General features: G+C 42.8%; 18 protein-coding genes across 19 annotated transcripts; 7 read left to right on the forward strand and 11 right to left on the reverse strand.

Moving 5' to 3' along the window:
• Window positions 1-2,187: 2,187 nt before the first annotated feature.
• LOC118081796 (olfactory receptor 5AR1-like) lies at window positions 2,188-3,156 on the reverse strand. The gene has a single exon (XM_060277620.2). The coding sequence runs from the start codon at window positions 3,154-3,156 to the stop codon at window positions 2,188-2,190; it is 969 nt and encodes a 322-aa protein (XP_060133603.2).
• Window positions 3,157-12,215: 9,059 nt separating this feature from the next.
• LOC118081729 (olfactory receptor 5I1-like) lies at window positions 12,216-13,166 on the reverse strand. Its single transcript, XM_035108150.1, has one exon. It carries the CDS (start codon window positions 13,164-13,166, stop codon window positions 12,216-12,218), a length of 951 nt encoding a protein of 316 aa, XP_034964041.1.
• A 1,844-nt stretch (window positions 13,167-15,010) lies between these two features.
• Window positions 15,011-20,203, reverse strand: LOC118081588 (olfactory receptor 5AR1-like). The gene is made up of 3 exons (XM_088656267.1): window positions 19,298-20,203; window positions 16,422-16,475; window positions 15,011-15,037 (listed from the first exon to the last, which is right to left on the reverse strand). Exons 1-3 carry the CDS (start codon window positions 20,201-20,203, stop codon window positions 15,011-15,013), a joined length of 987 nt encoding a protein of 328 aa, XP_088512393.1.
• A 7,598-nt stretch (window positions 20,204-27,801) lies between these two features.
• Window positions 27,802-28,740, forward strand: LOC118081490 (olfactory receptor 8U3-like). Its single transcript, XM_035108013.3, has one exon. It carries the CDS (start codon window positions 27,802-27,804, stop codon window positions 28,738-28,740), a length of 939 nt encoding a protein of 312 aa, XP_034963904.2.
• A 19,491-nt stretch (window positions 28,741-48,231) lies between these two features.
• On the forward strand, window positions 48,232-49,198 carry LOC118090933 (olfactory receptor 5V1-like). Its single transcript, XM_035127366.3, has one exon. The coding sequence runs from the start codon at window positions 48,232-48,234 to the stop codon at window positions 49,165-49,167; it is 936 nt and encodes a 311-aa protein (XP_034983257.3). The 3' UTR covers window positions 49,168-49,198.
• A 7,157-nt stretch (window positions 49,199-56,355) lies between these two features.
• Window positions 56,356-57,417, forward strand: LOC132592806 (olfactory receptor 5V1-like). The gene has a single exon (XM_060280266.2). The coding sequence runs from the start codon at window positions 56,356-56,358 to the stop codon at window positions 57,280-57,282; it is 927 nt and encodes a 308-aa protein (XP_060136249.2). The 3' UTR covers window positions 57,283-57,417.
• Window positions 57,418-61,771: 4,354 nt separating this feature from the next.
• LOC118090871 (olfactory receptor 5V1-like) lies at window positions 61,772-63,309 on the forward strand. The gene has a single exon (XM_035127230.3). It carries the CDS (start codon window positions 61,787-61,789, stop codon window positions 62,720-62,722), a length of 936 nt encoding a protein of 311 aa, XP_034983121.2. The 5' UTR covers window positions 61,772-61,786; the 3' UTR covers window positions 62,723-63,309.
• A 3,621-nt stretch (window positions 63,310-66,930) lies between these two features.
• Window positions 66,931-67,881, forward strand: LOC118081391 (olfactory receptor 5V1-like). The gene has a single exon (XM_060280210.2). It carries the CDS (start codon window positions 66,946-66,948, stop codon window positions 67,879-67,881), a length of 936 nt encoding a protein of 311 aa, XP_060136193.2. The 5' UTR covers window positions 66,931-66,945.
• Window positions 67,882-73,484: 5,603 nt separating this feature from the next.
• On the forward strand, window positions 73,485-74,435 carry LOC118090820 (olfactory receptor 5V1-like). The gene has a single exon (XM_035127104.3). The coding sequence runs from the start codon at window positions 73,500-73,502 to the stop codon at window positions 74,433-74,435; it is 936 nt and encodes a 311-aa protein (XP_034982995.3). The 5' UTR covers window positions 73,485-73,499.
• Window positions 74,436-81,305: 6,870 nt separating this feature from the next.
• LOC148687561 (olfactory receptor 5V1-like) lies at window positions 81,306-82,241 on the forward strand. The gene has a single exon (XM_088656273.1). The coding sequence runs from the start codon at window positions 81,306-81,308 to the stop codon at window positions 82,239-82,241; it is 936 nt and encodes a 311-aa protein (XP_088512399.1).
• Window positions 82,242-87,237: 4,996 nt separating this feature from the next.
• Window positions 87,238-88,260, reverse strand: LOC118081252 (olfactory receptor 5G9-like). The gene has a single exon (XM_035107686.3). The coding sequence runs from the start codon at window positions 88,258-88,260 to the stop codon at window positions 87,238-87,240; it is 1,023 nt and encodes a 340-aa protein (XP_034963577.3).
• A 6,257-nt stretch (window positions 88,261-94,517) lies between these two features.
• On the reverse strand, window positions 94,518-95,471 carry LOC118081197 (olfactory receptor 10T2-like). The gene has a single exon (XM_035107549.3). The coding sequence runs from the start codon at window positions 95,469-95,471 to the stop codon at window positions 94,518-94,520; it is 954 nt and encodes a 317-aa protein (XP_034963440.3).
• Window positions 95,472-97,686: 2,215 nt separating this feature from the next.
• LOC118081140 (olfactory receptor 10T2-like) lies at window positions 97,687-99,608 on the reverse strand. Its single transcript, XM_060280136.2, has one exon. It carries the CDS (start codon window positions 99,606-99,608, stop codon window positions 98,679-98,681), a length of 930 nt encoding a protein of 309 aa, XP_060136119.2. The 3' UTR covers window positions 97,687-98,678.
• Window positions 99,609-105,637: 6,029 nt separating this feature from the next.
• Window positions 105,638-106,582, reverse strand: LOC118090123 (olfactory receptor 5AP2-like). Its single transcript, XM_035125485.3, has one exon. It carries the CDS (start codon window positions 106,580-106,582, stop codon window positions 105,638-105,640), a length of 945 nt encoding a protein of 314 aa, XP_034981376.3.
• Window positions 106,583-112,700: 6,118 nt separating this feature from the next.
• On the reverse strand, window positions 112,701-113,636 carry LOC118090117 (olfactory receptor 5AR1-like). Its single transcript, XM_035125473.1, has one exon. It carries the CDS (start codon window positions 113,634-113,636, stop codon window positions 112,701-112,703), a length of 936 nt encoding a protein of 311 aa, XP_034981364.1.
• Window positions 113,637-119,396: 5,760 nt separating this feature from the next.
• On the reverse strand, window positions 119,397-120,332 carry LOC118090108 (olfactory receptor 5AR1-like). Its single transcript, XM_035125460.3, has one exon. The coding sequence runs from the start codon at window positions 120,330-120,332 to the stop codon at window positions 119,397-119,399; it is 936 nt and encodes a 311-aa protein (XP_034981351.1).
• A 5,741-nt stretch (window positions 120,333-126,073) lies between these two features.
• Window positions 126,074-127,021, reverse strand: LOC118081082 (olfactory receptor 5AR1-like). Its single transcript, XM_035107280.3, has one exon. The coding sequence runs from the start codon at window positions 127,016-127,018 to the stop codon at window positions 126,074-126,076; it is 945 nt and encodes a 314-aa protein (XP_034963171.3). The 5' UTR covers window positions 127,019-127,021.
• An 8,842-nt stretch (window positions 127,022-135,863) lies between these two features.
• Window positions 135,864-139,734, reverse strand: LOC118090100 (olfactory receptor 5AR1-like). Of its 2 annotated transcripts, XM_060277586.2 has the most exons (2): window positions 139,720-139,734; window positions 135,864-136,799 (listed from the first exon to the last, which is right to left on the reverse strand). In XM_060277586.2, exons 1-2 carry the CDS (start codon window positions 139,732-139,734, stop codon window positions 135,864-135,866), a joined length of 951 nt encoding a protein of 316 aa, XP_060133569.1. The 2 variants fall into 2 exon arrangements, with proteins under 2 accessions (XP_060133569.1, XP_088512695.1); XM_088656569.1 differs by lacking the exon at window positions 139,720-139,734 and having other exon boundaries at window positions 135,864-136,808.
• Window positions 139,735-141,662: the final 1,928 nt, after the last annotated feature.

A 141,662-nucleotide genomic window follows, 5' to 3' on the forward strand; every position in this document is an offset into this window, starting at 1 on the left:
CCATCACATATAGGCATTTTTTTTAAATAATAAAAAACCGTATGGTTTGTACAGCCAGTGGTTTTTTCTTTCTGCCTTCTGGGAGACGTCTCCACATTATCTGCCAAGGAACCACTGCTTGCTGTAGAAAATTCTGAGGAGTGTTTTAGCAAACATACCATTTACTGTGAGTGGTGGCCAAGCTTACTTGGCCTCAAAGTTGTTCTGGTTGAACTGAGTGTGCTAGGGACTTGCCCACTGCCCTCTTGCAGCCACATATAGCACAGAAAGATTGGCAGTGGTCGGCACATTCATTTCAAAGAAAACGGGCCCGCCACTGCTGTGATGAAGCATTATTCTTAAATTGAACGGAAGATTACTCATTTTTTTAAAGTAGCAGGAAACTTGTCTTTTCAGGAAGCACAGGTCCGATCTCCTCATGAGGTGAGGTGAAGCTGTTGTCTCAGGCAGCGGATCTGGGCCCGAGGAGCACACTATTTACCTCCTCCTTTGCGCCTGGGCCTCTGTGGTTGTGCCCCTGCTGCTTTACCCTCCTTGTTGTGCCCGAGGTGCACTATGGCAGTGTGCTGGCAAGGGTGCAGTGGTGGCAGCACAATATGAGGGGGCAGCGGCAGTGGCGGTGCGCAGGTTCACATATGTGGGGAGGGGCCAGTGGCATTGGGTGGCCATGCATTTTGCTTGAAATACTAAAGCAGGGGTGTCAAACTCAAATTCATTGGGGGCCGCATCAGCAGTTTGGTCACCCTCAAAGGGCCGGTTGTATCTGTAGGACTATGTGTCCACTCTTTATTATCATAAATTATTGTCACTGCATTCAATTATTACTGTTTTTTGTAATAATGTAAGTAATAACTAACATAGTCAGAATAATGGCAAGTAGATATTCAAATGTACAATTATTGTACAATTTATTGAAAAATGATTTTTGGTAACTGCACTGGGTGGTGGAGGCTTGCTAGGGTTTCATGCAGGAGCTTTGCAGAGCTACTGGTACCTGGAGATGCTGGGGTCCTTCTGCATGCAGGACAGATGTTCTGCCAGTGAGCCACCACCCTTCACCAAAGGGACTGGCTGAGGTTGACTCACTGGAGCTGTTCTCCTGGTTCCAGGGTTTAAGGGCCAGAAGTATAAAGCAGCATCCTATGTTTCTGAGGAGAGGGAGAGGGAGGGGAGGGGAGGGAGGAAGGAAGGAAGAAAAGAGGGAGTGGGAGGGAGAGAGGAAGGAAGGAAGGAAAGAGGGGAGAGAAAGAAGAGTAGGAAATAAGGAAGGGAATAAAGAAGGAAAGAAAAAGAAAGAGGGAGAGAAGACAGAGATAAAGAAGGAAGGAAGGAGAGGGAAAGAAAGAATAAGAACGAGAGAGAGGAAGAAAGAAAGGGAAGGGGTGGTCGCCACCTTGATTCAGCGCCAGAAAAGAGTGCGAAGGGACCCAGGGGCAAAAAGCATTTCCCGTGCAGCGTGAGGCAGCGGGTGCCCGTTTTAGGAGACGTGTGTAAAGCCTCAGAGTTGCACGTTTGTGAGGCTGAGCCGCTGCTGAGCTCACGTTCATGAGGCTGAGCCGCGGCAGGAGGAGGAGGAGGTGAGGCAAGAGGAGGAGAAGGCGGCGGCTTGCCAGGTCGGTGCCCGGCAGCGCCGTACGGAGAGTCCCGAGCCTCTGGGACGCAGCAGTGCTCTGTAGCACTTTGAATCCTCCTCCTCCTCCACGCGGCGCTGCTGGGTGCTTTGTCTGTGCTGCAGCAGCAGCAGCAGCAGCAGCAGCCGTTTCCAGGCACCGAGCCGTGGCAGGAGGAGGAGGATTCAAAGTGCTACAGAGCACTGCTGCGTCGCAGAGGCTCGGGACTCGCCGTGCGGCGCTGCTGGGCGCTGACCTGGCAAGCTGCCTCCTCCTTCTCCACCTGTGGCTCGGGGTGCTCCACGCAGCGCTGCTCCAGCCGCCTTTCTACCCCCCCAGGCCCCAGCTGTTTTTCGGCGCGGCGCTTCAGCAGCAAGGTCCCGCTGCTGGGTCCCGCTGGCTGGGGCGCTCGGCGGACCACATGACGAGGTCTGGCGGGCCGGATTTGGCCCCCGGGCCTTGTGTTTGACACCCGTGTACTAAAGCATCCACGGCCAGATCTGAGGAAGTATCTCTCCCAGTGCTGATATCCTCTCTGATAAAGCCCTGATAAGATACTTATCAATACTAGGGATCATCAGAACACAGCTTTGCTAGCCTTTAGACTCCCTTTCAAAAGCCTTAAGCTAGCAAGTGCCTTTGTCAGGGCATCCTTCACATCCTTGTTCCTCAGACTGTAGATCAGAGGATTGAGCATGGGGATCACTACCGTATAGAACACCGAGGCCCATTTGTCTTGGTCCAAGGAATAGCTGGAACTGGGCCGAAAATACACGAAGAGCATCGTCCCATGGAATATCCCAACGGCCGTAAGGTGGGAGGCGCAGGTAGAAAAGGCTTTGCGTCTGCCTTCAGCAGAGCGCATTCTCACGATCGTGCCCAAGATGTAGATGTAGGAAACAAGAACCATGCCAAGGCTGCTGGCTAAAATGCAGCCAAAGAAGATAAATACCATAAGCTCATTTTTGTATGTGTCAGAGCAAGAGAGCAACAGAAGAGGAGGCTCGTCACAGAAGAAGTGATTGATGATATTAGACTTGCAGAATGGTAGTTGGAATGTACAGCAAGTGTGTATCATTGCATCCACAATGCCTATGAAGTAAGCCATAGCCATCAGCCGCCCGCAGACTCTTTTGGACATAAGGACTGAGTAGTGAAGGGGGTTGCAGATGGCCATGTACCTGTCATAGGCCATCAAAGCCAGCAAAAGGCAATCAACATCTACAAAAAAGGAAAGTATATATAGCTGTATAGCACAGGCATTGAATGAAATCCTTTTGGTCTCAACTAAGAGGTCAGCCAGCATTTTGGGAGCAATGGCTGAGGAGTAGCAGAGGTCAGCAAAAGAGAGGTTGGCCAGGAAAAAGTACATGGGGTTGTGAAGCTGAGGTTCAACGCAAATTAAGACAATCATCCCCACGTTCCAGATTACAGTGATGACATAAATCAGTAGGAAGACCATAAATAGAGGGAGCTGCATTTTTGGATCACGTGTGAATCCCAGAAGGATGAATTCTGTTATGACAGAATTATTTCCTTGATCCATCGTTTTCCTCAATCAGTGCTGGGTTCAGGATGATTCTGTTTCCCCCCTGATTTTTCCTTGAGAAGGGAAGAAAGGAGATTTGTGTTTTTGACAGCTACCTCCAACTTCCTTTTTGTTTAGAAACAACAGCAGTCCTGGATTCAAGATAATGGACATCACAAGCTCAACGGCACTCATTTACCACAGCACTAGCTCTGCTCCACATCCCTGGCACATCCCTGTTTCAGCCTTCCTTTGGGAGGCTGATAATGTTTATACACACCCAAAGCCTGAGCAAAGCCTACCTTAGGTTTGCCATATTTGAAGAGGTAAAAATCCAGACACAAAAAGTTCTTGAGCTTTTTTCAGGGCAATTGCCCTAGAATCCCTCAGCCACCGCCGAGCCCAAGCTGCCCACCCCAGAGTCCCAGCCATATGACAACCCTACCTATAGCTGTAATTTACAAAGTTGTGGCCAATTTTCAATCCCAACAGTTGTCTTCTTGAGCTTGTCCCACCTACCTTTGCTATCATATTCGTCCATGGGAGTGTGGAGCGCTTCAAGTGTGTCCGCAAGAGAGTTTTTTTTCTTTTGACAAACAGTGTCAATAGAGGACAGATTCAGGTCTTTAGCCCCATGTACCAGAGGTCTGGTGATGTTATTGCAGACCCATACGCTAAATATTCCTTTCTGAATTAGTGAACTTACCTAAGGTGTGGTCTGGAAGGTTTCCCTGCTTTCAGAAACTGAGTAGGGGGAGAGACCTTAAATGCTAGCTGCTAGCACCTGGGACATCATCCCTGCTGCTGCTGAATACCCCAGGTATCCATGGTTGTTTTGATTAATTATTACATTTTAATTGGCTGCTTGCATGTAAGAGACCTCTGAGATTTCCCTTCTGATTTTTGTATAGTCAATTTCAAGTATCTAGGTCTAGTATATAACTTCTACACCCTGGTCTGGATTCTTCCTGTCATTGATAGTGAGACCTCGCCACCAATCAGTGGCAAGGCTTGTGGTTCTGCCAAAATTCTAAGGCATGCACTCTCTTTCAGTCCATGATGGTATGGTACAAATTGTACTTTGTTTGCTTCTTCCTCAAATCCCTCAAATCCAGTTCAGACTATGTAGAAGGCGGCGGCGGCGGCAGCAGCAGCAGCAAACTTGTTCCGTTTGTCCTCTTTGGCCTTCACAGCCTTCTGATGATCATTTCCTTTGCGGAGACATGACATCATGAGCCTAAGTACTGATAATTGGGCAAACACACACACACACACACACACAAAACAACAACACAAAAACAAACAAACAAACAAACAAACAAACAAACAAACACACACTGTGGTGTTTTAAGATGGTAGCTGAGATGATGCATCTTGCATTGGCAGCAAGATTTGCATGTTATATTCATGAATATATATATATATTTATGCACACTTTATCTCAGTGTCTCTGTTTTTGGAGACGTTTTTGTCAGGAGAACCACATTGTCGGATTTGTGAATTTCAAATATCCATTGCACCAAAGGTGTTTTTTTGAAGGCCTGCAAATGCCATCTAATAGTCAGTATAACCTCAGGACTAGTTGGGAGTTGCTGCAAAGATGAGCTTACATATATTTATATATTCACTTGCTTTGATATACAGTGGTGCCTCGCTTAACGAATGCCCTGCTTAACAAAATTTCCGCTTAACGAAAGGTTTTTTCTAGTGGAGGTTTTTTTTTTTAAAATATATTTTTTATTAATTTTATCAACAAACATACAAACATACAAAATACAAAATACAAAATACAAAAATACACACATCAAACAATATATAACGAAAAAATATATCATTTCTCAACCATTTTGATATTCATTGTCTTCCGGCTTCCCCAATTCCCTACTATCTGATTTTCATTTTTATAAACTTCTATAGCAGTTTCTAAATCATCTTCCTTATCCATCATGTAATCCCTTTAACACTTCAAAGTTAATTCATCTTCATATCATCTACCCTAATTTCTAGCTTTCAATCTTCTATTATCTCCCTAATGCCTTAACCTCTTTATTTTCCTGGATATTCAAACTCTAATTGTCAAATACATTCCCTATATACTTTTTAAATTTCTTCCAATCTTTTAAAACTTTGTCATTTGTCTGGTCCCGGAGTCTTCCTGTCAATTCTGCCAATTCCATATAGTCCATCATTTTCATTTGCCATTCCTGTATCGAAGGCAATTCCTCTTTTTCCCAATATTTTGCTATTAGAATCCTAGCAGCTGTGGTGGCATACATAAACAAATTAACATCATCCTTGGGAATTTCTTCCCCAATTATTCCAAGCAAAAAGGCTTCCGGTTTTTTCAAAAATGTGTTTTTAAACATCTTTTTCAATTCATTATAAATCATTTCCCAGAAGCCTTTTATCTTTGGGCATGTCCACCACATATGGTAGAATGAGCCAACATCCTGCTTACATTTCCAACATTTATTGTCACTTTTGTGGTACATTTTAGCTAACTTGACCGGCGTCAGATACCATCTATACATCATTTTCATCAAGTTTTCCTTCAACACCGTACAAGCCGTAAATTTCATACCCTTCTTCCACAATTTTTCCCACTCCGACATCATCACATTATGACCCAGATCCTTGGCCCATTCAATCATAACTGATTTTGTTTGCTCATCTTTCAAATGCCATTCTAACAACAAGTTGTACATTCTGGCCAAATTCTTGTGGTCTGTCTCTAATAATTCCGTTTCTAATTTCGATTTTTCTGGTTGAAATCCTATTTTTTTATCTAACTTGAATGCTTCATTTATCTGCACATACTGAAACCAATCGCTCAACCTATCTTTCAGTTGTTCATATGGTCTTAACTTGAAGTGGTTTCCCACCTCCATCAAAATATCTTTGTATTTCAGCCTATTCTCATCCATATTTGTCCTTTTAGGTTTCTTTGCCTCAAGTGGTGAAATCCACCTAGGAGTTTTTCTTTCCAACAAATCTTTATATCTCATCCAAACATTGAACAATGATTTCCTAATTATATGACTTTTAAAACCTTTATGCAATTTCACTTTGTCATACCATAAATATGCATGCCAACCAAATGCATTGTCATGGCCCTCTAAATCCAGCAAATCATCATTATCCAACAAGAACCATTCCTTCAACCAACAAAAAGCTGCGGCTTCAAAATAAATCTTTAAGTCTGGCAAGGAGAATCCTCCTCTTTCTTTTACATCAGTCAAAAGTTTATATTTAATTCTTGGCTTCTTCCCCTGCCAGACAAATTTAGACAATCTCTTCTGCCACTCTTGAAAGCATTTCATTTTGTCAACTATCGGTAGGGCCTGAAATAAGAACAACATTCTCGGCAATACATTCATTTTAACAGTTGCTATTCTACCCATTAAAGATAAGTTCAACCTTGTCCATACTTCCAAGTCTCTTTGGATTTCTTTCCATAATTTCTCATAATTGTCTTTATACAAATTTAAATTTTTTGACGTCATATTAACTCCCAGATATTTCACCTTTTTTGCACACGTCAGTCCTGTGCAATCCTCTATATTCTGTCTCTCTTGCAATGTCAAGTTCTTATCTAATACTTTAGTTTTCCCTTTGTTTAACTTAAAGCCTGCCACCCTGCCAAATTCTTGAATTATCTGCAGTGCTCTCACCGCACTCTGTTCAGGGTTCTGCAAAGTCAATACTAAATCGTCTGCAAAGGCTTTTAACTTATATTGTTTTGTACCCACTGTAATTCCTTTGACACCTTCATCGCTCCTTATCATATTCAGCAAAACCTCCAGAACTGAAATAAATAACAGGGGGGAGAGTGGGCACCCTTGTCTTGTTCCTTTCTCAATTCTTATCTCTTCTGAGACCACATTATTCACAATGATCTTAGCTCTTTGCTCAGAGTAAATACCATTAATCCCATTAACAAAATTTTGGCCAACCTCCATTTTTTCAAAATTTCTTTTCATAAAAGTCCAAGAAATATTATCGAAAGCTTTTTCGGCATCCACAAAAATTAACATTGCTTTGGTGTTTATTTTCACTTCCAACCTCTCCAAAATATCTATTATAATTCTTATATTGTCTTTCATATGTCTACCAGGCAGAAATCCTGCCTGATCTTTATGAATTAAGTCTTTCAACACCCTTTTCAGTCTTGACGCCAAAATACTAGCAAATATCTTATAGTCCACATTTAATAAGGAGATTGGTCTATAATTCTTAACCTGAGTATTATCCACATCCGGTTTTGGTATCAGAGAGATAAAAGCTTCTTTCCAAGTCTCTGGTGCTTTGCCCCCCCCTAAAATCTCATTTGCTACCTCCATTAATGGTTGTATCAACCAGTTTTTTAATGTTTTATAATACTTGGAGGTAAGTCCATCAGGTCCTGGGGCTTTGTCATTTTTCAGTTCTTGAATTGCCATTTCAACCTCTTGTCTTGTAATCAATCGATTCAGTAGGTTCTTTTGTTGTACTGGAATTTTCTGCAGTCCATTTTCTTTTATAAACTTCTCTATTCCATCTAAATCTTCTTTTTCCCTTTTATATAACTGTTTGTAATATTTTGTAAAACATTTCCTTATCTCTGCAGGGTTCTCAATAGATTTTCCTTCATCCATGATCTTTATAATTGTATTCTCTTTTTGTCTTTTCTTCAATTGCCAGGCCAACAATTTCCCACATTTATTAGCCGATTCGAACGATCTTTGCTTCATTCTTCTAATTTTCCATTCAATTTCTTCATTTATTATTTGGGAGTACTGCACCTGCAAAGCTTTTATCTCTTTTTGAACTTCCTGACTTTTCGGATTATCTCTCAATTTTTTTTCCTTTTCTTTCAATTTGTCCAAAATATTTTCCTTCTTTTCATTTCTCCTCTTCTTCCAAATTGTATTCTGCTGAATCAAAAATCCTCTCATTACTGCTTTGCTGGCATCCCAAACCACTGTAATTTTTCTAGTGGAGGTTGTCTCGCTAGACGAATTCGTTTTACGAAAAATTCATCTAGTGAATCGCGGTTTCCCATTGAAATTCAATTAATGCGTTCCTATGGGCAAAAAAAATTAAAAAAAATTCAATGCATTCCTATGGGATTCGCTAGACGAATTTTTCGTTATAAGAAAAGACCTGTGGAACGAATTAAATTCGTCTAGCGAGGCACCACTGTATGTTAATTGGCTTGTTTTGATGCTATGCTATCTGTGGACCCTGGGATGCTGGTCTCTTGGATTGATGGGAGATTCTGGGCAAACTGACACATGCTGTCTTATATCTTTCTCGTATCTTTACTTCAATCCTTTGTTGGGTCTCCTCTCCTTTAACTGTCATTGGTAGCAGGCTACCTCAGCAGGAGAGATGAGAAACAGGGCTCATTCCATCAGTTCTGTTGAAAGATCAGCCCCACTAGGTGCCTCCTACTTCTACTGTTTCTATTCCAGATGATCGTTATAGGAACTACTGTCGTACCTTAAGAATTGCCACTTACTGCCTGATGCTGGGGAGAGGTAGTTGCATGTCAAGACCCCGCAACCACCCCCTCAAGGAGGAATAAAAACACTAGGACACAGGATATAAGGTTAATGTTATTGGGCAAATTGAGGCCACAACTTTATTGGTTACAGAATGTGAGTGGTATTGGCTTAGGCATTGAGTAGACCGGGCTACATCTGACTCCTGCCCGCTGTGCAGATAGTCTGGTAGGGTAAACCACCGGTAGGGGGAGCCCCATCGATGCAAACCAACTCGAGCTCACCCCTGGGTTCCCGGAAGGGTCGTGGCATGGCCCTAGCCCCGCCCCAGGCTTCAGACAAGATCCACCCCCCCGGATTCCTTTAACGGAATACACCTACGCATGGAGGGGCAGGCGATGGCCGGGCGGTGGAGTGGATTTTCCAGCCAGGTGCAATTGTGGCCCAAGCTGGGTGCCATAGTCCAGTCCTGCATAGCTGTTGGAGGACATCAGCGTCTTCTCCCATGGCTGCACAGGATTGCTTTCATTTGAATCGACCAATCACGCAGGCAAGCAGACATGGCCCCAGTGGCAGACCTGACTGAAGACTTCAAGCCCAGGTCTCACTCAGTTCTGCCTATTTTTTATTTAAACGGGCTGCATCAAAGCCAGCCAGCCAGCTCAGATGGAATAGGATCCCCCACCCTCCACCCTGTGCAATAGATGTTGGTTGTGCCCAAAAGTGAAGAAACTGAAATTGACCAATTCTATGAAGACTTACAACACCTTCTAGAAATGACACCAAAGAAGGATGTTCTTCTCATTGCAGGGGATTGGAATGCTAAAGTAGGGAAGCAAGAGATAAAAGGAACAACTGGCAAGTTTGGCCTTGGAGTTCAAAACGAAGCAGGGCAAAGGCTAATAGAGTTCTGTCAAGAGAACAAGCTGGTCATCACAAACACTCTCTTCCAACAACACAAGAGACAACTCTACACATGGACATCACCAGATGGGCAGCATAGTAATCAGATTGATTATATTCTCTGCAGCCAAATATGGAGAAACTCTATACAGTCAGCAAAAACAAGACCTGGAGCTGACTGTGACTCAGATCATCAGCTTCTTATAGCAAAATTCCAGCTTAAACTGAAGAAGTAGGAAAAACCACTGGGCCAGTAAGATACAATCTAAATCAAATCCCGTATGAATACACAGTGAAAGTGAGGAACAGGTTTAAGGATTTAGATTTGGTGGACAGAGTGCCTGAAGAACTATGGATGGAGGCTTGTAACATTATACAGGAGTCAGCAACGAAAACCATCCCAAGGAAAAGGAAAGGCAAGAAAGCAAAATGGCTGACCAACGACGCCAGGGGACAACAGAGGACGAGATGGTTGGACAGTGTTCTTGAAGCTACAAACATGAGTTTGACCAAACTGCGGGAGGCAGTGGGAGACAGGAGTGCCTGGCGTGCTATGGTCCAGGGGTCACGAAGAGTCAGACACGACTAAACGACTAAACAACAACAATGTGCCCTAAAGTAAGCAGTCAGATTATCCATGGGATCTTGCTATGGTTGTACTTGGTTGCTGTATCTGAGACCAGGGAGGAAAATTTCCATGTAGACAAATTGGGCCTATCTGGGGTTTTTGCCGTCTTCAAACCAATTGTCACAACTTGTTGGCAGATAAGGCATTGGGTTGGCTTCTTAGCCTAGGTGGCAGGATGGAGGTTTGCCCCCCCCCCAAATAGTTACCTCTCAGGAGTGAGCCAGCAGTAAATCACACAGAGTAAGTGAAGTTAACTCTTTATTAGAACAAAAACAAGATCTGCATAAGAATGCCAGGCCTACAGCAACTCTTCTTCAGTAGGTCTTGCCCCTGTGAGGCAGTTGTGGAGACTGAAACTACCTGTCTTCCCACAGCTGCCTAAGTCCCCTCCCAGGTGTCAGGGATGTGGCTGAATCGAACGCCTGGGAAGGGTCAGACTTTGGAGATGAAGGAATGCCTGTACAAAGGGAGACAGAGTCTGACTCTGGAGATGAGGAATTGCAGCCACAGCCAGAGCAGGAGTGTGCTAGTTCACCCCCCCCTTTCACCAAGGGTTCCCAGGCTCGGAAAGCTCCCAGGCAGAGGGAGGGGAGGAGATAGATGGCATTGAGGGGGTTGCTATGCATCTGGGAGGCAGGCAGCGTTTAGAGGGATCTTCATTTGATAGCGGGGAGGGGGTGACCAACACGTAGCTAATAGCAGCAGGCCCGGAGATGCTCTCTGGATGTGAATTGTAAATAAATGTACATAAAACTACCAGAGACTCATTAATTCTGATTGGAGCTTGCTTGCCTGCCTGAGATCATTACCCTAGGGTTTCCCCCAAGCAACCTGAGATGGTGCCTGCATGTCTGTCTTGCCTCTCTTGGTCCTGGGAGACAAGGGGGAGGGGAGCCTGTCACAGCAGGAGGGGGAGACACCCGTGTTTCTTCACCAGCCTGACTCATCTCTGCCTCGTGGCCTCCCTCACCCCACTCTCCTGCTTCTGCTTCCGGACTCCTCTCTGTCACAGACTCTCCCAGCTCACTAACGCCTGTTACATCTTCAGCTTCTGACACCTCCTCTTTCCAGTCTTCTTCCTCTGACCACTCATTGTTGTGCTGCCACCACCACATCCTGGGTATACCCTCCAACATTTCTCAGATGAAAATAGGGATGTCCCATTCCACAATGATCATTTTACTATTTATACCCCACACAAATTACTGGGTCGCCCCAGCCACTTTGGGCAGCTTCCAACATATATAAAAACATTAAAAAACATTAAACATTAAAAATTATACAGGATTGCTTTCAAACGGCTCGGGGGTAGGATAACTCCATACCCTCCAACATTTCTCCAATGAAAATAGGGACACCCTAAGGAAAAGTGGGACATTCTGGGATTAAATCAGAAACTGGGACGTCTTTTCTAAGTCAGGGATGTCACTGGAAAATAGAGACACTTGGAGGGTCTGAGCCTTCTTCCCTTGGGGTTCCCCAGCTGGTTCCTCCCACTATTCCTCTGCATCCAACCAGCCCCTGACAGTGCCCCACTAAAAGGATCCAGGAAGGAGTGCTTTGTCCAGGAGCCCAGATGAGGGACAATGGGCTATAGCACCCATCCAAAATGGCAGTCCTGGAGGGATTGATCTGATGTCTGCCATAGGGTGACTCTTAACCCAGAGTTAACCCAGCTGAAAATACTAAACCAGAGGGCTGGGTGGTTGATTCAGGATACATATCTGATGCCTTCTCCAAAACCTCCTTAATCAAGTTTGGATTTGCAATCAATAAAGTTGGGGCCATTTTGAACCCAATGCCAGTTGTCTCGTGCCTTATTATTTCCCTCCCTTTAGGCTCCATTGGCCACATGGTCCCTGCACCTGGGCCCACAATTGGTGCCTGAATTTGTCCCTGCACCGCACTGCCCTTTCCCCTTTTTGTGTCCTGTCTTTTAGATTTTATGGACTGTATTGTTAGAACTGACTGGGAATAAGCCATTCCAGGAACAAGGAATAATTGCTCCACATAAATAAATAAATAAATAAATAAATTTCTATTCTTCTTCTTTCGACAGTCTCTCAGTTATGAGACTTTCGAACAAAGACTTTAGTGACTATTGTTCTCCGGAGGGCATTCTTCACATCTTTGTTCCTCAGACTGTAGATTAAGGGGTTCAGTACAGGGATAACAATGGTGTAGAAGACAGAGATGTATTTGTCAGAGGTGGGTGAGTACCAGGAGCTGGGGCGGGAATAGATGAAGAGGAGTGTCCCTTCATAGATGATGACGGAGGTCAAGTGAGAGGCGCAGGTGGAGAACGTCTTGCTTCTTGCCGTAGCGGAGTGCATCTTCAGGACCGAGATGACAATGAGGATGTAGGAGATGATGATGATGATGGAGGACATGATTTCTACTGAGCTCCCATACGTGTAGAGCAGGAGCTCATTGAGGGAGGTGTCTGAGCACGAGAGCTTCAGAAGCAATGGGAGGTCACAGAAGAAGTGGTTGATGACATTTGGGCCACAGAAGGAGAGCCTGAAGGCAAAGCAGGTGTGGACCAGGGCACTCAATGTACCACCAAGGTAAGAGAGGGCAACCAGCAGGAAGCAGAGCCTTGGTGACATGATGATGGTATAAAGAAGTGGGTTACAGATGGCTACGTACCGATCATATGCCATAGTAGCGAGGATGAAAGACTCAGTGTCCGCAAAAGTGCAGAAGAAGTAAAACTGCAGTCCGCAGCCGGCATACGAAATACCCTTTTTTGTTACCAAGAAATTGACAAGCATCTTTGGGACGATCACAGAGCAATAGCAGAGGTCAACCAATGACAAATTGCTAAGGAAGAAGTACATAGGGGACTGGAGCTGGGGGCTGGTTCTGATCAGAACCATCAGCCCAATGTTCCCCAGCAGAACCAAGCTGTAGAGCATCAGGAATACCATGAAGAGGACGACTTGAACAGCTGGGCTGCTGGCAAAGCCCAAGAGGACAAAGTGGGTCACTGTGGTTTCATTACCATCTGACATCTCTTTGCAATATGTTAGGTACTGGAAGGAGGCAGAAGCTGGACTGCAGAACTCAGTGTGCTTAGGGAAAGAAAGGCAACAGGCTTTTCAATAAAGCAGGCATCATAAAAGTAGGTCAGAAGCCATGACAATAAAGAAGGGAAGGTGTAAATTTCAAATGGGCAGCATCGTGTAATTAGAAAGAAGCACTGTTAGGTGGTCATGGGAACAAATGTTCAGAGGAGGAAAATCAGGCAAAGTCACCTACCTGTATCAGGAAACGATGTGGGCCATTGTTTCTCCCCTTTCCTTTCATCTGTTGTTGTCTTCTGCTAACTAACACACAGCTGGGGAAGGAACTCCAGGTGAAACTCAGAAAATTAGAATATCGTCGAAAAGTGAATTTATTTCAGTAATGCAACTTATTATTTCTAATTTTTCTTTTAATTTTTACAAATGCTTTCTTTTGGAAATTCCACAGTAATAAAACAAATAATTACAATAATACAAAAATAATTAATTACATTCATTAATTACAATAATACAAAAATAATTAATTACATTAATTACATTCCATTTATAATTGGCCCGCCTAACGACAAATAATTACAGTTACAACAAATAAAGGCTTGGCATATCTTGCTTTGCATGTCATGCATCCATCTCATATATTGGTTTTACCTTTTAAGTTGCATTACTGAAATAAATGCACATTTCGACGATATTCCGAGTTTCACCTGTCCATCCCCCTCCTTATTTGATGCTGAATGTCTTGGTTTTTGTCAGGATTCTAAGCAAGCAAGCAAGCAAATTTGCATACCACCCTGTATGTGCAGGTCTCAGGGTGGTTACAACATAAAATCACAATATCAAAATACATAAGAAAAACAAAAAAACAACCCAGTAATCCCTTCCTCCCGAACACATTTTAAAATGGCATTGGATGTTTATCAGCCAAAGGCCTGGTTAAAGAGTAACATTTTTGCCTGGATGGAGCCATCCAGGATGTGGATGGATGGTTGTGAAAGGAATCTCTCCTAGCTTCAACAAAAAGTACTCCCAAGGAATCTGCACACATCCACTCCACCTTAAGGACAGGACTCTGTGTATGCACAGAGGCTATGTTTCTTGACTCTAAAAATACACACAAATATGCTGGTCATAATAGAGAAATGGAAGCATGGGAATGATTGTGGAACACGGATATAAAATTTACAGCATGTTATGGTTTAAAGATAAAATTATATGAAAATGCTATATAGATGGTACCTAACACCTAGTAGATGGGCAAAAATGTAATTTTACAGATTGCTTTGTGAAATTCAGTTAGCCATCAGATGGTGCATAGGTTCTGTTGCTATTGCCACAAAGGGCCTCAAAATTAGTTAATTAATGCTGAAAAATAAAATTGTGATAGTCTTCTGAACAAAAATGCAGACCCATTCAACATACCTTTGGCTACCTTTCCTTTTCTGAATTCACAATTTGCTCCTAAGCTGGAAAAATGCTATATATGAACCTTTTTTGTGCCCTTGGGGCATAACCTCTGAAGGATATGGCACCATAAGATCTCAGGAGTATTGTCTGCAGAGCATGGCAATTAAACCCTGACAGTTTTGTGCATTTTAAAGATAATGAAGTGCTTCCTATGAATCATACTATGAAATCTGTTTTAAGCTCCAATTATTACAGTTGAGATACTGTGACAATCAATCAATAGTCCCTGGACTTGCTGATACAAAGCAAGCATTCCTTGCCACACATATGCTCAGCTGCCCCTTACAGTCATGAATAGCCATGAGGCTATTCAGAAGGTTCTGAAGGTTCTGAAGTGGGACTATTGAACAACTGTCCCCTTCCCCCATTCAGACTGCTGCTTCCTTTCCATCAAGCTACAGCAGGGGGAGAGATGGAATTGCAGAAGCTCTCTATAAGCTCAGCAGAGGGATCAGTGACTTTCAGCTTCCATCTCCCTGAGCTCATTCCCTTCCAGCAGGTTGTTCCAAGAACGCTGCAATTAAAAACTAGTGCTGAGTTTGTCTGCCTCCCCCACATTCTTCTCATACCCTCTTCCTTCATGTTATCCCTTTTTAGATTGTATTATTGATATTTATGAGCTGCTATGGGAACCTTTGATTTGGGACGAAGAATAGAGTAAATATTATCCAGTGTGGTGTAGTGGTTAAGAGTGGTAATCTGGTGAATCGGGTTCGCGTCTCCACTCCTCCACATGCAGCTGCTGGGTGACCTTGGGCTAGTCACACTTCTCTGAAGTCTCTCAGCCCCACTCACCTCACAGAGTGTTTGTTGTGGGGGAGAAAGGGAAAGGAGAATGTTGGCCGCTTTGAGACTCCTTCGGGTAGTGATAAAGCGGGATATCAAATCCAAACTCTTCTCCTTCATCATCCATAGGCTCTTCTTTGAGGCATTATGGACCAATGACCATGTCTGTAGCAGAGAATCTGCCTTATAGGTGTAAGCTCATCCTGTGATGTGGATTTCTCTTTGCACCGGGTTCCACATCAAAGTCTATGCATGGAAATGGCGCTGCCCTCTACAGATAGTCCTCTGTAGAGGGACAAGGGATGCAGCTGAAGGGGATGCAATGGCAGAGGTGGGATCAACAGGTGGGACCCTTCTTTTCTCCACTTTGGGGATGCTAATCTAATGAGGGGAATGCTTGAGCAGGACTAGAGAAACGTGTTTCTCCCTATCACCCTCTCTTAGGTCCTGTGTGCAGGTACGAGGGGTCAACGGAATGCAACAGCCGAACTTCTAGTAGCAATTAAGAGCATCAGAAGAGTCTTGCTAGATCAGGTCAATGGTCCATCTAGCCCAGCCTCCTGTTCTTACAGTGGTCAACCAGATGCCTCTTGGGAGGCTCCCAAGCTGGACTTGAGTGCCCTAACACTCTCCCCACCTGTGTTCCCCAGCAACTGGTACTCAGGGGCACACTGCCTTTGACAGGGAAGGTTGACACCAGGGTTAGAAGGCATCTTATGAATTTGTCTAACCCTCTTTCAAAGCCATCCCAGTTTGCGTCCATCACTGCCTCTTACAGGAGTGAATTCCATAGTTTAACTATGTGCTGTTGGAAATGATTTTGTTGGTACTGAATCTTCTAGCAGGATATCTTCCTTCTAGTACTATTAGAGAGGGAGAAAAACTTCTCTCAGTCCACTTTCTCCAAATGGTGCATACACCTATATCATGTCCCCAGTGGAGTAGTAATGGGTGGGGGGCTGGGTGGGGGGCAGCAGGCTGGACGGGGCTGACCACCTCTGATGGTCGCCGCCGCCACCGCTGCCGCACGATGTGGCCACCATTGAGGAGAAGCCCCAATGCAAGCGAGACTGCCTCACTCCATGGCCTCACTCCGATGCAAGCGAGACTGTCTCACTCCTCACTCTCACTGCCCGTGGGGTTTGCCGTGGCGCCGGGTCGCATGCCTCCTGTGTGTGCATGCATCATGTGTCATGACGCATGCGTCGTGACGCGTGACGCATGAGCGCAACAGACACCCCGCCCCTCGGTGGGGTGCCTTCGGGTTTGCCGCCCCGGGCAGCCAGGCGGCTAGCTACGCCGCTGCATGTCCCCTGTTCCTTATTTTTGTTCCAAACCAAAAGCATTGTAACCATTCCATGATTAATTTGGGTTGCCCCTTTTTGAAACTTCTCCAGCTCTACAATATTCTTTTTGAGGCAAGGCAACCAGAATTATACACAGTATTCCAGATGTGGTTGCATCATAGATTTATATCCTAGTGTTATAATGCTGGCAGTTTTATGTTCCTGTCTGCTTCTGCTGACTCCTTCCTTCACTGGTCTTAGGACTCCAGCATTGCTGATGGCATCTATGTAGTGAGAACGCTCCTCAGCTCTCCCTGCACTTTTTCTACCTCTCCTTTCCTTGGCCCTTTTGCCTTCCTTATCTCCTCTGTCTGAGCAGTTCAGCCAATGGCAGCCAGCGGCCTTTCCACCTGCTTCATCTCACTGTGACCTTATGGTAGTTCAACCAATCACCAACAGAGACTTTGCCACTACCACAAAATGCCTTACAGCTTTACTATGTAGAAAAGACATTTGTCTATTTGTGGTAGTTGTTTATTTTTCAAAGTAATTTCACATCAGGTCATGTATTCCAACGGAGCAACAAATACCGTAGTACAATAAAGCCAATTTTGACCTGAGGGCATGATTTGGATAAATGCAGTGTTCCTTGCTGCCAGTTCCAGGTCAAAGGACCAACAAAATAGTTCTGTTAGTTCAAAGACTTGCGGCTGTGCAATGGAACTTAACTTCTCTCTACACTTCCCATGTCCACCCCATAACTAACCTCTGGGGGTTCTCCAGCCCTCTGGAGCAGATTTGGGGGAAGTTTAAGGGTATGCAGGGAGAGAAGAGGGAGAAAAAGTTCTATAGTGCAAAAGGAAATCCTTGAGCCAATGGAACTTCTTCACTGGACACACCCCAAGGGTGTGACGACAGTGCCTATGCAGGAGGATAGTATGTTCCACCCTTCTGCTGGGTGAGTCAGGTGAGGTCTGTGCTTGTTTTTGGAGACGGCTTCTATGCAGTGGAGTTCACCTCAGCCTCAATATTCAAGTTAAATTGCTCCATTTGAGCACCCCTCATTTTTTCTTATTGTGGTGGACTAGAGATTTGTCCCGCCCTGTATACTGCAGTGTGTAGAGCAAATAGCCAAAGCCCAATGCTGTGCTCCCCAAACCCTTGCCTGTGGGACTGGCATTGCATCCAGCAGCCATTTTCTCTACTAGCATTCAAGATGGATCTCAGATGGTCCCCCACTTAAAGGGGGCCTGGTGACAGGAAGTACAGTGGACCATTCTTTGAATCCTTCAGCCAATCAGAAAGAGATCAGACAAGTCAGATTTTCTGACTAGCCAACCTCTAACCAAGTATTGCTGCTGCTATTTCTTTGTTTTATTTCTGTTTTCTTCTTTGCTTTCCCCCTAAATGTTCTTTGTGTGTATGTGTTGATAAATTAAGATTGTGTTGATAAATAAAGATTAATATTAAAAAAACCAAAACACACACACCAAGTATTGCTTTAAGGATAAGGCTGACTTTCAAAGTGCAATCACCAGATGATGATGATGATGATGATGATGAAGAGTTTGGATTTGATATCCCACTTTATCACTACCCTAAGGAGTCTCAAAGCAGCTAACAACCCCCTTTTCCTTGCTCCCCCACAACAAACACTCTGTGAGGTGAGTGGGGCTGAGAGACTTCAGAGAAGTGTGACTAGTCCACGGTCACCCAGCAGCTGCATGTGGAGGAGCAGGGAATCAAACCCGGTTCCCCAGATTACGAGTTTACCATTCTTAACCACTACACCACACTGGCTATGATGATGATGATGATGATAATAATAATAATGATAATTTATTATTATTTATACCCCGTCCACCTGGTTGGGTTTCCCCAGCCCCTCTGGGCAGCTCCCAACAGAATATTAAATGCATGATAAAATTTCAAACAATAAAAACTTTAAAAACATTAAAAACACTAAATAATGACATGTAAGGTTGGGATCTCCCCCCCCCCAATGTTCAAGTTTTGGTAACATTTTAAAATATATTTTCCTAAAAGAAATTATGAAAGGCAAACCTAGATTTAGTCATGTTATATTTCAATTGAGAAAGAACCAGATTTTTTAAAAAAGCATTTTATTGGATTTTATAATTTTATGACACTATAAATGAAAACCATTAAGTAAGACACAGATTTTCAGCTAGTCAAGACAGTGTTATTCATGTGTGTTAGGTCTCTGTCTGGGAATATGACTTCAGCAAGCGTTCATTCATGAATCCCAGATGCTCAAGCAATCTAGGGTGACCAGGTATTCATGTCATGCATATCTTTACAAAAGTTGCAGAATTATAACTTACTCTACAGTGTGCTACATAGTAATTTTTGTCTAGGTTAATTTATTCAAATGAATGTTTTGAGTACAATCCTGCAAATATGCCACTGCAGTTAGCACCACTTATTTCTATCCCCCCAATTTCTTAAACACTTTTAACAGTGTATTAGATCACACGCTTCAATAAAATGGCCCAGTTTGTCAGAGTTTAGTATTTATAAGCTTCTCATGCTCCACCTGAAAGATAATTTCAGGGTTAGAAATCTTCTCAAGGCATTTTTCACTTCCTTATTCCTCAGGCTGTAGATCAAGGGGTTGAGCATGGGAATCACCACGGTGTAGAAGACAGAAACCCATTTGTCCTGGTCCATGGCATAGTTAGAACTTGGCCGCAGGTACATGAAGACTGTCGTTCCATAGAAGACAGTGACAGCTACCAGGTGTGAGGCACACGTCGAAAAAGCCTTTCGCTTCCCCTCTGTTGAGTGGATTCGCAAGATTGCAGACAGGATGAAGGCGTATGACACCACAATCTCCACTGAAGTGAAAATGCCCAGGACTGTGGCAAATACAAAGAGAACCATTTCATGGATGCTTGTGTCAGTGCAGGAAAGCGCCAATAGCGGGGGAACATCACAGAAGAAATGGTTGATGTCAGAGCCGCAAAAAGATAGCATGAAAGTGGAAATCGTTTGGGTCATTGCATTCATGAAGCCAACCAGGTAGGATCCGGCCACCATCAGAGCACACAGATTGGGAGACATAGTAGCCATATACAGCAGAGGATTGCAGATAGCCACATACCGGTCATATGCCATTGCTGCCAGAAGGATGCACTCGGTGCTTGCGCAGAAGACAAAAAAATACATCTGCACAGCGCAGCCTTTGTAGGAAATGGTTTTCTTCCCTGCTAAAAAATTCTCTAGCATTTTAGGGGCAATGGCTGAGGAATATCCAAAATCTAGGAAGGACAAATGGCTGAGGAAGAAATACATTGGTTTCTGGAGTTGAGGGTCGATCCTGATTAGGAAGATCATCCCAACATTCCCGGCCAGGGTGACTAAATACATGATTAATATCACAACAAAGCAGAGTGGTTTCAGTTCACGACTGTTCACTAATCCCAAGAGGATAAACTCATTTACCTTTGTATGGTTTTTGCTATCCATTTCTCTGCTATGGCTATCATCTGTTGATAGTATCCAGTTTGCTGATGAAATCTGATCTGTAATCCAGAAAAAGGGTAAGTTGGTAAGGAACGACACTTGCAGCCTGGAGCTCTGAGAGCAGAATTCTTTGGCTGCTACCAGTAGTGGCAAAGAAAAGCACAATGCCAGTGCAGGCATACATGAGGTTGACTGGATGAGACAGAAGTGGATAGAATTTGCAGGCACTTTGGCCTCCCTTCATGGTGGATGAAGCCTGTCTGATTACAGGCAAATAGGTCCATGGACGTTTGTAGTGGACAACTTTAAAATTTGATGGAAGGAAAGAATGAATGAACGAAAGAAAGAAAGAAAGGAACGAATGAAGGAAAAGTCTATAACTTTTTTTAAAAAATTGGGGGCAGAACTGAATTAAGTTTGAAGGGAAGTGTTCTGCGGGCATAAATCCTGTCAAATTTCAAAAGAATAGCTACAGTGCTAGGTACCCTTAAATTTGAGTTTGGGGTGGAAAGTTCCTGGTAAAATCATCCCCTCTCATTACAAGCTTGACCTGTCAGTCATAGTGGAGCTTCCTCTCTGCTCTCTTCCCACAGTGGCGTATGATCTCACTTCTTCCACAACCCCACTCTCGTGTTATCACATTATGGTAACTTAATGACATCACTATTGCTTTCAGAAGACACTTGTCTGCATTTTTTAAATGCCTCAAGCACCACAGCTTGCTTCAGGGGCCTCCAATTCAGCCTATGCCACCGTATACACATTCTGCTTTACACCCCTTTGCCTCAAGATTCAGGATCCACTCTTCTATTAATTGCACCCCTGATCTGATTTGGTCTAAGGCATCTATGCTCCTATGCAATTGGAAACCTGCAAGGAGAATCTATATCTCACTAAAGGGTTCTTGCATTGCAGAGAGTTGGACTAGATGACCTTTGTGGTTCCCTCCAATTCTACATTTCTGTTTCTGTGACAAGCTATGTGCACTGCGGATAACTGAGGTTTGTGCCATGCTGCAAAATGTGTCTAATTTCCAGGTTTAATCAAAATTGTCTGACATAAAGAAGTCTGCTAAAATCTTCCCCTCTGCTCAATATTTCCCCCTCTGCTCAATATACTGTAGTCCAGTTTTTCATAATTTGCAAATCTGTGTTAGATGTGCTACTCTAGGGCATGTTTTCTGCAATAGATTAAAGTAAGGGAGATAATTTATCACTTCCTCTCATGTGTAGTGCCCAGTTTGCATATTGCAAAAAGCATTCATTGTCTCTCGTAAGTAAATATAATATTGACTCACCTTTGTTCTGTGGCTTTCATGAATTATTTTAAACAACATGGATAATGATGGTGGTATAATCTTTTCATTTGCTAGGGATCTCTGGAAACCATTTTGTGTCCAAACCAAGAGTGTAGTAGAAGTGATCTTGAAATTTCCGATATTAAAGCAGTATTCATAGTGATAGAATGGCTCTTAGAGACCTCTCTCATGTGCAATATCCCTTGTGATCAAATCTCCTGATTCCTTCTAATGTTCACTTAACAAAGTGATAAAATTGATTCTCAAGGGCTATTGCACTGATGCTCTATGAAATCTTCACGGATTCAGAGAAATGTTGGTCACCGAATGTTACCAAGATGGCAATTTCCTTTGTAAAATGTGGAATATAGAAAGCTGTCATTTGCTGAATCAGGCCATGGATTAATTTATCTCAGTACTTTTTTTCTAGAAGAAAAGGTGCTGGTAGTCACCACACAAGGGAGGGCTCATAGACCCTGCCAGAGAATGCTCTGGACAGATGATTCCTGGGCTTTGGGAAGGAGGTGTGAGGCTCTGATTTGGGGAAAAACACACAGTGCTGATAATGTGTACTGGTGTGTACCGCTAGAAAAAAAGCACGAAGTATTAGATACACCAGATACAGGGAACATAACTGACATGCTGTTTTATTCTGTTTTTAATGTTCTGTTGAAAGCCTCTCAGAGTGGCTGGGGAAACCCAACCAGATGGGTAGGGTAGAAATAAATCACCACCACCATCATCATATGTATTTTTTAACAATATCCATTCCTTTAACCAACAAATGCAGGATGCTTCATAATATAGTTTCAAGTCTGGCAAGGCGAAGCCCTCTCTTTCTTTAATATCTGTCAATAATTTAAATTGAATTCTTGGTTTCTTCCCCTGCCAAATAATTCTGTTTTTGCCATTCCTTAAATATCACTGCCCCTTTGATTGTTGGAATTGATTGAAATAAAAATAACATTTCTGGTAGCACATTCATTTGAATAGCTGATATCCTACCCCATAGGGATAGTTTCATCCTTCCCCATACTTCCAGATCTCTCTTTGTTCCATTCCACACCAGTGTATAATTGTTCTGAAATAAATCTATATTCTTTGATGTTAACCAAATTCCTAAATACTTTACTTTTTTGACTATTTCTATACCAGTCTGTTGTTGCAACCTATCCACCAAATATTGTTTCACATTTTTAGCCAGCATTTTAGTTTTATTTTTGTTTAATTTAAAACCTACAACTTGTCCAAATTGTTCAATTTCTTCTAATACCTCTTTAATACAGTACTGCATAATGGGTTTTCCACTGTCAATACCACGTCATCTGCAAAGGCTTTAACTTTATACTCTTTTCTGCCGACTGAAATATTTTCCCTTATATTCTTTAGGAAGACTTCCAGAACCAAGATGAATAATAATGGTGACAATGGTCATCCCTGTCTTGTGCCTTTCGTAATCTCAATATTTTCTGTTACTACATTATTTACTATTAATTTTGCTTTTGGATTAGAATATATCGCTTTAATTCCTCCTATAAACAATTGTCCAATATCCATTAATTCCAAATTCTTTACCATAAATTCCCAGAATATATTATCAAAGGCCTTCTCTGCATCCGCAAAGATTAATGTCACTTGCTTTTCATTCCTGACCATCAAATATTCAATGATATTCACCACATTCCTTATATTAGCTTCCCTCTGTCGGCCAGGAAGAAAGCCTGCTTATGTGTTATTTCATTCAATACTTTTTCCCATCTATTTGCCAAAATACTTGCAAACAATTTATAATCACGATTTAATAATGAAATTGGCCTATAGTTTTTGACTTGCAATAAATCAGAGTCTGGTTTTGGTATTAATGTGATATATGCTTCTTTCCATGTGTCCGGTATTTCTCCATTCTTTTATATATTATTCATAACTTCTTTTAATGGTACAAGCAGGGTATGTTTCAGTTCTTTATAATATTTTACAGTGAATCCATCCAGTTCTGGTGCCTTTCCACTTTTTAATTCTTTTATTGCATTTTAAATTTCTTCAATTTCTATTAACTCATTCAGTCTGGACCCATGCTTTCTAGGCATGGGGCAAGTGGAAATGTGGACAAACCCTGAGTCTACTTTACGTAAAACTTAATTGAACATGCACACACACATTCCTCCTATTCCCCATACCTTCTGGTACCCCTCAAAATTGGCTCCAGAGAGCTGGGTAGTCTCCCAGAAGACGAAAGGGGCTGCAAGGGGGAGAACAAATTGGCAAAATTCCCTTCCCTTCCTGTTAACAGAGGTATCTTCAAAAGCAATGGTCCTTCATTGAATGCAAGAGCACCAACTGGCTCATCACGTTCTTTGTGTGCCTCCTCCACAAGATGTCTGGAGAGTGGTAACATGAGAATGGGCCTTTTCTGCAGTTGCTCCCTGTTTGTGGAATGCTCTCTCCAGGGAGACTCGTCTGGCACCTTCATTATACACCTTTAGGCGCCAGGCAAAAACCTTCCTTTTCTCCCAGGACTTTACTTTGAAATTTTACACAGTGTGTCAGGGACTGGGCAGAGGAGGAATGGTGGAGACTGCTGCGACGAATCCCGTCTACCTAATGCTAAAAAGGTGCGATGGTTGCCCCTTTTACTCTATTACTAAAAGAGCACCTAGGGAACCTGTCTTCTCTCTCACTTACCAAAGGAACTCCTAGGGAATCCTGAGGCAAAATCCACCTTCCTATTTCCCTATAGATCATTTATAAACCTCTCTTCAATCTTGGGTTTACTAGTAAGTGAAATTTGCTTCCAACACACATGGCCAGGTATCTTATGACTGGGCAGAGGAGGAATGGTGGAGACTGCCTCCCCAGCCTGACCCTTCCAGAGAAGAAGACGGTTCAAAATTACAACAGGGGTTTGAGGTTTGAGGGAGATGACAGCTCAGAGGCAGATGAGGGGAAAAGCTGGGAAATACACAAAAGGATATGGCGCCTGTTCCTTTGACATCCAACAGAGGGTGCTATTTTTACACAAAATCATGTTTTAAACCTGTGACAAGTGTGACATCTATATAATCTAAGTTTATACAAACACTCCCGTATTGGAATGCAACATTGTGTCAAAATTTCAACGCAATTGGTCAAGCGGTTTCAGAGATTACTGGTCGTACACAAACATGGACATTTTACATTTTTATTTATATAGATATAGAAATGATTTTAATTAAATTAATATTAATTACCGTAAATGTTTGGGCTATAACAAAAGAAACTCTTTCTGTATTCCCCTTTTCTTTTACGCTGGCTGCTCTTCCCTAGCTGAGTTCCCCAATTGTCCTGGATTTTTCTTGTCCAACACATGGACTGACTCTCTGATGGAATCATAGAATTGGAGAGTTGAAAGGAACCACAAGAGTCATCTAATCCACCCTGCTGCAATACAGGAATCCTTTGTCCAACATTGGGCTCGAACCCATGACCTTGAGATTAAGAGCCTCCTGCTCTACCAACTGAGCTAGGTGCATTGCATAGGACTATGAAAAAGGCATTCATCAATTTATTATGTTTGGCACAGAAGCAGAACCAAAAGTCAAAGTGAAATATGCTGTGCTGTGCAAAGGGAAAATACTGTAATTGGACTTGTGGGAACCAATCTCAGAGGCCCTACAGATTTCATATGGGGTGAAAAACTGAGAACACTTTCTGGAAATTCTAGAGGCCAGAAAGTCAGAAGTGCAGGTATGAAGAGCTCACTCCCAGATGCTTTTTGCATCTCTGGCCAGAAACAGAGAAGCTTGCAGAATGTACATCAAAGAGTAGGCCCATTGGAATGAATGCATATGGCTAGCTTAGGGATGCGGGTGGCGCTGTCGTCTAAACCACGGAGCCTCTTGGGCTTGCTGATCGAAAGGTCGACATTTTTAATCCATGTGACGGTGGTGAGCTCCTGTTGCTCTGTCTGTGTTTTATTATATTACAATTTTAATTCTAAAGAATGCCAATAGTTGCCTTGGGATGTTGTAGTTTTTTTTCTTTTCTGAGAGGTTTTTCTTCTTTTTGAATGAATGAATGAAGACGAGGTGAGCATTTCATCAAGTCTGGCTTAAGTCCCAAGAATTCTGTTGATTTTAGAGACAATGTGATCCTTTATGATTCTGCATTACTAAAAGGGAAGAAAATTGAGAAATTGCTATTCCATAGGTATCTTATGTATATCAAATACAGGATAGCTATATCTATATAAAAATCTTATTTGGAGAAAGTAATTACGGTAGGTAAAGTGTTGTTATTTCCCTCCCTACTTTTTCTCCTGCAAAGCTCTGCTTTTGTATGCACCATGCTGAGTCCCTATTCGCAAATAATGCATGTGTCATTATGACATACTGGGCGATCATTTGTAGGGGGCAGCAATTCCTATCATGCTTTGCTTGGGAAGTTGGCCATTGCTGGTCACAGAAAGCTTGAAGAGATAGACTTCTATCCTTTTCCAGCCATGTAATTGTTATAGCAATTATTAAGAAAGGAAAACTAAATCATCGCCATCTTTTTTTGTTGTTGCTATGACATAGATGATATGTGAATCTGGATACAATATGAGAAGTGGAAATCCTGGAACGTGGATTTTGGGCTTGACTCAGAAAGTCCTCTTTGCTCTTTTTCTGGGGATGTATCTTGTGACCTTGGCAGGGAATATTCTCATCATACTGGCGATAAGAGGGGACCCACACTTGCACACACCTATGTATTATTTTCTGAGCCACCTCTCCTTCCTGGACATGTGCTACACCACCACAATCATTCCTCAAATGCTGTCCAACTTCCTGGCAGAGCGCAAAACCATCTCCTTTGTGGGCTGCATGGCACAGATGTACATCTCCCTGTCTCTGGGAGGAATTGAATTCATCCTCCTGGCTGTCATGGCATACGACCGGTACATGGCAATCTGCCATCCCTTGTATTATAATGTTCTTATGAACCAACAGCTCTGTTTGCAGATGGCAGTCGGGTGTTGGCTCTGTGGCTTTGTGAAATAATATTTCATATATTTCGAAAGGACGATGTTCAGAGGAAATATGTGAGGATCGAAGCAAATAAAAAAGTAGATCAGGGTTATGAATATCACACCTAAGAATCTAGGTGCACAAACAGACAAGATTTACAAATAAATAATGATTAACAAAGGTGCATGTGAAAGGGGCAGTATTTTGTAAGCTGTTTTGTGGGCCAGTGTCGTCTGTGGACCTAATTGCATACCTGAACTAGACAACAAAAAAGTAATCTGCTCTAGTCAGGCTTCATTTTTCAGATGGAGCAAAGAGTCTGAACCAGTTAAGGTCTTATAAATGCTGCTATCTATCTATCTATCTATCTATCTAATCATGCAATATCTTATTCCATGGACTAAATTAGCAAGCTTATAAAAAGTCACTACTTAGTCTGTCTTTTTCACTCACAAACACCCCAAAACAATGCCAATTATATGCCTTGAACTGTAAACATTCCTTATAACTACATTAAAAGTAAAGTGTGGGTAATTAATTCAATATTTGCTTTTTAAAATTGTATTTATTGATAGCTGTCACATTCGAAGATGTTAGGATTACCGGTACTTTGGTGAAGAACCTTTTGTGATGTTTGTGTCTTGTTATTGCACATGTCTTTGTGTACCACTTTGAGGGTTTTTTTTTATTTAAAAATACTGTCTACTCAGAAGTAAGTAGCGTTTACACCCAAATCAGTATAATTCTCTGCACACTTACTTGGGAGTAAGTCCCTTTGAACTCTGAATAGACATGTTACAGTTCTAAACTGAGATAATGACTGTTATACAATAGGAATCTTTGATATACAGTACTGCTTTATGTGGGTTCAATTATATTCATATATTTTCAGTGAAAGAGTCTGGAACAGTTAGTGCTAGAGAAATGGATATGTCAACTGAGATTTGAAAGAGGTCACAGCAATCAAGGACAGTTTAATTCTTAGCACTTTCTTTCTCAAAAGAATGTTGGAGGGAACACATATTGACAAAGAAAAACACATACATATTTGTTATACATTATTTTCATCCAGTTTTCAACTTGCATTTACATATTATTCATTGTTAGTTAGAATTATTAACATTGCTCAAGATTATCATTGATTAGGTTCCATGTTGTTATTTTTCTCAGATGTTTTATTCGTAGATGGAGACATTGGTACCATGATCCACTGATATGAAGACACGTTCCATTGCAGAAATACCAAAAGGTTCTTAGTGTGGTCCTATTACCCCTCCACTTTTCTGAGGAATAGAGACTGCACATCATCAAATAACAAAATGGCAGGAGAAAATCATACTGTGGTGGCAGAATTTTTCCTCTCAGGCCTCACAGAAAATCCTAAGGTGGCCCTTATTTGTTTTCTCTTCTTTCTAGCAATGTACCTCGTCACTTGTGTGGGGAATCTCGGGATGATTGCCTTGATTAGAATCGATTCCCGACTCCATACTCCTATGTACTATTTCCTCAGCAACTTAGCTTTTGTGGATTTCTGCTATTCCTCAACTATAACTCCCAAGACACTGGTGAATTTCTTAGCTGTCAGGAAAGCCATTTCATTTCGTGGCTGCATTGCACAATTGTTCAGCTTTGTCCTGACTGCAAGCGTTGAGTGCCTTCTGCTGGCTGTCATGGCCTATGACCGATATGTGGCCATTTGTAACCCACTCCTCTATACAGTCATAATGACAAAGAAGGTCTGTGCTCAGCTGGTAGGCATTACCTATCTTATCGCCTTGATCCATGCTCTTGCACAAACTATCTCCACATTCAGGCTCTCCTTCTGTGCCTCCAATGTCATCAATCATTATTTCTGTGACATTCCTCCTCTCATAAAGCTCTCCTGCAGCGATACCTACAGCAATGAGATTGTGCTTTACACCTTTGGCACTTTCCATGGCATCTTCACCTCAGCAGAGATTGTTGTCTCCTATGTGTACATCATCTCCACGATCTTGCATATTCGCTCTTCAGAAGGCAGACGCAAAGCCTTCTCTACCTGTGCCTCTCACCTCACAGCTGTCTTGATATTTTATGGAACCACAGTGTTCATGTATGTCCGGCCAATTTCAAGCTACTCTCTGGGCCGAGACAAAGTGATCTCTGTGTTCTACACAGTGGTGATCCCCATGCTGAATCCCCTGATCTACAGCCTGAGGAATAAGGAGGTGAAGGATGCGCTGATGAGATTCTCAGGAAGGCTGAAGTTTTCTCAATAAGCAAATGTTGTACATGGACAGAAACCCCGGTTAGAATAGATTGTTTCGTGCATCACTGGTACTCCCAACTGTGCAAAATTGAAATAAAACAAAAAACGTGTTTGTTTTTAACGTTGGTATACTGTCCAATAACTCTGGGTGGCAAATGTTACAGTTTATAAGCCTTGAAAAAATGTAAAATGTGAATCAAGGGGGAAAAGCAATGAATCCATATTTATTTTTTAAAAACAGAAGAGATAGAATAACCAGGTGAAAACTATATAAAACAGCATTTAAAAGCACTAAAAGATTGTAAGAATTCAAAATACCTGGGAAAATAAAAAGGTATCAGCTGGTGCTGAAAGAGCAGGTGAGCCTCTCTGGAGAGTACATCCTGTAATCGGGGTACATTGCCAAAAAGACCCTCTATTCAGTAACCATGTACTGCAGCTCATTTAGTGGGGACCAACCAGAAAAGGGTCTCTGAAGATGACTTTAGGTCCAGATAGGCATATATGGATGGTGGTAATAATCATGTAAGCCAGCCCCAAACCATTTAGGGCTTTAAAGGTTAAAATCAGTAGACCTATTGAAATGAATGGGCATGACTAAGTTAGGATAATTGCAGTGGGGCGGCTATGAGTAAAAAAATAGTTGAATGTCACTCATTCAGATTTTATCAAATGTTGCATTGTGTAAGAAAACACTACCAATGGTGACCCACTTCATTGTGGGCCCTTGTGCAAAATATAGTTTGGGCACCGGGTTTAGTTGGATTATACAGAGCGAAGGAAGCAGCGACCTAGGCAAATAGTTCATTTATGAAGCAGAAAACCCATTAAAAAATAAAAAAACTCACAAAACAGCTGTCAAGAAGACCAGGTCTCTAAAACCTAGGATTCAGCCCCTTGGCAGTTTAGCAGGTGCCAATTGGACAGAGATAAAAAAAGGCAACTCTTGCAAAGTGGTACACTTCCACCACTCCTGTAGTTCAACCAGCCTAAGCCAAGAGACTCCCAGACTTTACCAAACAACCTCAAGACTCCCAAAAAGCAAGAGCTAAGAACCATGCTCTCTGCCTTGAGAGCCTTGAGCCCACAAGGTTACCCTGCAGCAGTTTAACCAACAGGCCAATTAACTGGATCCACCACCATGGCTTTCCCCAAGAAACCACACCAAGGATTGAAGATGTAGATTTATTGTAATAATTAAAACTGACAGCAAAAAAGACAGAACCTGCGTGCCAGAGAGAAATATATTGCTTTTAAAAAAACTGTTTAGAGACAAGGTTCCCAATGTGGGGCACACATCCCACAGGGGGGCAATTTGTTTTTTAGGGTGGGGGCAATTTGGAAGCTTGTTTAGACCAAATTAATGACCTTTTAGGCTTCCTCCATGTGAATAGGAGTTCACTTTTTGAATAATAAGAATTATATGTCACGGGGGGAGGGCGGGCATCAGAATTTTACAGATGCTTATTTTTACAGATCCCAATTCCAAAGAAGGGCAGTGCCAAAGAATGCTCCAACTACCGCACAATTGCGCTCATTTCACACGCTAGCAAGGTTATGCTTGAAATTCTACAAGGCAGGCTTAGGCAGTATGTGGACCGAGAACTCCCAGAAGTGCAAGCTGGATTTCGAAAGGGCAGAGGAACCAGAGACCAAATAGCAAACATGCGCTGGATTATGGAGAAAGCTAGAGAGTTCCAGAAAAACGTCTACTTCTGCTTCATTGACTATGCAAAAGCCTTTGACTGTGTCGACCACAGCAAACTATGGCAAGTTCTTAAAGAAATGGGAGTGCCTGATCACCTCATCTGTCTCCTGAGAAATCTCTATGTGGGACAAGAAGCTACAGTTAGAACTGGATATGGAACAACTGAGTGGTTCAAAATTGGGAAAGGAGTACGACAAGGTTGTATATTGTCTCCCTGCTTATTTAACTTATATGCAGAATTCATCATGCGAAAGGCTGGACTAGATGAATCCCAAGCCAGAATTAAGATTGCCGGAAGAAATATCAACAACCTCAGATATGCAGATGACACAACCTTGATGGCAGAAAGTGAGGAGGAATTAAAGAACCTTTTAATGAGGGTGAAAGAGGAGAGCGCAAAATATGGTCTGAAGCTCAACATCAAAAAAACCAAGATCATGGCCACTGGTCCCATCACCTCCTGGCAAATAGAAGGGGAAGAAATGGAGGCAGTGAGAGATTTTACCTTCTTGGGCTCCTTGATCACTGCAGATGGTGACAGCAGTCACGAAATTAAAAGACGCCTGCTTCTTGGGAGAAAAGCAATGACAAACCTAGACAGCATCTTAAAAAGCAGAGACATCACCTTGCCGACAAAGGTCCGTATAGTTAAAGCTATGGTTTTCCCAGTAGTGATGTATGGAAGTGAGAGCTGGACCATAAAGAAGGCTGATCGCCGAAGAATTGATGCTTTTGAATTATGGTGCTGGAGGAGACTCTTGAGAGTCCCTTGGACTGCAAGAAGATCAAACCTATCCATTCTTAAGGAAATCAGCCCTGAGTGCTCCCTGGAAGGACAGATCGTGAAGCTGAGGCTCCAATACTTTGGCCACCTCATGAGAAGAGAAGAATCCTTGGAAAAGACCCTGATGTTGGGAAAGATTGAGGGCACTAGGAGAAGGGGACGTCAGAGGACAAGGTGGTTGGACAGTGTTCTCGAAGCTACGAACATGAGTTTGACCAAACTGCGGGAGGCAGTGGAAGACAGGAGTGCCTGGCGTGCTATGGTCCATGGGGTCACGAAGAGTCGGACACGACTAAACGACTAAACAACAACAACAAAGGTGGGGCATGGCCAAAAAAGGTTGGGAACTACCGGTTTAGAGCATAAAGTACAATTGGGAATTATAATACAGTACAGAAATAAAACAAGAAAGCTAACTTAATCTAGCTCTAATACATACCAAAAGAGCCCTCCCTCAGGAACAAAACACAAAGGTGTCAGTTAAGGTATGAGGCACAAGACAAATACAGTGGTACCTTGGGTTACAAATGCTTCAGGTTACAAACGCTTCAGGTTACAGACTCTGCTAATGCAGAAATAGTACCTCGGGTTAAGAACTTTGCTTCAGGATGATAACAGAAATCGTGCCCCGGCGGCGCAGCAGCAGGAGGAGCCCCCATTAGCTAAAGTCGTGTCTCAGGTAAAGAACAGTTTCAGGTTAAGAACGGACATCCGGAACGAATTAAGTTCTTAACCAGAGGTACCACTGTATGGGTAACTTTATATTACATAGCCTAGCAATGCAAGAAGGGTTTGTCCATACTTCCGCCTGTCACATGCCTAGAAAGCATGGGACTAAGTGATTTGCTGCTTGTTCATTGGTCTAAGCAGCTTTGCTTTTGCCCCATTGCTTTCCCCTGGAAGTGTCAGGAGGTCCTACACACGAGTAGGAATCTGGCAGAGACACATGCCCAACTGGCATGTTCTCTCCCTCCTGGTCGTTCGTTCGGGAGATTCAAAAGCTTTCTCCAGCCCAAACATCACAGTGACTGATATCAAGAGGCATCAGCACACTTCAGGATCAGACTCAGTAGCACAGCTTTTTGGCTAAACTTTGTTTATTTACATATACACACTCGGAGCATCGTAATCCAGCTCCTTCCTCTTCAGCATCAGACAGCAAAGAGAGAGAACAAAAGGACAAATGTCCTACACCACGGAAACACAGTAATATAAACATCCTGTCTCCGTCACTTCCCACAATGTGGAATGAAAACATGCACTGTCATGCGATAAAAACAATCCCATGACTGCAACACGGGAAATGAATCCTAACAGGAAGATCCACTCTTTAGTGATAAATTGGAACAAATGACAATCCATGCAAAACCCAATTGCAGTTTGTTCCAATTCAGCGCTAAAGATTGGATTTCCCTGAAGGAAAGCAGCAGGGCAAATGGAGGCTTGCAGGCTGGAAGTGGCTCGCATGACAGGGAATGAAAACATGCACTGTCATGCAATAAAAACAATCCCATGACTGCAACATGGGAAATGAATCCTAACAGGAAGATCCACTCTTTAGTGATAAATTGGAACAAATGACAATCCATGCAAAACCCAATTGCAGTTTGTTCCAATTCAGCGCTAAAGATTGGATTTCCCTGAAGGAAAGCAGCAGGGCAAATGGAGGCTTGCAGGCTGGAAGTTTCCAGAACTTCCAGAGTGAACGTGTTGTTACAGGGCTCATCCCCACTTCCACTTGCCCCACCACTTTCCCATGGGGACACCCACGGTTTATCATGAAACCAGAACAAACGACAATTAAGTTTTCCCTGGATAGTCATTTGTTCCAAATTAGTGCTAAAGAGTGGATTTTGCAAAGAGCAAGCAGAAGTGTGGACGGGCCCTCACTTAATACATAGCATGAGGTGGCATATCTTCATTTTCCTTAAATAATGCCACTGTTCTTACTGGGAAGGCGGCATGTGAGGAAGTGGGGATTATCTCTTCAAGGGATTTTCCCCCCCAAGGTTTCTGATTGCACAGGGTAGAGGGGTAGGGTAATCTCCATTTCAACTGAGGTGGGGAATGAAAAGATAACCCTTCCCTCCCCCCACACTGACTTACCTGCCAGAACTGGGCTCCCCTGCACCTGTAATTCACACGCCCCTAACATGGCGGAGCTAGCATATTTACAAGAGAAAATATACCCAAAGAATTTGCACAGCCAAGACCATCAACCAAAGGGTTATTACCTGCATTGTATAGCTAAAGGGGACCCACAGAGAGTTCCCCCCGATCCTCTGTTACTCCAAGTAAGCAGGAAAGGAATTGAATGAGCAATTCAAGATAATGCTCAGAATTACTGTGCGTTGTGCTCGCAGTCATTAGTAATCATTAATACAACTGACAAAGACCTTTTTCTCCCTTCTTGAGCCTTCATACAAAGTAGTGGGGGTTGGGTGCCAGTGAGGTTGGAAAATATATCATTTCACCTAACTTCAACCCTGCCAGTTTTGATTGATTTAAGGTACAATCCAATGTATGTCTCTTCAGAATTAGGTCCCACTGACTTACAACACCCAGGTAAGGATAGAGGGATCAACTTAGATGCTGAGAATGAACTTGATGGAGAACAAAAGAATATCATAAAGAAATGGGCTTCCGGTCCGTCGCGCCGGTGGAGTAGGACGCAGGGACTTCGCGCTCCGAAGTCCCTGGCATCGCGGAGGGGGGGTGAAGTCAGCAGGGCGAGCGAACTCCCCGCAAAAACACCAGGAAGAGCGTCCCGGTGGCATAGCTGCCCAGCTGAAGCTCCAGACGCGATTCCTCCGCTGCCTGAGAGCTCAGTAGAGCGATCGAGAGCGAGCGGAGTGGAGTCGCTGGAGCCATTTTGGGAATCATCTTCACCTCCTTGAAGCGAAGCTCCAAGTCCTTAGCCGGCAAGCGGTGGATTCTTCTAAGAAAAATAAAGATTTCCATAAAGTAAGTGAAATCTCCATTTGGGACTTTGAAATAAAAATTTGGAAAATAGGGAGAGATTCCAAAAAACGGAAGTCGATCTCTTCCTAATGGCAGATTAAGAGGCGCATTAAATATTCCAAAGCCGAAAGGAAATTTATTTGTTTCTGCAACCCAAGAGAAAGAAAGATTTTTTAATCTTTCCCAAGCCCCGGAGCCGGCACCCCTTGAGGAACAGCACGATTATTAAGGGGGAAAGTGCTTTGACAGCTGTCAAAGCTGTCAAAGCTGTTAAAAGAAAGAAAAATTTACAAAGAGTTTTTGAAAGTATAATTTGTTACATGAATATGCTAAAGCTAAAGCATTTGGACTTATGACATGGTTTATATGTGGAGAAGTTAAAGACAATGGAAAGGATCAGCCAAGATGGAGGAGAGCGTGTGGTGAATGGAAATTTCCAGTGTACTTTGTCTTCTAATCTCCTGCCTGCTTGTGGTTAAGAGAAAGTATGAAAACAATTTATTCACCAAACTTCCAGGAGGCGGTGCTGAACTATTTGGGAATATTGAAAGATATTCACAAGAGACTGCTATACTCCAGTCAAACATGTACAGAGACGTTGGTTCAAGATCAGGACACAGAGGACAATTTTGATTGCCAATTTAAGATTAAGGAGCAAGAAATTGATATTGCCAAAACTGAGTTGGATTACAAAAAACAGGTTCTGGAGGATACACAACAAGGATTTGAAAATAAAGAAGATGAGACTAAGGAGCAACAAAATGAAATGAAGATTCAAGAAAAGAAGGAGCCTGGAGGGACTGAAATTTGGAGATGTGTAATGGAGGGAGAGGAAAGGCAGAAGGAGGGGGGGGGGACAGAGGCCTGGATTTGGAAATGGGAAAGATGTGGTGTGGGGTGAGAATTTTTGTTAAGAGATATTTAGGTTGTCTGAATAACGGTTTCTGAAATCTTGGCTTGTCAAAGGAAATGCTGATCCGATTGGGGGAAAGGTACCGGGGAGGGGGCAAGGAGAGTGAGTAAAAGTAAATTGTTAAGATTTAGATTCGAGAAAGGATTATATATAAAAATTGAGCTTTCTGGAGGGAGAAAGAAGAATGGCTGGGGAAAGAAATTTTAGATTTGTATTAAAGGTTTGTGTTTTGATAGGTGTCTGGGCAGAGAGCCACCTTTTATCCTTTCTTTGCTTGGAAGCACTTGGTGGCAGGAGGTGCTCCGAGGGGTGGAGGAGGGGTGGAGGGAAACCCAGACACAAAAATGGATCTCCTTTGGAATGCCGCAACCCCCCCGGTTCCTCTTGTGGCAGGAGGGGGCCCGTAGGGAGGTGGCATGAAGAAGGAGGAGGTTAAAGGGATTATTTTAAGAAAAAGATTTGGAATTAAGATTAGAAAATCCGTCATAAATATATGAGGAAATTAAGAAAACCAGGAAGAAGAGATTCGAGGAAGCCACATATACAATGTGATGAAAAAAAGAATTGGGAAATTCTGAAATATTTGTTTGTTTGTATGTTGTTTTATTTTGTTTGTCTTATAGTAAAATTAATAAAAATTATTTGAAAAAAAAAGAATATCATAAAGAAATGAGGGTTCTCCTTTAGCCCAACAACCTTCACCAGGGCCCCCTTTACCTCTTGGTTCCTCAAACTGTAGATCATGGGGTTCAGCATGGGAGTAACAATGCAATAGAACAATGAGGCAGTCTTCCCCTGCTTTGGTGAATAGTGGGACCTAGGTCGCAAGTAGGCAAAGATGGCTGTCCCATAGCACAGGATCACCACCACTAGGTGTGCTGTGCAAGTCGAAAAAGCCTTGTGCCGAGACTTCCGGTTCAGCGCCAGCGTCGATTGGCGGGGTTTTGTCTCGTTCCGAGACAGCCTGCCTTCGCTAGAGGGGAGGAGAGCAGCGGGAGCAACGCTGCGCCCCATAGAACCTCGGGTCGAGCGTCCCGGGGGCGAATTGCTCAGCGGAGCCCCAAATCCGGACTCCCCAGACCCCCTGGCAGCGCTAGTAAGTGCACTGGGGCGAGAAGGGTTGAAGTCGCGGGGGCCATTTTGAGCGCCATCGTTGCTCTAGCGAAGGGAAGCTCCGAGCCGGAGACGGGGAGCGCTGGATTCTTCCAAAGAAGAAATTAAAGAATTGGACTGTAAGTAATTCGGCTAAATCTTCGTGGGGACTTTTTGGATTCTAATTTTAATAATTCTGGAAAATTGGAAGAGATTTAAAAACGGGAGTCAATCTCTTCCTAAAGGCTGAATAAGAGGCGCATTAAACATTCCAAAGCCGAAAAAGACACTTTGTCTCTAGTACCTGAAATAAATAAAGACTTTGTATCCCTTTACAAATCCCGGTGCCGCTACCTCCCGAGGATCAGTAAGTGCACAAAGGGAAGGCTTCATTTGACAGCTGTCAAAGCTGTCAAAATTGCTAAAAGACAAGAAAACCTGAAAAAATTTGTTTAAAGTTCTATTGGCTGTAAGACTGTATTAAAAGATAAGCATCTGGATTTAAAAGACGATTTTTTGTGGAAAAGTTAAAGACAATGGATGGAATAACCAAGATGGAGGAAAGCGTGTGCGAATGGAAATTTCCAGTGTGCTCTACCTCCTAATCTCCTGCCAGTTTGTGGTTAGAAGGAATGAAAACAATGTATTCATCAAGCTTCCAAGAATCAGTTCTGAACTATTTAGAGATTTTGAAGGACATGCACAGGACACTGCAACACTCCAGTTTAACATGTTCAGAGACTTTGATTCAAGAGCAGGACTTAGAGGACAATGTGAAAAGCCTACCTGAAAGTAAAGAACAAGAACTGGACTTTGCAAAAACTGAGGTGGATTATAAAAAAGGTGACTTGGAGGAAGAACAACAAGGACTTGAAAAGGAAAGTGACAGCTGTCAAGAACAACAAAATGAATTGAAGATTGAAGAAAAGAGGGCTCTTGGAGGGGCTAAAAATTGGGCATGGGTAACCGAGGGAAAGGAAAGGCAGAGGGAGGGGGGGACAGAGGCCTGGATCTGGAAATGGGAAAGAATGGGTGTGGGGTAAAAATGTTTTAGTTAAAAAAGTATTTTGGTGATTGATTAACGGTTTCTGAAATCTTGGCTTGATAAAGGACTGCTGATTCAAGGGGGGGGGGAAGGACATCGGGAGGAGAAGGGGGAGCGAATAGATATAAAACTTTAGTTTTCTGGAGGGAGGCAGAAGAATGGCTTTGGAAACAATTTTTAGGTTTGTATTAATAGGACTGCGTTCAGATAAGTGTTTGGAGGGAGGGCCACCTTCCCCCTCTCTTTGCTCAGAAGCACCTGGTGGCAGGGGGTGCTCTGGGGAGGAGAGGGGGGGTGGAGGGAAGCCCAGACACAAAAATGGAACCTTTGAAGTGCTGCGCCTCGCAGGTTCCTCTTGTGGCAGAAGGGGACTTGTGGGGGGGGGCAGCATGAAGAAAGAGGAGGATTAAGTTAGTATTATAAGGATAAGATATGGAACTGGATTAGAAAACACGCCATAATTAATTAGAGAAGTTAGGAAAACCAGGAAGAGGAGATCCGAGGAAGTCATAATTACAATGTGATGAATATAAGAATGGGGAAATTTTTTAAAAAAATTTGTCTGTTTTTTTCTCTTTTTTATTTTTTACTTTTTAATTTTTGCTTTTTTCGTTTGTATTTTTTATGGTTATTGTGTCTAAATGAGCAGCTGTGGGGAAACCTGCCCCCAGAACCCCTCCGTCCTTGTCCTCTCAGTGGCAGGGGGGGGGCGAGGGGGAGGGGGGAGGGGGGAGGTCAAACCCAGTCTTATAATGGACCCCTTTGATTCTCAACACCAGCGGGTGCCACAGGTGGCAGAGGTGGACTCGTGGTGGGGGGTATTTGAAGGGACAGAAAATATACTGTATGTCTTGTTTGTTTTGTTTGTATAAAATCCAATAAAAATTATTTTAAAAAAAGAAAGAAAAAGCCTTGCGCCTTCCCTCTGCTGAACGGATCTGGAAGATGCTTGTGACAATGTACACGTAAGACACCAGCACAAGGAAGAAGGGTGTGAGCAGAATGAGGACACCAGCTCCCAGCATCACAGCATCTCCCACAAAGGTGCTAGAGCAAGCCAGCTTCTGGACGGCTAAGACTTCGCAGCCAAAATGGTTGGTGGTCTTCCTTCCGCAGAATGGCAAGTGGAGAGTGAACACCATCTGCAACAGAGCATTACCATTCTGTGAAACAGCACTTCCTCTTCTTTCTGTGTTTCTTTTAGAACATTTCTAAAAGCTATGGTTCATGGAAGCTCAAGGAGAGTACTGCTATAAACAGGGCCGGTACCACCAACTTTCCTTGTGTCTTCACCTTTTGCATATGGAGATACGGCCCCGAAAAATGCATAACCATTGGAAGTTCAGTTAATAAAGAGCCAGAAGTCAACAGAAGCTATGGAATCTAATCTGAAATTATTGCATCAATTGTGTGTGGGGGATGACTACTCTCTTGTGTGACGGGATTATCAATTTGAGGGGTTGTTCTTATGGAAAGATACTTAACAAAACTTCTGAAGGCAAGAGGGAAGCCTAACTCATGACTAGGTTATGGTTGAGTGGCAAGCCAGCAGCATGTGGATTGTCAGTACTCCTCAACAATAATGTGGGGTGTTGCATCCTTTATTAGTAATGGACAGAGAAGCCGAATACTGCTGAGTATAACCTCCACATAGTTTCTTCACCTGGTATTTGATCCTTTAAAATCTAAACGGGCCTAGAATTGAAAAAAACTTCCCATTCCTTTGGTTTGAGAAGACTGAATGAATACATTTTTTTAAACCAGCCACTAGATGTCACCAAAGATCCATCTATAGGCCGTCCGTGCAATGTTATTCACAATATAGGAGATTCAAGCTATTGTTTCTGAACTCTAAGCTAGTGATATACAATACTGTAGTTGTTTCCTCCAAGCTTCTTTTTCAAAGCCTTTTTGTTCTGTGATGCCCTTTCGGTTTCACTCTTGAGCTAAGCCTAAATAAGTGCAGCTGCATTTACACGTATTTGTCTCCTATTTTTTTTGGCCCTCTTTCCGCCAGGCACGCCGCTCCCTTCTTACAAAATTTGGGTCAGTGACATGTCTCTGTTGCTTATGTTGCAGTGTAAAGCACCCTGTATAATGATGGAGACTTGAGAAACAACATAGAGCCTTAGGAACTTGAGCCAGGCAACTCCAAAGGCGGATGATCTAAGCCAGGGGTGGGGTACTTATGGCCCACCAAATGTTGCTGAGCTACAAGCTCCCACCAATCCCTGACCATTGGCCATGCTGGCTGAGGTTGGTGCGAGTTGGGAGTCCCAACAACATCAAGAAGGCCACAATCCACTACTACCGCCAACCTTGGCTTAAAGCATGGGCCTGTAAAACATGAAGACACCTCCAATGGTGCTAAAAGGGAAATAATAATAATAATAATAATAATAATAATAATAATAATAATAATAATAGCCCATCTGGATGGGTTTCCCCAGCCACCCTGGGCGGCTTCCAGCAAAATATTAAAATACAATAATTCATCAAATATTAAACGCTTCCCTAAACAGGGCTGCCTTCAGTTGTCTTCTAAAAGTCAGATAGTTGTTTATTTCCTTGACATCTGAAGGGAGGGTGTTCCACAGGGCGGGAAGGCCCTCTGCCTGGTTCCCTGTAACTTCGTTTCTCGCAGTGAGGGAACCTCCAGAACAGAGGTTGGCAACCTCCGGCCCATGGCCCGGATACGGCCCATGGGCCCCGTTTATCCGGCCCTCGTGAACCGAGTTCCCTGCTAAGTGAGTCTCCCGCGCGCTGTGCTAAACTGGTGCAGCGCGGCGCGGGGACTTGCCGAGCGGCACCAGAAACGGCACCTGTGGCTGCGCAGACGCTGGAAATCGCGCCTGCACATGCCCAGATGCCGGAAATCGCTTCTGCGCAGGTGCAATTTCCGGTGTCTGCACAGCCGCAGAAGTGATTTCCGGTGCTGCGGACATGCGTAGATGCCATTTCCGGCGTCGTGGTGTGCCCGTCCGGCCCACAGATGACGTCCGTGGGAACAATCCGGCCCATGGCTGGATAACCTTGCCGACGCCTGTTCCAGAAGGCCCTCAGCGCTGGACCTCAGGGTTTGGGGAAATGGCACATAATTCTGTGTAGTTAGTAAGTTTCAGTGAATTTGCAAAACTGTTTTGGCTTCTTCTTTTTGCCTTGAGTCATTTGTTGTGTGAATTCACCTGTAGAGATTCTGAACCCTGCAGAGGGCTAATGTATGTACCAGTTTTGAGAGACTACTGCTATGAACAAGAACAGGTGTGCTCAAGCACATATGCCTTTGTTTTGAATGAAGGGAATGTGGTGGTGACATTGCTATACTTAAAAAGACATGAATAATGATAATAAAAAGAAACCATATCCACAACACATGTTCTTAGGGCTGAGGTGACGGCATGCCATGCTGGAAGCAGTTCATGAGTCTCACATTGGTTCAGGCAATGGATAAAAACACTGCAAGATGGGAGTAGCCAGGCTCACAGAAGCTACTTAGAGGGATACATGTTATGGTTGTGCACAGCTATCCTGACCCAGGTAGACCTGGGAAACACCTGGTCTGGATCTGTCCCCAAATCAATTTGGGGGTGGGCAGGGCTAAAGTTTACTTAGAATTTTAAAAAAACCCTAATTAAACCTGGATCTGGAATCCTATGAACTGTGCCTCCATAGACCTACCCCTGTCACTGCTGGGGTTGTGCAGCTGTTGCGGCTGTGGTGGGTGCAGGTTCCGTCAAGATCTTGTGGGCAGCAGTGGAGAAAGCCACTCAGGCGCCTGGGGCGGCACGCCCAGAGACACGACGACCAGTCCATAGGGGCAGGGCAAGCCGCCCATAGGGTAAGGTTACCAGACACCCCCGTTTCCTGGGGACAGTCCCCGGATTTACCAATCTGTCCCCATACAAAATACACTGAAGTTGAAAAGTGTCCCTGGTAACCTTACCATAGGGGTGGGGCGCACCGTGAAGCCTCCAGAGTCTGCCTGCCTCCTCCCACTCAGCCGCCCTATAGCTGGGGGGGGGGGGAGAGGCAGTGGGTGGACTGTTTGGGCAGTGCAGAGCCTGCACCCCCCCAGGCTGCCACATCTCTCCCAGGAGAGACACGAGGCTCGGGTGCGCTGCAAGCCCCGCGGTGAGTGCCGCCTGGCATTTTGTCAACCCCCCCCCCAGTGGTGACACCCGGGGCGATCCGCACCCATTGCACCCCACTTCCTCCGCCCCTGCTCGTGGGATCTCATAGAGCTGTCATGAGATCTTTTTTCAGGCAGTGAAACTGGATGGGCCATCCTGGCAACGGGAATGCATTTTCTGTTTACCAGAGGGCAGCAGGCTTGTTGAAGGCAGGGCAGACACACAAGCTTCACCCTCCAACACTTTGCCACGACTCCTTCTTCCTGCCAAATATCAGTGATCTGAGGCGACTACATTCACATCATACATTTAATGCACTATGAGATCAAGGCTTCCCTTAAATAATTTTGGGAGCTGTAGTTTGTTAAGCTTGTTGAGGCTCATTAGGAGACCGCCTACCCCGCCCTCCCCAGCTACAATTCCCAGCATGGTTTATCAATCCCTCTTCACAGGTAACTCTGGGAATAGTAGCTCTTTGAGGGGAATAGGGCTCCCCTAGCATCTCTCAGCACCCATAACAAACTACAATTCCCAGGATTTTTTTTTTTTGGGGGGGCGGGAAGCCATGACTCTTTAAAGTGGTATCATACTGTTTTAAATATATGGTGTGAATATATATACCTCAGTCTGCCTAATGGTAGGGCGGCCTTGCCCCAACTCAAATTTCCTGTGGATGGAGAATGCCTTCTGTACAGGAAAGGGGAAATTAACGCCATTGGGGTGGGCTTTGTTCTCAGCCTCAGGATCCCATGGCTGAAGCTCCAGCTTTGAGTAACATGAATTAATGTCCCTTTCCCATAACTTCTGCTGTGTTCTAGCAAGTACACCATGCTTGGATTTGCATATAGCTGCTTTCTATAAGCAACTCTCAGTTTAAACTCTATGTTCTGTGTTTTTCCCCTGTGGGGTCAGCAGGGGATAGGACAAATGGCAGGCCCAGACTGGGAAGATGGGGACGTGTGGCTAACAAGAATGGTACTCATACTCAGAGGTGATTCACTCTGCCATGTGTAATAGAATAGAAGATAGAAGTGCATGATTAATGTTCTGTGTAGTCTCGGAGTTGGAGATCATACAAGCAGTTTTTCTTCCCCTTACCAATCTCTCCTAGGGAATTTTCTGTAGCCAATTCTTGCTCCTTTCTTGGGAACAAAGACATGCACCATAGAGATTGTGTGCACTGCTTCAGCCTAATGGTCCCAACTCTGGCAAGAAAACAAAAATGAAAACTCCAGAGGTTTTCCCCTTTGAGCTCTTCTGCCTCTGGATTTGAGGTGATCAGTTTAAGGTAATTGACTCATATCTCCGGCAACCGTGTCAACTCCCAGCTATACTAATAAGCCCTCGCGGGCATGATTAAAAAGTTATCGCTTGCCAGCCTGCCATTATGTAACTTATGCAAGAAGTCTGAAAGTTCTGGCAAATTGGCTCCTCAGTGCCTTGTTAAAATTCAACTCCGTTTCAAAGACGTTGCTTTAAATTAGAGAAAGGCAGATGCAGGTTCTCTGGAACAAATGCTGGTTTGGACATGACACCTTGGCATGCCTGTGCAGCATGACAAAAATGACCCACAATTCCTCCTCCTTATCTTGCCCAGATCTGCCCCCCTATTTTCCCACAGCATGGTTCTAATCATACCAGATAAAATGGGCTAGTTCATATTCTCACCAGGATGGCTCCTCTATGCATTAAATTATTATTTTTTCATTTTTTTTCATTTTTCACATTACACATAAAACAACACAACTCCCAACACATCAATTACTTTTCTTAAAAATATTGAACCAAATTCTTATAGTTCACTCCAATTATTTTCCCCCCACATATTGCCTGAGTTCTCTTGGAGGATGGATGGCGGCTAACAGATTGAGGTTGAATCCTGACAAGACAGAAGTACTGTTTGTGGGGGACAGGAAGCGGGCAGGTGTGGAGGACTCCCTGGTCCTGAATGGGATAACTGTGCCCCTGAAGGACCAGGTGCGTAGCCTGGGAGTCATTTTGGACTCACAGCTGTCCATGGAGGTGCAGGTCAATTCTGTGTCCAGGGCAGCTGTTTATCAGCTCCATCTGGTACGCAGGCTGAGACCCTACCTGCCTGCAGACTGTCTCACCAGAGTGGTGCATGCTCTGGTTATCTCTCGCTTGGACTACTGCAATGCGCTCTACGTGGGGTTACCTTTGAAGGTGACCCGGAAACTACAACTAATCCAGAATGCGGCAGCTAGACTGAAGACTGGGAGCGGCCGCTGAGACCACATAACACCGGTCTTGAAAGATCTACATTGGCTCCCAGTACGTTTCCGAGCACAATTCAAAGTGTTGGTGCTGACCTTTAAAGCCCTAAATGGCCTCGGTCCAGTATACCTGAAGGAGCATCTCCACCCCCATCGTTCTGCCCGGACACTGAGGTCCAGTACCGAGGGCCTTCTGATGGTTCCCTCATTGCGAGAAGCCAGGTTGCAGGGAACCAGGCAGAGGGCCTTCTCGGTAGTGGCGCCCGCCCTGTGGAATGCCCTCCCATCAGATGTCAAAGAGAAAAACAGCTACCAGATTTTTAGAAGACATCTGAAGGCAGCCCTGTTTAGGGAGGCTTTTAATGTTTAATTGATTATTTTATTTTTCTGTTGGAAGCCGCCCAGAGTGGCTGGGGAAACCAAGCCAGATGGGCAGGGTATAAATAATAAATCATTGTTATTGTTATTGTTATTGTTGTTGTTATTTATTTATTTATTTATTTATTATTATTATTATTATTATTATTATTCTCTAGGGGTTTATAAACACAATCTTCTTGATGCATGTCATCCAAAAATGGTTGCCACACTTAATAGAACTGATGGGAGTTAGATTTCCCTTTGGTCACATGAATCTGTTATGTCTTCTCAGCCAGGGCTATTGTCCATGCTCTGCAGTACTCTGCTTCAATGTTCAAGCCCAAGGTAGTGCGCCATCACATGGCTATTTCCATACATGCCACCACGAGGAGGAACGTTAAAAGGACTTTATGAAAAATTGGTGGAGTAGACATGTTCTTTATTGCAAGTAAAGTAAGTTGAGGGGAAGTTTGCAGGCCTGCTTTTTATATTAAACTCAATTCTTTGAATACCAAAGCCCCAAATGGGTGAACAGGGAGGCTATAGAACCCAGCCTCTTGGATAAAGGCGTTGTTCCGAGTGAATCTCCACCCCCCCCGTTTCTCCCATTCCTTATTCATCATCATCACCTTCTCTGCGGGTGCTGCTAAGTGCCCTTTGTCTTTGAGCTCTTTGCTCCCCTACTTTTAAGGCTTCCCGGGTTCTGGAATGTTTTTCTAATGACAGCTGCTGCTCCGGCTATCCCATTACTGTATTTCCCAACTTCCCCCCTCATCTGCCTCTGAGCTGTGACCTCCCGCAAATCCCTGTTGTAAATATATAATGTCTTCTTCTTCTTCTTCTTCCTCCCTGGAAGGGTCAGGATGGGGAGGCGGTATCCACCATTCCTCCTCCTCCTCCTCTGCCCAGTCCCTGATAATAGCATGGAAGTTGTTGAAGGGTGATGGGTTTCATCTTTCAGGTCAGAACATGTTCTTGGAGGATCTGCAAAGAGCTCCGTTTGAGCTCTTGTGTGTTTCCCTGGAAATGAACAAGCGGGAGCTGATCACCTCCTGTGGCATTTGGTATGGGCAGGTGAGAGTGATTAAGGCATGCTTGCTTTAATATCTAAGACATTATTGGGTTGAGGGCACTCTTCAGTCATCTTTCACAGGTTGGGGTGTTCTTCGGGGTGGGGTGGGGTGGGGTGGGGTCATAGTCTGAGCATCAAGATGTTTCCAGCAGGGAGGGAGGATTCTTTCCAAACAATTCTGTATGGCCGCAGCAAGTGACTCTGAATATGCCCAGGAGCCGGGAGTGATAGAATCCCCCCCCCAATATATTACAATTCACCTGCCCAGCTGGGTGCATTTGATTTGCTTAAGCTGATTGAATTAGGTTGGTTTGCAGATCCTCTAATTTGCTATATTTAATCAATATAATGGTGGCGCTGTGGGTTAAACCACAGAGCCTAGGGCTTGCCAGTCAGAAGGTCGGCAGATCGAATCCCCACAACGGGGTGAGCTCCCCAACTCCTGCCAGCCTAGGAGTTCGAAAGCACGTCAAAATGCAAGTAGATAACTAGGTACCGCTCTGGCGAGAAGGTAAACGGCGTTTCCGTGCGCTGCTCTGGTCTGCCAGAAGCGGCTTAGTCATGCTGGCCACATGACCCAGAAGCTGTACACCGGCTCCCTTAGCCAGTAAAGAGAGATGAGTGCCGCAACCCCAGAGTTGTCCGCGACTGGACCTAATGGTCAGGGGTCCCTTTACCTTTACCTTTAATCAATATAATCTGTTTACCCAAAGTAATGTTTTTCTTTCCTGTGTGTTGGCAAACAGGATCTGGCCCAATGAGTTTTCGCACAACTGAGATTTCAGGTCAGCAACTGCAGGATTCCTCCGAGACCCGTGTCCCAATACAGAGTTTATGCCATCTCTCCCCCCCCCACCTCTGTGGCAAGGGGGGGGGAGATGTTGTCCTTCTGACTCATGACAGAGGCAGAGCTTCTTAGGTATTACTTCAGATTGCTGTGTGACAACATTTTCCTTCACTCCACATAAATCCCCCACTGTCTTGTTTGTTGCTGTGGTTCTACGGTTCACAAGGAAAGCAAGGAAGGCTAGTGGATGCAGTTTACTGGGTCTCCAATCTTAGGCAGTCAAAACACTTTAGGTCTATAGTGCTATTTTTCAGTTATGGGCATATTATATTCATTCAGTGAACTAAATATAAGAGATCGGAAGTCATAAATTTGGTTGAGTTTCTATGTGGAAACGCATACCTTAGGTTTAGTGATTGTTTTGGGAAAAAATCATAGCCTCTTTGCAATATATTGTAATTAGGTGAGTTTAAAATCCATTTACTCTTATTAAACTGTTTTGCAGCTTTGGCAGATGAATGTCTTGCCATACAAATGCCTGTTATTAAGTGATAATATAAACTTGGAGAGTAATGTTGTTATATGGTAAGCACATTTTCTTGGTTTGATAAGTTTTTAATCTCCTTCTTTTAACATGTATCTAGATTTCTGATCAGTTCCTTTGCATCACTTGATAATTTCTTATGAAAATCTGTGATTATGAAGCATAAAGAACGTGCACCTCATGGTTTGGAAAGTTAAACATTTGCAGCAATTGATTTGAATAACAATATCTGTCAGGAAAACCCCTCATCATTGCTGATTCCATTTTACTACTATGGATAGTGGTTGAAATGCAATTTAAATCCAATAATGATTATTTCTGATGATTTTCTACTCCTCTGAGTAATATATACTAATAGCAAACTCATTCTCTGAGGTGCCTGTCTTTATGTTGTGTGTGGATATTGTACTATCCATGTGTGTAGTAGTACTTTTCACACACAACAGGGAGATACCACCAGCCACAGGAAACTCCAATGTTTGCTGAAGTGCACCATGTCTTTTTGTGAGGGAAACTCTAAGAGCAGGGAAAGGGGGGGGGACAGTCCAATGGGAACTTAGCATGCTCAGTGACTACAGAATGCTGACTCGCTGTTGTAGGCAAGGAGAATGGAATGAAGTGGCTGAATATTCCGTGGCTGCAGCACTCCACGTTGCAACATTTTGTTGAAGGTCCTACTTGGATTTTTAATAGAGATCATAAATATTGAAGTCAAGCAACTAAAAACAAAATGCTACACAATCTATAATGTTTCCTAGGCGTTACTGTTTAACTACCACCCATCATTCTGGTACCCCTTAATATTTTGAACAGGATTATTTAAGTGTGTGCATTGCAGTATATGCAGTAAAATTTTGAGGGGTAGCGCATTTTGATTATGACTGCAATCCTGTGGTCCTTGGGGTGCCTGACCTGAGGCCATCAGATTCTGCAGATCTTCCTCTCCATGGGTGGAGACAGAAGTCTGCCATAGGAGAGGGAGATCTAATGAGGGAGACCTGTTGTTGCTCCTTTTTGCCCTGCCTCCAGTGTTCCAGGGTTGTGCTGGGAATGGTAAGGGAGGTTTTGCAACCATTGCATCCAGAGCCCTCTCATTCCCTTGACAAGCCCCTAGAATGTAGCAGGGGTCGGGGAGCGTACACAGCCCTGATGTTGGCATGCATCATATGATGGGCTGATCAGAGTGCTGGGCTAGGGTCTGGGAGACCAGGATTTAATCCCCCACTCAGCCAGGAAGCTCGTTGGGTGGTGGCCAGCCACTGTCTCTTAACCTAACCTACCTCACAGGATTGCGAGGAGAAGATGGGGAGAAGAAAAACTGTATGTCACCTTGAGCTTCTTGGAGGAAAGGCTGGATAGAAAGCCATTCCAATCCAATCCAATCCGTCAGTCAATTAATAAAAAAAAAAATCCTTTAAAAAAGGAGAGGGAAATTGGGAGAAAGACACTCTCCTCCACCTTGCCAGGGGAATTCCAGCTGTCCTTTGGCCACTATGCCTCCCTCCCTCTCCTAGTAGGTACTGACAGTAATATTGTGGTTAAGACCTGAATGGTTTTGAAAAGAGATTATACCGTAGTGCTGTCCTTCATGCTCTCCTCTTTTGTGTTCAATTTTATATTTTATGATGTTTTCTTTATTCATAATCTCAAAATGGTTTCAAAGCTTTTTCTGTTGTCCAAATGAATCTATATTCAGGTTTTGACCACATGTGCGGGAGAGATATTCATCAGAAACAAACAGGATCAGGCCATCTATGATTACAAGTCAGATACTTAAACAATTGCATATTGTCCTTCAACCAACATTCCTACTTACAAAAATCTGCTTTGTTTTCTTTGTATTTTAGACATTCTACCTGACCAGGAGGACAATGCAGAAAGACAACACCACAGCAGCAAAAGACTTTTACTTGACTGAACTCTCTGATCTCCCAGAAGTGCGAATTACCCTCTTTGTGGTGATTCTACTGACCTACTTGATCACTCTGGCAGGAAATGGGGCAATTCTGATTGCAATAGTAACAGATAGTCACCTCCAGACCCCCATGTACTTCTTCATCAGCAGCCTATCTTTCCTGGATGTTCTTTGCCCCACAGTTACAGTGCCAAAGATGCTCCAGATCTTTATGTCGGAGGACAAGACAATATCATTTGTTGGTTGTGTATTACAGCTCTTCTTTCTGATTGATGCTGTGGGCACCGAAATCTTCTTGCTCTCAGTGATGGCGTATGACCGCTACGTGGCTATCTGCAGTCCCTTGCACTACACAAACATCATGACGAAAAGGCGGTGTGTTCAGCTGGCTGCTGGGACCTGGCTAACCGGCTTCATCAATTCCATGATTCATACCTCAATGACCTTTACATTATCCTTCTGTGAGCCCAATAAAATTCACCAATATTACTGTGATATCCCACCACTAATGGCTGCCTCTTGCTCCTCTACTTTTCTCCCAGAACTGGTTCTCCTGCTTGTGGCTGGCATTTTAGGAGGTGGTGCTTTCCTGGTCACGCTGATCTCTTATGTGTGTATCATTTCTGCTATTCTGCGCATGCGCTCTGCTGAGGGAAGGCGCAAAGCTTTTTCTACCTGCGGTTCCCACCTGACCGTTGTTTTCCTGTTTTATGGGACCACCATTGCCACCTATGTTCGCCCCACTTCCAGCTATTCACCCAAACAGGACAGAATTGTTTCCATGTTGTATGGGATTGTTACTCCTATGCTAAACCCTATGATCTACAGTCTGAGGAATAAGGATGTTAAGAGGGCCTTGGTCAAAGCATTTGGTTTGAAAAGATTTTCATGAAGTTGCTGGTTTCATTCCTCCCTGTCCTTGAATACTGTCCTTCAAATACCTTGTACTTCTGAGCTAAAAGCATAGCTGCCAAGTACCCCGTTTTCCCCGGGAAACCCCCGTAGTTTCTTACAGTTTCCCGCAGGTGTCCCGAATGGCAAAATACCCCGTATTCCCCTGGATTATGGAGCTCCTGCCAGCGGCCATGTTCTTCTGGTGCCACGCCGGCACTGGAAGTCGCTTCTACGCACTTCCAGACATGCATGGAAGTGACTTACGATGCCGCTGTGCTCATTTGAAAAATGTCCGCAGCGCCAGAAGTCGGTTCTATGCACTTCCGGACATGCGTAGAAGTGATTTCCAATGCCGCTGTGCCCATTTCCAAAATGTCTGCAGCGCCAGAAGTCGCTTCTACGCATGTCCGGAAGTGCGTAGAAGTGACTTCTGGCGCGGCGGACATTTTGGAAATGGGCACAGCGGCATCGGAAGTCGCTTCTACGCATGTCCGGAAGTGAGTAGAAGCGACTTCCGGTGCCGCGGTGCTGCTGATCCCGGATTTTTCAATCTGGAACTTGGCACCTATGGCTAAAAGTCACTACAACCTTCCTTCCTTCCTTCCTTCCTTCCTTCCTTCCTTCCTTCCTTCCTTCCTTCCTTCCTTCCTTCCTATGAGCCTGTACTGGGAGACTATCATTTATGAAGTACCATATTTACTGAAATCTAATGCGCATTTCTTTTGGGCCAAATTATGTTGTGAAAATTAAGGTGCACATTAGATTTGATGGCGCATTAGATTCAAGTAAATCCCGTATGCAGTTTGGACACAGGTCTGCAAATCTCACATGCAATCTGGCATGCAATCTGACACTCAAATCTAGGGATCTTTTCATGTTGAGGCCTGGAAGCAGACCAGAGATTGTCAGCGGAATTAGGGGGCATTCAGGAGTGGGGTTCTGAGAAGGTTTTAAGGCAAAAATCGCAAGACTTTGGGGCAGGTGGGAGGGTATGGATAGCGAGGAAAGGGGGATTTGAGATTTTAGGGTGATACAACAGACAGGCATTGGCATGTTGAAGTTGATATTGATTTTGCTGTCTAATGCTGGTTCAGTCTGTGTGTTGATAACAGGAAGATCAATCCTGGAAAGCTATTTGATATACCATCTTCTTTCCCCCTATTTGTGACTTTCTAATAGCTGGATGTTTAACAGCGCGCACCACAATTTTTAGATTCTTCTGGGTGGCCTCTCAATTGGAAGATAACAGGAATGCAAGATGCAGTTTATAAAAGAGCCTTTTAAACCTGGTTTGGTCCTGAGCAAATTTGCTGCCCTTAATCCTCATAGAAATCAATGAGATTTTATGGTAAGGTTACCAGATTTTTTTCAATGAATCTGGGGACACTTTAAACAAACAAACAAACAAACAAACAAACAAACAATGTTCTGGATGTTGATGCTGCAGCGATGGCAGTGGCAGAGGTGCAGCCACCGCCTTGACCTCAACCACCACGTTTCCCCTTCCTCCGAGGCTTCTATCTCCTTTCTCCATGAGGCTGGGCAGCCCCTGAGTTGTTGGTTCTTTGGTGGTGGTGGTGGGGAGGCATTGCGCAGTGGGTCAGGCATGGAAGGCGGAGGAGGGCCGAGAGCCGCAGCTTGGGCAGTGCAATGCCTCCCTTCCCATCGGAGCAGCCCCAATCCCATTCCTACTTGCCTGCAAGCAGGAAGGGGCGGGTATCCCTCAGTTGGGAAGGGAGGCTTCCCATTGCCTAACTGAGAGATCCCCACCCCGCTCCTGCTTGCATGCAAGTAGGAGTTAGGATCAGGGCTGCTCTGATGGGCAGCATGAAGCCTCCCTTCACAGCTTAGTTGGGGTCAGGGAAGGTGGAGGCAGCCTGGAAGCTGCATCTTAGAGCCCCTGCACCACCATCAAATGGGGACTTCCGGCGAGACAAAATGGCGGGCGCCATGGCAGTGGGCAGCTCCTGAAGCCATCCAGAGCCAACTGCAGTTACCTGGCTGGCTCCAGGCTGCTGAGGCTGCTGCTGCCGCATTTCCCAGGGATATTAGATGAAATATTCTGGGGATTGAATTTGTCCGGAGACAGATTCGCAAATCCGGGGACTGTCCCCGGGAAACGGGGACATCTGGAAACCCTATTTAATGGTTATATAAAGTTTGCTTGAGTTCACCAGAACATAGGACTAACATTTTTTTCCTCTGGATCAGGAGCATGGGCAGGGAGGGTGCAGGGAGGGGCAGCTGCCCCTCCCATCAATAAAAATCAGTAGGAATACATAGCTCACTGAGGTTGTGCCTCCCAACAAAAGGCCTGCCCCACTCAAAACAAAAATCCTGGCTACGCCCATGATCAAGACCATTGTATTCCTTTTGGCCAAAAGAGCTTTTGCGCAACTGAGTCAGCAACCACAGGATTCCTTTGAGACCTTTGTCCAAATGTAGCCACTTTCTCTTGGTGCCATTTCCCCTCATGGCAGATACAGTGTTTTTTAAACTTTACTTCAGAACACATATGCCAGCATTTCTCTTGACTCCACTTTTTTTTTTGGTCTTGATTAATAATGTGGTGCTACAGATTACTTGGAAAGCAAGAAAGGCAAGTGGCTTCAGTTTGTTGGTAGGTAGTCTAATATGATAAAACTGCAGTCCTGTTTCTTACTCATGTACTAACTCATGTACTCTTGAACTAACAATCAGAGATCAGAAGTCATGATCTCAGCTGGTGATCTTTTGCAAGCTTCCTTTGCACAATCTTAAATCCATTATCTGTAAAATGGGAACGCATATTGTAGGTTTAAGTTTTGCAGTAAAAAGAAGAAGAAGAAGAAGCATATTCACAATATATTGTTGCAATTATCTAATTTTTAAATCTATTTAGTTGAGTTTAAACCCACTCCCTAAGTTTTAAATCCAATTGTAGGGATGTATACCATGGGTTTTGTGATTGCAGTTGAACAAACATAGTAGGTGGAATTCAGTGCAGCGCAAAGGGGCACATGAGCAGGGGAACGACGTCCACATGCACAATAGGACCTTCCCCCCTCTCTTCTGCCATGCACTCCTCTTGCACCCTGCTCTGGGTTTTCTCCCAATCCCCTACAGCAGATTTAGGGATTACTGGGGGCACAAGGTGGAAGGAGATGTGGCCTGAGTGGACTTCATTCTATGCACACAACAACTTAGGTGAATCCCACCAATTATCTTTGCAATATGTTGTTGTCATTATGCATGTTTTAAATCTATTTAGTTTTATTAAAGTATGTCAGCTTTGGCAGATAACTGTCTTACCTGAAAAATTAATAGAACCTTTTGGAGGGCAATGTTCATATATGGCACTATGCAAATTTTCTCACTTCTATTGGTTTTAGCAAGAAACAGCCACCTCCTTCTTTCAGCATGTATCTTGCAATGAAACCTGGACTACTATTCTGAACTATCTCATTATAAAACTTGCAAATGCCTGATGGAAATTTCTGATTAAAAAGCTGAAAAAAGAATTTGCATCTGAAGGTTTATAAAGGTGTATTTGCAGCAAACTGACATTGATCAGATTCACAGGGCCGGCCTTACGGCAAGGTGGCACAGGGTGCCAGGGCGCCGGGCCGCCAGACAGCCACACTGTGAAACGGGGCGGGGGAGGGGGCGGGCGCCAGAAGGATCTTCGCACCACGCCACCAGGGCGCCAGATATGCTTAAGACAGCCCTGCAGATTCATAATATATGTGTTACATCCCTCCATCATTTTTTTATTCCATTCTACTAATAATGATTCCACTGGAAACATAAATTAAATCCAATAATGATTCAAAGTACTGAGGAATTGCTCCTCCTCCTAGTAATATATCCCAATAGCAAATTCATTCTCTGAATCTTTATGTAGCCCTAATGGTACTATCCACACACAAGAGCCCATGGCGTATTTAGGCGGAAAAGCTTTAAGAAGAGAGGAAGGACACAGACTGTTAATCAGTCAAAGCTCAGGTTTTTGCTTGACGCCTAATATGGCCTAAACTTTGTATTTCAAATTTCAAAATTGATTATTGATTAGATTATTGATAAGATGGCATTTCCATTTCTCAGTGGCTCATGGTAGAGCTTTGCTGTATTAAATCTAAATTATTGCACAGTGAAAAGTACATATTACCTTGTTTCAAACAAGGGTCAGGCAATTCCTTCTCACTCAGTTCGTTGCCAGTCCCCTCTGGCCAAGCTGGTAGCCATGGGTGGATGAGGGATGTGTGGAGACACAAAAGGAGTCATGCTCTATGTAAATAAAAGTCAGATAGGGAATCAATTATATATTGTTAAGTAGTTAAATTTTAAACAAATTTACTCTGTTTTCACTGTATTTTAGATATCTCAGTTGACCTGATTGGCAGGAAGATGGAGAAAAAATATATCACAGAAACAAAAGATTTTTACCTCACTGAGCTGTCTGATCTCCCGGAAGTGAAAATCTCCCTCTTTGTGGCAATTGTGTGGCAATGTCCCTCCTTCCCCGTGAAGACACAAGAATTAAGTTATAATTGGGTGGTTAAGGCCACGACTTTATTGATTACGGATGTTGAGTGGTATTGGCTTAGGCGTTGGAACCTATCAGACTATATCTGACTCCAACCCGTGTGTTGGAGTCCATGAGATGTTAACCACCAGTAAGGAGTCTAGTGATGTACATCTACCGGAACTCCCCCTGTGGCCACCGTAGGAGCGTGCCTTACGGCCCTGGCGTCTCCAGGCTCTGGACCAAGCCCCGCCCCCGGGAAAGGGAAAAAAAGACAAGGGAAAAAAGCAAGAAGAAATAAAGCAGAGAAGAAATAAAGCAGACTAGCGAAAAGGAGGAGCCACGCTCTGTGCCTCTGAATCATTCGCTCCAGCAAACAGGGAGAAATGAGGCCGAGTTCCCGCCGGCAGGGAGCTTTAAACTGCCAAGCCCCGCCCCCGGCCGACCTTATTGGTCGGTCCAGGTGTGACGTAGGTGGGAACCTTTAATCGCGCAGGGGCTGAGCTCGCAGCCCCTACACAATGGTTCAGTCGGGAAGCCCACAACCCCACCTCCGTTGCAGGCGCGGAAGTGGCTTTCTGCTGACCTACTTGATTACTCTGGTAGGGAATGCGGGAATTCTATTTGCCATAGGGACAGATGTTCACCTCCAGACCCCCATGTACCTCTTCCTCAGTAATTTAATTTTTTTAGATGTCCTTTGCCCAATTGTCACTGTGAGATGCTCCAGGTCTTCTTGTCAGAGGACAAGGCAATATCATTTGTTGGTTGCATGCTACAACTCTTATTTCTGATTGATGTGGTGATGGGCACTCATATTTAATTGCTAGCAGTGGCATATGACCGCTATGTTGCTATCTGCAGTCCATCACGCTTTCATCACGCTACACAAACATCATGACAAAAGCAAATAATAATAATAATAATATAATATAATAGTAAATTATTATTATTATTATTATTTCCCCGCCCACTCTGGGCGCCTTCCAACAAAAGATTAAAAATACATTGAAACAAATATTGCTTTGAAGAGACTTTGTCCTCCTGAGAAAAGTAGCTGTGCGAGTCCCATTGAAAGCAATGAGATTTCAAGGTCAAAGTAAGTTTCCTTGAGTTCACCAGAACTTGGGCACAACTTCTATGGATCAGGCCAGGGCCATTGCATTCAAAATACCTTTTGGCTAAATGAATTTGCACACTACTGAGACTGCAGGATTCCTCAGAGACCTTTGTCCCAATAGAGACACTTTGTCTTGATACCATTCCCCCAACCACCCGTGCCAAAGGAAAAACAATACTTTGCCCCTTTGACTCAAGTCAGAGGCAATGTTTATGGAATTTTTCTTCAGAAGAGGCATGACATCATTTTTCCTGATGAGATATAAATTCTTCACATTGCCCTCTCTTACTGTGGTGCTCAAGTTTGCAAGGAAAGCAAGGTAGGCAAGTCGATGCTTTATTGTACTGGCAGACTTAGGCAGTCAAATATTTTATGTAGGCAGTGCTACTTTTTAGTGATAGGCATATTGTATTCATTCAATGAGCTGAAGATCAGAGATCAGAACTCATTATATCTGTGGGTGATGGGCAAATTTCCATGTCACAATCTTAAATCCCTTATCAGTAAAAAGGGACTTTATACTGTAGCTTTAGGTTTTGCAGTTGAAAAACAATAGCAGCTTCACAATATACATTGTTGTGATGACTTAATTTTTAAATCCATTTCGTTTTAAAATCTGTATTAAAACCCATTCCATTGATTCAAAATTCATTTGTGGGAATGTATAAGGTAGGTTTAGTTACTGCTTTATAACAATTATTGTATGTCTGCATTAAACTGTTATCATTACGTAAATTTTCAAGCCATTTATTTTTATCAAACAGTGGCAGATTTGGCTGATTATTCTCTTACCCCCGTAAAAGGTCTGGTATTAAGAGAAAGTGTAATTTTGGAGGGTAATGTTGTTAGATGCCACTAAACCTGTTTTATTGATCTTAATTTTTTAAACAAAAATCTGATATCTTCTTCTATAAACAAGTATTTTAATGAAGAAATAATGAAATTTTTAAATGAAAAATAGACTAATATTTTGAGAAATCTTATTTTGTCAGTTGAACATAGCTGATGAAAAAGCTGAAATAATATGTATCTGGTTTTATAAAGTTTAATGTTTGCAACAAATGGACATTGACTTGATTAATATATTTTAATAGCACATTCATGCTGTCTTTATGTAGTCAAGAAGGTACCAACCACACCAGGAAATGGTATCATCTGATGTAGGAAATGCTACATCTTTAAGGGGGGGGAGTTTAAGGTGGAGGGAAACTGTCAAACCCAGCATGCCCATTGTCCATGAAATGCTGTCTCACTGTGGAAAGGAGTGAATAAAACTCTGTGGGTGGACATTGCAACATTGTGTTGCAGGTCAAACTTGCAGTTTTAAGAAAGATAATTAAATGGCTGAACATTGAGGGAGCCTGGCACCCTAAAACTGATATCAAGGGGACTGAGGTACCTATGATTCCCTAGAGTTGGGGCGTCGGCACCCTGCATCCCAATCAGCTCTCTTATTAATAACAGAACTACCCTTCGGTTACAAACTGAATGATCCCTACTGTTGCTCTCTTAACAAATCTGCTTTGTTTTCTCTGTAATTTAGATAGAAAATTTGAGTGGCAATGGAGAAAACCAATATCACAAAAACAAGAGATTTTTATTTCATAGAGCTGTCTGATCTCCCAGAAGTGCGAATCTTCCTCTTTGTAGCAATTCTGCTGATTTACTTGATCACTCTGGCAGGGAATGGATCAATCCTCATGGCAATAGCGACAGATGTTCACCTCCAGACCCCCATGTACTTCTTCATCAGCAGCCTATCTTTCCTGGATGTCCTTTGCCCCACAGTTACAGTGCCAAAGATGCTCCAGATCTTTATGTCGGAGGACAAGACAATATCATTTGTTGGTTGTGTATTACAGCTCTTCTTTCTGATTGATGCTGTGGGCACCGAAATCTTCTTGCTCTCAGTGATGGCGTATGACCGCTACGTGGCTATCTGCAGTCCCTTGCACTACACAAACATCATGACGAAAAGGCGGTGTGTTCAGCTGGCTGCTGGGACCTGGCTAACCGGCTTCATCAATTCCATGATTCATACCTCATTGACCTTTACATTATCCTTCTGTGAGCCCTATAAAATTAACCAATATTACTGCGATATCCCACCACTAATGGCTGCCTCTTGCTCCTCTACCTACCTCCCTGAACTGGTTGCTCTCCTTGTGGCTGGCATTTTAGGAGGTGGTGCTTTCCTGGTCACTCTGATCTCTTACATCTATATCATCTCTGCTATCCTGCGCATGCGCTCTGCTGAGGGAAGGCGCAAAGCTTTTTCTACCTGTGGTTCCCACCTGACTGTAGTTTTCCTGTTTTATGGGACCACCATTGCCACCTATGTTCGCCCCACTTCCAGCTATTCGCCCAAACAGGACAGAATTGTTTCCATGCTGTATGGGATTGTTACTCCTATGCTAAACCCTATGATCTACAGCCTGAGAAATAAGGATGTTAAGAGGGCCTTGGTCAAAGCATTTCGCTTGAAATGATTTTCATGAAGTTGCTGGTTTCATTCCTCCCTGTCCTTGAATACGGTCCTTCAAATATGTTGTACTTCTGAGCTAAAAGTCACTACAATATTCCTTCCTTCCTTCCTTCCTTCCTTCCTTCCTTCCTTCCTTCCTTGCGCAGACCGGCGGAGATCCCCCAACCCTGCGTGACACCCGCGTGGAATAATGACTCAAGACAACGTGTTATGGGATTAAAATTTGGCCACAACTTTATTCAAACTTCAGGTGTAGGGAGACCTTGCCTTAGGCTGTGGGCGTTTATCCCTCCCAGTTCCCAGCCAGGGATCTGGGGAACATCAGGGTTATCCAGAATATGTGGGGATTGGGCTGGCTCTGGAGAACGTCTGTTCAAGCAGAGAGCCCGCCCCCCATTTTGCCACCGTCCCAGGGGAGAGCAATGACAAGCTAACGGCGTATGGCCAATACCTCCCCTCAAAACAACCCCTTTAGCGGGGAACCCTGGGATCGACACCGCAGGCAGGGCGTGGGTCACCGCTTCAACCCCCCCCCCAATTTAGAGAAGATAGACTAAAGGATTCCACCTGAGGCCTGAAACTGCCAAAGTTGTGATGTTTTGCTACGGGGAAGGCAAACATAGTGGGTGGAATTCAGTGTAGTGCTAAGGGGCACATGAGCAGGGGAACAAGTTCCACCTGCACAATAGGACCTTCCCCCCTCTCTTCTGCCATGCACTCCTCTTGCACTGGCTCTGGGTTTTCTCCCAACCCCCTACAGCAGATTTATGGATTACTGGGGGCACAAGGTGGAAGGAGATGTGGCCTGAGTGGACTTCACTCTATGCACACAACAACTTAGGTGAATCCCACCAATTATCTTTGCCACCAAGGAAACAGACTGGTTTTTTTAATGTGATAATTTTTTAATTAACTTTTTACAAAACCCAAAAACATTTCATTTAAAGAAAAAGAAAATAACCCAGAAGAACAGAAGAAGAAGAAGAAGAACAAGAAGAAGAACAAGAAGAAGAAGAAGACACAAACACAATTATGTTTTTTGGTTTTTTTTTTAACAATTCATATTAAATCCTTAGTTTGGGATTACTTGAATCCCTCAACTTCCCTCTGTCTCCTCCCCTGGTTCCATTCTATTATTTTCATTTATGGACATCCAAAAAATCTTAACTTCTGTTTTCTTCCATTTTTAATACATTGTCTAACGTGTTACAAGTGTTTTTCAAAATCCTGCTAATGTATTTACTTATGTGCATTGCTTTTGTGTGTATACAATAAATATTCTTCTTTATATTGTTAACATCTTAATTTCTAGATTTCCCAATTATTTAAACCATTTCAGCCTATTCCATTAACTTAATTTACCAGTCTTCTTTAGCTGGGACTGTACTGAGCTAGGATTATCCAAACAGCATCCCCCCCTCTTTTTTTTACGTTTAAATGAAGCACAGGCCATGAATTTTAAGTCCTTCTCCCAGAATTTTCCCCAATCTGTCACCTGAGTATTGTATCTCACATTTTTGCCCACTTTGTCATGACATCCTTGACCTCTTCATCTTTGATTTCCCATTCCAAGCACGAATTGTACATCTTTGAAGATATTTTAGTACCACTTTCTATAATTTCTGACTGAAAATTTGAGATTTCATAAGCAAATCCTACCTTTTTCATTTTTAAATATTTCATTTACTGTAGTTGGTAATGTTGCACAGAGTTAGGAAGGACACATGTCAACTACCAGACTTTTAGAAGACATCTGAAGGCAACCCTGTTTAGGGAAGCTTTTAATGTTTAACAGATTATTGTATTTTAATATTTTGTTGGAAGCTGCACAGAGTGGCTGGGGAAACCAAGCCAGATTTTTTTTTGGGGGGGGGTATAAATAATAAATTTTATTATTATATACTGTTAATCAGTCAAAGTTCAGGATTTTGCTGGATGCATAATATGACCTACGTTTTGTATTTCAAATTTCATAATTGATTATTGGTTAGATTGTTGATAAGATGGCATTTCCTTTTCTCAGTGGCTCATAGTGAAGCTTTGGTATATTAACTCTAGATTATTGCACACTGAGAAGTACATATGAACTCCCACTCAGTTGCCAGTCCCCTCTGGCCAAGTTGGTAGCCATAGGTGGATGAGGGATATGTGGAGACAGAAAAGGAATCAAGCTCAATGTAAATAAAAGATAGGTAATCAATTATATATTGTTAAGTAGTTAAGCTTTAAACAAATTTACTCTGTTTCCACTGTCTTTTGGATAATCCAGTTGACCTGATTGGCAGGAAGATGGAGAAAGACCATATCACAGAAACAAAATATTTTTTACTTCACCAAGCTGTCTAATCTTCTGGAAGTGCAAATGTCCCTCTTTGTGACAATTCTCCTGACCTACTTGATTACTCTGGTAGGGAACGGGCCAATTCTCTTGGCCATAGGGACAGAAGTTCACCTCTAGACCCCCATGTATCTCTTCCCCAGTAATTCATCTTTTTTAGACGTCCTTTGCTCAACTCTCACTGTGCCAAAGAAGCTCGAGGTCTTCTTGTCAGAGGACAAGGCAATATCATTTGTTGGTTGCATGCTATAGCTCTTATATCTGATTGATGTGGTGATGGGCACTCATATTTAATTGCTAGCAGTGGCATATGACCGCTCTGTTGCTATCTGCAGTCTATCACGCTACACAAACATCATGACAATGCCATATTTCTTTGAATAGACATTGTCCTCCTGAGAAAAGTAGCTGTGCAAGTCCCATTGAAAGCAATGGGATTCCAAGGTTAAAGTAAGTTTCCTTGAGTTCACCAGAACTTGGGCACAACACATCTTCTATGGATCAGGCCAGGGCCATTGCATTCAAAATACCTTTTGGCCAAATGAATTTCCACACTACTGAGACTTCAACTCAGGGACTGCAGGATTCCTCAGAGACCTTTGTCCCAATAGAGACACTGTCTCGATACCATTCCCCCAACTGCCATGCGAAAGGAAAAACAATACTTTGCCCTTTTGACTCACGTCAGAGGCATTGTTTACTGAATTTTGCTTGAGAAGAGGCACAACATCATTTTTTCTGATGAGACATAAATTCTTCACATTGCCCTCTCTTACTGTGGTGCTCAAATCTGCAAGGAAAGCAAGGAAGGCAAGTCGATGCTTTATTGTACTGGCAGGCTTAGGCAGTCAAACATTTTATGTAGGCAGTGCTATTTTTTAGTGATAGGCTTAATGTATTCATTCAATGAGCTGAAGATCAGAGATCAGAACTCATTATATCTGTGGGTGATGGGCAAATTTCCATGTCACAATCTTAAATCCCTTATCAGTAAAAAGGGACTTTATACTGTAGCTTTAGGTTTTGCAGTAGAAAAACAATAGCATCTTCACAATATACATTGTTGTGATTACTTAATTTTTAAAATCTGTATTAAAACCCATTCCATTGATTTAAAATTCAGTTGTGGGAATGTACAAGGTAGGTTTAGTTACTGCGTTATAACAATTATTGTATGTCTGCATTAAACTGTTATCATTACGTAAATTTTCAAGCCATTTATTTTTATCAAACAGTGGCAGATTTGGCTGATTAGTCTTATTAAGAGAAAGTGTAATTTTGGAGGGTAGTGTTGTTAGATGGCACTATACCTGTTTCATTGATCTTGGGATTTTTAAAAACAAGAATCTGATATTGTTTTCATCATGTATTTTAATGAAAAAATTAATGATTTTGTAAATGAAACATATTTTGAGAAATCTTATTTTGTCAGTTGAAAATAGCGGATGAAAAAGCTGGAATAATGTGTATTTGCTTTTATAAAGTTTCACAATCGTAAAAAATGGACATTGACTGGATTAATATATTTGAATAGCTATCTTGATGTAGTCAAAAAGATACTATCCACACCAGGAAATGGTATCATCTGATGTAGGGAACCCTGACATTTGCAGAAGTGGACGATATCTTTAAAGGGGGGGGAGTTTTAGGTGGAGGGAAACTGTCAAACTCAGCATGCCCCTTGTCCATGAAATGCTGTCTCACTGTGGAAAGGAGTGAATAAAACTCTGTGGGTGGACATTGCAACATTGTGTTGAAGGTCAAACTGATACCAAGGGCAGTGCTCCCCAACCTTTTTTTCGCCGTGGACCAGTCAACGTTTGGTAATTTTACTGCGGCCCGCTGAGGGGGGGGGGGACGTTGATTGTTTATATTTTATTTAGATTGTTTTGATTTAATAATTTTAATTTAATTGTATTTAATGTTCCTTGGGCGGCCCGGTACCAATTGATCCACGGACCGGTACCGGTCCATGGCCCGGGGGTTGATGACCACTGCCAAGGGGACTGAGGCGCTTACAATCCCCTAGAGTCGGCACCCTGCTTCTTGACTGGCTGTCTTATTAATAACAGAACTAGCCTTGGGTTACAAACAGAATGATCCCTGCTCTTGCTCTTTTAAAAAATCTGCTTTGTTTTCTCCGTACTTTAGATATGCAATTTGAGTGGCAATGGAGAAAGCCAATATCACAAAAACAAGAGATTTTTACTTCACTGAGCTGTCTGATCTCCCAGAAGTGCGAATCTTCCTCTTTGTAGCAATTCTGCTGATTTACTTGATCACTCTGGCAGGGAATGGGGCAATTCTCACAGCAATAGCAACAGATGTTCACCTCCAGACCCCCATGTACTTCTTCATCAGCAACCTGTCTTTCCTGGATGTCCTTTGCCCAACTACCACTGTGCCCAAGATGCTCCAGGTCTTCTTGTCAGAGGACAAGTCAATATCCTTTGTTGGTTGTGTATTACAACTCTTCTTTCTGATTGATGCTGTGGGCACTGAAATTTTATTGCTCTCAGTGATGGCGTATGACCGCTACGTGGCTATCTGCAGTCCCTTGCACTACACAAACATCATGACGAAACGGCGGTGTGTTCAGCTGGCTGCTGGGACCTGGCTAACTGGCTTCATCAGTTCCATGATTCATACTTCATTGACCTCTTCATTATCCTTCTGTGGGCCAAATAAAATTCACCAGTATTACTGTGATCTCCCACCACTAATGGCTGCCTCTTGCTCCTCTACTTATCTCCCAGAACTGGTTCTCCTGCTTGTGGCTGGCATTTTAGGAGGTGGTGCTTTCCTGGTCACTCTGATCTCTTACGTCTATATCATCTCTGCTATCCTACGCATGCGCTCTGCTGAGGGAAGGCGGAAAGCCTTTTCTACCTGTGGTTCCCACCTGACTGTAGTTTTCTTGTTTTATGGGACCACTATTGCCACCTATGTTCGTCCCACCTCCAGCTATTCACCCAAACAGGACAGAATTGTTTCCATGTTGTATGGGATTGTTACTCCTATGCTAAACCCTATGATCTATAGTCTGAGGAATAAGGATGTTAAGAGGGCCTTGGTCAAAGCATTTTGCTTGAAAATATTTTCATGAAGTTACTGGGTTCATTCTTCCCTGTCCTTGAATACTGTCCTTCAAATATGTTGTACTTCTCAGCCAAAAGTCACTACAATATTCCTTCCTTCCTTCTTTCCTTCCTTCCTTCCTTCCTTCCTTCCTTCCTTCCTTCCTTCCTTCCTTCCTTCCTTCCTTCCTTCCTTCCTTCCTTCCTTCCTTCTGCACAGGCGGAGACCCCCCAACCCTGGGTGACATCCATGTGGAATAATGACTCAAGACAACGTGTTAAAATTGTGGGGTTGAACGTGGGATTAAAATTTGGCCACAACTTTATTAAAACGTCAGATGTAGGGAGCATCGCTGTCAACTTTCGGATTTGAAAATAAGGGATCAGCAGCCTCACTTGTCCTGGGGACAGTCTACGGTACATCTAACAATCTAACAATCCAGGATAGCAGCGGGAAACGGCACTGGAATTAGGGAAATTCCAGCAAAAAAAGGGATGGCTGACACCTGTGGCTTGGAGTAACAAGGGAGGGTTGACAGCTATGGTAGGGAGACCTTGGCTTAGGCATAGGGCGTTTAACCCTCCCAGTCCCTGGCCGGGGCTCTAGCAAACATCAGGGTTACATCATGGAGAAAGTCTGTTCAAGCAGAGAGCCCGCCCCCCCATTTTGCCACCGTTCCAGGGGAGAGCAATGACAACATAACGGCCTATGGCCAATCCAGAAGAACAGAAGAAGAAGAAGAAGAAGAAGAAGAAGAAGAAGAAGAAGAAGAAGAAGAAGAAGAAGAAGACACACACAGAATTATGTTTTTGGTTTTTTTTAAACAATTCATATTAAATCCTTAGTTTGGGATTACTTGAATCCCTCAACTTCCCTCCTTCCCCTCCCCTGGTTCCATTTTATTATTTTCATTTATGGACATCCAAAAAATCTTAACTTCTATTTTCTTCCATTTTTAATACATTGTCTAACGTGTTACAAGTGTTTTTGAAATCCTGCTAATGTATTTTCTTATGTGCATTGCTTTTGTGTGTATACAATAAACATTTCCCATTCTTCTTTATATTGTTATCATCTTAATTTCTAGATTTCCCAATTATTTAAACCATTTCAGCCTATTCCATTAATTTACCAGTCTTCTTTAGCTGGGACGGTACTGAGCTAAGATTATCCAAACGGCATTTTCCTTTAAAAAACCTACAAAACATTTGCAACACTTAAATGAAGTACAGGCCATGAATTTCAAGTCCTTCCAGAATTTTTAGCAATCTGTCACGTGAGCATTGTATCCCACATCTTTTGCCCACTTTGTCATGACAACCTTGACCTCTTCATCTTTAATTTCACATTCCAAGCATGAATTGTACATCTTTGAAGATATTTTAGTACCAATTTCTATTATTTTTCACTGAAAATTTGAGATTTCATAAGCAAATCCTTCCTTTTTTCATTTTTAAATATTTCATTTAGTTGGTAATTTTGCACAGAGAGTTAGGAAGGAATAAAACTGTTAATCAGTCAAAGGTCAGGTTTTTGCTTGATGCCTAATATGACCTAAATTTTGTATTTCGAATTTCAAAATTGATTTTTGATTAGATTGTTGATAAGATGGCATTTCCTTTTCCCAGTGGCTCACGGCGGAGCTTTGGTATATTAATTCTAGATTACTGCACACTGAGAAGTTCATATGAACTCCCACTCAGTTGCCAGTCCCCGCTGGCCAACCTGGTAGCCATGGGTGGATGAGGGATGTGTGGAGACAAAAATGAATCAAGCTCAATGTTAATAAAAGTCAGATAGGTAATCAATTATATATTGTTAAGTAGTTAAGTAGTTAAGCGGGATGTGGGTGGCGCTTTGGGTTAAACCACAGAGCCTAGGGCTTGCCAATCAGCAGTTCGAATCCCCATGACGGGGTGAGCTCCTGTTGCTTGGTCCCTGCTCCTGCCAACCTAGCAGTTCGAAAGCACCTCAAAGTGCAAGTAGATAAATAGGTACCGCTCCAAGCGGGAAGGTAAACGGCGTTTCTGTGAGCTGCTCTGGTTCGCCAGACGTGGCTTAGTCATGCTGGCCACATGACCTGGAAGCTGTATGCCGGCTCCCTTGGCGAATAATGCGAGATGAGCGCCGCAACCCCAGAGTCGGTCATGACTGGACCTAATGGTCAGGGGTCCCTTTACCTTTAGTTAAGCTGTAAACAAATTTTATCTGTTTCCACTCTATTTTGGATAATCCAGTTGACCTGATTGCCAGGAAGATGGAGAAAGACGATACATAAAAACAAAAATTTTTTACTTCACCAAGCTGTCTAATCTTCTGGAAGTGCAAATCTCCCTCTTGGCAATTCTGCTGACCTACTTGATTACTCTGGTAGGGAACGGGGCAATTCTCTTTGCCATAGGGACAGATGTTCACCTCCAGACCGCCATGTATCTCTTCCTCAGTGATTTATCTTTTTTAGATGTCCTTTGCTCAACTGTCACTGTACCAAAGATGCTCCAGGTCTTCTGGTCAGAGGACAAGGCAATGTCATTTCTTGGTTGCATGCTACAACTCTTATTTCTGACTGATGTTGTGGGCACTCATATTTAATTGCTAGCAGTGGCATATGACCGCTCTGTTGCTATCTGCAGTCCATCACGCTACACAAACATCATGACAAAAGCATATTGCTTTGAAGAGACTTTGTCCTCCTGAGAAAAGTAGCAGTACGAGTCTCATTGAAAGCAATGAGATTTCAAGGTCAATGTAAGTTCCCTTGAGTTCAGCAGAACTTGGGCACAATACGTCTTCTATGGATCAGGGCAATTGCATTCAAAATACCTTTTGGCCAAATGAACTTGTACACAACTGAGACTTCAACTGAGGGACTGCAGGATTCCTCAGAGACCTTTGTCCCAATACAGACACCATTCCCCCAACCACCATGCCAAAGGAAAAACAATACTTTGCCCTTTTGACTCACGTCAGAGGCATTGTTTACTGAATTTTGCTTGAGAAGAGGCACAACATCATTTTTCCTGATGAGACATAAATTCTTCACATTGCCCTCTCTTACTGTGGTGCTCAAGTCTGCAAGGAAAGCAAGGAAGGCAAGTCGATGCTTTATTGTACTGGCAGGCTTAGGCAGTCAAACATTTTATGTAGGCAGTGCTATTTTTTAGTGATAGGCATACTGTATTCATTCAATGAGCTGAAGATCAGAAATCAGAACTCATGGTATCAGAGGGTGAGGGGTAAATTTTCATGTCACAATCTTAAATCCCTTATCAGTAAAAAGGGACTTTATACTGTAGCTTTCGGTTTTGTTGTGATGACTTAATTTTTAAATCCATTTAATTTTTAAATCTGTATTAAGATTTTAATTCCATTCCATTGATTTAAAATTCAATTGTGGAAATGTATAAGGTAGGTTTAGTTACTGCTTTATAACAATTATTGTATGTCTGCAATACACTGTTATCATTATGTAAATTTCCAACTCATTTATTTTTATCAAACAGTGGCAGATTTCGCAGATAATTCATTTACCCGCCCCCCAAAAGGTCTGGTATTAAGAGAAAGTGTAATTTTGGAGGGTAGTGTTGTTAGATGACACTATTCCTGTTTCATTTATCTTGGGATTTTTAAAAACAAGAATCCGATATTTTCTTCTTTCATCATGTATTTTAATGAAAAAATTAATGATTTTGTAAATGAAACATATTTTGAGAAATTTTATTTTATCAGTTGAAAATAGCTGATGAAAAAGCTGGAATAATTTGTATCTGCTTTGATAAAGTTTCACAATCGAAAAAAATGGACATTGACTGGATTAATATATTTGAATAGCAAATTCATGCTGTCTTTATGTAATCAAGAAGGTACCATCCACACCAGGAAATGGTATCATCTGATGTAGAAAACTCTGACATTTGCAGAAGTGGACGATATCTTTAAGGGGGGGGGAGTTTTCGGTGGAGGGAAACTGTCAAACCCAGCATGCCCATTGTCCATGAAATGCTGTCTCACTGTGGAAAGGAGTGAATAAAACCCTGTGGGTGGACATTGCAACATTGTGTTGCAGGTCAAACTGATACCAAGGGGACTGAGGCGCTTACAATCCCCTAGAGTCGGCACCCTGCTTGTTGACTGGCTGTCTTATTAATAACAGAACTAGCCTTGGGTTACAAACAGAATGATCCCTGCTCTTGCTCTTTTGAAAAATCTGCTTTGTTTTCTCCGTACTCTAGATATGCAATTTGAGTGGCAATGGAGAAAGCCAATATCACAAAAACAAGAGATTTTTACTTCACTGAGCTGTCTGATCTCCCAGAAGTGCGAATCTTCCTCTTTGTAGCAATTCTGCTGATTTACTTGATCACTCTGGCAGGGAATGGGGCAATTCTCACAGCAATAGCAACAGATGTTCACCTCCAGACTCCCATGTACTTCTTCATCAGCAACCTGTCTTTCCTGGATGTCCTTTGCCCAACTATCACTGTGCCCAAGATGCTCCAGGTCTTCTTGTCAGAGGACAAGTCAATATCCTTTGTTGGTTGTGTATTACAACTCTTCTTTCTGATTGATGCTGTGGGCACTGAAATTTTATTGCTCTCAGTGATGGCGTATGACCGCTACGTGGCTATCTGCAGTCCCTTGCACTACACAAACATCATGACGAAACGGCGGTGTGTTCAGCTGGCTGCTGGGACCTGGCTAACCGGCTTCATCAGTTCCATGATTCATACTTCATTGACCTCTTCATTATCCTTCTGTGAGCCCTATAAAATTAACCAATATTACTGTGATATCCCACCACTAATGGCTGCCTCTTGCTCCTCTACCTACCTCCCGGAACTGGCTGCTCTCCTTGTGGGTGGCATTTTAGGAGGTGGTGCTTTCCTGGTCACTCTGATCTCATACGTCTATATAATCTCTACTGTCCTGCGCATGCAGTCTGCTGAGGGAAGACACAAAGCCTTTTCCACCTGTGGTTCCCACCTGACTGTTGTTTTCCTGTTTTATGGGACCACCATTGCCACCTATGTTCGCCCCACCTCCAGCTATTCACCCAAACGGGACAGAATTGTTTCCATGTTGTATGGGATTTTTACTCCTATGCTAAACCCTATGATCTACAGCCTGAGGAACAAAGATGTTAAGAGGGCCTTGGTCAAAGCCCTCAGCCTTAAAATATTTTCATGAAATGGTTAAGTTCTGTGTTTCTTGTCCTTCAATACTCTCAGAATATGTTGGACTTCTGAGCACATTCTTGACTAATACTTGATTGATCCTTTGAGAGGGAAAGCAAATTAAGTCTTGATATCAGGCCTGGTCCAGATTTTCCTTAGTTTCCACAGCACATGTTTTAAGGGAGAAGATGCCACAGCCTTTAAAAGGGTGCGAATTGAAACTGTTGGGCATCGAAACTGTTGTTTTCATAAAGAATATAAGTCTAAAGCCATGACTATTTTTGGTGTTCAAATTAGTTTTCATTGAAGATTCCATGGGGTTAGTTGTACATTTGTGGGTTCACACTAGTTCACAGTCTTACACCTGGAGTAACAACAGCAGCAACAACAGGCCTCACTATTTGTGAGTACCAATGGTTCAAACTCCTTGCATCAAGGAATTCTGGAATCAGGAGCTTCAACTTGTCTTCACGTGGTACCTGAGAGTAAGTCCACCTGAATGCAGTGTAAACATTTTATAAAAGACATTTGCTCCAATTCTTCCTTTGTTTATCTTTTACTCTCACTGTATGTAATCCCCCCTGCTACTGTAGTCCCTATGCTGTAACCCTTCTGCATCTAGATTGTATGCTCCTTGACTCAGCAACTCTCTTGCTCATGTTTCTCCTGAAAGTGTCGTGTATCCTATACTTTTATAAGTATACCTAAACACCTCAATCTTCTTAATGCAAATTGATGATGTTTGCAGATGACATTATTCTGTTCGTAATGAAACCTCACAGTTCTGTTCTAATATTACTGCAAACCTTGGATGTTTTGGGCAATATCTCTGGATATACTGTTCTATAATCTGGTCCAAATTGGAGTTGATGTTAATAGGAAATAACCTTTTTGGTTCAACCGTTTAAACAATACTAATTTCATATGGTTCCCACCTGACTGTTGTTTTCCTGTTTTATGGGACCACCATTGCCACCTATGTTCGCCCCACCTCCAACTATTCACCCAAACAGGACAGAATTGTTTCCATGTTGTATGGGATTGTTACTCCTATGCTAAACCCTATGATCTACAGTCTGAGGAATAAGGATGTTAAGAGGGCCTTGGTCAAAGCATTTCGCTTGAAAAGATTTCCATGAAGTTACTGGGTTCATTCCTCCCTGTCCTTGAATACTGTCCTTCAAATATGTTGTACTTCTGAGCTAAAAGTCACTACAATGTTCCTTCCTTCCTTCCTTGCACACAGGCGGAGATCCCCTGACTCTGGGTGACACCCATGTGGAATAATGACTCAATACAACGTGTTAAAATTGTGGGGTTGAACGGGGGATAAAAATTTGGCCCCAACTTTATTAAAACGTCAGATGTAGGGAGCATAGCTGTCAACTTTCGGATTTTAAAATAAGGGATCAGCAGCCTCACTTGTCCTGGGGACAGTCTACGGTATATCTAACAATCTAACAATCCAGGATAGCAGCGGGAAACGGCACTGGAATTAGGGAAATTCCAGCAAAAAAGGGAAGGCTGACACCTGTGGCTTGGAGTAACGAGGGAGAGTCGACAGCTATGGTAGGGAGACCTTGGCTTAGGCATTGGGCATTTATCCCTCCCAGTTCCCAGCCAGGGCTCTAGCGAACATCAGGGTTATCCAGAATATGTGGGGATTGGGCTGGATCTGGAGAACGTCTGTTCAAGCAGAGAGCCTGCCCCCCATTTTGCCACCGTCCCAGGGGAGAGCAATGACAACCTAACGGCGTATAGCCAATGCCTCCCCTCAAAACAACCCCTTTAATGGGGAACCCTGGGATCGCCACCGCAGGCAGGGCGTGGGTCAACGCTTCAAACCCCCCCCAATTTTGTAAGATAGACTAAAGGATTCCACCTGAGGCCTGAAACCGCCAAAGTTGTGATGTTTTGCTACGGGGAAGGCTAACATAGTGGGTGGAATTCAGTGTAGTGCTAAGGGGCACATGAGCAGGGGAACAAGTTCCACCTGCACAATAGGACCTTCCCCCCTGTCTTCTGCCATGCACTCCTCTTGCATCCTGCTCTGGGTTTTCTCCCAACCTCCTACGGCAGATTTATGGATTACTGGGGGCACAAGGTGGAAGGAGATGTGGCCTGAGTGGACTTCATTCTATGCACACAACAACTTAGGTGAATCCCACTAATTATCTTTGCCACCAAGGACACAGACTGGTTTTTAAAAAATGTAATAATATTTTTATTAACTTTTTACAAAAAACAAAAACATTTCATTGAAAGAAAAAGAAAATAACCCAGAAGAACTAAAGAAGAAGAAGAAGAAGAAGAAGAAGAAGAAGAAGAAGAAGAAGAAGACGACACACACACACAATTGTGCTTTTGGTTTTTTTTAAAACAATTCATATTAAATCCTTAGTTTGGGATTACTTGAATCCCTCAACTTCCCTCAGTCCCCTCCCCTGGTTCCATTTTATTATTTTCATTTATGGACATCCAAAAAATCTTAACTTCTATTTTCTTCCATTTTTAATACATTGTCTAACATGTTACAAGTGTTTTTCGAAATCCTGCTAATGTATTTACTTATGTGCATTGCTTTTGTGTGTATACAATAAACATTTCCCATCCTTCTTTATATTGTTATCATCTTAATATCTAGGTTTCCCAATTATTTAAACCATTTCAGCCTATTCCATTAACTTAATTTACCAGTCTTCTTTAGCTGGGACTGTACTGAGCTAGGATTATCCAAACAGCATTCCCCCCATTTTTTTTTTTACATTTCCAACGTTTAAATGAAGTACAGGCCATGAATTTTAAATCCTTCTCCCAGAATTTCCCCCAATCTGTCACTTGAGTATTGTATCCCACATCTTTTGCCCACTTTGTCATGACATCCTTGACCTCTTCATCTTTGATTTCCCATTCCAAGCACGAATTGTACATCTTTGAAGATATTTTAGTACCACTTTCTATAATTTCTGACTGAAATTTTGAGATTTCATGAGTAAATCCTTCCTTCTTCTATTTTTAAATATTTAATTTACTGTAGTTGGTAATGTTGCACAGAGTTAGGAAGGACACATGTCAACTACCAGACTTTTAGAAGACATCTGAAGGCAGCCCTGTTTAGGGAAGCTTTGAATGTTTAACAGATTATTGTATTTTAATATTTTGTTGGAAGCTGCACAGAGTGGCTGGGGAAACCAAGCCAGATTTTTTTTTTGGGGGGGGTATAAATAATAAATTTTATTATTATATACTGTTAATCAGTCAAAGGTCAGGATTTTGCTTGATGCATAATACGACCTACATTTTGTATTTCAAATTTCATAATTGATTATTGGTTAGATTGTTGATAAGATGGCATTTCCTTTTCTCAGTGGCTCATAGTGAAGCTTTGGTATATTAACTCTAGATTATTGCACACTGAGAAGTACATATGAACTCCCACTTAGTTGCCAGTCCCCTCTGGCCAAGCTGGTAGCCATAGGTGGATGAGGGATGTGTGGAGACACAAAAGGAATCAAGCTCAATGTAAATAAAAGATAGGTAATCAATTATATATTGTTAAGTAGTTAAGCTTTAAACAAATTTACTCTGTTTCCACTGTCTTTTGGATAATCCAGTTGACCTGATTGGCGGGAAGATGGAGAAAGACCATATCACAGAAACAAAAGATTTTTACCTCACCAAGCTGTCTAATCTTCTGGAAGTGCAAATGTCCCTCTTTGTGGCAATTCTCCTGACCTACTTGATTACTCTGTTAGGGAACGGGCCAATTCTCTTGGCCATAGGGACAGAAGTTCATCTCCAGACCCCCATGTATCTCTTCCCCAGTACTTTATCTTTTTTAGATGTCCTTTGCTCAATTGTCACTGTGTCAAAGATGCTCCAGGTCTTCTTGTCAGAGGACAAGGCAATATCATTTGTTGGTTGCATGCTACAGCTCTTATTTCTGATTGATGTGGTGATGGGCACTCATATTTAATTGCTAGCAGTGGCATATGACCGCTCTGTTGCTATCTGCAGTCTATCACTCTACACAAACATCATGACAAAAGCATATTGCTTTGAATAGACATTTTCCTCCTGAGAATAGTAGCTGTGCAAGTCCCATTGAAAGCAGTGGGATTTCAAGGTTAATGTAAGTTCCCTTGAGTTCAGCAGAACTTGGGCACAATACGTCTTCTATGCATCAGGGCCATTGCATTCAAAATACCTTTTGGCCAAATGAACTTGTACACAACTGAGACTTCAACTGAGGGACTGCAGGATTCCTCAGAGACCTTTGTCCCAATACAGACACCATTCCCCCAACCACCATGCCAAAGGAAAAACAATGCTTTGCCCTTTTGACTCGAGTCAGAGGCAATGTTCATTCAATTTTACTTCCGAACAGGCATGGCATCATTTTTCCTGATAAGACATAAATTCTTCACATTGCCCTCTCTTACTGTGGTGCTCAAGTTTGCAAGGAAAGCAAGGAAGGCAAGTCGATGCTTTATTGTACTGGCAGACTTAGGCAGTCGAACATTTTAGGTAGGCAGTGCTACTTTTTAGTGATAGGCATACTGTATTCATTCAATGAACTGAAGATCAGAGATCAGAACTCATTATATCTGTGGGTGATGGACAAATTTCCATCTCACAATCTTAAATCCCTTATCAGTAAAAAGGGACTTTATACTGTAGCTTTTGGTTTTGTTGTGATGACTTAATTTTTAAATCCATTTAGTTTTTAAATCTGTATTAAGATTTTAATTCCATTCCATTGATTTAAAATTCAATTGTGGAAATGTATAAGGTAGGTTTAGTTACTGCTTTATAACAATTATTGTATGTCTGCAATACACTGTTATCATTATGTAAATTTCCAACCCATTTATTTTTATCAAACAGTGGCAGATTTGGCAGATAATTCTTTTACCCGCCCCCCAAAAGGTCTGGAATTGAGAGAAAGTGTAATTTTGGAGGGTAGTGTTGTTAGATGACACTATACCTGTTTTATTGATCTTGGGATTTTTAAAAACAAGAATCCGATATTTCTTTCATCATGTATTTTAATGAAAAAATTAATGATTTTGTAAATGAAACATATTTTGAGAAATCTTATTTTGTCAGTTGAAAATAGCTGATGAAAAAGCTGGAATGATTTGTATCTGCTTTGATAAAGTTTCACAATCGCAAAAAAATGGACATTGACTGGATTAATATATTTGAATAGCAAATTCATGCTGTCTTGATGTAGTCAAGAAGGTACCATCCACACCAGGAAATGGTATCATCTGATGTAGGAAACCCTGACATTTGCAGAAGTGGACGATATCTTTAAGGGGGGGGAGTTTTAGGTGGAGGGAAACTGGCAAACTCAGCATGCCCATTGTCTATGAAATGCTGTCTCACTGTGGAAAGGAGTGAATAAAACCCTGTGGGTGGACATTGCAACATTGTGTTGCAGGTCAAACTGATACCAAGGGGACTGAGGCGCTTACAATCCCCTAGAGTCGGCACCCTGCTTCTTGACTGGCTGTCTTATTAATAGCAGAACTAGCCTTAGATTACAAACGGAATGATCCCTGCTCTTGCTCTTTTGAAAAATCTGCTTTGTTCTCTCCGTACTTTAGATATGCAATTGGAGTGGCAATGGAGAAAGCGAATATCACAAAAACAAGGGATTTTTACTTCACTGAGCTGTCTGATCTCCCAGAAGTGCGAATCTTCCTCTTTGTAGCAATTCTGCTGATTTACTTGATCACTCTGGCAGGGAATGGGGCAATTCTCACAGCAATAGCAACAGATGTTCACCTCCAGACTCCCATGTACTTCTTCATCAGCAACCTGTCTTTCCTGGATGTCCTTTGCCCAACTATCACTGTGCCCAAGATGCTCCAGGTCTTCTTGTCAGAGGACAAGTCAATATCCTTTGTTGGTTGTGTATTACAACTCTTCTTTCTAATTGATGCTGTGGGCACTGAAGTTTTATTGCTCTCAGTGATGGCGTATGACCGCTACGTGGCTATCTGCAGTCCCTTGCACTACACAAACATCATGACGAAACGACGGTGTGTTCAGCTGGCTGCTGGGACCTGGCTAACTGGCTTCATCAGTTCCATGATTCATACTTCATTGACCTCTTCATTATCCTTCTGTGGGCCCAATAAAATTCACCAATATTACTGTGATATCCCACCATTAGTGGCTGCCTCTTGCTCCTCTACCTACCTCCCAGAACAGGCTGCTCTCCTTGTGGGTGGCACTTTAGGAGGTGGTGCTTTCCTGGTCACTCTGATCTCATACGTCTATATCATCTCTGCTATCCTGCGCATGCAGTCTGCTGAGGGAAGACACAAAGCCTTTTCCACCTGTGGTTCCCACTTGACTGTTGTTTTCCTGTTTTATGGGACCACCATTGCCACCTATATTCGGCCCACCTCCAGCTATTCGCCCAAACGGGACAGAATTGTTTCCATGTTGTATGGGATTGTTACTCCTATGCTAAACCCTATGATCTACAGCCTGAGGAACAAAGACGTTAAGAGGGCCTTGGTCAAAGCCCCCAAACTTAAAATATTTTCATGAAATGGTTAGTTTCTGTCTTTCCTGTCCTTCAATACTCTCAGAATATGTTGGACTTCTGAGCACATTCTTGACTAATACGTGATTGATCCTTTGAGAGGGAAAGCAAATGAAGTCTTGATATTTTCCTTATTTTCCACAGTACATATTTTAAGAGAGAAGATCCTGTGCATTGAAACTGTTGTTTTAATCCTATATAATAATATGCAAGTGTCTCTGCGTCCAGTCCCTGTGTCCCTGTGTCTGCGCTACTACGCATGTGCCCCACGGACACAGGGATTGGACGCAGAGACACTTGCTCGCGCGCCCAGGACACTCTCATGGCAACTGGATCTCGCCGAGGCACCCCGGCCGGGTCCCACCGTGTTGAGCCTCACATGCCTGCCGCCGCCGCCCTCCTTCCCCACCCACCTGCGTTAGCAGCCACTGCGGCGGGAAGAGTTTGCAGCTCTTTCCCCCACACCTCCACCTCTCTTTTCTCGGCCGGCTCCCTGAAGCGCCGGCGCTGCCATTGCGGCCACAGGGAGCTCCGGCACTGCCAGGCAGGAGCCCCGCCTCACGTGAGGGGAGCCTTTGCCTCAGAGGGGAAAGGCGGGAAGAAAAAAATGCAAAGAAGGAAAGAGGGCTCTGCACGGTGGAGGTGGAGGAGGAGGTGGAGGAGGAGGAGGAGGAGGAGGAGGAGAGGGTAAGGAAGTGTGCGGGGGTATCTTCCTTCCTTCCTTCCTTCCTTCCTTCCTTCCTTCCTTCCTTCCTTCCTTCCTTCCTTCCTTCTCTCTCTCTCTCTCTCTCTCTCCGTCTCCCCTCACCTGCGTCTCAGTCCCAGAGGCGGGGTGCCGGAGTCGTCCCCCTCGCTCGGTCGTGGCTGGTAGCCCGCCCTGCTCCTCGCTGCACCCTGCCAGGCAGGTCTACTTGGGAGGAAGCGGGCTTCAGAAGGCTACCTCCCTTTCTCCTCCCAGACACAGCAGCCGAGTGCAGAGCGGGAGGGAAGGCCGCGGCCCCGCCACTCCTCACATGTTCTAGCGCCCGTTTACTGAATGGGCTGAATGACACTAGTAAAGAATATAAGTCTAAAGCCATGACTGAAGATTCCATGGGGTTAGTTGTACATTTGTGGGTTCACACTAGTTCACAGTCTTACACCTGGAGTAACAACAGCAGCAACAACAGGCCTCACTATTTGTGAGTACCAATGGTTCAAACTCCTTGCATCAAGGAATTCTGGAATCAGGAGCTTCAACTTGTCTTCACGTGGTACCTGAGAGTAAGTCCACCTGAATGCAGTGGGAATTACTTCTGAGTGTAAACATTTTATAAAAGACATTTGCTCCAATTCTTCCTTTGTTTATCTTTTACTCTCAATGTATGTAATCCCCCCTGCTACTGTAGCCCCTATGCTGTAACCCATCTGCATCTAGATTGTATGCTCCTTGACTCAGCAACTCTCTTGCTCATGTTTCTCTGAAAAGTGTCGTGTATCCTATACTTTTATAAGTATACCTAAACAACTCAATCTTCTTAATACAAATTGATAATGTTTGCAGATGACATTATTCTGTTCGTAATGAAACCTCACAGTTCTGTTCTAATATTACTTTTTCTCCCAATGCATTCCTATGGGATTCGACTAACAATTTTTTTCGAATTACTAATGTGTGTTCGGAACGCATTAAATTCGTAAGTAGAGGTACTACTGTATACATATTCCATTTTAAGAGACAAATACAGATTACCTACAAATGCTCAATGACAAAATCTCCTGTGCATGCAGTCTGCTGAGGGAAGGTGCAAAGCCTTTTCCACCTGTGGTTCCCACCTGACTGTAGTGTTCATTTTCTTTGGGACCACCATTGCCACCTATGTTCATCCCACTTCCAGCTATTCACCCAAATGGGACAGAATTGTTTCTCTGTTGTATGGGTTTGTTACTCCCATGTTAAACACTATGACCTACAGTCTGAGGAATAAGGATGTTCGCCTCCAAACATTTTCATGAAGGGGCTAAATTCTCTTTTTTCTGTCCTTCAATACTCTCATAATATGTTTTCTTCTAATCACATTCTTGACGAATATTTGACTGATTGATTAAACAGCTCCATTTTCCTCTCCCACACAAAAAGAATGTGAAGATATTGCTCCTAGAAAAACTATGTATATTTTAAAAGTGAAGTTATTATTATTTTATTTATAAAATTTGTTAGCAACTTGCAACCAGATAGGAACCCTCTCACATAGATTCATTAAAACCAAGAGGAAAAAGAAATACAGTACATTGAAAACATACCACCCACTTCTAAATGGCCACCAATAGTTAAAGACCAAAGGCCAGGTTATAGAGGAAATTTTTGCCTGGTAGCTCATGCTTTGCTTGCACATGATCCCAGGCAGCTGCTGGTAGTCAGTGAACCTACTGTTGAACAATATGAGTCAGTGGTATAGCTCCAGGGGCATCGCAACAGAGGGGCAGGCTGCCCCGAGCCAGGGCAGTCTCGAGCAGGTCGGCCGCCCTGGCGCTGAGGGACAGAGATCGCTCCGGCACCCCCGCCCTCGCAAGGTGCAGCATGGTTTTCGCGCGGTGCCCTGCCTACCAGCCCGGCGCCCTGCCTCACCGCGTCACCAGGGGGCTACCTAGAGCCGGCCCTTCCCCGAGCTCCACTCTGCGGGGGGCAGCGGGGGCAGCACCCCTTGGCCCCTCCGCACCTCTACCTACGATGGCCACCATGCCACAGAGAGGCCGCCCCGATGCTGCCAGCTGCCATCCGCCACTCAACAGTGGCCGGCGGGGTGGGGCCACATGCAGAGGCGGAGCTCGCTGGGATGGGGAGGTGATGGGCCGCTGTATCGCTCTCCCTTCCCTCCCTCCCTGAGTTGGGCAAAGCTGTGCATGTGCCCTGCCCCATGCAGAGTGTGCACGTGCGGGATGCTGGAGTAGGAACACCACTGCCCGCCCCCTGGCGGGGTGCCTTCTGGTTTGCCGCCCCGGGCAGATTGTTTTCCATGTACCTATCCTTTTAATTCTTTTTAACGATGATAACCAATACCTCTCTTTATATTTATGTTGAGATGTGAAGCAAGTAACTTGTGGTGGCACCATGTTTATCTCGCCCCCCCATGGTGGCACCATGTTTATATCTGGTGACACCAGTGTCTACTTTTTAGCACCACTTTGTCAGATTTCTGTAGGGGCTTGACTTGATGTGACTAGCTGTAAATTGCTGGTATTCCATCTGATGTACTATATAGGTTGCAATTTTATATGTGAATGTATTGCTTTTGTTTTAATGGAATTCATGTTTTATGTTGTAAGCTGTCCTGGTATCATTAATAGAATGAAGGTCAGGCTAGAAATTGAAATAATAATATTAAAAACCCTAAACGCTCTCAATGTTACTCAGTAAACTCTTCCTTCCTTCCTTCCTTCCTTCCTTCCTTCCTTCCTTCCTTCCTTCCTTCCTTCCTTCCTTCCTTCCTTCCATCATGGAAATCACTAAATTAAGTCTTCTTGAATTTGCCAGAGCTTTGGGAGAACTCAGCTACCTTGAATCAGGCTCATAGGATTCAAAACACATTTGGGCCAAATAGGTTTTCTCACTTGCAACTTCAGGTCAGGAACAGCAAGATGCCCCAGAGACACTTGTCTTAATGCCAGCTCTCCCCATGGCAAAAGCGGGGGGGGGGGGTGAGGGAGGAGAAGACTTTCCTCTTTTGCCAAATGGCAATGGCAATATTTCTTATACTGTATTATACTTCAGAAGATGTACATTTCTCTTGACTCCACAAAAGTTCTTCACATTGCCCTCTCCTACTGTGGTGCTACAGATTACAAGGAAAGCAAGAAAGGCAAGTGGGCGGATTTCATTATACTGGCAATCTTAGGCAGTCAAACATTTTAGGTCTGTAGTGCTGTGTTTGTTTGTTTTTTTAAAATGGATTCATATTGTATTCATTCAGTGTGCTAAAGATCAAAGATCAGAACATCACCATGACATCAGTTGATAATGTTGGGCAAGTTTCCATTTCACAATTAAAAGCCCCCTATCTGTATAATGGAAATGTGGGTGGGAATGTATAGATATATGGTAGGTTTAGTAATGTTAGTAGCTTTGAATATATTGTTGGCATTACCCAAGATTTAGATCTGTTTGTGAGAATGTATACTGTAGGTTTAGTGACTGCAGTACAAAAATGATAGTATCTTTGGCATATTCAGTGGAACTTCGATTTTTGAGTGCTTGGAAGCCGAAGGTTTTGGAACCCAAACGCCGAAAACCCGGAAGTAAATGCTTCCATTTTCAAACGCGCCTCGGTAGTTGAACGGCTTCCACTGCATGTTTTTCAATTTTCTCAATGGAAATTGCTGACAGCCCATTGCGCCTCGGTTGCCGAACGTTTCAGAAATTGAACGGTCTTCCAGAATGGATTATGTTCAACAACGAGGTTCCACTGACTCCTTGAATTTTGCAGAACTGGGCAACATCTTCAGGGCAAAAAGCTTTAGGAGGAGGGTAACCATCAAACAGCCTCCTCAGTGAGCATGAAATGCTAAATTGCTGTTTGGGGGTAAGGTGGAGATAGAAAGGAGTGAATAGAACGCTATGGCTGGACATTGCAACATTGTGTTCCAGGTTGAACTAGTATATTTGATAAAATTAATAAATATAGCTGTTAAATGCTAAAAGCAAGATGTGGTGCGAAATATATATATAACATAGAATCATACAATTGTAGAGTTGAAAAGGACCCCAATATCTTGTCCAACCCCCTGCAATTCAGGAATATCTTTCAGGCTTTGGTACTAATGTATTACCCATCATTCCAGTGGTCTCTAAAATTTTGAACAGAATAATTTACATTACATAGTATATGATACAGTTTACATTATGAAACTATTATTTTCATCAAGTCTGCATTCCTATGCCATAGGATTGTGCAGATCTTCCTCTGCATGATCAGAGAAAGAGAGATATTTCAGTGGAGAGGGAGGTGAGATCAGGGAGGGCTCCCTTCAGAAGCATACTCTCCAACATTTCTCCAATGAAAACAGGGGCACCCTAAATAATGATGATGATGATGATGATGATAATGGCCTGCCCATCTGACTGAACAGCTTCCAACATATATAAAAACATAATAAAACATTAAACATTAAGAAACTTCCCTATACAGGACTGTTTTCCAATGTATTTTAAAGGTTGTATAGCTATTTATCTCCTTGGCTTGGGGGTTGCATAGCTCCATACCCTCCAACATTTCTCCGATGAAGACAGGGACATCCTAAGGAAAAGCAGGACCTTATGGGATCCAATCAGAAACTGGGACAGCTTCTGTAAATCCGGGAATGTCTCTGGAAAATTGGGACACTTGGAGGGTCTGCAGAAGCAGTGGCAAGATCTCTTGCTATTGCTTCTGTGTCTGCTGTCGGTGCTCTGAAATGGTGAGGAAACAAATGGGGCTTTCTGGGGTTTTACTGGGGCTGGGTAAGGGGTGGTTTCAGATCCTCTCTATCCAATCCTCTGCAACCAACACCTCCCTTGAAGTTAGGGAAATTTCTTTTTTTAAAATATCCCTCTGAAAGGAGAGTAAAAAGGAATATCAACACTGCCAGTGGTGGTTCATGGTGGGTGGTGGCTGTGGAAGCTCAGGGATGATGAACTGGGTCTGCACTAAGAGACAGCCAAGATGGTAAATTATTTCACAGTGAAAAGTAAACATGACCTTGTTTCAAATAATGTTCAATGGAATCTGTATTGATATTTTGGCACATAGCTGCCAAGTTATCCCCTTTTTTAAGGGATTTTCCCTTATGCTGAATAGGCTTCCTCACGAGAAAAGGGAAAACTTGGCAGCTATGTTTTGGCAGCTCTCTTATACTCAGCTGCCAGTTCCTCTTGGCCTGCTTGGTAGCCGTGTTTGTGGCAGGGATACAGGTATGGTACCAGTTCTATGTGATTAAAAGTCAAATGGTCTATATCAGTTAAACACTCCTGCTTGCCAACCCCATTTACCTGCTAACCTCTTTGCAAACTCCTGCCTCCACACCTGGCCTAACTCCTTTTTAAGGAGGGCTGGTTGGAGGTGCTTTAGAATCATAGAATCATAGAGTTGGAAGAGACCACAAGGGCCATCCAGTCCAATCCCCTGCCGAGCAGGAAACACCATCAAAGCATTCTTGACAGGTTTCCCACCTTTAAAGCATTAAGGTTTAACAGAGGAGGTAGCTGCTTCAGAGCTATTTGCCAAATTGTTGAAGCCTCCCCTCTCCATTAAACATTGCCACAGTCACATTTTACAGACATCTCATCCTCATTTAAGAAGCTCACTTGGACCACCTCCCATTCATGCTGCTTGCACACTCACTCTCACACACCTGCCTGTCATTGTGTCATCATGCAGGAGTTGGTGTGGCAACCATGTGAACCACAGCATGACAACAGTGTTACCTTTTTGTATATAGGAAGCTATAGACCTACTTATTGTTAGCAGCGCCACTTGAGTAACAGAAGTAGTATCTGGAAAGAAGAGAAACTGATAATACTTTACTTAGTAACCTGAACAAGAGCAGTATGAGGAGAAATAAGCAAAGGTTTCTTCATTCAGGCCAAGTACATGCAAGGCAGACATACAACTACACAGGGGGAAAACTCATTCAGAAGAGCACAGCAAATCAGAACTCAGCAACGATCACAGCATTCTGATTCATTGCCAGAAAACACCTACACCTCTCCTCTTGGTTGGCTGTCTTACTAATGATAGAATTAACCCTTGGGTTACAAACTGAATGATCCCTGCTCTTTTTCTTCCAACACCTTTAACAAATCTACTTTCTCTCTGTGTGTATTTTAGATATTCCAATTGATTAATTCGCTTGGCAGGAAGATGGAGAAAGACAACATCACAGAAACAAAAGAATTTTACCTGATTGAGCTTTCTGATGTTCCAGAAGTGCGGATTTCCCTCTTTCTGGTGTTTCTGCTGATCTACTTGATCACTCTGGCAGGGAATGGGGCAATTATCTTGGCAATAGCAACGGAAGTTCAGCTCCAGACCCCTATGTACTTCTTCCTCAGCAATTTATCTTTCCTGGATATTCTTTCCCCAACCGTCACTGTGCCAAAGATGCTCCAGGTCTTCATGTCAGAGGACAAGACAATATCATTTGCTGGCTGTGTATTACAACTCTTCCTTCTGATTGGTTTTGTGGGCACTGAAGTTTTCTTGCTCTCAGTGATGGCGTATGACCGCTACGTGGCAATCTGCAGTCCCTTGCACTACACAAACATAATGAGCACACGGCTGTGTATGCAGCTGGCTGCTGGGACCTGGCTAGCTAGCTTTATCCATGCCTTGGCTCTTACCTGGCTGACCTTTACATTAACTTTCTGTGTGCCCAGCAAAGTTAACCAGTATTACTGTGATATCCCTCCACTGGTTGCGATTTCTTGCTCCTCTACCTACATCTTTGAACTGGTTCTTCTTGTTGTGCCTGGTATTTTAGGAGCTGGTGCTTTCTTGGTCACTCTGATCTCTTATGCCTATATCATTTCTGCTATATTGCGCATGCAGTCTGCCGAGGGAAGGAGCAAAGCCTTTTCTACCTGTGGTTCCCACTTGACTGTAGTTTTCCTGTTCTATGGGGCGACCATGGGCACCTATGTACGCCCCACCTCCAGCTATTCCCCCAAACAGGACAGAATTGTTTCTATGTTGTATGTGGTTGTTACTCCCCTGCTAAACCCTTTGATCTACAGTCTGAGGAATAAGCAAGTTAAAAGGGCTCTGGTCAAAGCCCTTGGCTTGAAAAGATTTCCGTGAATGGGCTCTGTTCATTTTTCCCTGTTCCTCAGTACTATCAAAATGTATAGAACTTTAGCCCATTCAGAAGTATCTCTCAGACTTGGCCCAAATCCCCAACATCGCACACAGGTCTGTTTTTAAGGGAGAAGGAAGGCCAAAATCACTTTTGTATGGTGGTCCACATTCCCTCCACAGCTGCATCAGTAAGCAGGGACAAAGCAAAAGAAGTTAACCTCTCTTTCTTTTATTTTAAGTGGCTATAAGGCTTTAAGCAGGCCTGACACTTGACAAGTCCTCTTGCTCCCTATTGGGCAGGTGGTGTTGCGGCCTGGCACCATCCCCCCCCCCCGCACAATCCCATAGCAGCGCTGGGTGCAGGACCTGGTCAGATCATAGCCTGCCTGAAAATTGGCCAATCACAGGCGGGCTGCTGTGCAGGACCTCTCTGGGGGTGGGGCAAACTGCACTGGGGAATAAATACAGAGCCTGCCCAGGCCTCTTCATGCACTTCGGCTCAACTGTGTAATTCCACTCCATTGGAAATAGGGCAGTTCTGCATGTTTTGTTATTTTAGAAGGAAAATGTGAACACCCCCCCCCCCCCCCGGCAGCCCTTTGGAATGTAGCAATGGTCTCTTGCTGTTTTAAATGTCACCACCTGTCATGTACAGTAAGTCCACAATTTACACAGGGGCTACGCTCCAGGGACGTTGCCTAAAGCCAAAACTGTGTACTGTATAGTCAAACCCCATTGTGTTCAGTGGCAGGTGGGATTGCCAAATTAATTTTTCCTGGAACCCCATCTGCTTTCCGTCCCCTTTTTCTTTTAAATTGCCACACACATAAAACTGAATGTGTACAAGTTAAATGCACATAAATTATGGGATTACTGTACTCATTTTTAAAACGAGGCTCTTTCCCTTTTAACCTTTTAGGTATTAATTTGGATAATTTATTGTTGTTCTGTGAGTCAGCTTGGTAAAAGTAAGCAAGCCAGGGTATTCATTTATTTGTAAGTCAATGAATAAATGCATAAAATATTTAACTGAAGTCGTAATTTGTGAACTCTCCCATTGCTTGCCTCAGTGTGTGTGTGTGTGTTGCTTTCTCAGAGAATTGTCCAGCACTTTTGTTGTTTATTCTTTTTTTCTGGAGGGGGGGGGGACTAAGAACTTGGAACCATGTTCCCTACCAGACCCCCACTTCTTCTCTTTAACTATGATGAGTGGGTAAGGGTTTGGGGAGAGAGAGAGAGAGAGAGAGAGAGAGAGAGAGAGAGAGAGAGAGAGAGAGAGAGAGCCCTGGTTAGGGTAAAACTGTTGGGAATTCCATTCCACCCTTTGCTGCAGATATGTGGGATTGTTACATGTCACATGTTTCTTTACATTCCAGCACAGATTGCTGGCATGAGCGGAACATCCACTCTGTATTGCTTTTGTTTTTCACTCTCTCTCCAAGAAGAACGGCAAGGAGAGAAGCCATGTTTTCTTTGTCCTGATTTATGTATAATAAATGCACAGCTTAGTATTGTATCCACGCCTCAAACATCATCTGTTGTGCAGTTTACACAGCCGAGTAATGTGTGCTCAAGCCTGCTTTGCAGCTTGAGTCACAGATGCACATTGGGGAGGATGACTGATGGATCTCCGCAGTGGCAAGGCTGAGAGGGGAGACGCTCCAGCTGGGGCCGAGCCAACTGGCTTTTTATCCCCCGATTCCGACCAAAACAAGCTTGCTCCATCTTCCATGTGACAGCCCTTTAAATATTTGAAGATGGCTATCATATCTCCTCTCCGCCTCCTCTTTACCAGGCTAAGCATACCCAATTCCCTCAACTGTTCCTCCAAATGCTTGGTTTGCAGACCCTTGATCATCGTGGTCGCCCTCCGTTACACACATTCCAGCTTGTCAATATCCTTCTTAAATTGTGCTGTCCAGAACTGGACACAGTATCCCAGGTGTAGTTTGATCAAGGTAGAGCAGAGGGGGACTATTATGTTCCTTGATTAGGACACTATACTCCTGTTGATGCAGCCTAAAATAGCATTATCTTTTTTTTGCCACCGCATCACACTGTAGATTCATGTTAAACTTGTGGTCTACTAAGATCCCTAGATCCTTTTCACATGCACGACTGGCAAGCCAGGTGCTCCCCCATTTTATATTTCTGCAGCTGATTACCATATTTTTCTCCTTCCATAAGAGGCACTTTTTTCCTCCTAAAAAGTAAGAGGAAATGTCTGTGCATCTTATGGAGCGAATGCATGGTCCCTGGAGCCGAATTGCCCAGGGGCTAAAGGCAGATCGTGTTTTTTTTCTTTTTTTAAAGAAAGAGCTAAAGGCTAACAAGAGGGAAAGAGAAAGGAACCCGCTCAGCAACTGATTGCAAGAGATGGAAAGGGAGATAAGAGAGCTAGCTCCCTTCCCAGCCCCTTGCCTAGGCCTCAATTGTTGTCTGCAGAGGGAGACATGTGACTGGCTGATTAGATTATCTGTCTGGAAACTGTAGAAATGGGTCCCTTTCCTTTCCTATAGAAGCAGCTGCAGAACTGTGAGTTGAACCCCATAAAAACAGGATTCCCCCCCTTTGCAAGGAAACTCAGCAACTTTGAGCTGATCCTAAAAATGGAGCTTTCCCCCTTTGCAAAAAAGATGCACAACTGTGAGCTGGACCCCCCCCCCCCGCCCAAAACAGGGCTTTTCCCATTTGCAAAAAAAGCTGCACAACTTTGAGCTGATAAAAAAATGGAGGTTTCCCCCTTTGCAAAAGAAGCTTCCTCAAATATTTAATTTGGGGGGGGGGCAAAGGCACTTAGGCCTATAGCATAGCTGCCAAGTTTTCCCTTTTCTCACGAGGAAGCCTATTCAGCATAAGGGAATTTCCCTTAAAAAAAGGGAGAACTTGGCAGCTATGGCCTATAGGAGTTGGCTGCTATGCCTAGGACAATTCAAGAAAGCAAAATATTTTTTTCTTGTTTTCCTGCTCTAAAAACTAGGTGCGTCCTATGGTCAGGTGTATCCTATGGAGCAAAAAAATACTTTATTCCTGCCTAAGTGCACAACCTTGTTAGTTTTGGCCCACTTCTCCAATCTGTTGAGGTAACCTTGAATTCCAATTTTCCCTTTGCTGCATTAGCTACCCCTCCCAGTTTGGTGTCATCTGCAAATCTGATGATCATCCCCTTCTTTCTGTCAACCAAGTCATTTATAAATACAGTAGTTGAACAACCATGGACCCAAGACAGAACTCATCAATCATTTATCAATCATTGTTTTGGCTTCACTCATTGGCTAAAAACATTGAAAGGTGGGAATGAGCTATTTTTAAAAAAAATAAAGCTCAGTGTGTTAGCCCTTAGATAGGCATGGTACAATTTGAGTCACTTCCCTAGCAGTGACTCAAATTGTACCATTAGAATCTGACCATAATTATGCTGTTTTTGCTTAGGAAGGGAGGAATGGGAAAGGAGGGCTAGTAAACCCCATTTCACACAAGACCCAAATTCAAATAGTTTTGACTGCATCTCAAACACTTTTAGAACATATAGTCATCATTGTGTACTCTGAAGCATCAGTGAATGCAGGTGCAATATGAGTAGAAAGGATGTGATAGACATTACTGACTTCAGTGGTTTGGGACCTGAAGCCCTCTTGTCCAGCAGGATATTTGGGCAGGTCAGCACAGTATGTGGAGCCTCCTATGGAACACCCATGGCTAGTAAGTAGAGAGGAGAAGTCCTCTCCATGACTAGTGATGGGGGAGAAATACAATTTAGTTTGCATTTAAAGGCGAACCCATCTAATTTGCACTTTCTGAAACAATGAAACACACCAATGTCTCGAAATTTGCACTTCTCTGAATTTTGCAATGCAGTTAAGTGATGTGTACAAAGATGCACATATTAGAGGAAAGTATGCCTACAAATGCATCATTACTGCAAACATTATACAAAAATCCATGAGAGAAAATTGATTTTCAAATATGTGTACATCAGATACGGGGAAATTCACACTGGAACGCTGCAGAATTTTCATGAGGACTTTAAAAGATACAAACTGATGTAGAAATGTGGACAACTAGAAATATGAGAAACTTAAATTGGCAGAGTTACAGGTAGGTAGCCGTGTTGGTCTGATGTAGTCGAAACAAAATTAAAAAAATCCTTCCAGTAGCACCTTAGAGACCAATTAAGTTTGTCATTCAGGAAAGAACTGTAATTCTAATGGATTATTGAAAATTGCTTTATTTTATATAAGTTGTTTATTTTAAAGTTATTGTGACTTTTTATATTGGATCAGATTGTTACTATTAATGTTTGAATATATTAAAAAATAAAAAATTGTCCAGTAGCACCTTAGAGACCAACTAAGTTTGTTCTTGGTATAAGCTTTTGTGTGCATGCACACTTCTTCAGATACATATTCATATAAATATATATCTGAAGAAGTGTGTATGCACAAGAAAGCTCATACCAAGAACAAACTTACCGTCTCCAAAAAATAAGCTATACCCCCAAAATAAGCCATACCCTGAAAACAAGCCATAGTGATAGACAGTTTAACCTTGTAGGTTAAACTGTACCATACTTAATAAAAAAATAAAATAAGACATCCCCTGAAAATAAGCCACCGTGGTTTTTTTTTTTGAGGAAAAATAAATATAAGATGGTGGCTTATTTTTGGAGAAACACGGGAGTTGTTCTCTAAGGTGCTACTGGACAAGGCTATCTACCTGAATCTATTAATGTTTTATTTTGATTTTGATGTGTGTTGAAAGCCGTCCAGAGTGGCTGGGGTATAAATAAAATTATTATTATTATTATTATTATTATTATTATTATTATTATTATTAGTCAATGGTAGAGGATGTGCTTTGCATGCAGAAGGTCCCAGGTACAGTATCTCCAGGTAGGGCAGTGAGAGCTATGTCTGAAACCCTGGAGAGCTATCACCAGTTAAAGTAGAGAATAGCGAGCAAGTTGAACTAATGGTCTGGTGCAGTGTAATGTATCTCCCTATGTAATCTTACCTTGGTTTAAGTTGTTCGGTCTTGGGGTGTGACATTGGTTGCCATCATTTCCCCCAATGCTTTTAGAAGGGAGATGTTCTTTCGTTCTGGTTGTGGCTTTTCTAATGGCCTCTTTCACCTCTTTGTTTCTCAAACTATAGATTAGGGGGTTGAGCATGGGTATCACTAATGTGTAGACTACAGAAACCACCATATTACCATCTAGTCCAGATTTCAAGTTGGGATGTATATACATAAAGGTCCCCGTTCCATAAAGCAGAGCCACTGATGTCAAGTGAGAAGCACAAGTGGAGAAGGCCTTGTGTCTGCCCTTGATAGAGTGTATTTTCAGGATGGCAGATAAAATGCAGAAGTAGGAGATAATAATGGCTGAAAGAGAGGTCATAGCAACTGCTCCCGATGCAAAGACTGACAGTGACTCTGAAAGGAAGGTTTCAGAGCAGGAAAGCACCAGAAGTTTAGGGATATCACAGAAGAAATGTTTGATGATGTTGTGTCCACAGTAGGATAATCTGAATATACACACTGTCTGCAGCGCTGAGTTGGCAAAACCAGCTGCATACGATCCTGCAACCAGACAGCTGCACACTCTTTGGGACATAACAGCAGAGTACAGAAGTGGGTTGCAAATAGCCATGTAGCGGTCAAATGCCATCACAGCCAAAAGGAAACACTCAGTACTCACAAAAGCAGCAAATGAGCACAGCTGAGCAGCACAGCCAGCGTAAGAGATGGTTTTATCACCCACCAAGTAGCTCACCAGCATCTTGGGGGCTATAGCAGAGGTATAGCAGAGGTCCGTGAATGATAAGTGGCAGAGGAAGAAGTACATGGGAGTGTGCAGGTGGGAGTAAGTCCTGATCAGCACAATCAGGCTGAGGCTTCCAGCCACAGTGATAACATAGATGGCTAGAAAGAGCAGGAAGAGGGCAATCTGCACCTTTGGGTCATCAGTGAATCCCAGCAAGATGAATTCTGTCACCCTACTGTGATTATTCTGCTTGTCCATCTTTTCAGCATCAAGAACCTGGAGAGCGAAGATGAAAATTGAATAAAGCAAGTAAATAAAGCTGAGTAATACCAACCTATCTAATATTTACAGGTTACGCTAATTTGTTGCTGTGTCAGTGCTCTGGCTGTGTTCCAGGGATGTGTATCTAACCAGTAAATACTTGGCCTCCCCTTTCTCACAAAAGTTCCTTGTTTTGCTTGACTCCAGTTACAAAAGCTGAGGCTGCTGAGCAGACTCTTGGACTGGGATGTTGTTTAGTGGGGGTGGGGTTGTTGCTGTTAAAAAGGTAAAGGGACCCCTGACCATTAGGTCCAGTCGTGACTGACTCTGGGGTTGCGGCGCTCATATCACGTTATTGGCCGAGGGAGCCGGCGTACAGCTTCCAGGTCATGTGGCCAGCATGACAAAGCCATTTCTGGCAAACCAGAGCAGCATACGGAAACACCGTTTACCTTCCCGCTGTAGTGGTACCTATTTATCTACTTGCACTTTGACATGCTTTTGAACTGCTACCGGTAGGTTGGCAGGAGCTGGGACCAAGCAACAGGAGCTCACCCCATTGCGTGGATTCGAACTGCCGACCTTCTGATCGGCAAGCCCTAGGCTCTGTGGTTTAACCCACAGCGCCACCCGCGTCCCTGATTTTTAGATATTGCAATGATTTATGTGGAAATTGCTTAATTTGGTTGTGCACTTTTAGATGTTTTATTTACTATTCATGACTACTTTGTTATGTTTGTAATTATGATTCCCCCCCATGCTGTAAGCCACATTGAGCATGGTTTTAACTATGGAAAGGCAGTGTACAAATAAAATCATGCATGCCTGTATGTTTTGGCCGTTTTGCTAGTAGTGAGAAGCCACATGGAAGAGATTTTTTTTAAACACATGATAACTAGCATCACATTAAGCAGGGACAGAGAGCAGGAATGGAGGCTACGAGATGCTTTTGGACTACAGCTCTCTGGGCAAAGTACATGGCTTGGACCAAAAGACTACTTGTGTTTTCTCCCAAGGTCACACAACTAAAGAATGTCACTCCAGTGCTTTGGTTAACACCGTCTGAATATAATGTACGTTCCCTTACTTATAGCTGTCTTGTTACTCACTGCAACAAGTGACATCTTTTAGAAGACATCTGAAGGCAGCCCTGTTTAAGGAAGTTTTTAATATCTGATGTTATATTGTATTTTTATTTTTTTGTTGGACGCCGCCCAGAGTGGCTGGGGAAACCCAGCCAGATGGGTGGGGTATAAATATTATTATTATTATTATTATTATTATTATTATTATTATTATTACCATCATTGAGCATGTCATGCTGGCTGTAGCTGATGGGAGGTGGAGTAGAATAATATTTGCAGGGTGACAGGTAAGGATGGGGGAAGATTATGGTTGGTTCCCGATTTTGGGACAATACTCCATGGTCTACATTTGATGGGCTGGATGGGAACATAGACATGCAGATTAGATTGCATGTCTACAGGCCTTTCAAATCGTGATCTGCTCATTCCTAGTTCTTTCCTTTTCTTTTATGGCATCGCCCGAGGGCTCACTGGCTCTTTTTCTCCTTTTAAAAACAATGTTTCGCTCTTCGGCAGCGATGAGGCTACTAAGGAGATTTTACACGGGGAGGATGGGGATCAAGTCAAGAAGAGTCCTGGGATGAGGTTATTTTATTTCTGGAAACTCAAATAAAGAAGGAAGCCTCGCCTGAATGCTCCACCACAAAACATTCAGTGCTGACTAATGCACAATAATCACCACCTTCTGGTTCTATATTTTGAATCACCAACTCAGCTTAGACTTAGGGTGGGATAAGAATCTTTTTCTTTTAAATCACCCTGGTTGTGAGTATAAGGAAAGGGAGGAAAGAGTGTTGAAGGGTAATTAGCCGCCTTCAAATTGCTGAACAAGACAGCGTTCTTTAAATGGCACAGTTAACACTGAAGTTACCCTGCCCCCCCTATTATTTAACTCCCCCAAGTGGCATTTACTGATACTGATTTTCATTGTGCTATTCAATAAAGCTTCAGGACAGGTTCCAGAAAACAAAAGATAAAAAGGCTTCAATTTGGGATTAATGTAGCAATAACAGCGTTTTCCCTATCCTCAAGTTACATGAGTAAAATCCCCCCATCCCATTTTTGTTCCAATAGCAGCTTAACAATCAAGAACATCTTAGGATCAATTAAAAAAGCAGGCACACAATTTTAAAAGCTTACTTATGCCTTTACCGCTGCACATGTATGCAAGGGGTTGTAGAACAGCCCCCATCAGATTAATGTGGAAATATTACATTTCTGAGAACTTTATAGAATCCATCCTACTAACCTCTTTACTGCTTCCTCTTCTTTCATTATGGAAAATAGTGAGATTCAGGGCTAACCTTTTGCCCCATACTTTCTAGGCATAGGCCCAAGCTTTCTCCGGTCTGTGTCCGAGCACTTTTTGTTTCTTGGCCTGCAACTTTCCCTAAACCCAATCTTTATTGCTGAATCAGAGCAAATGACAATTTGAATTTTCTGTGGAGTGCTGTTTGCTCCAATTCAGTGGCAAACAGCTCTTCATGGAGAAAGCGGCTGGTCAAAAATTAAGAAAAGAGCTGGGATGCAGACCCAGAAAGCCGGAACCTGTCCTTTGAAATGTGAAGCAGAGGTAAGTATGGATGAGCCTTATGTCTGAAGGCAGGTCTTCTGCAAGTTTACTCAGAAGTAGAAAGTAAAGCAGAAGCAATGGAAGCTACCTTTAGGGAGGGAACCTTCGGAAAAACTTGATGCTGAACTTATCCACATGAGTTTTTCTTTCTTTCTAATTCTTGTCTTGCTCCTTTGATCTTGTCAAGAAGGAAGGTATTCCTTCCCCCTGGTTCCACTAAAAATACGAACATTTCTTGGGTATTATATGCATATGCACTCCAGGTTCCCTAAAGTAACCAGCACGTAAAACAGATGCATACAAAAAAAGCATGTAACTGTATAAAAATTCATACATATTAATAGTTAAAACATAGTACCACATTGGGCTTGACTCTTTTATACATGCAACATGCTCCACCCTCTATAATTTTGATTAAAATTTTGAATATAATCAGTTGTGCATTTTTTTTAAAAGTGACAATGCACCAGTGGCTTAGTTTTAAGAGAATACTTTATGTAAGAAGTAATCCAGTATGTTCAGAAGTGCCAAATTCCATTGATAAATATGTTTCGTACAGATTTCCTCTCTATCTCTAACTACTTTTATACTGACTCAGACCATTGGTCCATCTTGGTCAGTTTGGCCTGCACTGACAAACAGTGTGTCTCCAACATTTCACAGCCCGACCTGAAGATTCAAGAGATAGGACCTGGGACCTTTTGGGTGCAATGCATATGCTCATCCTCTAGGCTATGAGCTTCTTCAGTTGGGCTACTGTCTGTCATCCCACCCCTCTATTTGTTAGTGAAACACATTATACTTACCGGTAGGGAATATTATTGAACTTACTGTATGGAAAGTGTGGAAGAGGGCAAGAGAACATGGACTTTTCAAAGCCTTCTGATTTAATGATCTGCATGCGATAGTTTGAAAAGACTTGATTCTCTCATTTTATTCATGGAAAATTAATACAGTATGGTTGTGTTTTAAAAAAACAAACCCCACACTATGATATCCTGTGGGTAAAGGCAGAGTTCATATTTACTCTAATGAATCCCAGGTGCGCAGTACACGCCACACAACAATATTTCAGTCCTGAAGTTGCAGAGACCTGCACCCCCAGAGATTGTTTGCAAATGGCAATCGGGTGCACCAAGAGTTCACAAGATGGAAAATGATTAAACAGAAGCAGAAGAAAAACAAATGGAACAAATTTCAGATTGCACCATGTGAGAGAAAATAGCTTTAGGCATTACTCAAGTGTAGAGCATTTCCATGCTAAACTGGAGCAGAGTTGTTGTTTTAACACCCGTCTCCCTTCTCTGACACTGCATCTCATTTCTCTAACATCCCTATTTTGAACATCAGTGTCTTCAAAGGAACCCCAATACATGGCTCTGTAGGTGTGCCAATCACACACAGAGCCTCTACTTGCAAGTAGGTGCTGATGCTGCAGTTCCATGGCAGACAAGCACACTAAACACATAGATGTCACAGGAAGGAGATGCAAGGCCAGATTCAGCAGAAATAAAAGCATGTCCCCAACCTCGCTTCCGCATGGAAATGTCTGACATGTTAATAATACATGCACAATACAGTCGAACCTCTGCCTACCACCGCCTCTTCTTATGGTCATTCCAAGTCGCGACTGTGGCAAACCTGGCAGTAACCAGCGGGTTTGCCACCATTTGCGCATGCGCAGGAGTGGCGATTGCCATTCACACATGCGCAGAAGCGGGCAATCGCTGCCCGCGCCTGCGCACAACGGCGCCTCTCCCAGCGACCTGTTTGGACCTCCGAACGGACCTCCAGAACGGATTATGGTCGCAAATAGAGGTTCCACTGTAATCATCTAGTAATGATCTGAAAATGAAGAATAATGTTGCAATCCTATATATCCACATTTGCAGGAGAAAGCTATAAAATACATTTGTGAATTTATGATCCCAGGACAGCAAACCTGTGTTGAATACTAACAACAACCCCCTGTATTCCATTCTATGATCTAACAACAATAACAACAACAACAACAACAACAATGTATTTATAATTATTTATTTATTAGATTTCTCACCCACTCTTCATCATAAGGTTGCAGAGTAAACAATAGTTTAAAATGGAATAAAACCAACCATCAACACAAAGGAAAAACTGATACATTCATTTACCCTTTTCAGGAGGGTCATAATAATACAGTTCAACTTTCAGAGGCCATAGAAAAAAGTTGCATCTTCAGCACTGGGGTGGGTGAATCTGTCCGTTTCAGTTCCCCTCCATTTTTTGTTTGTTGACTCTTAAGTTCAGTTCTCAACATGTCCATGGATTTAAATTTAAAAAATACTCCTCATGAAAACTCATCTGCATGTTTGTGTAAAATACTCTTAATATTCATATTTTTTCCAGTTGTGACCAATATTTACATTTTGCAAAGCAATTTTCACTAAAATGTGAAATTTCTATGCACAGTTTACACTAGTATATGCAATTTGTACAATTAGTTGGCTGTAGAACCACATTACAAAATTCAGAAAAGTGAAAAATTCAAAGGATTGCTGTGTTTCAGTTCTGTTATTATTACTGATTTATTAATCATATTTCAAATACCTCCCTCAACGTGATGCACAATAAAGAGGCATCCTGTTCTTTAATTCTAAGTATGTCTGGTTCCAACCTTGCCATTATTTTACATCTGGCTCCAGTAGTTCAGCCTCAGTGTTAAAGGAAAGAGGAAAGTAGATTCTGCAAGCCCAAATCACTTTTCATTTGGCTCATTTACATTGCCAGTAAAAGGTAAAGGACCCATGAGAGTTAAGTCCAGTCGCGAATGACTCTGGGGTTGCAGCACTCATCTCGCTTTACTGGCCAACTGTCCGCAGACAGTTTTTCTGGGTCATGTGGCCAGCATGACTAAGCCTCTTCTGGTGCAACCAGCGCAGTGCACGGAAACGCTGTTTACCTTCCCGCTGGAGTGGTACCTATTTATCTACTTGCACTTTGATGTGCTTTCGAACTGCTAGGTTGGCAGGAGCAGGGACTGAGCAACGGGAGCTCACTGCTTTGCAAGGATTTGAACTGCCGAACTTCCGATCGGCAAGCCCTAGGCTCAGTGATTTAGATGGTAAAGAAGAAGTATCATTGCTTAGGAACTACATTCCAGTTTAATAGGGACAATTATAGATAATCTATTCTGTCATTAAAAGATGAAAATGTGCATATGTTGTCTTTCCCTATTATATTCTGCATGAATCACATCCAGCATTTCTCACAGTACAAATCACTGTGTACTGATTCATTGAGTTAATATTCATTGCTCAAGGACAAATACTGATGAACTGGATGGGCAAGCTGTACTATAGAACTATATTGTGCTATTCAGGGCCAAGCTACCTGTAACATTTAATGTGTGGATTGGCATTCCATGTATTTTGGAATGTATTTGGTGGATGTGACCAGGACTGGAAACAGATAATGTGGGAGAGGCGATTTAGCTTTTCTTCCGACAGTAAAATGCTCTCAAGCTACCCACTCATGTTAAGTAGCAGGCCCTGCTGAATCAACTGCATCCTTCATCAGGGCTTGGATGACCATTAAAAAAATGTCAAAATGCCTTCAGTTCATAGTTTCCGACAATGGAATGAGTGCGCTAGAAATTTCTTTACAGCTATTTTAACGTCCCTGTTTCTTAAGGTATAAATCACAGGGTTCAGTAAAGGGGTTAGAAAGACATAAGTCACTGAGATCAAGGTGTCCTGATCTAGTGATGAGGAAGACTTGGGTCTCAAATACACAAAGGATGCACACCCAAAGTGTGTTATCACCACTGTGAGGTGGGAGGCACATGTGGAGAAGGCTTTCTGTCTTCCTAAGCTGGAGGGGATCCTTAGGATGGCAGAAATGATGTAAAGGTATGAGACAAACATCACTATGACTGTGCCCAGCAAAACAATGGCACACAAAATAATGATTGCAATGTTAGTCAGGTGCAAGACCGATTCATCAATGCAAGCCAGCCTCAGCATAGGTAGGAAATCACAAAAGAAATGCCTGATTCCATTTGGCCCACAGAAGGGCAACCTGAAAATGAGAGTATTAATACTCAGTGATATGATACATCCAGTTACACATGAAGCCGCTACCATTTGGGTACAAACCCTTTTGTTCATCAGTATATGGTACTGAAGTGGGGAGCATATTGCTACATACCGGTCGTAAGCCATAGAAACAAGCAGGAAACAGTTGCTTCCAGAGAAGCCAAAGAAACAAAATTGCTGCATGGCACACTCAACAAAGGAAATGGATTGACTGCCTGTTACCAGAGTCACCAGCAGCTTGGGGATGGTGGCAAATGTGCTGCAGGTTTCTGATGCGGAGAATGCAAAGAGTAGATAGTACATGGGGCTGTGTAAAGTCCGGTCGAACAGGATGACAGTCATGATGGTGATGTTGAAGACCAGGATAGTACCATAGATAAGAGAGAAACCTAGGAAAAGTAGAGTTGGTTTCTTTCCAAAGACAGAAAGCCCCAGCAAGAGAAATTCAGTCACTAAGCTGTCATTTCCCTTATTCATGTTACCAATAATGTTATCTGACCTGAAAGGGAAAAGGAAGTGAAGTCTTATTAGTTTTAAAAAATCTTTCTGATCTAACCCTTGGCATTAACCCTGCCTCTAGGTTTTGAAATACATTGGAATTGCTGCAAATGTATGGCTGGACAAATCTATCTATTTCAATTTCTCATTTTTTTAATCTTCACCCAGCAAGTGTTTTCTTCCCCCAATGTCATTTTGTAAATTTATAAGCCGTTCAGTATTCATTTTTTCGTAATATGCACAAATCTGTAAGCAACGTTGCTTAATATAATCAATCTATATAAGTTGTATTTCATGCATATATGGCTATTTATGAACACCTTCCCTCTATATGCAGATTTACCATGGGAAAGTTCAAAGAAGTGGAAATTTTGAAGGACAGGTGTGTTTTGGCCTGTGCATTGCTTTAACAATAGCAATCTACGTAGTTTTGCATTCAAGTGGGAAGAGGACCAAATTTCTCCCTTGTCTTGTGCAGTGAACCACCCCCTGCTACCTATTCTGAGGCAGAGTGGCACTTTGAAAAGAAATGAACTCTGTCTTCTTAGGCTTTGTTACATAACACAGGTAAAAAAAGATGTTTCATCTAATCCTAATGGATGGTAAAGGACTGAAGAAACCCTCCAAGCTGAATACAAGCCAATTTTCTGATTCGTTCCTCATGCAGCTCCTCTTTCTCTCTCAAACTTTAAGAGTAACTCCTTTCCCATTTGTCAATTGCATTTTTAAAATGAGGACTGAAACAAATGGAGACTAGCTTGAATGCATGAAAAGATGGGTGCTACCATCTCCTAGTATCTTACCTCCAGCTAGAATAATGCAGCTCTGCAGTTGTGGGAGACCCCACTTTGCTGTTGTTGTTTAGTCGTTTAGTCGTGTCCGACTCTTCGTGACCCCATGGACCATAGCACGCCAGGCACTCCTGTCTTGCACTGCCATGGACAAAACTCCATGGACAAAGACAACCCCACTTTGCTACTATGCTATTAATACAAGCACTGGTTTGCCACTTGGGAACACATTCCCTGGATAATACAGAGTATTCAAAACTTAGATAGAATAATTATTCCCTGGTGTTAGATGGTAAAGGTGGAGGATTTGGTCAGTAAAGCTGAGTATTGATATAAATTGCTTGAATTTATTTCTTATTTAAAATTATGTTTATTCCATAAACATTTGTGACATTTTAAAAAGAAAAATATAGTGTGTCATGTTATTTAGCCTAAAATGGTGTTTTTTTTAATAGATCCTAAACAGTGATAATTTTTGCTTTCTCACCTACGTTGTAGACAGATAAACTGCCTTTCTTTTCAATTGCCCATGGGGTTAAAATCTAGGGTTGTGCACAGTACTCATAATTTGGTCCAGACCCAATTTGGCAATCCTGATTTTTTAAACCATTGTTTTTAGAAACTGCTTTGATGGTTGTTTTTGGTTTTTTACTATGAAACATTAGATAAATTTTGTGAAATAAAATCAAGAATCATGATTAGGTTTCAATCTGGCTGAGATTGATCTGAACCCAAGGCAACCTGGACCCTAAATTTAATCAGGAGTTTTATAAAGGCTGTAATTAAAAACATAACAGCTTAAGCTCAAATTGAACATGTGGTCAGTGTGTCTTCCCACCCCACCAGGGAAGGTGTAATCAGGGTTATATAACTCAATGTGATTGGTGACCTTGTCTCATTTCCCCCTCCTAGCCCAGGTTCAACCATGGTATTAAGCCCTAATGAAACACATGGTTGGCAATAAATAGTGGGGGAAAGAGGGAGACAATGCAGGTGGGATTGTTTGACTCCATCATCTCCTTCCCACTCACCTCACCACCTGACTGCCTCTCCATTTTGATTGCTCCAGGTGGGACTGATCTAAGAGAATCATGAGCTCCCTTGACTCACTCAGCCGGAATGAGTTTGGGATCAAGGATTTGCTCTGAGCAGATGCACAACCCTAATAAAAGCCACAATCATCTCCTGTATTTCCAAACTTCATGGAGTGAGTGCTGTTTAAGAGAAAGAACATTAGATTCCTCCTTAACTGGTCTTCCCAGTTTTGTGGTCAGGCCACAAAACTTTGGGGATTCACTGAGCCTGCTAACTCTGAACGAATGAATGTTAAAATGAGAAGCCACTCTAAGTAGAACACCTGTACACTTTAGATTCCTATTTATTTTTTTATTAATTTTACAAATATTTTCATACATGACTGTTGTTTGCACAATAAAACATTTGGCTCCCTGAGGCTGTGACTTCCCTCCTCCCTGGCTGATGGTTTTCAAACGTAATCTATATATATTGCATTTTCCTTTATTTCTTATTCCTCTTAAATCATAACCTTATATAATACTTACTTAACAACGATACATAATAAGTGATAAATTTAACCTTACAAAACTTCCTATAAGCCTGCTAACGTTGTTAATTGTTTACAGTTGTCTTTCAAATATAACATAATTTCCCCCCAGTCTTTCAGAGAAACATGATCCTGCTGGTTCCGGATTTTTCCCATCAGTTTCGCCAGTTCGGCATAGTCCAGTAATTTCATCTGCCACTCTTCTTTCGTTGGTAAATCTCCCTGCTTCCATTTTTGGGCTCATAACATTCCCCTTTGCTCCCAGATATCACAGAAAGCGAGGGGATCCTCCTGAGTCAGTCTCTACCCCACATTCTGAGAATGAAGTTCTCACGACACCCAAGGACATGGCTGGCCAGTCAGTTCACCCTGATGAGAGTTCTAGTCCACCAAATACCTGGCGGGCAAGAGACTGACTACTCCTGATCTAATATATATCAACCCTTAGAGTAAAAATTACTGCCTACAGATTTTTTGAGTACGTAAATATTTATTCAGGTACAAATACTGAAACAGTGGACTGGCAAACTGTATAGGAGAATGGTATGTTGTTATTTAAAACTAAGGCCAAACTACCCATAATGTTCAATGTGTGGATTGACATTCCTTGTATTTTTGAAAACTAAAAATGGCAGTCATTGGTGGACATGATCAGGATTGGAGCGAGAGAGTATAGGAGAGGGGGTGTACCCCTATCTCCTACACCATGGTCCTAACCCTAAAATGTATCCAGGTTCATTTCTCATGTCAAATAGCAGTCACAGCTTTAACAACTGCATTCTCCATCAGGACTTGCATGCTAATTGACAAAAAGGTTAAGGTGCCTTCTCTTCACACTAGTAATTTCTTTATGGCTATTCTAACCTCCCTGTTTCTTAAGGTATAAATCACAGGGTTCAGTAGAGGGGTTAGAAAGACATAAGTCACTGAGATCAAGGTGTCCTGATCTAGCGATGAGGAAGACTTGGGTCTCAAATACACAAAGGATGCACACCCAAAGTGTGTTATCACCACTGTGAGGTGGGAGGCACATGTGGAGAAGGCTTTCTGCCTTCCTAAGCTGGAGGGGATCCTTAGGATGGCAGAAATGATGTAAAGGTATGAGACAAACATCACTATGACTGTGCCCAGCAAAACAATGGCACACAAAATAATGATTGCAATGTTAGTCAGGTGCAAGACCGATTCATCAATGCAAGCCAGCCTCAGCATAGGTAGGAAATCACAAAAGAAATGCCTGATTCCATTTGGCCCACAGAAGGGCAACCTGAAAATAAGGGTATTAATACTCAGTGATATGATACATCCAGTTACACACGAAGCAGCTACCATTTGGGAACAAATTCTTTTGTTCATCAGTACCTGGTAGTGAAGTGGGCAGCATATAGCCACATACCGATCGTAAGCCATAGCAGCAAGCAGGAAACAGTTGTTTGCTCCGAATACACAAATGAAAAACATCTGCATGGCACACTCAACAAAGGAAATGGATTGACTGCCTGTCACCAGAATCACCAGCAGCTTGGGGATGGTGATAAATGTCGTGCAGGTTTCTGATGCGGAGAATGCAAAGAGTAGATAGTACATGGGGCTGTGTAAAGTCCGGTCGAACAGGATGACAGTCATGATGGTGATGTTGAAGACCAGGATTGTGCCATAGATAAGAGAGAAACCTAGGAAAAGTAGAGTTGGTTTCTTTCCAAAGACAGAAAACCCCAGCAAGAGAAATTCAGTCACTGAGCTGTCGTTTCCCTTATTCATGTTACCAATAATGTTATCTGACCTGAAAGGAAAATGAAAGCCAAGTGAAGTTTTAAAAAAAACTTTCTAATCTAACCTTTGTCATTGACCCTGCCTTGAGGTTTTGAAATTCATTGGAATAGTTGCAAATGTATGGCTGGAGAAATTTATCCATTTAATTTCTCTAAGTTTCTCATTTTCCCTGTCTGCAATATTCCATATTTCCCTGTTAATTTGAACATTTGAAAAAAGACCTTTTGGAAATTTATCTGCAGATTTGTAGGCATTTTCTCCTAACATGCACATTTTGGCAAGCAATGTTGCTTAATACAGTTAATCTATGTATATTGTTCTCTCTTTCTCTCTCTCTCTCTCTCTGCATGGTTATGAACATTTTCCCTTAATATGCACATTTGAAGAACTGCATTGCAAAATACAAAGAAGTGCAAATTTTGAATGACAGATGTGTCTTGGTCTGTGCATTGCTTCAGGAACAGCAAACTAGGTCATTTCACATTAAAATGAGAACAGAACCAAAAATTACCCCCTCCCTGCTGCAATGAACCATCCCCTACCACATATTTTTAGGCTGAGTAGCACTTTGAAAACAAATGATCTCTGCCTTTGTTACATAACACAGGTGAGCAAGATGCTTCATCTAACCCTAATAGATGGTGTAGGACTGAATAGTGTTTACTGAATCATTCTTTATACAGCTTCTGTTTCTCTCTCAGGCTTTAAAGGCAACTCCTGTTCAGTTTGTCTATAGCATTTTTAAAATGAGCACTGAAACGAAGATGGAGACTAGCGGGGATGGATGCATACACGAATGAATAAATGAATGAATGAGTGAACGGAGATATGCTACTATCTACAAGTGTCTTACCTCTGGCTAGAAGCAATCAGCACTGCAGTTGTGAGTTACCCCAATTTGATTTTATCTTATTAATTCAAGGACTGGTTCACCACTTGGGAAAATATTCCATTGAGAATGTTGGCTATGCAAAACATAAATAAAACAATTAATCTTTGGAGGTAGGTGGTAGAGGTGAAGGGTTTTGCCAATAAAGCTGAGTATTAATTTGAATTGTTTGAATTTATTTGCTATTCAAAATTATGTTTGTTCCATAATATTTTGACATTTTTAAAAGAAAAAAGGGGGAACTATAGTATGTTCATGTGATTCATGCTAAAGTTTCCATAGTTCCTAAATAGTAATTATTATTTTCTTACCTAAGATCTATATATCTAACTTGTCTCTCTTCCTTGAACGAAACTTTCCAAGGGTAAGAGCTAGGGCTCTGCGAGACACTTCTGATTCAGTTCAGGGCAGGATTAGTATGTATGCCACCTTGGGCTCATTAGAGGAAAGGTGGGATATAAATGTAATAAAATAAATACATAAATAAAAATATTTTATACAGTGCTGTCTCATGTTTGGGTAATACAACCTCTTGATACTGTATTTATCTGAAAACATCTGAAACAATGTTAATATTTTTTGTTAGTAAGTCTAGCCAAGAGTTCAAACGCCAATGAGACTATTATTTTTTTCTGTTATTTCTGTGAATTAGTGATACATTTCATCTGTTTATTTGCTTAACTTGTGCATTTTAGTTCCAACTACTAGCTTATTTCGCGTTTCCGTGTGCTGCTCTGGTTCGCCAGAAGTGGCTTTGTCATGCTAGCCACATGACCTGGAAGCTGTACGCCGGCTCCCTCAGCCAATAACGCGAGATGAGTGCCGCAACCCCAGAGTCGGTCACGACTGGACCTAATGGTCAGGGGTCCCTTTACCTTTACTAGCTTATTTATTCTTTCTTTCTGTATGTTTCCTTTATTTATTGCCAATGGTTCCAAGCCTGTTGGGTCTCGTTAACAGGTGCATCAGCAGAGTGGATGTCCACTCAGGAGACTTGTGTAGAGGAAACGCGGAAGACCTTTGTAATTTCGAGGAGTTAGGTGACATGTATTTTTCCCTTTAAGCCCCCCGGATCCCAGTGTGGCTCCTGGTAGTACGGGCTGGCTTCGCCCTCTCCAGGCTGGATACCTGGAGGTCTCCGCCTACCTCAGCCAATCGCCCAATCCCACCTGGGGAGGCGTTGCCAGGGGATCGACCAGATTGGGGGAGGGACTGCCCAGCCCACACAATGGAAGGTGAATCTTACCTGTGAAGTGCCAGTTGGCTCCAGAGCTTCCCCCGCCCTGCCCTCCCTCAGTTAAGTCTTCTTTTGCAGGTACGTGCTACGTCATGGTCACTGTTGAAGGGCTGGAAAGGAATTCCCCTGCATTTGCAGGTTTTGCCTTTCCCATAGCAAAATGTCACAAATTTGGTGGTTTCAGGCCTTGGGCAGAATCCTTTAGTCTATCTCCCCTAAAGGGTGCGTGTGTGAAGTGGTGACCCATGCCCCCTTGAGGCGGTGATCCCAGGGTTCTCCGTTAAAGGGGTCTTGAGTGGAGTCATTGGCCATACGCCAAGAGGTTGTCATTGCTCTCCCCTCCAACGGTGGCGAAATGGAATATGTATCTGTTTGGACATATGTTCTCCAGAGCCAGCTGTGACAAATTGAAGCACTTTTGAAATGTTTATTTCTGTCCGGCTGGCAAAGAGTTAACCCACCTTTAGCCTGACTGACATAGAACTCTGATGGGGGCGGGACTGTGCCCGGTTTGAAAGGAGGGAGAGTCGGTTTGGTCAGTTAGGAGGGAGAGGGAGGAAGGTGTGAGGTGATGTTATGTGGTGGCTTGTATGAAGACAGTTAAGAGGCTAGGAAAACTTAAAGTTAAATGTTTGACTGAGTTTATTTTGTACAACTGGAACAAAGCTATTTAATAAATGACACGTTAAAGAATCACTTATGTTTTTAACACAATAAAACTTCATCTCTGTTTTTGCCAACAAGAGGTCCGTCTGTATTTTTCCAGCGAGGTACCAGGACTCACAGCCGTGGTGACTCAAGAGGGGGCAAAACTCACCTCAGGCAGGGAGGTAGTGGTTTGTGTCCTGTAGTTACACGGAGGAGGCTTAGAAGGGTAACCTGAGGTGCCAAGAAGTTGCCAGAGTGCATAGGGCAAACTTCTACAGTGGGGAAATCCAACTGAGGGAGACCCTTTACTGGAGGCAAGAGGTTATTCCTGGGGGACAGCCTAGAGTTTCTTAAGGTACCAGGCCACGCAAGCTGGAAGGCTCTCCTTACTAAGAATCCCATTAGTAAAAGGGGGTTTATTTTTGAGGCGGCAGGACCAGAGGGTGGGTGTTTTCCCCTCTGGATTCCTGTGTCGCAGTGATAGTAAGGCAGAGTGGGACACGGGTCGTCACACCAGCCCAATCCCCACACATTCTGGATAACCCTGATGTCTCCCAGATCCCCGGCTGGGGACTGGGAAGGATAAACGCCCAATGCCTGAGCCAAGGTCTCCCTACATCTGAAACTTAATAAAGTTGTGGCCAATTTTAATCCCATAGCACGTTGTCTTGAGTCATGCAGTGTCCGGGCAGAAGGTCCCCACCCCCATCATTCTGCCTGGACACTGAGGGCGTTCCACAGGGTGGGTGCCACTACCGAGAAGGCCCTCTGCCTGGTTCCCTGTAACTTGGCTTCTCGCAATGAAGGAACCGCCAGAAGGCCCTCGGCACTGGACTGCAGTGTCTGGGCAGAACGATGGGGGTGGAGATGTTCGTTCAGGTATTCTGGACCGTGTAAGGCGAGGCAGTTTCTTCCATCCATTTTTATCATTTATTTATTAAATTTCTATACTGCCCTTCACCTGAGATTCACAGGGCAGTTTATAATACACAAACGCAAAAATGCATAATATAATAACAAACCCGAAACAATGGCACCCCCGCAGCATTGCTTACAGTATTCCACTGTGCCAAGCACATGGCTGTCACATCACCTGCAAACATATCCTTCTAAATGAAGATGCCAAAGATTGAACCTGGGACCTTCTACATGACAGGGGTTTTATTCAGAAGAAATATTCTGAGCTGTTTCCATATTTTGCATGTGTGTGTGTGTGTGTTGGGGGGGGCAGAGTGTTGGTGTGTCCCCACCCCGCCACATCACTGTGAGCTCCCTCATCACTGCTCACTATGCCATTCATACTGCTGTCCTCAGGTGCTACTTAATGACTGCCATCCTTATTTTAACGGCTTGTTCTGTGGAAGATATCATTGTGATCTAGCAGAAAAGTAGGTTAGCTAAACTTGTCAACAGGTCCAATTTTTCACCGTTCATATTTCAGGGGTTCCGTCCATAATAAGTAAAAGACAAAGGTTACATTTAACACCCATTCCCCTTAGTGATGTGGTGATGGAGGTGTGCCAGCAGCTCCTGTTCCATGTGATTACAATCCTATGGAACAATGTTCTTCAACTTTGGCTCTCCAAACAAAATATAAAAAAAATCCTTCCAGCAGCACCTTAGAGACCAACTAAGTTTGTCATAGGTATGAGCTTTCGTGTGCATGCACACTTCTTCAGATACACTGAAGCAGAAGTCCCCAGACGTTTATATATAGTGAGATGGTGGGGAGAGGTACGGTATTACTCTGAAATTCTTTTGTAATAAGACAGCTAATAAGAAGAATTTCAGAAATAGACTGGAAAGAGAAGTTGCTGAACTGCAACTTATTACCAAGCTTAAAACCATGGAGAGACCTGGTCTGAATAAAGACATTGGATTCTTATCTCATTATACATAATAAAGCTATCTTTAACCATCTCACCGCTTGCTTTTTCCTGTAGACCACTTGCAGTCGTTAACAGTCGTCAACAGTTATCAGTCAGTCAATCACTCCCTCCCTCCACCCTTCTGAGTAATACCTCTCCCCACCATCTCACTATATATAAACGCCTGGGGACTTCTGCTTCAGTGTATCTGAAGAAGTGTGCATGCACACGAAAGCTCATACCTATGACAAACTTAGTTTTTTTTTATTTTGTTTCGAATACATCAGACCAACACGGCTACCTACCTGTAACTAGATCTTTGGCTCTCCAGAATTTGCACTCCCATTGTTCCCAGCCAGTTTAGCCAATAGTCAGGGATGATGAGATTTGCAGTACAACAACATCTGGGGACCCAAGGTTGAAGAGCACTGGTGTGGAGGAGAGCACTTGAAAATGACTTAATCTGAGATTCTGATAGAAGACAGATATTCATCTCTCCATCAAGTATTTCCATCACTTACGTGTTAAAAAGTAAACTCTGTGTTGCACATTAATGTAGTGTCTCATTCCCTCTCTGATAGAAGACAGATATTTGAATCCTCTGTGTCTCAGTAAATTTAATAACCACTGGTCAGTAAAACTTACATCTTATTCACATATATTGAAACGTAACTCACACCTTACACTTCTTTTACTTATGCAAGGAGAGCAGAGGAAATCCACTCTGTTTATTTATTCACCACCACCTGAGCAAACTATGATCACAGGCTTACCTGGCATTGGGAAGATGGTTCGAGGGCTATGGCAGGGTTGTAGAGCCCTCCTACTTCCTTCATAAAGCTGAGCAATCACTCACTGGGTTTGGGGAAGGAGACGTGTGGACTCTAGGACCCGGCCAGAGCCCCCTCTTCCCAAAGCTGGGCAAGCAGCCCTCTACCTTGCAGAGGTCAATGTAACTATTTGTAAGCTATGTATAGGATAACAGCATTACCTGGATGTAGCACAAAGTGAAGGCAAAAATTCATAATTTAGACATTGCAATAAAGGTGCTCACTGGAAGGACAGATCCTGAAGCTGAGGCTCCAATACTTTGGCCACCTCATGAGAAGAGAAGCCTCCCTGGAAAAGACCCTGATGTTGGGAAAGATTGAGGGCACTAGGAGAAGGGGACGATAGAGGATGAGATGGTTGGACAGTGTTCTCAAAGCTACGAATATGAGTTTGACCAAACTACGGGAGGCAGTGGAAGACAGGAGTGCCTGGTGTGCTTTGGTCCATGGGGTCACGAAGAGCCGGATGCGACTAAGAGATTAATCAACAACAACAACAATAAAGGTAGCAGGAAGGAACAGGATCAGGCATATGACGATGATAGTTATTGTCTCTGAGAAACAACCTTTCCCTTAATCAACCTTTTGAAAGCCTCTTTTACCTCCTTGTTTCTTAGACTATAGATGAGTGGATTCAACATAGGTATTGCAAGAGTGTAAAAGACAGAGATGATTTTGTCTTGCTCCACTGAATATTTTGAACTGGGCCTTAAGTACATGAAAATGGCTGTCCCATAGAATACGGTGACAGCAGTAAGGTGGGAGGCACAGGTGGAGAAGGCTTTTCTTCTGCCCTCGGCTGAGTTGATCCGAAGGATGGCAACTAGTATGTATGTGTAAGAGACAAGAACGGTCAGGAGAGTTACAGATACAATTGCCGTAGAGAAGATGAAATGAATTATATCAGTGACACCTGTGTCTGAGCAGGAGAGCTTTAGGATAGGGGGCACATCACAAAAGAAATGGTTGATGATGTTGGATCTACAGAAGGACAAATTAAATATAAATGATGTCTGGACAATTGCATTCACACAACCTGTTAGATAGGAACCAGCCACAAGCAAATAACATAGCTTCCTGGACATAATAGCAGTATACAACAGTGGGTTGCAGATTGCAATGAAGCGGTCGTACGCCATCACACCCAGCAGGCAGCACTCACAGGATACAGCAATGCAGAAGAAGAAAAACTGCAGGGCGCAGCCAGTGAAGGAAATGGTTTTGCTTTCTGCTACGAAGGTCATCAGTGTCCTGGGAGCGATGACAGTGGAGTAACCAATATCCAAGAGTGACAGGCTGCTGAGGAAAAAATACATGGGAGTGTGGAGCCTGGAGTCAATCCTGATTAATGTCACCATGCCAATGTTCCCCACCAGGATCAACAAGTAAATCAGTAAGAACACAGCGAAGAGAACAAACATCATATTCTGGTTATCTGTGAATCCCAGCAATACAAACTCAGTAATTGCGGTGAAGTTTCCCTCTGCCATTTACGTAAGTTGTGCTCTCACCTGTAAACAAGAATATGAGAACAATGATGAAGGAGAATTATTTCCATTCTTGATATGACACAGAATAGCATATCATCATTCACATTTCCCCCCCCAAACTGCAGTCATTTCATGAGGCCACATGCTTATGTCTAGGGTGACGTAGAGCTGCTGAACCTTTTCTCTAGGTGTTACACATGCAACATGATATTTTTCCCCATCTCCATCCCATCCCCCCATTTAAGTGGAGGAATAGCAAGGAACACAGAATAGCATACAATCCTTCAACTTTTTCCCCCAGGCAGCAATAGTTTCATGGGGCCACATGCTTAAATGGAGGGGGTGACATAGAGCTGCTTCACCTTTTCTCACTTCACCGTTTCCCCCATACCACTCTGGTCAGTGACCGAAATAAATCGATTCATTCTTTCATTCCTTTTATCCAGAGCAATTTTTTCTCTAATGTGTGCAAAGACAATATAGGAAAAGGCAATTGTTCTGGAGTTAGATTCAATCTCTCAAGCAAACAATCCAGATAAATGTAAGTATTTGCAGAGGCCACAGAGAATAGGACTATCCCCAGTCAGGAGACCCTTGCCTATGCTACAGATGTCAAAAGAGCCATAGAGATGTTGATTAATATTTACAGGCTGTCACTACACTAAAACTTGTAATAGCACATTTGACTTACCTAGAGATTCCTCAACACTGCCTGCAGCATTTCCCACACGACTAAGATTTCCTTTGCATTCTCTTGCATTCTAAAGCAGACGTAGAAAAAGAAGCCTTATGATGACAAATACAGGTTGTTTTGATAGCATGGTGATCCCAATCTTCAAATAGGAAGGCTGGCAGAACGAGAAGACAGTGGTGCATTTATATCTCTTAAAGGAAGAAGGAGGGAGCCTCAAAGAGGGAGGGAGGTAGATGCCATTATTTGGTCCCAAAGAGATTTTGATTAGGTGAACATGAGTCGCAAAACATTCCCTTCATAAGTACGTCAAAACAGAGCCCCTGAAAGGTCTCAGGGCAATAACCATAAAGCCACAAACAGAAAAACTCAACAGAAAAATTCAGTGACAGCAAATGAAGAGTCCCCCCTCCTCTTTTCAGATGAACTTAAATTGTTACAGAACTATGGAGAACCAAATTAAGATCGGAAACTGAGAATCTGAGGGAACTGGAAATTAGCACATTCCTCTATTTGTCTCTTTGGCCCTCTTATCTGATTGGTTCTACTACAAATGCTCCTTCTGCACAAGCATATGAGATTACCATATGAAACAATCCACCTTCACCACCTGCATGCTATTCTGGGAGTCCTTCCAGGTGTGTTTTCTTTTTTTTTGGGGGGGGAGCCCCATTGTGCAAGCTGACCCCATGTGCAGGCCTTCTTCTGAAAGGATTTGTTAGGTGAATCCTAACCTACAGCTGCAATCTTGAGAATGCAATGCAGATTAGTTCAATCTATGGAAAGAAATTGTTCCATTGCTTTCAATGGGACTTGATTAAAATTAGCTTTAGTTGGATTGGGACCATTATTTCTATAGCGAGAATAATGCAACGTGTAGATGTTCTATTCAAATATTCCCAGTGCTATTTGCTTCCTGTTGACAAATTATAGACGAAATTATAGGGAAAAGATTGTAATGATGCCCCAAGAAACTTATTATTAATCCCCAATAGCTGAGGTTTCTGGAAAAATGTTCCCCAAACCCACCTTTAGAGATTTCAAACACAACTGATGCAAGAAATAATGAATTAGCTAGTAGCAAGAAGATCGCTACCAAGGGGTTTGAGATGTGCTAGAATGGCCGCTTACCACCCTTCCACGGCGAACAGCGGTGGCGGCCCATGCAGTTGTCCCCCTCGGCTGGTGCAGAGGCTCATGGGTTCCCGCTAAACCCTTAGATTTGAATGAGCCAATGCACGGCAGCCTAGGGGGCGTTGCTTGGGGAGCAGACCTGAATGAGGCAGTCTTCTCTCAGGTCTCCTCCCCAGCTTTTTATTCTGGCTGGCCCAGCTGAGATTTGCCAGATCGAGGAGAAGCATGAGAAGGGCAGAGGGGAGATTGGTGATGCACATTGTCTCTTATTGCTTGGGAAAAACCCTGGAGTGGAGGGGACTTAGGCACCTGTCAGGAGGCAAGGAACTTCAGTCTCTGCAACTGCTTCATGGCGGCAAGTCCTACCAGAGATGAGTTGCTGTGCCCAGTAGGCCTGACACTCCTGTGTGGAATGTGTTTTTGCTAATAAAGAGTGAACTCCAGCATGCACAGTGTGATTTACTGCTGGCAATCCTTTGACACTTAGTATCAAACACTATTTAAAACAAAGGTAGAATCACAGGAATGTGGTGGGTTCTGAAAATGGATATTTCAGCTCTCAAAGACGAGGGCAAAAAGGTGTATCTTCAGCATTCACCGAAAGCTGTATAGTGCAAAAGCAGGATGCTTTTTCCAAATTAATCTGGGAGCTATAATATATTAAGCGTGCTAAGAACTTTTAGGAGACCCATATTCACTACCATAGTTACAATTCCCAGAGTTCCCCATGAAAAAGGATTGGTTGTTAAACTACTCTGGGAAATGTAGGTCTGGGAAAGGAATGTGGGTCTCCTAAGAACTCTCAGCACCCTTAATAAATTATAGTTCCCCACATTCTTTGGAAGAAGCCATGACTGTTTAAAGTAGTATCATAGTGTTTAAAATACAGTGGTACCTTGGGTTAAGAACTTCATTCGTTCTGGAGGTCCGTTCTTAACCTGAAACTGTTCTTAACCTGAGGTAGCACTTTAGCTAATGGGCCTCCCCCTGCCACCGTGCTGCCACCACAATATTTCTCACCTTGAAGTAAACTTCTTAACCCAAGGTACTATTTCTGGGTTAGTGGAGTCTGTAACCTGAAGTGTCTGTAACCGGAAGCGTCTGTAACCCAAGGTACCACTGTATATGGTACAAAGGTGGCATCAAATTTCCTCCCTCCCCAAGTGTGACATATTCATGGGCCATTAGCTACTTTGTTTACTTTGAAAAGATAATTCCAAACAAGATGGCAGAATAGATGTTGCTTACTTTGTCCTTTCCTAACTGTGAAGTGCTAAAGGGTTTCAAAGAAGCATATTTGAAGGGCGGCCTTCTTCCTTACAATCCTGTTCCCTGATTGTGCCCATTTTCAAGAGGCTTTACTATGTGTTCCACTATGTTCAAAAATATGATTGATTCAGATGCAAGACTGGCCATTTTTCTACTGTGGCACCCAATTTGTAGAATACCCTCTCTCTAGTTGTTTCATTTGGCCCCATTTCTTTTAACTTCAGGTAAAGAGCTAATGCCCTTTTATTTCACCAAGGTTTTAGTGCGGGTAAAACTTCCTGGTTTTGGTTGTATCAAACTTAGTTTTATTCCACGTAGTCCTATTGAACTGAAAGGATCTAAGTTTGCCATGTTCATTAGTTTTAATGGGCTTGACTGAAGACAATTCTTAATAAAGTGTTATTTTATCCTTCTCTTGTTTTCAGCTTTTTATTTTCAAAAATGATTACATATAAAAGTAATTACAACAGATTCAACTTATTTTTAAAAATAGTTTAAAAATACAATAAAAATAGCGTGTAGATAAGAAAACATAACATTTTTATAAAATACCCAACAATATTTGTGTTTCAACATTTATCTGTATAATTTTCCACAAACACACAGTGAAAGGAGCACCATGTCTCTGTTGGAGATTCATTCCCCGTGTCCAGTCATGGGTTCGTTGTCTATCACATGTATATGTGTTTACATTCCACAGGAATGGGAAGTGACATAGACAGGATGTTTGTCTTACTGTGTTCGTGAACTGGGACTATTGTCCTTTGTTCCTTCTCTTTGCTGTCTGATGCTAGAGAGAGAGGGAGCCATGTTGCAGTGCTCCGTGTGTGTTTATATGTAAATAAAGTAGATTAGCAAAATGCTGTGCTACTGAGTTCTGTTACGCAATTGCGCAAAGCTCTGCAGATCTGTGAAGTGTGCTGATGTCTTCTGGCATCAGTTGCTGTGATGGTTGGGCTAAGAAATGCTTTTGAAGCTCCCGAACGATTGCCCAGGAGGGAGGGAACATGCCAGTCAGGCATGTGTCTCTGCCAAGGTTCTACTCGTGTGTAGAACATTCTGACAGTCTCAACAAAATGATTATTTACCTGTGTACACCTCCCTTTACTCTTATAATGTTCACCAATTTTATTATGTGAACATTTTCCCAAGTATTCGCAATCCAATTATCCATTATGAAGTGTTTATTTTTCTCTCTTGGTAACTAATTGTCATTCAAGCATAGTTAAGAGGTATGTTACATTTTTTTCTATCATCTGAGAGGACATACCATCTTATATAGCCATAAAGCACCACTACTGGATATCATCTCATCTCATCATCTCATCTCATATATTTCTTTTAGCACAGATGTCTCAAAAACATTTTTTCCTCGGGCATGACCAAAATACATCCTTCTCTCTCCTTGTTGGGCAATACCATCCTCATTTTTGAAACACTGAAGCCATGATTTTGCTTATCTGTGCCTATCACTGATTACTCGGGTATCAGCATGCCAAGGAAACCACATGGCTACTCTACCTTCCCCTTTCTGATGGGTCAGTATTTAGTGGATGAAGGGCTTCAAGGACAGTTCATTTTATATAGCCTCTCGAGCAAGCTAGAAATGAGAGGTACCTTAGGGTTCTCACCCGGGTAGCCAAGTGTTCTACTAGTATTCCAAGAAGGGATTGTGCAGTGTTCTGTTCTAAAATGACTTCTTCAAAACTGGACATAAAAATGGAAAATGCAGTTCAATGAAGGCAAGTTAACAAGATGTACATTTGGGCAAAACCCTGTAACTCCGCATGTACAAGATCAGCCAGCGCCGTCTTAAGCGCCCCTGTCGCCATGGTGCGCCGGATCTCTCCGGCGCCATTCCATCCCGTTTCCCAGCGCGGTGGGCGGGTGGGCGCGGCCCTGCTGCGCGGCGGGCGGGAGGGCAGGCACAGCGCGATCTCTCCAGCGCCCTCCCGCCCCGTTCCCCAGCGCGGTGGGCAGGAGGTGGGCGTAGCTGCGCAGCAGACCGGCGGACCGGCCGGCCAGCGGGCGGGCGCAGCTCGCGGCGCCCTCCTGGCGGGCCGGCGCCATGGTGCCCTGCGCCACCAGGGGTCTACATAGAGCCGGGCCTGAGATCAGCAGCTGAACTGGGCCGTTTGAGATGGACAATTCAAACCCACAAAGTCATAATATTTCTTATAGATCTATGTTGGAACTTTAATTGGAATACAACTGGTTTTGACACCTACATTGTTACCATATAATACATTTTCTTATGTGTGCATCTCAATCATACCTGTGCCAGGACCATTCCATGAGAACTTGTGGCTCTTCAGATGTTGCTGGACTCCAGAAGGGCCAATGGTCTGTTTCCTGGGACAATGGGAGCTGTAATCCAGCAACAGGCTGGAAATTCCAGAGATTATTTAACATCCCTATACGCTACAGACATGTCCTGGCATTCCTGGCTTCATGTGAACCAATGCATTCCTATTACTTGACCCTGCTGCCCTTAAATTTTGGATATGAAGGTCTGCAGAGAGGAAAGTGCCCTATGCATATAGATTTCCTTAGTTATTTGGAACCATGACCATGAAGGTTTCTAAATTATGCGAGGAGCCTAAACACACATGGAGCACATTCATCTTTGCACAAATTTGCCCTCTAACATATGATGGGGACTGGGAGTGGAAAAATATTAGATGGGGCAGAACTGGAGAGTGAATCTCCTTTTTCACCTCCCATCTGTTTAAACAGGGCGTTTGCCAAATTGTCTTACACTTCCATAGTGATTCCACCTATTTATTCAGGAAAGATATTCAGATACGATTTATTTATTTCAGTGGCTTAAGTAAGAGAATCCTCTTTCCTGTTTATCATTGCAGAAGGCACTAAACCTTCCTTCTACACAGTAGCATGATGAGGTGGTCATCATGTTAGATAGCATCATTTGCCCTCTAACATATGATGGGGTCTGGGAGTAGAAAAACAAAGCCTTTTAATATCTTTCTTTAGTCTTAAGAAAAGGTCATACTTTTACTATTTTTACTTGAAAAATATCACCTTCTCTGCTGTCCTAGCAAAAGCATCTTTCACATCTTTGTTCCTTAGGCTGTAGATGAGAGGGTTGAGCAAGGAGATCACAAGAGTATAGAACACAGAAACTATTTTGTCCTGATCCTTTGGGAAACTGGAGCCAGGCCGTATATACATGAAGAAGATGGTTCCATAGAAGATAATGACTGTGATCAAGTGGGAACTACAAGTGGAGAAGGCTTTGTATCTGCCCTGAGCAGAGCTGATCCTCAGGATGGCGAAAAGAATAGCGATGTAAGAGACTAAGACAATGAGAAAAGTTGTCAGCCCAATTATAGTGGATAAAATGAAATGCACGGTGTGAGTGACATGGGTGTCTGAACAGGACAACTTGAGCATTGGGGGAACATCACAGAAAAAATGATTAATGATATTTGAACTGCAGAAGGACAAAGTGAAAATAAAAGAAGTCTGGAGAATTGAACTTGTAATTCCACAAACATATGCAACCACCACCAATATGGTGCAATGCTTCCTTGACATAATAGCAAAATAGAGCAGTGGGTTGCAGATGGCTGTGAAGCGATCGTACGCCATCACAGCAAGAAGGCAAACTTCTGTGGTTATGAAGACAGCAAGGAAGAAAAACTGCACTGTGCATCCCTTGAAGGAAATGGTTGTCTTCTCTGCCACAAAGGTTTTCAGCAACTTGGGGGCAATGGCAGTTGAGTAACCAATATCGATAATGGAGAGGTTTCTCAGGAAAAAGTACATTGGGGTGTGGAGCTGAGCATCCACACTGGTTACTATGATTATCCCAAGGTTGCCTACCAGCGTGGCTACATAGATGATCAGGAACAAGAAGAAGAGCGGGACTCGGAGGTCAGGGTGGTCCATGAATCCTACAAGGATGAACTCTGTTACAGAAGTGTGATTTTGCTTCATTCTATATTCCTCTGTAAGAGAATTAAAAACAATGTTGTTTTGGAAGCTGGATGGCTACCAGACTGCATTAAAATCCGTTCATTCCAGTCAACTATATGTTTGAGGAGAACGAACAAACACCTCAGACTACAGCATTGGTTGTAGAACCTTTGGCCCTCCAGGTGTTGTTGGTCTCCATTCCCATCACCCCTAGCCAGCAAATCCCATGGTCAGGGCTAATGGGAGTTGGAATTCAATTGCCTCCATTATTGAGATACAGGTGCTGTTATTTCCACATTGAGTGGAAATTAGTGGCAAAATTCCCTTCACTTTATAAAACTGGATTTTACCCATAACATTTTACCCATAACGCTTAAAAATATTGCACCCTGTGATCAATTAACATAGTTTAAAGGTACATCAATTCACACTCCACCTTCACTTAAACACCATGAAGGAATGTTAGGCCACTGAACTGTGCATATGAACTTAAGCTCTAAGCTGAAGCACTCCCATCCACAAGGAAAGAATTAATACAAACTAAATAAAGTTTTAGAATTTAAATTACTGTATGGGAAAACCTTTTATATTCACATCCAACAATTTAGGTGTTTTGGAGTGTTGGCTTGAGTCACCTGATCCTTTCTGGTCTGCAGGAAGTGAACCTATCTACACTGGGATTGTGTGGGTTAATCTATAGCAGGTTGATGTGTGACAGCCGGGATTCTATGAAACCAAGGCTTTCATGTCTGCTCACTGATTGCTACTCTGTTAGGGGAACCTGCAGCAAAACCTATGTGGAAGAGCTCATATTCATTCCCCAGGGCTGACCACCAAAGTGAGTTGAGTGGAAGAAAAACCAACACGTGAAAGACATTCCTACTTATCTCTGAATAGGGTGCACTAACAGGTGCATTTCTTAATTTTTCAAAATATAATTTAAGCCCTTTTATCAAAAACTTTCTTTGTGACTTAGTTCTCTGTTGGAAAGTGTGGCCATTGTCAGTTATGGGCATTTTCTGACAAAATGCTACCTGTGGACAGAGGAAGGCTGCTTAAGTGTCTCCATCTCATTGCACGTGTTCCATGTTTGATTTCTGCAGAAAACCCTTTCCTTGTGGGACAACTGTAGCACAGGACCACTTCACTCTCCTTCCCTCCCTCCCTCTCACACATATCCTGCCATTTTTCCTCAAGCAAGTTCGGAGTAATAAATAAAATTGTCAGGATTGTGTAATTCTCTAATACATCTCTCAGCCTCTGTCAAGTGAAATCCACCTTGTCTCCACAGGTTCTCTTCTGCAAGAGACAGGGACTCTTACTGGTAATGTGCCACATCCCTAGCAAGCACTGTAACACTTTTTCCACCTAAAGCAGCACCATTTTTTGCACCTAGAAGTGTATACTGTATATATATATATATATATATATATATATATATATATATATATATATACATTCAGATCATCCTTAAAGCTCTGATTAGTTCAGCAAGGGACAGCTCCATTTAGCTTTTTTAGTCCTCCCAAAGTTAAGGCCACTCCATCATGTCAGGATTTCTTTCCCTCATTTTTAAATATTATTATTCTAATGCATAGCTGCCAAGTTCTCCCTTTTTTTTTTAAGGGAAATTCCCTTATGCTGAATAGGCTTACTCGCGAGAAAAGGGAAAACTTGGCAGCTATGTTCTAATGCAATACTGCACTATTCAAGTCTTGCTCTCTCAGAAACTTGGGCTAGCAGAATTTTAAAGCAAAGCAAGATTGTAAGTATGCTTGTAATGTACTGTACTCCCTGTAGGAAGGTTATCTTCGACACTGCTGCGAGAAACAAAGAAGCAAATTGCTCTGCAGCAGGTAAACTGCCCTCCATTTTCTCATAAACATGTTTCTTGGATTGAGGCTATATATAGACGGAATGCCAAAATATTGTAACTGAGTGAACCCACTCCCTTCAATGGTAATGTGTCTCTTAATTTCAATCTGATTTTTTCCTTGTGGTTTGAATCCAGCTGCAATATCAGATATGAACACATCAAGCAAATAAACTGCTTATCCAATGAATTAAAATATCTGCATTTCTGGATTACAATCACAAGGCAATCTGCAAGAGAGACCTCACGCAGTGTCATAAGAAGCCAACCTCCCCAGCTTCTGTGAAAAGAAAGCAAAATTAACTTCCAAATAGTTTTATTGGCTTCCAGAAATACGAAGTGTTCATAGATATCATCTGGCTGATGAAAAATAAAATATCCCAAGCACTCTGAGAATATATCAATCTAGGAACCTTACCTGTGAAGAGGAACGATGCCATTCCTAAAGCCCCAAAGTAAGGCATAATGATAGAAAGGCTAATTTTATAGTTGTTTGATATTGGCTAGAAGTCAAATGCTTGAAACTCATGAGTAAGTTCCATGAGTGTGTATGTCACCTGAGGACATGCAGTGTTCAAACTCATTCAAGTTTCTGCTAGTCATTATAATGTTTCAAACAGAATTATTGCCTCCCCATTCACATACCAGAATTAAGTAATAATTCTCATTAGTTATTCTCCTCTTTTTTTAACAGTAAATTTTCCAATTGTGGAATTCCCTCCCCTCTGAAGTATGGCTGAATGAATTTTAATCTGCTTTGACAAATCTACATATCAAGTGCTTAATGTGTGCTAATGTCTGAGCCTGTTATTTTGTTTTCAGTTCCTAGGTATAATACCGTGTTTCTCATATTATAAGACACGTCTTATATTTATTTTTTCCTCAAAAAAACACACTATGGCTTATTTTCAAGGGATGTCTTATTTTTTTCCTCCTCCTCCTGCCGCGGCCGGCATTGCTGCTGCTCCTATCACTATGTCTTATTTTCGGGGTATGGCTTATATTCCTTGAATGCTTAAAAATCCTGCTATGGCTTATTTTATGGGGATGCCTTAAAATATGAGAAACAGGGTATGGTATATATTATATAATGTATTGGGGTGAAATTACTATTGGGAGTTCAGGTACAGAGGCTCACACCAAATTCCAAATCATCAAACTTTTCTCAGTACTGCATTACTGGACAGTTCAAAGAGCTTACAACAGCATTTCAATTATGACACATGCTATGCAGGAAATATACGGCATCTTAGCTGTTCGTTCTTTAACCAATCACCTTCTGCCATCCCACCACCTCACAACCTCTCCTCTAACTACAGACCTTGAAATGCAACTTAATATATTGTTCCCTGTAGGAATCAGAATCCTCATTGTTCCTCATATGGGGTTGTTTTTCACTTTAATATCCAGCCATTAGGTTCCCCCTTAACTATTTCTTACCAGTTTTATGGTCAGTTTGCACTCTTGCCTATGTGACATTGCCCCCCCCCAAAAAAATCTGACAAAGCCCCTTCAAAGGGCAGCTAATCAAAACGGCTTGTACTGAATAGGGAGGGAGGGTGCAGCAAAAGTATACAGGTAAGTTTGGTGAGAAGGAGGCAAATTACTGGCCTGGGTGACTGGTCTTCTGCATTGGCCAAATAGCCCCATGGTCAACCCCTTTACTTCTCCCACAGGCAAAACCAAGTGTAATCTTCTTTCCAGGGGAGCAGGGATGTGGCAAAGGCACACCCATTTTAAATTAGGGGAGGCATTGTAGTTTAGAGGAAAGGTGAATAAGAGGGGATATGATTGATGGTTTGTTACCTGTTGTGTATTTCTGTGTTTTTATAATGTGAACCTCCTTGTGATCCTCAGATGTACGGTGGTATAGAAAATGAATGAACGAACAAACAAACAAACAAATAAATAATAAATAATAAATAAATAAATAAATAAATAAATATAAGTTTAGAAAAGTATGCATGGCATAGAGAAAGTGAATAGATGAAACTCCCCGCCCTTCTCCTTACACTAGAACTTGTGAACATCCAATGAAGCTTAATGGTGAAAGATTTGGGATAGATAACCCACTACACGGCTCCAAAAGGAGTCCTGGCAGGTGCACCTTTGCAGGGGGGAGGAGAGGAAGTAGGGTGAGACACCCCTTCCTACTGATATCACTGGCATTTCCAGCAGAGAGGAGGAATGAGGAGTAGCAGGCGGAGGCTACAAAGGGCTTCCCAACCCTCTCCTCCTCCTCCTTGAGATGCTGATGTGGCAAGGAGGTGTGCAGTGAGGAACCAGCACTGGAAAGCCTTGAAGAGGAGGCTGTTGGCAGTGCTGCTGTCAAGGCGGGAGTCAGGAGCAGGTCAGCAATAACTCACAAGGGGTCAGTGAAAACTCTTTATTCAATGAGACAAAAACAGCTCAGCAGAGCAGAGTGAGCAGAGCAATTCTTCCCAGATGGTCCTACTCCAATGAGGCAGTTGTGAGGACTGACGGTCCCCACCTCCCTACAGCTCTCTATGTCTCCTCCTCCTCTAGGTGCTTTCCAAGCAACCCGAGACTTCTTTGACTTATCTGTCTGTGCTCTGTCCTCTACAAACCTCTGCAGGGTCTAGGAGACCGGGAAGGGGGTGGCCACAGTACAAGGGGAGCTGGTCACAGTACAAGGAGGAGACCCCCTGGCTTCTTCAGCAGCCTGCCTCACCTCTGAATTTTGGCCCCCCTCGTCTCCAGCCTCCACTTCTACCTCTGATTCTGGACCGCTCTCTGCCTTAGTCTCTTCTTGCTCACGAAACTCTGTTACCGCTTCAGTTTCTGACACCACCTCCTTCCAGTTTGTTCCTTCTTCTTCTTCTTCCAAATACTGATCGTCCTCCCACCACCAACCCCCTGGCTCTGAGTGAGTTCCCTTGTGAGTTCCCTTGAGGTCCCCCAGCTGATGCCTCTCACCACACTTTTGCATCCAGCCAGTCCATGACAGGTGGCAGCAGCAGTGACCTGAGGTGGTTCAGAGTAGTTTATGAGACGTATGGAGGGACATGTCGAGGTTGTGGCAGAGAAGTGGGCTCAGCAGAGCTTGAATGGGTTGGAGATGGCAGTGCAGTTAAGACTCTCAGGACAGAGGGAGCAATGGTCTCAACCCTCAACAATTTGGACCATGGCCCAGTAAGAATCCAGGAGGAACCTTATTGAAGTATCAGAGGTTCATAACACAGGGTCCGTTTCTCACTCCTCCCACGACAGCCTTGCATATCCCCACTGTTTTGTGATACTAAAGTAAGGAATCGAGGCAATGCATCACCTGATGTTTCCCAAAAAGAAGTTGATCAATGACCCAGAACATCTGTGCCCAGTACATTATGCATCCTTTGATAGATACAAAGCAGAAATAAGTAATTACAAAATATTCAGCTTATTTTACAAAGAAACAAGACAATCAAAAACAGCATGAAGATAAGAAAACATAACATTTTTATAAAGCTCACAATACAATTTGTGGTTCAACATTCTCCTAACTTTTGTTACACCAGTGAATAATAAGAGGATTCTGCCTGTCTATCTTCTCTTACTCTTATAATGTTCATCAGGTCAACCACCTGAACATTCTCTCAAATGTTTGTGATTTGTTTACTCTAATGCTAACAAATTGTCAATCAAGCAATAGTTGGTGTGTAATAATTTCTCTATCATCTGACAGAACATGGACCTTATGTAGCCTGAAAGCCCTATTATTGGATTCATTGGTAAGGCATATCCTGAAATATACCCTTAAAATGAAATATACCAATTGCAAAAGGCACTATACCTTACGTCTACAAAGTAGCTTGATAACCCGGCGATCATGTTAGAAAGCATTAAGGTAGCTTATGTACATACTAACCCTTGTTATATCTTTCTTTAGTGTAAAGAAAATGTCATTTTTACTTGAAGAAAGTTGCCTTCTCTATTGTCCTACCAAAAGCATCTTTCACATCTTTGTTCCTCAGGCTATAGATAAGTGGGTTAAGGAAGGAGATCATAAGACTATAGAACACAGAAACTATTTTATCCTGATCTATTGAGAAAGTAGAACCAGGACGTATATACATGAAGATGATGGTTCCAAAGAAGATAGTGACAGTGGTCAAGTGGGAAGCACAAGTGGAGAATGCTTTGTATCTGCCCTGAGCAGAGCTGATCCTCAGGATGGCAAAAAGAATAGCGATGTAAGAGACCAAGACAATGAGAAAAGTTGTCAGCCCAATTATAGTGGATAAAATGAAATGCACAGTGTGGGTGACATGGGTGTCTGAACAGGACAACTTGAGTATTGGGGGAACATCACAGAAAAAATGATTAATGATATTTGAACTGCAGAAGGACAAGGTAAAAATAAAAGAAGTCTGGAGAATTGAACTTGTAAGTCCACAAGCATATGCAACCACCACCAATATGGTGCAATGCTTCCTTGACATAATAGCAAAATAGAGCAGTGGGTTGCAGATGGCTGTGAAGCGATCGTATGCCATCACAGCAAGAAGACATCCTTCTGTGGTTATGAAGACAGCAAAGAAGAAAAATTGCACTGCGCATCCCTTGAAGGAAATGGTTGTCTTCTCTGCCAAAAATGTTGTCAGCAGCTTGGGAGCAATAGCAGTTGAGTAACCAATATCGATAATGGAGAGGTTTCTCAGGAAAAAGTACATTGGTGTTTGAAGCTGAGCATCCACACTGGTTACTATGATTATCCCAAGGTTGCCTATTATTGTGGCTACATAGATGATCAGGAACAACAAGAAGAGTGGGACTTGGAGGTCAGGGTGGACCATGAATCCTGCAAGGATGAATTCTGTTACAGTGCTTTCATTTTGCTTCATTCTATATTGCTCTGTAAGAGAATTAAAAATAACATGGTAGTTGAACCTGGATGGCTAGCAGGCTTCCTTAAAAACAAAACGAACCAGCACCATAAGCTCCATGTGGCCTTCCTTGAGTCCTTGCCAACAAAGCCAATAGTCAGAGATAATGGGAGTTGGAGTCCACTTACCCCCATTCTTGAATTACAGAAACTGCTATTTCCACACTCAATTGGAATTATTGGCAGATTCCCTTTCATGTTATAAAACTGGATTTTACCGACAACAACATTTTAAAATATTTCACTGTGCAATAAATTAACTTTTATCCACAGTTTATCTTTTATTAATCACCATCAATACAAGTTTATACCAAAACTAACAATACCTCTTTTGATTTTGATAGACCACCTTTATGTGCATATGAACTTGGGCTCTCAGCTGAAGCACCCCATACCAAAAAAGAAATAAAAAAAGGAAATAAAAAACAACAACCCTCTATTCCATATTGAGTTCCAACAACTGAGGTGACTTGCTGCACTTAGAATCATAGAATCATAGAGTTGGAAGAGACCACAAGGGCCATCCAGTCCAACCCCCTGCCAAGCAGGAAACACCATCAAAGCATTCTTGACATATGCCTGTCAAGCCTCTGCTTAAAGACCTCCAAAGAAGGAGACTCCGCCACACTCCTTGGTAGCAAATTCAACTGCCAAACAGCTCTTACTGTCAGGAAGTTCTTCCTAATGTTTAGGTGGAATCTTCTTTCTTGTAGTTTGAATCCATTGCTCCGTGTCCGCTTCTCTGCAGCAGCAGAAAACAACCTTTATCCCTCCTCTATATGACATCCTTTTATATATTTGAACATGGCTATCATATCACCCCTTAACCTTCTCGTCTCCAGGCTAAACATACCCAGCTCCTTAAGCCGTTCCTCATAAGGCATCGTTTCCAGGCCTTTGACCATTTTAGTTACCCTCTTCTGGACACGTTCCAGCTTGTCAGTATCCTTCTTGAACTGTGGTGCCCAGAACTGGACACAGTACTCCAGGTGAGGTCTGACCAGAGCAGAATACAGTGGTATACACTTGTTTGTATCACTGAATACTATCTGGTCTTCAGGAAGCATATTTATCTATACTTAGGTTATGTGGGTTAATCTACAGCAGGTTTATGGGATTCTACACCTGTATTTTGGAACTGTTAAATTTTGCAAGTAGGTTGCCAATATATCAAGAAAACTACTGTAGGTTGAAAATAATCATACCATGGGCAATTTTCCCTTATGGTGGCCAAATTATTCTGTCGTTCAATGTCATATAGGCACTGTCTAATTAAATTATTTGCTTTGATGAAGCCCAATGTTAATAACTGTTGTAGCGATAAACCAGAGGAATAAAGCTTTTGGATGACTATTTTAGTCCAGGTGCTCTCATGACGGTCTTGCAATACTAGGGAAAGTAGACTGATGGGGGTTAAATTCAGGCAAAGCCAATAATTAAGTGTTCTATGCCAAATCTGTAATTCAACAGAGGGAAGACTGTCCTCTAAGCACAATGAAGCATTTGGAACACAGGATGGAACAGGGAAAAAATGACTTAGGAACTTGGACTGAACAGTTTCTGTAGATCCAAGGTGAGTACCTGTCTAAATCTGAGCCCCGTATAATAACTGTGCTAGGGGTTTACCTTTAAACTCTTCAAGTGCTGAAGGTATTTGATTGCCACCTTTTGTATGGAAAAAGCATGTTGAAGAGCCTTTTTCTTTGCGCATTTCTGATGTGCTGCACATGACCCTTGACTGAAAGACAAGACCAAGATATTTAAAGACTTTGAACACAGTACATTAGTAAAGAAACAACAATTTGAATGTGCTCTAAACATGCTACACCAGACAGCGCCAGAGAGCAGGAAATTTTACAACCTGATTTTCCATAGACAGGTTTTTCTTCTGTTATATTGATCTAATTTGTGACTTATTTATACCGCCCCCCGTGTCTAGATCCAGCCTTTAACTTGTTTGATCAGCTGATTATCCATATAGCATCTGTGCGCATGATAGTTTCTTGGGAACACCATGGGTTTGGTTTTATTGTAATGCATAGCCAGCTGTTCTTTTGGGCAACGTCCTGAGAAGGCCCCCATCAATCTTTTTAGGCCCACTTTTGTTTGCGACAGGAGTACCACGTCATCTGCATATAGTAATATAGAGATGGCTTTTGTGGCCAACTTAGAAGCGGCTTTTCTGTTTGCCCACTATGTGGAAGAGCTCCCATTCATTCCACAGGCCAAAATGCATAAGTGAGTAGGGTGCAAGAAAACCCATAACTAAGTTAGGTAATCTTACTCCTAACTAAATGGTGTGTACCAAAATTACATTTTTAAAAGGGGGTCGGGTGGAGAGAAATACTTTATTTCTGGAACATCATTCAGGTTTTGTAGAAAGCTCTTGTGTTGGCTATTGGCTCCCACTGGCTACTGTTATATCACTAGTGACCAGTGTGACCACTTACGGTTCTCGCCAAAAAGAGGCACCATTTTGTGCATCTAATAGCTGTTTTTTTAAATTTTTAAAACATACTTCAAATGCTGAAAACTTCTTGCCATGCCACTGCAACAAGGGAGACCCCCATCTAGCCTCCTCCATCCCCCTTAAGTTAAGATTACCCCATCCTTTCCCATTGTTTGCCCTTTAAAACAAGAACACACTATTCAAATCTTGCTCTGTCTGCAACTTGGGTCAACAGAATCTAAAAGCAAGGCCGAATTGGGTCTATGTTCTGCAGTATGCTATTCCCCCTGGTGTCCCCCATATTCATTTGTGAGGCTGCTGAGGCAAATAAAGAAGTGAATTGCCCTGCAGCAGGCAAGCTATCTTCCATTTGCTCATAAACATGTTTGTTGGATTGAGGCCATAAAGAGAGGATGCAAAAATATTGTAACTGAGTGTTAACTTGCTCCCTTCAGTGCCAAGATACAGAACTGTGTCTCTTAAATTCAATATGATTTCCCCCCTTTGGAGTTGAATCCAGCTGCAGCACCAGATAAAAAACATTAAGCAAATAAACTGCTTATGTGATGATTTTTTAAATCTCCATTTCTGGATTTCTTATTACATTCACACACAACTTGCAAGAAAGATCTCGTACAGTGTCATAAGAAGTCAACCTCCCCAACTTCTGTGAAAATAAACCAAAATAAATTCCTCTTTTTTTTTTGCTTCCAGAGAATTGAGCTGTTGATAGATATCATCTGGCTTCCAAGAATAAAATATCCCAAGCACACTGAGAATATATTAAGCTAGGAGCCTTACCTGTGAAGAGGACAGATGTCATTCCCAAAGCCCCAAAGTTAGGCATATTGATAGAAAGGCTAATTTTAAAGTTGTGAGGTTGCTGCAGTAGATAAAGAATGAATTATCTGAGATGGTAAACAGATCTCCAGAAAATGTGTATGCACTTGTAGAAAACAGAGATATTATAAGCAAGAGATAACCTTACCTTTCTCAATGCACTTGCAATATGCTGTGGCTATTAAATTTAATCTGTTTTTAGCTCTTATGGGTCGAAGCTGACCGTGATGCCAGATGAAAGCACCAGAGAAATAAATTTATTAGCGAATCAATTTGAATCTGCATTTCTAGAGATGTGTTTACGATCACCGGCAACATGCAGGAGAGATCTCATGCAGCATCATAAAGTGTTCCAACCCACAAACCCAAATAAATGAACAGGAAACCCAGTTAATAAATTTGCTTCCAGGGAAATGCACTGTTGATGGAGTTGACTGCTGCTGCTGCTGGTGGGGGAATAATTAACAAAAGAAATGTGAGTATATCTGGCTAGGAAATGTATCATACGGAACCTTACTTGTGAAGCTCATCAATGTCGATCTTAGAGCCCCAGAATAAGTCATGTGGAGAGAAGTGCTCTTTTTATAGTTGTTTTGGTATCACCTAGAAACCAAATTATTGAAAGGCATGAATTCAAATACTCTCCATAATCACCCGAGGACATACAGCCTGGGAATTTCTTTTACTTTCTACTTTTCATCTTTAATTAGTTTCTAACAGAAGTTTCCCCTCTCCATTCAGCCCACAATTCAGTAGGAATCTTCACTAGTTACTTTCCTCTATCTTGTTTTAGAGTACTGTAAGTTTGCTGCATATTCCCAAAGCTATTAATAATAATAGCAGTTACCAATACCAACAAAGTCATTGGGACCAGCAGGACTGAGAGCGGCTTACAATCTAAAAACCAGAATTTGAAAGAGTTCAAACAGATTACAGTAACCAGAAGAGGGTTGGCCCTGAAAGCACATGTTAAGATGTGCTTCTTCAGTTTTCAATGAAAGCTGTGAGTGATGAAGACAGATGCATCAATGGTATCAAAAGCTGAAGAGTGAGCAAGGCAGAACTTCCCCAGACCCCCCCCCCCAAGTGTCCCTGTTCTCCAGGGACAGCCCCAAATTTAACCACCCCACTTTCTGATTTTATCTCAGAGTGTCCACTTTTCCGCAGCACCCTTTTGAGCGCATTGACCCCAAAGGGGATATTGCATACCAGTCGAAAGTTACCCAGCAATTCCAGGTCCAGGGAGGTCTTCTTAAGGAAGGGATGCACCCAGTTTCAAGGAGGGTAGCACTCTCCCCTCTCTCAGTGAAGCATCACTGGGCCTACCCAGTCAATCCCCAACAGCTAAATTGAAGAAGCCAAGATGGGAAAAGTTCAAGAGGGGAATTGGTTGGCCACGCTTATTCAGCAGCAAATAAAGGAAATAAAGGAAACTGATCCTGCAGACATGGAACAAAAAGTGCACTCCACTGTAGTAGTATGGTTTTTAAAAGGGTAGGCTCTTAGATATAATAATAATAATAATAATAATAATAATAATAATAATAATAATAATAATACATTTTTATTTATACCCCGCCCTCCCCAGTGAGAGCCAGGCTTAGGGCAGCTGATATCAATAAAGTTACAATAAAATGTAAAAGAAAGGAAAATAATTGATTAAAATGCAGATTAAAATACAATTTAGATTTAAAAATTGTTTTAAAATGCAGCCTCATTTTAAAATGGCCCACATCAAAACCCAAAGGCCAGGTGGAACAGCTCCATCTTGCAGGCCCTGAAGAAAGATGTCAAATCCCGCAGGGCCCTGGTCTCCTGTGAGAGAGCGTTCCACCAAGTCGGGGCCAATACTGAAAAGGCCCTGGCCCTAGTTGAGATGTGCACAGTTTGCTGAGCAATACTCAAAATGGAAAGTGGGAAACAACATGCTTTTGAAAACATGCTCATCACACACTAACATGAAAGTGAGGATTGGTTGCGGCTCCCTGTTCAATGGAGTTTGAGTGGTCAACATGTGTTGACCCCTATCTGAAACATACGAGGACCATTGGCACTGTCTGTTGTAGGAAATGTAGGAAATGTGACATTTATTCAAGTCCAGGCACTGCACCATGTAGTAGACCATTGATTGTTGTGTTAGTGTTGCCTCAGCATATTACTTACCCACTGAAGGTGGAGCCCAGACTCTGGTCAAGCATCCCCCCCCCCCAAAAGTCATAGCTATAATGATTGTTGCCAGAGCAGTGTCATAGGAATAGAATCCTCTAATGTACGTTGGTCACCATTTGTTGCCCATAATGATGATGACGACGATGACAACAACGACGACGACGATGACGACAACAACAACAACAACAACTCTGCAATAAGGAATGAAGTTAGATATAGGATTGTATTTATTATTATGACGATTAATATCTCTGAGAGACCACCTTTCCTCCAACCAGCCTTTTGAAAGCCTCTTTTACCTCCTTGTTTCTCAGACTATAGATGAGTGGATTCAGCATAGGTATTGCAAGAGTGTAAAAGACAGAGATGATTTTGTCCTGCTCTACGGAATATTTTGAATTGGGCCGGACATACATGAAAGCTCCTGTTGCATAGAATATGGTGACAGCCGTAAGGTGGGAGGCACAGGTGGAGAAGGCTTTCTGTCTGCCCTCAGCTGAGTTGATCCGAAGGATGGCAATAAGTACGTATGCGTAAGAGACAGAAATGGCCAATATAGTTACCAATACAATTGCTGTTGAGAAGATGAAATGAATAATATCAATGACTGCTGTGTCTGAGCAGGACAGCTTTAGGATAGGGGGCACATCACAGAAGAAGTGGTTGATGATGTTGGATCTACAGAAGGACAAATTAAATATAATGGAAGTCTGGACCACTGCATTCACACAACCTGTCAGATAGGAACCAGCCACAAGCAGTTTACAGAGCTTTCTGGACATAATAGCAGTATACAGCAGTGGGTTGCAGATTGCAATGAAGCGGTCGTATGCCATCACACCCAGCAGGCAGCACTCACAGGATACAGCAATGCAGAAGAAGAAAAACTGCAGGGCACAGCCAGTGAAGGAAATGGTTTTGCTTTCTGCTACGAAGGTCATCAGTGTCCTGGGAGCAATCACTGTGGAGTAACCAATATCCAAGAGTGACAGGTTGCTGAGGAAAAAATACATGGGAGTATGGAGGCGGGAGTCAATCCTGATTAATGTTACCATGCCAATATTCCCCACCAGGATCAACAAGTAAATCAGTAAGAACAACATGAAGAGAGTCAGCTGCAGACTCTGGTTATCTGTGAATCCAAGCAAAACAAATTCAGTAATTGTGGTGAGATTTCCTTCTGACATTGTCACAAGTTGTGTTCTCCTGTTAAATAGAAATATGGGGGGGGGGGTTGAAATAGTATTAGCTCTACACTAGATGTTACACATTGCAACACATCCACTGACTTGGTGAAAACAACAACCAAAAGTAGTTTCAAGAGGCCCTACATTTATGTGGCAAGGAGCAGTGGTGTAGCATGGGTTGCCAGTACCCGTGGCCACATGGGGAAGGGAGGTGGGGAGAAAGGGAAATGGACGGAGTATGCATGCACATTCAACTGCCTAACAGCATCTGTGTCACCCAGGAGATCACAGCCACAGAGATAAGCAAAGTCATTCCATTGTCTGGAGAGGTCACTTCCTTTTTTTTGCCATATAATATTTTATAAATTTTTAACAATACAGTAATCATATTCATCTCCTTCTTTTCCATATTTTATCCCTTTGGCTTTCTCAAGCCTTGACTTCCATTAAACCCTTCTTATGATTTTCTAACATTTATCTCCAATATCTATACTTCACTTATCAATCATTGATTTAAAATGATTTTTACACTAAAATCCAAATTACAATGACTTTCCTTTTTTATAACTTACAAAGCTTCTTGCAATCCTACCAACTTATTCCTTTTTCACATGCGGAAGCCATTTTCTTTTTTGATACAATTTATTAATTTTATAATATCATAATAATAATAATAATAATAATAATAATAAACACCACAATCAAAATCATACTTCTTAATTGACTTCCCTCCAACTCCCCTTCCTGGTTCCATTTTCTATACTTATTTATACACGTCTACAGAATCTTATACTCTTAACTATCCAATTTTAAAACCTTATACATATTATTACAAGTGACCTTTTTAAAGTTCAACTAGTGTAGAAACCAATACACAAAGCTTGATGATTAGTCCTGAACATTTCTCCCTTTTTTGAAGAAAAGGAGAGAGAAAAGAAATTGTCTGGTGTGTCCAGTTATAGTTTATTAGTTTGTTTTGCCAATCTCCTTCGTCTTCTTTGGCGGTGGCTTCTTCCTTATAGGATGGGCTGGTCTTGCCCTGGCATCCATTCTCAGATGCAGGAACAAAGTCTTTTGCATGGTATATCCATTAAGTCCTGTACCTTCCAAAGTCATTTTCAACATTTTCTTCAAATCTTTATATATCACTTCCCAGGCTTTCTTAATAATTTTACATTGCCACCACATATGGTAGGCTTTCATACCCTTTACCCGCCCTTCCTGCTTCATCTCCATCACCGTCATAGCATCCCAGATCAATTCACACAGGGTATATTACATATATTAAGTAAAATAGAAGCATAATCACCCAAACCCACCCCTATCCGCCTTTCCCCCATCTATCTCTTTCCCCCCTTTCCCTCCCAATGTCTCAATAAATAAAACCAATCTGTAAAAATGTTATGAGAGACATTGAACATATTTCTGTAAACCAAGAAAATCCTTAAAAATAAAAAAATTTCACACAGGGTATCATTTTTGTAATAGACCAACCTTACACTTCCTTGTATTTTCTTCAAACATCACACAGCCACATAGATTAGAAAAGAAAAGAAGAGTCGTTCCATTGTCTGGAGAGATCACTTCCTTTTTGACATGGGGAGGCCATTTTCAAGGGAGCCCACCGACGGAAGCGCACAGCAGTACTGAGGTAACACAGGGTGTTGAAATTTTGCACCTCTAACAATTTTGCACCCACGGCAGCCACCCCTGAGGGCCCTCCACACACTTTGCCGCTAGAGAAGAATGTCAATGAGATGCTTACCGCTTCCTCCTCCAATCTAAACACTTCAGAAACTCCTAATGTTGGTGAAAAAGAAGATATGAGCGCTCCTAAATTCTTCTCTGGCTCTTGCCCCAAGGGCCCTGTATGTAAATTGGGATTCTTCCCCATCACTGCAGTCTGCTTGTGTCAAGTTGCCAGGAGAGGTTTGGTTATCAAACACCTAGCCCAGGCATCCCCAAACTGCGGCCCTCCAGATGTTTTGGCCTACAACTCCCATGATTCCTAGCTAACAGGACCAGTGGTCAGGGAAGATGGGAATTGTAGTCCAAAACATCTGGAGGGCCGAAGTTTGGGGATGCCTGACCTAGCCTCTTTCAGCCTTCATTCAGGTTTTGTAGAAAGCACTTGTGCTGGCCATTGGCTCCCACTGGCTACTGTTACATCACTAGTGACCACTGCCACCACTTACTTGCCAAAACCAGCACCATTTGCTGCACCTAATACCTATTATTATTATTTTATTTTTTTACATATAATTTTTATTAAGTTTCCAAACATAAACAATTAAACATTTTTATATACAGTTAAGTACAATTAATCATTATATACAATACATCAAAAACATAGTAAAAATACAACGGATACTACAACTTCCCCTACCCCACATCCTTCGATATCAACTTCTTTTTCCACGTCTTATTTTATCAGTTCTGCCGAACTTAGCTTCCTCCTCCCTTCACGTCTGGTTTTTTTTTTAATTTTCACCTCCTCACTTTCCTGCTCATTTCATTATTTCTGTACGTTTTCTCTTTTGCCTTTATCTCCGTTATATCCCTTTAATTTAACCAATTGTAGGTATTATGTCAGGCCAATTAGTGTTATTGTTGGTTTACAATATGTTTTCAGATATTCTCTAAATTTATTCCATTCTTTTTGAGATTTCTGGTCTTTTTGTTCTCTCACTCTTCCAGTCATCATGGCCAATTCTATGTATTCTACCATTTTCACCCTCCATTAGTTCACAGTTGGAATGTCTGGCGTTTTCCATTTCTGTGCCAGCAGTATTCTGGCCGCTGTGGTTGCGTACATAAATATTCTAAGGTCCTCCTTTTTTAATTTCCTTCCCCATCAAACCCAATAGAAATAACTCTGGTTTTTTTGGGAATGTGTATTTTAACAGCCTTTTTAAATCGTTATATATTTGTTCCCAGAATGGTTTTACTATTTTACACTGCCACCACATATGGTAAGTATCCCCTTCCTCCACCATGCATTTCCAGCATCTTTTGTCTTTTTTCTTATAAATTTTGGCCAGCTTGACTGGAGTCAAGTGCCACCTATTATTTTATTTTTAAAACATCCTTCAAGTGCTGACAACTTCTTGCTATGCCACTGCAGCAAACCTCCTCAATCCCCCATAAGATTACTACATCTTTCCCCCATCTTTCCCCTTTTAAAACAAGAATGCACTATTCAAATCTTGCTGCAGCTTGGGTCAACAGAATCTAAAAACAAGGCAGAATTGGGTCTATGTTCTGTAGTATGCTGTTCCCCAGTGTTCCTCATATTCATTTGTGAGGCTGGTGTGGCAAATAATGAAGTACCATCCTACCTTGGATCTCAAACGGCTCCCAAACAAATTGGCTTCCAAATGATCAAAACCCAGAAGTGAGTGTTCCGGTTTTCGAACAATTTCTGGAAGCCAAACATCTGGCACAGCTTTCATGGCTTCCAATTGGCTGCAGGAAGTGTCCTGCAGCCAATCAGAAGCTACACTTTGCTTTTTAAATGGTTCCGGGAGTCAAATGGATTCTTTTTGAAAACCAAGGTACAATGTAAATTGCCCTGCAGCAGGCAAGCTATCTTCCATTTACTCATAAACATGTTTGTTGGATTGAAAGATGCAAAAATTTTGCAACTGAGTGTTAACTTGCTCCCTTCGATGTCCAGATATGGTAATGTGTTTCTTAAATTCAATCTGAATTCAGCTGCAGTGCCAGACCAAAAACATTATGCAAATAAGCAGCTTATCTGATGATTTTAAATTTCCATTTCTGGATTTCTTATTACAATCACACACAATATGCAGGAAAGATCTTGTGCAGTGTCATAAGAAGTCAACCTCCCCAGCTTTTGTGAAAAGAAACCAAGCTAAATTCCAAATAATTTCCTTGCTTTCAGAGAATGGAACTGTTCATAGATATAATAAACTGTTCATATAAAATATCTCAAGCACTCTGAGAATAAATCAACCTAGGAGTCTTACCTGTGAAGAAGACAGATGTCGTTCCTAAAGCCCCAAAGTTAGGCATATTGATAGAAAGGCTAATTTTATAGTTGTGAGGTTGCTGCAGTAGATAAAGAATTAATTCCTCTGCAGTATGTTGATGTCCTTCATTTGCACATAAACCTGTTTGCTGGATCAGTGCAAAAGCGATAGAATGCAGGGCTACTGTAACCAAGCAAGAACACCCTCCCCTCAATGCTTAGATTATAAATTTGCTTCCAGAGAAATGCACTGTTGATAAATATTAACTGCTAGTGGGCAGATTAACAGGAATTTTGGATTACTATATATCTGGCTAGGAAATGTATTGTAAGGAACCTTACTTGTGAAGATGATCAATGTCGATCCTAGAGCCCTAGAATAAGGGATGTAGAGAGAAATGTTCATTTTATGGTTGTTTTGCTGTCACCTAGAAACCAAATTCCTGAAACACTTGAATTAAAACACTCTGCATGACATCTCTGCATACTCACCTGAGGACATACAGCCTGGGAATTTCCTTTTATAGTACTTTCTACTATTCATCTTTAATTAGTTTCTAACAAAAGTTTCCCCTCTCCATTCAGCCCACAATTCAGTAGGAATCTTCACTAGTTACTTTCCTTTATCTTGTTTTAGAGTAAGTTTGTTGCACATTCCCAAAGCTATTAACACCAGTTTAGGATACGAACAAAGTCATTGGACCAGCAGGATCAAAAGGTGCTTGCAACATGCTGGCTGTTAGACAGAGCCATCCAGAACAGCTCACTTGGTGGGGCTGAGCTGCTACATTAAGAGTGCAGGTCACTCCTGGGTACGTGGGATTAGAATCTCACAGTTCAGTATAAAGTTGTTATGCTGTCTAATTGCCCTCACTCAGGCATTGAGTAGGTACTATCTATGTCAAGAAAATGTCAGGGGGCAGGGAAATAAATTTAAATTTAAATTTAAAAGTGAATATCTGTGGTGGTCAAAAATGGGCAGATGGTTCTATCCACTTTGATAAAGAGACCAGGACTTGAACTGAGGAGCAGTAATAAAATCCAAATGAACAATCTTAAATCTATTTACCTGGAAATAAATCCAACTGAATTCAATGGGCCTTACTTCTGGCCCATTCAATGGGCCTTACACAATTAGGTTTGCAGTGTCTTAGTGTACACCTGCCTTTGCCATGAATGAAATATTGCAAAGCAATTTATGTTACTGTTTGCATTAAGTACATGTTAGGAAGACAGGAGTGCCTGGCGTGCTATGGTCCATGGGGTCACGAAGAGTCGGAAATGACTAAATGACTAAATGACTAAACAACAACATGTTAGGAAATAACACCATTCCTTGCAGAGAACTAAAGTGCATAGCTTTCACAGCAAGAGTGTTGTTCAATGGGCGATGGAAGGAAATCTGCTTGGTAGCCTCTTTTCAAAGCTTCTTTCTGACATTGTGATCAAATTCTTAGGCTCTACTAATCTGCCTCAACATGTTCATAAACCTGATTAGTTGGGACACAAAACAGGGCCTTTTCTACTGTGGCACACAGGTTGTAGATCACCATTCCATAGAGCTGACTAGCTCTCTTGCAAGATTTGGGTAAGCAGTGAATAGCTTTTTATTTCATCAAGCTCATTCTGAGTTTTTTTTCTATATCCAGCTATTCAGAATCAATGACGCACTACCAGGCAGAGATTGTTGGAGATACGTTATTTCTTAGTGGCACCATGTGAAGCTGGAAATGGACACATGCCAAATATATGGCAATAATGCCAGGGGTGGAGGAAGGGGGGTGCAGTGGGGGTGGACCACCCTGGATGTCTTCGCTGAGGGGGGTGACATTTGGTAGTCGCGGGCATGCAGCACGCCAAATGTCCGCCATTGGTGGCTCGCTCCACCCCCGTGGGTGGCCCACAGCTCCATGCACCTGAGCAGCTATCCCGTGCCTGGGGGGGCACCCTCCATCCCCGCCCCCCTGGGAGCGCGCCTGCCCTGGTTAGTGCGGGCATAGGCTTCGCCGCTGAAAAATGTCTTGCTGAGGAATGAGCCCATTGTATATGGTGAATTGCTTTTAAAAAAATTACATTATTAATCAGTACTATTTTTCCAGAAAAATAGGAACTCTTTTGGAACTAAAAATTAACACCCCCTTCTTCTTTTATAATGGCAATGGTGTCCACCTGAGAGGTGCCAGAACTGAGTTCCAGTAAATTCCATGTGAAAAAAGTCCTGTTATTAATACATGCAAATAGATAATGGTCATGCTTTTCAACCCCTCCTGTGACAGATGAGGTAACATCAGAATGACTGAACCTCTAAAATGTTTCGAGTGAGTGTTCACTGAATGTTCACTAATCCACCGCCAAGCCAAATGGAAATGGCTTAGTTAAATGAGGTGAAAAACTAAAGTAAAGAGGCTATGTGTGTACCTAAATAGACATGGGAACAAAGGATTCAATTTTTTCGGTTGCTAAAATTTATTTATTTATTTATTTATTTATTTATTTATTTATTATTAATATATGTTCATTGCCTTTTACAAAACTTCTGGAAAAGTGACTTACAACATACTAGAAGACAAACAGCTCATTAAACATTTAAAATTCATAACACAGAATAAAACATAATAGTAAAAATGTTTGTGCAGCAACGCTAATAAAGAGATGAACATCATTAAAGGCCACCATTAAAGGCCAAGCCAGGCCACTCTAATACCACATTATGAGTAAATGACAGGCAGTTCCAGGCAAACCTTTTTCATTCATTTATCCCTGTATAAGTGCACATACCATTCCACCACCCCCAGGCATTATGACATGAGACAGTAGTGGGGGGAAAGCCAATGAATAATAACGTCTAAACATTGTGATAAGAGGTGCAAGGGCAGCCTATTTTGGGGAGAGAGATGGGAATACTCTCTTCAGTCTCCTTACTGGGCATGACCACCATAGTTTATGCACTCAAACAAAAATGTTACTGATCCATACCTATCTCTTAGAACTCACACACATTTCAATTGCATTGTTCTGTACATTAATTTATAGGTGCCTGCTGAGAAATAAACCCTGTGGAGTTTCATGTGAACTACTCAAATTAAGAATAGAAGTGTAGTGGTGTAGCCTGGATCTGACTCATTGGCCTGGATCTGACTCATTTAGCCTGGATCTGACTCATTGGAAGGGAAATACCGTGTTTCCCCCTTTTTAAGCCATAGTCATAAAGTAAGCCATGGCAGGATTTTTAAGATTTTAAAAATATAAGACATACCCCGAAAATAAGACATGCAGGCGCCCAGCAGGGAAGGTGGGAACGGGGCCCGAGGACGCCTCTGGCCAAAAGTTATGGGGGGGGGGTGTCGGGAAGTTCCATTTGGTGGGGGGGGAGTTGGAGGGAGGGAGAGACACCGCTGACTGGGCTCGTTGCCTCTTTTTTCTTTTCACATTGTTTGTTCCTATAAAATGCCCGCAAGCCGGCTAAACAGGAAAGAAAGGGGAGAGGACTCACGCGTTTTCCCTCCCCGCCGGCACCTTTTTCCTCTTCCTCCCCCCACCCCCAAAGCTTCCTCGATCCGGTGCTGGGCGCCGACCCGGCAGGCCGCTTCCTTGATCCGGCGGCCTGCCGGGTCGGCGCTGATCAGTGCTGCGCGGAGCACTGGATTGAGGAGCCGGTCTGCAGAGTCAGCGCCCAGCAACGCCGTGCTGGATTGAGGAGGCGATGCTCTGTGCAGCGCTGCTGGCCGCTGACTCTGCAGACCGGCTCCTCGATAAGCGCCGACCCGATCTGAGGAAGCCCCGCTGCTGCCGCCAGTCCCCGAGCTGCGCTTCGGCTCGGGGGACTGGCGGGGAAGGCAGGCAGGCGGCAAGCAGCGCCCGCTGAGTTTCGGCTCCGGGACTGTTGTTGCCTGCCTGCCTGCCTGCCTTCCCCAAGGAAGCCCCGCTGCTGCCGCCAGTACCCCGAGCTGCGCTTCGGCTCAGGGGACTGGCGCGCGCCTGACATCACCGAGGTCGGAATCCGCTCCCCGCGTGCCTTCTCCCGGGGAGCCTCGGTGCGGCGCTTCGCAGGCGGCCCCCGCGGTAAGTCTGCAGCTACGGCGGGGACCTGACCTGGCAGCAGAGGTAGCGGAGGCGACCCTCCCGGGCGGAGCACCTGAGCCAGCAGCCGGGCCTCTGCCTGGCCCGGCTGAGGAGGCCTGCCACCCCGCAGCCCAGAACTGGCGGCTGCTGCAGCGCAGAGCGCTCGGAGAGCCCAGCAGCACCACGGAAGCAGAGAGCCTGCGAGGAGGGAGGAGGAGGAGTAAGAGGAGGAGGAGGACTCCTCTGTGCTGCTTGGCGGTGGCACTTTAGCAGCATGGTCATGGACACCCTTCCTGGCAGGGTGGCTGCGGCCCCTCAGCACAAGCCGAGACCCAGCGCCGACGGGGTGCCCCCTCCTTAGCCCAGCCTGCTCCATCTGAACGCGGGGAGGGAAGGAAGGCATGGGCGTATGTGTATGTGCGCGCACACGGTCTAGCCCGCCACAGATTCTGAGGGACAGTGAACCGGCCCCCCACATTAAAAGTTTGCTGACCCCTGTCCTGGACAGTGTTGCATGCTCTCCACCTGCTCTGGCTTCCCATATATTACCAAGCTAAGTTCAAGTTCTTTTGTAGATACACAAAGACCAGAACAGCTGTAAGGTACTGTAATAAAAACAGTAAGATTAATTAAAAAAAGACATCCCCTGAATATAAGACACCGTGTGTGTTTTTGAGGAAAAAAAGTTATAAGACGGTGTCTTAAAAAAGGGGAAACACGGTAATAGAAATACAGACTTTGCAATAAAGGATGAAGTAAACTGTAGGATTGGATTTATTGTTTTGAACGTTAATGTCTCTGAGAGATAATCTTTCCCCGAACCATTCTTTTGAAAGCCTCCTTTACCTCCTTGTTTCTCAGGCTGTAGATGAGTGGATTCAGCATAGGTATTGCAAGGGTGTAAAACACGGAGATGATCTTGTCCTGTTCCATTGAATATTTTGAACTGGGCCGTAGGTACATGAAAGCAACTGTGCCATAGAAAATGGTGACGGCTGTAAGGTGGGAGGCACAGGTGGAGAAGGCTTTACGTCTGCCCTCGGCTGAGTTGATCCGAAGGATGGCAACTAGGATGTATGTGTAAGAGACAAGAATGGCCAGGATAGTTATGGATACGATTGCTGTTGAGAAGGTAAAGTGAATTATATCAATGGCTCTTGTATCTGAACAGGAGAGCCTTAGAATAGGGACCACATCACAGAAGAAATGGTTGATGATGTTGGATCTACAAAACGATAAATTAAATATAAAGGAAGTCTGAACTGCTGCATTCACACAACCCATTAAATATGAACCAGTCACAAGTAAATTACAGAGCTTCCTGGACATGAGAGCAGTATACAACAGTGGGTTGCAGATTGCAATGAAGCGGTCATATGCCATTGCACCCAGCAGGCAGCACTCACAGGATACAGCAATGCAGAAGAAGAAAAACTGCAGGGCACAGCCAGTGAAGGAAATTGTTTTGCTTTCTGCTATGAAGGTCATCAGTGTCCTGGGAGCGATGACAGTGGAGTAACCAATATCTAAGATGGACAGGTTGCTCAGGAAAAAATACATGGGAGTGTGCAGCCTGGAGTCAATTGTGATTAATGTTATCATGCCAAGGTTGCCCACCAAGATCACCATGTAAATCAGGAAGAACACAGCAAAGAGAAGGACCTGCAGATTCTGGTTATCCGTGAATCCCAGCAAAACAAATTCGGTCATTGTGGTAATGTTTCCCTCTCCCATTTATGTAAGGTGTGCTATCTTCTGCAAATAAAAATAGGAGAACAGTGATAAAATAGTATTAGACCCAAACTAGATATTACAGTGAGTGCTATAATAATAATAATAATAATAATAATAATAATAATAATAATAATAATAATAATTTATTATTTATACCCCGCCCATCTGGCCGGGTTCCCCCAGCCACTCTGGGCGGCTTCCAAAAAAACAGAAATTCTAAAATACAGAAATCCATCAAACATTAAAAGCTTCCCTAAACAGGGCTGCCTTGATATGCCTTCTAAAGGTCTGGTAATTGTTCTCTTTGACCTCTAGTGGGAGGGCATTCCACAGGGTGGGTGCCACTACCGAGAAGGCCCTCTGCCTGGTTCCCTGTAACTTGGCTTCTCGTAATGAGGGAACCGCCAGAAGGCCCTCGGAGCTGGACCTCAGTGTCCGGGCAGAACGATGGGGGTGGAGACGCTCCTTCAGGTATACCGGACCGAGGCCGTTTAGGGCTTTAAAGGTCAACACCAACACTTTGAATTGTGCTCGGAAACGTACTGGGAGCCAATGTAGGTCTTTTAGGACCGGTGTTATGTGATCTCGGCGGCCGCTCCCAGTCACCAGTCTAGCTGCCGCATTCTGGATTAGTTGTAGTTTCCGGGTCACCTTCAAAGGTAGCCCCACGTAGAGCGCATTGCAGTAGTCCAAGCGAGAGATAACTAGAGCATGCACCACTCTGGAGAGACAGTCAGTGGGCAGGTAGGGACTCAGCCTGCGTACCAGATGGAGCTGATAAACAGCTGCCCTGGACACGGAGTTGACCTGTGCCTCCATGGACAGCTGTGAGTCTAAAATGACTCCCAGGCTGCGCACCTGGTCTTTCAGGGGCACAGTTACCCCATTCAGGACCAGGGAGTCCTCCACACCCGCCCGCCTCCTGTCCCCCACAAACAGTACTTCTGTCTTGTCAGGATTCAATCTCAATCTGTTAGCCGCCATCCATCCTCCAACCGCCTCCAAGCACTCACACAGGACCTTCACCGCCTTCACTGGTTCTGATTTAAAAGAGAGGTAGAGCTGGGTATCATCAGCATACTGGTGGACACCCAGTCCAAACCCCCTGATGATCTCTCCCAGCGGCTGCATATAGATGTTAAAAAGCATGGGGGAGAGGACAGAACCCTGAGGCACCCCACAAGTGAGCGCCCAGGGGTCTGAACACTCATCCCCCACCACCACTTTCTGAACACGGCCCAGGAGGAAGGAGCGGAACCACTGCATGACAGTGCCCCCAGCTCCCAAGCCCTCTAGACGGTCCAGAAGGATGTTATGGTCGATGGTGTCAAAAGCCGCTGAGAGATCCAGCAGAACAAGGAAACAGCTCTTACCTTTGTCCCTAGCCCGCCGGAGATCATCGACCAGTGCGACCAAGGCAGTTTCAGTCCCATGATGAGGCCTGAATCCTGACTGGAAGGGATCCAAATGGTCCGCTTCTTCCAGGCGTGCCTGGAGTTGTTCCGCAACCACTCGCTCAATCACCTTGCCCAAGAATGGAAGATTTGAGACTGGGCGATAGTTGGCCATATTGGCAGGATCTAAAGATGGTTTTTTAAGAAGCGGTTTAATAACCGCCTCTTTCAGCGGGTCTGGGAAGGCTCCCTCATGGAGAGAAGCATTTACCAACCCGCGAAGCCCATCGCCCAGCCCTTCCTGGCTAGCTTTTATAAGCCAGGATGGGCAAGGATCAAGGAGACAGGTGGTTGGTTTCATTCGTCTAAGCAGCCTGTCCACATCCTCGGAGGTAACAGATTGAAATTGATCCCACAAAACTTGACTAGACAGGACTCTAGCACTCCCCCGCCCCGGCCCTGCTCCCACGGTGGAGTCTACATCTTCCCGAATCTGAGCGACTTTATCTGCAAAAAACTTTGCAAAATCATTGCAGGAGATCATGTGGCCCGTACTGGGCCCGGATGGAGCAGGTGGTTCCGCTAAATTGCGAACCACCTGGAAGAGTGGTTCATGGTCTTCCACTTCATGGTCTTCATGAAGTGGAATTTTGATTGTCCTTGCTGTTCACTTATTGACAGCAGGCTGAGATGTGAAGGCACAAAGATGTGCTTTGGGTGTTGTTGTTACTTTACACCATAATGCCCTTCCAACATGTAAGATTCTAAAGGTTTCTCGTCTGCCTACCAAGGTGATTGCTACTATTGGAAAAGGGGAGTACATGCTTCAAAACCTATGTGAAAAAGCTCTCATACATCCCCTTCTTCCCAAAGGCAACAACAACAACAACAACAACTATGGAGGGACATACTCCTTCCTTTGGAACTGTGTAAGCTAACAGTAACATTTTTATAAATAACCTCTTGCCCAATATTTCCTATTTGTTATGCAGTATGTAAGCTGTCTTTCAGCTGCACATGACTATGTTTTCTACAACAAGTCAACACAGAAACAATGCAATCTGCATTTTTGCATAGTTCTAGTTACAGGTAGGTAGCCATGTTGGTCTGAGTCGAAGCAAAATAAAAAAATTAAAAAAATTAAGGTGCTACTGAAGGAATTTTTTTATTTTGCATTTTTGCAGATCTCTATGATCTGCTGCTGCTTACAGTTGCAGGCAACTAGCAGGCTACATCTTCTGCAGAAAATAAATCAGTCTTTTGTCAAAAGAAAACCAAAATAAATTCCAGGTTGTTGATTTGCCTCCAGAGAACCCGAGCTGTTGCTAGATCTGACTGCTAGATGTAAAAATTCACAAGCACTTTGAGAGTCTATCAGGTTACTTAACATAGCCTATCTCACCTTACCTCTGAAGAGGATGGATGTCATTCCTAGAGCACCAAAACAACACTTGTAGATAGAATCTTTCATTTTATAGTTGGTTTAGCATCAGCTAGAAGCCAAATCTCTGAAACACATGGGTGAAGCCCATATCATTAAGATGCTCTCAACATAATCATCTGAGAACACGCTATTTGGGAATTCGTTCTTTCCATTCTTCATCTTTAATTGGTTTCAAGCAGACATGTTTCCTCTCTATTAAATCCACAATTCAATGGGAATCTTCATTTATTACATCCCTCTATTTTCTGTCAGATTAAGTTTGTTGATAAACTTGTAAGACAGCCTGGTCCAAATCTTGCCAACTCAACTATGCAAAGCTATTTCTCATGGGAAATTTGTAGTATGCCTTTCGCAAGAATAGGCTCTTCAAGTACAGTATATGGCATGCTGATTCATATTGAAAATGTGAAGTGTGAGCTTCCAGTGGAACAACTTGCATTTGCAAACATTTCCAACACACACACACACACACACACACACACACACACACACACACACACAGGCGTAGGAAGGTCAGGTGGTACCCGGTGCGGAAACTTTCTTGTCACCCCCACCCCAACATTGATTTTTATTTTTTATTTTTGCCTGCAAAAAATGGTTTTACATTATTTCATATTTTCTTACAAAGGAATGTGGATTCTGGGCTTCTGATAACAAGTAGGCGACTGTGGACAGATACTTAAATCTACAGGATGGAGTTGTGTTATTTTATTTATATTTATTGCTTATTTATTTAATAAAATTTATTTTTAAAAACCTGCAAAGTGGTTTACCAAAAAATAACCGAAAACACCGAAAACAGTAGTAAAATCAAGAAAAATTAACAATCCTACCTTAAAGCATACAAAAGCTAAAATATTAAAATTAAAATTACTTCAACTTCCTAAGCATCTAGGTATGCTTGCCTAAAGAAGAATGTTTTTAGCAGGTGCCCAAAAATAGTCTAGCAAAAGCACGTGCTTTGTTGCAATAGGCGGAGAGTTCCAAAGTGCAGGTGCTGTCACAGTAAACAATGCAGTACATATATTATGTGGAACCTGTAGTAGTGCTTGAAACTACTGAAGGGGAGGTTTTGTTTATTGTGATTTCACCATGCTCTGTGTTATCTGAAAAGGAAAACATTTATTAAAAAAACAGGACTGCACAGCAGCAATCTAGTCTCATCATGATCAGTAGGACTTAATCCTGAGCTGACGGTGCATAAGATGGGCTGCAATCCTATACACCTCTTGCATCCAACTTGTACCTACAACTCTGCACAAGCCTGCACCAGAGAACTATAGAGTTGGAAGGGACCCCTGAGGGTCATCTAGCTAAACCCCTGGGGCAATGCAGGAATCTCAACTAGACCACCCCTGACCGATGGCCATCCGTCTTCTGTTTTTCCCCTTAGCCGGGAAACACAACAACAAAGACTGGAGGTGGGGAAAAGATAAATTTTAACAATTAGAACATCCCTGACTGATGGCCATCCTTCTTCTGTTTTTCCCGTCAGCCAGGACACACAATGGATAAAGACACAACAATGGAGACTGGAGGTGGGGGAGGGAAGCCCAGCAGAGGGTAGGGCAGTAGTGCGGTCCATAAAAAACTTCTTATCTTGCTAAACTAGGCATTATATAGCTATATCTGAAATTCTATGCATATCAGATAATATCTTGACCCTGCTCCACTGAATTGAATTTTCAGCCTTCACGACATAGGAAAATGGCCAAGTAAACAGGGTCAAGATATTAACTGAAATGCATGAAATTTCATACATAGCCATATAATCCCTAGTGTAGTAAGATAAGACCGTTGGAGCAGGCATTTTTTTAAAAAAAGTTTTTAATGAACTGCCCTAGTAGGGCAGTAATTGTTCCTTGATCATTTGTCATCCCCTCCATGATGTCATCCAGGGCGGACTGCCCCGCCCCCTTCCTACGCCCCTTCACGTGTGTGTGTGTGTGCACGCACACACACACACACACACAAGTCAGGACTAGCTTCAGTTCCATGTTGAGCGGAACTAAATCA

Source organism: Zootoca vivipara, chromosome 1 (genome assembly GCF_965207765.1).
Source record: "Zootoca vivipara chromosome 1, rZooViv2.hap1.1, whole genome shotgun sequence".
Classification (NCBI taxonomy): domain Eukaryota; kingdom Metazoa; phylum Chordata; class Lepidosauria; order Squamata; family Lacertidae; genus Zootoca; species Zootoca vivipara.

What these genes read in the sequence shown, in the direction of transcription:
- LOC118090871 (XM_035127230.3), top strand. Translation starts at nt 61,787, where the DNA reads ATGGAGAAAGCCAATATCACAAAAACAAGAGATTTTTACTTCACTGAG.
- LOC118081252 (XM_035107686.3), bottom strand. Translation starts at nt 88,260, where the DNA reads ATGGACAAGCAGAATAATCACAGTAGGGTGACAGAATTCATCTTGCTG.
- LOC118081796 (XM_060277620.2), bottom strand. Translation starts at nt 3,156, where the DNA reads ATGGATCAAGGAAATAATTCTGTCATAACAGAATTCATCCTTCTGGGA.
- LOC118090123 (XM_035125485.3), bottom strand. Translation starts at nt 106,582, where the DNA reads ATGGCAGAGGGAAACTTCACCGCAATTACTGAGTTTGTATTGCTGGGA.
- LOC118081490 (XM_035108013.3), top strand. Translation starts at nt 27,802, where the DNA reads ATGGCAGGAGAAAATCATACTGTGGTGGCAGAATTTTTCCTCTCAGGC.
- LOC118081588 (XM_088656267.1), bottom strand. Translation starts at nt 20,203, where the DNA reads ATGGATAGCAAAAACCATACAAAGGTAAATGAGTTTATCCTCTTGGGA. An exon ending in TGAAAAATGCCTTGAGAAGA is followed by an intron (nt 16,476 to 19,297) that starts TTTCTAACCCTG and finishes TTGGGGCTTCTC; the next exon opens with CTCAATGGTGGCCACATCGT. An exon ending in GGCGGCGACCATCAGAGGTG is followed by an intron (nt 15,038 to 16,421) that starts GTCAGCCCCGTC and finishes CCCCTGCTGTAG; the next exon opens with CTTGATGGAAAGGAAGCAGC.
- LOC148687561 (XM_088656273.1), top strand. Translation starts at nt 81,306, where the DNA reads ATGGAGAAAGACAACATCACAGAAACAAAAGAATTTTACCTGATTGAG.
- LOC118081729 (XM_035108150.1), bottom strand. Translation starts at nt 13,166, where the DNA reads ATGTCAGATGGTAATGAAACCACAGTGACCCACTTTGTCCTCTTGGGC.
- LOC118081140 (XM_060280136.2), bottom strand. Translation starts at nt 99,608, where the DNA reads ATGAATAAGGGAAACGACAGCTCAGTGACTGAATTTCTCTTGCTGGGG.
- LOC118090117 (XM_035125473.1), bottom strand. Translation starts at nt 113,636, where the DNA reads ATGAAGCAAAATCACACTTCTGTAACAGAGTTCATCCTTGTAGGATTC.
- LOC118081197 (XM_035107549.3), bottom strand. Translation starts at nt 95,471, where the DNA reads ATGAATAAGGGAAATGACAGCTTAGTGACTGAATTTCTCTTGCTGGGG.
- LOC118090933 (XM_035127366.3), top strand. Translation starts at nt 48,232, where the DNA reads ATGCAGAAAGACAACACCACAGCAGCAAAAGACTTTTACTTGACTGAA.
- LOC118090820 (XM_035127104.3), top strand. Translation starts at nt 73,500, where the DNA reads ATGGAGAAAGCGAATATCACAAAAACAAGGGATTTTTACTTCACTGAG.
- LOC118090108 (XM_035125460.3), bottom strand. Translation starts at nt 120,332, where the DNA reads ATGAAGCAAAATGAAAGCACTGTAACAGAATTCATCCTTGCAGGATTC.
- LOC118081082 (XM_035107280.3), bottom strand. Translation starts at nt 127,018, where the DNA reads ATGTCAGAAGGAAATCTCACCACAATTACTGAATTTGTTTTGCTTGGA.
- LOC132592806 (XM_060280266.2), top strand. Translation starts at nt 56,356, where the DNA reads ATGGAGAAAACCAATATCACAAAAACAAGAGATTTTTATTTCATAGAG.
- LOC118081391 (XM_060280210.2), top strand. Translation starts at nt 66,946, where the DNA reads ATGGAGAAAGCCAATATCACAAAAACAAGAGATTTTTACTTCACTGAG.